The sequence below is a fragment of the Rhinichthys klamathensis genome, unplaced genomic scaffold (genome assembly GCF_029890125.1).
Source record: "Rhinichthys klamathensis goyatoka isolate OS25496 unplaced genomic scaffold, OSU_Roscu_1.1 h1tg000220l_1, whole genome shotgun sequence".
In the NCBI taxonomy this organism is placed as follows: Eukaryota; Metazoa; Chordata; class Actinopteri; order Cypriniformes; family Leuciscidae; genus Rhinichthys; species Rhinichthys klamathensis.
Window position 1 is genome coordinate 1,740,686 of NW_026606744.1, and position 144,179 is coordinate 1,884,864.

General features: G+C 39.1%; 7 protein-coding genes across 14 annotated transcripts in view; 1 reads left to right on the forward strand and 6 right to left on the reverse strand.

Annotated features, from left to right (window-relative positions):
* Nucleotides 1–23,118: 23,118 nt before the first annotated feature.
* Nucleotides 23,119–37,380, reverse strand: hmgcl (3-hydroxy-3-methylglutaryl-CoA lyase). Its single transcript, XM_056264361.1, has 8 exons — nucleotides 37,244–37,380; nucleotides 37,060–37,143; nucleotides 36,601–36,708; nucleotides 36,369–36,464; nucleotides 35,688–35,836; nucleotides 35,314–35,566; nucleotides 33,835–33,960; nucleotides 23,119–23,275 (listed from the first exon to the last, which is right to left on the reverse strand). Exons 1-8 carry the CDS (start codon nucleotides 37,340–37,342, stop codon nucleotides 23,174–23,176), a joined length of 1,017 nt encoding a protein of 338 aa, XP_056120336.1. The 5' UTR covers nucleotides 37,343–37,380; the 3' UTR covers nucleotides 23,119–23,173.
* A 122-nt stretch (nucleotides 37,381–37,502) lies between these two features.
* Nucleotides 37,503–41,741, reverse strand: zbtb8a (zinc finger and BTB domain containing 8A). 4 transcript variants are annotated; one of them, XM_056264355.1, is made up of 4 exons: nucleotides 41,513–41,735; nucleotides 39,665–40,488; nucleotides 38,725–38,894; nucleotides 37,503–38,503 (listed from the first exon to the last, which is right to left on the reverse strand). In XM_056264355.1, exons 2-4 carry the CDS (start codon nucleotides 40,458–40,460, stop codon nucleotides 38,183–38,185), a joined length of 1,287 nt encoding a protein of 428 aa, XP_056120330.1. In that variant the 5' UTR covers nucleotides 40,461–40,488; nucleotides 41,513–41,735; the 3' UTR covers nucleotides 37,503–38,182. The 4 variants fall into 4 exon arrangements, with proteins under 4 accessions (XP_056120330.1, XP_056120329.1, XP_056120333.1 ...); XM_056264354.1 differs by having other exon boundaries at nucleotides 41,436–41,734; XM_056264358.1 differs by lacking the exon at nucleotides 41,513–41,735 and adding an exon at nucleotides 41,327–41,412.
* Nucleotides 41,742–41,967: 226 nt separating this feature from the next.
* On the reverse strand, nucleotides 41,968–46,841 carry gale (UDP-galactose-4-epimerase). 2 transcript variants are annotated; one of them, XM_056264360.1, is made up of 11 exons: nucleotides 46,704–46,841; nucleotides 46,175–46,304; nucleotides 45,669–45,781; nucleotides 44,904–45,017; nucleotides 44,538–44,714; nucleotides 44,353–44,466; nucleotides 44,205–44,271; nucleotides 42,857–42,942; nucleotides 42,691–42,768; nucleotides 42,403–42,517; nucleotides 41,968–42,308 (listed from the first exon to the last, which is right to left on the reverse strand). In XM_056264360.1, the coding sequence occupies exons 1-11, from the start codon at nucleotides 46,704–46,706 to the stop codon at nucleotides 42,244–42,246; spliced, it is 1,062 nt and encodes a 353-aa protein (XP_056120335.1). In that variant the 5' UTR covers nucleotides 46,707–46,841; the 3' UTR covers nucleotides 41,968–42,243. The 2 variants fall into 2 exon arrangements, with proteins under 2 accessions (XP_056120335.1, XP_056120334.1); XM_056264359.1 differs by having other exon boundaries at nucleotides 45,669–45,784.
* A 1,697-nt stretch (nucleotides 46,842–48,538) lies between these two features.
* On the reverse strand, nucleotides 48,539–65,152 carry si:ch211-195o20.7 (cytospin-A). 2 transcript variants are annotated; one of them, XM_056264363.1, is made up of 12 exons: nucleotides 65,043–65,152; nucleotides 62,769–62,829; nucleotides 60,879–61,241; nucleotides 60,378–60,451; nucleotides 52,774–53,153; nucleotides 51,544–51,628; nucleotides 51,388–51,445; nucleotides 51,195–51,273; nucleotides 50,991–51,096; nucleotides 49,605–49,721; nucleotides 49,458–49,517; nucleotides 48,539–48,986 (listed from the first exon to the last, which is right to left on the reverse strand). In XM_056264363.1, exons 2-12 carry the CDS (start codon nucleotides 62,806–62,808, stop codon nucleotides 48,897–48,899), a joined length of 1,452 nt encoding a protein of 483 aa, XP_056120338.1. In that variant the 5' UTR covers nucleotides 62,809–62,829; nucleotides 65,043–65,152; the 3' UTR covers nucleotides 48,539–48,896. The 2 variants fall into 2 exon arrangements, with proteins under 2 accessions (XP_056120338.1, XP_056120337.1); XM_056264362.1 differs by having other exon boundaries at nucleotides 60,879–61,237; nucleotides 62,765–62,829.
* A 1,104-nt stretch (nucleotides 65,153–66,256) lies between these two features.
* zgc:193593 (uncharacterized protein LOC564090 homolog) lies at nucleotides 66,257–67,547 on the reverse strand. Its single transcript, XM_056264255.1, has 2 exons — nucleotides 67,321–67,547; nucleotides 66,257–66,816 (listed from the first exon to the last, which is right to left on the reverse strand). The coding sequence occupies exons 1-2, from the start codon at nucleotides 67,369–67,371 to the stop codon at nucleotides 66,496–66,498; spliced, it is 372 nt and encodes a 123-aa protein (XP_056120230.1). The 5' UTR covers nucleotides 67,372–67,547; the 3' UTR covers nucleotides 66,257–66,495.
* A 2,365-nt stretch (nucleotides 67,548–69,912) lies between these two features.
* Nucleotides 69,913–81,903, reverse strand: LOC130097495 (glutamate-rich protein 1). The gene is made up of 6 exons (XM_056264364.1): nucleotides 81,814–81,903; nucleotides 81,548–81,688; nucleotides 74,342–74,482; nucleotides 72,398–72,763; nucleotides 71,794–71,985; nucleotides 69,913–70,088 (listed from the first exon to the last, which is right to left on the reverse strand). Exons 1-6 carry the CDS (start codon nucleotides 81,830–81,832, stop codon nucleotides 70,009–70,011), a joined length of 939 nt encoding a protein of 312 aa, XP_056120339.1. The 5' UTR covers nucleotides 81,833–81,903; the 3' UTR covers nucleotides 69,913–70,008.
* Nucleotides 81,904–136,871: 54,968 nt separating this feature from the next.
* The window catches only part of dlgap2a (discs, large (Drosophila) homolog-associated protein 2a), a 185,337-nt gene continuing 178,029 nt past the window's right edge, over nucleotides 136,872–144,179 (forward strand). The window contains exon 1 of one of the 3 annotated variants that reach the window (XM_056264366.1): nucleotides 136,872–137,256. The gene's annotated coding sequence lies outside the window, so the exon portion shown is untranslated. The remainder of the gene's footprint in view (nucleotides 137,257–144,179) is intronic. The other 2 variants (XM_056264365.1, XM_056264368.1) reach the window with 2 other exon arrangements.

The following is a 144,179-nucleotide window of genomic DNA, read 5'->3' on the forward strand; positions in this document are numbered from 1 at the left end:
GAGGCGTTTAAAGACTCCATTTGTCCATTATTTATTTCTAAAGAAACACGACAATGTATAAAGTGCTCCATTACCTTCTATGTTACATTATGGCCCCGTAGAAACAGTTTTAGTAAAAATAGGCTAACGATTGCGTCATAACCACTCGACTCTCTGTCGCGCTGTACAGAAGTTACCGTACAGACAGGAGGAGAAGCTCGCAGGCAATCGGGGGGACGTCCCGTCAAGGGAGAAGCCCATAGATAATGAGTTCATAAAAGCAAGGGAATACTTACTCCTGCTCACTCACGCCAAAGAACTCTTTGCTCAAGTTCCCCGTCTCTGCAAGATTAACGTTGGCAATTTTCACGCACAGCTACTAGAAGAGTAACGTCTGTCAGACAGGTTGCTCACGTCATCAAGCTTAGTTTGAGTCGGTTTGAGTCTGCGCGTCAGGAACAGAAGTGCTCAGAAATCGCTAAAAATGGGCTTCAACTGTCTCAACTGAGTTCCAATGAGATGGCTCTGTCCATTTCTTATACTGTCTATGTTTCTTCCCACCGGAGCAATTTCAAAATGGCGGCTGCGTGACCATCCTTAAAGGGATACTCCACCGTTTTTTCATATTAAAAGTGAATGCAGGTTTTTTTACCTCAACCAAACAGCTTCGGAATCATTGGAATGGTTATATTACTCTTTTCGGGTTGAATGGTGGTCGTTTCGCACCCCCCTATCTCATGTGAGCGGAAAAAACACACTTGAAACTTTGAGCCGGTGGGCCGCCGGCCGCAGCATCAGGAAGTGCCGCGTGATATCAGGTCTCGCGATGTAACGAATTGCTTTACGGCAAAAAAGATCTGATAAAATTCTGATAAAATAAGCATCAAACAGAAATAACCCGGCGCCGTATACATGTGGTGTTCGAGGCGCACATACAATGCAGACTGCCGACAGTTAAACAGGGCGCGCAGCTCTTAAAGGGGCCACACCTTATTTCAACTCGTTACAGCTTCCATCCTACTGAACAGGTACCGGTGTACTGGGGGAAGGGGATCCGGCCGTGAGTGCAGAGCCATCTCTGCGTGAGTGCTATTTACGACATTACAAGTACTCCACAGCGACAGTCTAGGGGTCGCTGTTTGACAAAAACGGAATTCCTGCATAGTGCACCTTTAAACTATGTTATTCCCTTAACTAAGATGAGTTGATCTCGTCTCAGTGCGTGCACTCAATCGCTCTGGCGCGCGAGACACTTTGATAGGACTTAGCTTAGCCCAGTTCATTCATTAGGATCCAAGCAGAGAAGCGATCAAATACCTCCACGTTTTCCCTATTTAAAGGAACACTCCGACTTTTTGGGACTTTAGCCTATTCACCTTATCCCCCAGAGTTAGATAAGTCCATACATACCGTTTTCATCTCCGTGCGTGCTATAAGTCTGTTTGACGCACCCACCGCTAGCCTAGCTTAGCACAAAGACTGGATGTAAATGGTTGCAGCTAGCATACTAATCCAAATAAGTGACAAAATAACGCAAACATTTTCCTATTTACATGTTGTGATTTGTATAGTCATTAGTCACAGAGTGTACAAAAAACAAAGTCACATGAGACACAGGCATATTTTAACCGTATAAATACTGGGAACTATATTCTCTGAAGGCGAAGGACTGCTACTTGGGCGGAGTGATAACCGCAGCACATGAGACGCGCTCTCTGCTCCTCACCACGGCTCGTCTAAGGTGCTGCGGTTATCACTCATCTATTTATACGGTTAAAATATGTCTGTGTCTCATGTGTCGGGCTGTAGTCAACCAAAGAAATCCTTAGTCGACCAAAGTCTTGTCCTGCACAACGATTAGTCGACTAAATTTTTTTTTTTTTAAATAAAAAAAGATGCGATGTTTTGATTGAACATTTTTTAACAATTGTCATAGAGCATTTATTAAACAACAACGAAAAAACATCAAAAATACATAAAACTATAATAATAATACAATTCTTTGAAAATTAACTGCTTTTAACTGCAAAAAGTGAGGAGCATGCTGTCCTAGGTCTATAGTAACAGTCACAATCGCGCAACTGACAACACCACACGCTACAAAAAATATAACTGCTATCTGCCACAATGAAAAATCCTAACAAAAGCTCTCGTTTATACAGGCTGTATATTCTTCTTTACTTTCAAAGCTATGGGTTAACTTTTGTCCAGCCGAGGCGTTTTAAAACAAACACACACAAAAACCCAAAGAGCCTAAAAAAACAATCCTAATAATAATAGGTTGTATTGTAGGACCGCATATAGGTTTATTTTCGTTTTGTTACATTATTTAGGCTATTTTCAAATGCGTCAAGTGTACAAATAAAAACAAAAACATATCAAGAAAACACAATCTATTGAGTCAGCATGATAAAGCCGTTAAAGGGACTGCTCACGTCTTTTGCGCGCTCAAGTTCGATTTCAAATGTAGGCGCGCGGTGTGCGCGCTCATGATGGAAGCAACGCGGTCGCGGTGAGACCTTTTTATACAGTCTATGGGTGCGACGCGCTCTTTTTTTCCAAGTGCGTCCACGCCGCATCGAGATAAAAACATATAGTGTATAAAAACATAAAAACCGAAACACGTAGCGTTCTAACTGAATGAAAGCTGAACTACCTACGTATATCCCTTACTGAGCACGAAGCAGCAGCGCAGCCAGCCGTGTGAACCGAGTGTTCTATGTGTGTATGGCGTTATTATCCTGGCAAATGTCGAGAGCGCATTATTGTAGCGCGAAAGTACATTAATATAATGCGCGAGCGTGAATCTCTCTGCTCGCGCCCGGAATATGATATGCCGAGCGCGAATCTCTCTGCTCGCGCGCGAAATATGATATGCCGAGCGCGAATCTCCCTGCTCGCGCGCGGGAACTGGGCGCGCGCTCTCAGATACACTTCTCTTGTAAGAATTCTCTCTCTGGGCTGAGTGGGCTCGCTGCCTCGCTCAGAGAATAGTATGCCTGCACTTAAAACGTGTTCAGTGCAATCGCGAATCGCTCCTCTTCCCCAGCTAACAATTTTAGGTTATAAGAACGTTTTCATAACGTTCCCATTAAGTTATAAAAACGTTATTTCTGAATGTTCTAGGGAATTTCAAAAAGTCCAGTTTTTTAGACGTTTTATTAACGTTATTTCTTGGTTATAAGAACGTTCAATTCTCCCGTTATGTAAACGTTGTATTAATGTTATTTCCTGGTTATAATAACGTTAGAACGTTCAGTTCTCCCTTTGTATAAACGTTGTATGTATTAACGTTCTTGCTTGGTTATAAGAACGTTATTCAAACGTTCAATTCTCCCATTATATAAACGTTCTCTTAATGTTTTTCTAAGATAATGAAAAACGTTTCATTCAATAAAAAAACATTAAGAAATGTTTTAATAATTATTAAAACCTGTCTTAATGTTTTTTATATAACAAGGTAGCCTATATAATGGGCCTAGCCTATGAAGAACCTAAAACAAGAACTTTCAGATTTTAAAATTAAGACAAAAATAAAAAAATAAAAAAAGACCCATGAATCATGTCTATAATATGTGTAATGTAGTCCACTGAAGTCGAGTTGAATTGAACCCAAGTAGGCCTATAGTTTATTCCAATAAACCGATTTGGGTTGAAGTGACCATATGAAATTAACATGAACATAAACTTGGAAATTGTTGTAAAAATGAGCTATATAAATTAAATTAACTTTAACTTGTGAATGTCATTGGTTGTTTTTGGTCATTATCCTTGTCCTTGTGTTCCCATTCTCTTGTCTAGCTTTGTTCCCTGTACCATTGTTGGTGATTCTATGTTTAGTCCAAGTTTATGTTCATGTTAATTTTATATTGTCACTTCAACCCAAATCGGTTTATTGGAATAAACTATACTTGGGTTCAATTCAACTCGACTTCAGTGGACTACATTACACATATTATAGACATGATTCATGGGTCTTTTTAAAAAATTTTGTCTTAATTTTAAAATCTGAAAGTTCTTGTTTTAGGTTCTTCATATAGGCTAGGCCTATTACCTTGTTATATTAAAAACATTAAGAAAGGTTTTAATAATTATTAAAACATTTCTTAATGTTTTTTATTGAATGAAACGTTTTTCATTATCTTAGAAAAACATTAAGAGAACGTTTATATAATGGGAGAATTGAACGTTTGAATAACGTTCTTATAACCAAGCAAGAACGTTAATACAACGTTTATACAAAGGGAGAATTGAACGTTCTAACGTTATTATAACCAGGAAATAACATTAATACAACGTTTACATAACGGGAGAATTGAACGTTCTTATAACCAAGAAATAACGTTAATACAACGTCTAAAAAACGGGACTTTTTGAAATTCCCTAGAACATTCAGAAATAACGTTTTTATAACTTAATGGGAACGTTATGAAAACGTTCTTATAACCTAAAATTGTTAGCTGGGGAAGAGGAAGCGATTCGCGATTGCACTGAACACGTTTTAAGTGCAGGCATATTCTCTGAGCGAGGCAGCGAGCCCACTCAGCCTAGAGAGAGAATTCTTACAAGAGAAGTGTATCTGAGAGCGCGCGCCCAGTTCTCGCGCGCGAGCAGAGAGATTCGCGCTCGGCATATCATATTCCGTGCGCGAGCAGAGAGATTCGCGCTCGGCATATCATATTCCGCGCGCGAGCAGAGAGATTCACGCTCGCGCATAATATTAATGTACTTTCGCGCTACAATAATGCGCTCTCGACATCTGACAGGATAATAACGCCATATGTGTGCGCTAAACTCTGGCGCTGTTACAAAATAGCCTAAATTAAAGCATTTAAAGTTGGGGATAAACCATAGGCTAATTATATTTAGAATACAGTAATATTTAACTGCTTATAAAGGAATAATTATCAAGGAGTAAATCATGGAAAATTTCTTTCTATTGGTAAAAAAAAAAAAAAAATGCAACTGGTCGACCAATAAGAATGTCAGTCGACCAAGACGGCATCGACCGATTAGTCGACTAAACGACTAAAGTTGACAGCCCTACTCATGTGACTTTGTTTTTTGTACACTCTGTGACTATACAAATCACAACATGTAAATAGGAAAATGTTTGCGTTATTTTGTCACTTATTTGGATTAGTATGCTAGCTGCAACCATTTACATCCAGTCTTTATGCTAAGCTAGGCTAGCGTTGGGTGCGTCAAACAGACTTAGCACGCACGGAGATGAAAAAGGTATGTGTGGACTTATCTAACTCTGGGGGATAAGGTGAATAGGCTAAAGTCCCAAAAAGTCGGAGTGTTCCTTTAAATACAGTTACACGAGTAGTGTTACTCGAACAAGAATGGTGATTGGTGACACAAAATAAAACGTTGCGCTTTTCTAAGGCAGCGTGTAAAGTGGATAACTATAATGTATGGCGGAATACCATATCAAGTGCTTATAGGAGCACTTCGACTCGTTTTATTTTGTGTCACCATTCTTGGTCGAGTTACACTACTCGAGTAGTTACACTACTCGTGTAACTGTATTTAAATAGGGAAAACGTGGAGGTGTTTGGTCGCTTCTCTGCTTGGATCCTATTGAATGAACTGGGCTAGTTAAGTGCTATCAAAGTGTCTCGCGCGCCAGAGCGATTGAGTGCACGCACTGAGACGAGAGAGAGGTAGGGTGAATTGCCCTAATGTGGGACACTGCCTAATGTGGGACACCTAAGGTCTACTCTAGTGTTTGTAGGTCCCCCATAAATACATGAATGACAGTGAAACTATGGGTTAGACAAAGCTGTGGTGTCATGTGATCAAAATCACATCAAATGTCCAATCATATTTGAGGGTGGAGCAATCATCAGGAGACACCTTTGTGTGAAGACCATCCGAAGGTTAATAGTTTTAACAAATTTGATGTTAAGGAGTTAAATAGATTTTAAACAAAGCAACCCTGCTACTTTTTAGTCTAATATGCTTTAGTATGGAATTACTTTTGTGCAAATAATAATGAACGTAACTTTTAAGAAACTGATGAAAATAATAATAATAAAAAAATATCTTTGAAACTGAAAAAGAATAAATCGCGGGCACATTTTTTTACTTCGTTCTTAATATACAGCATGTTTTGCTAACTATTTCTCATATTTCTTTCGCTGATCTGAACTTACAAATGCGCTTCCAGAGTTTTCAGTTAGGGCCGTTACATAGTCAACGCGAGCAACGCGAGCAAGCAACGCGCTCCTTTTCATAGTACACAAGCGTCACCGGCGATGCGTGAAATGCAATACACCGATCGCGCAGCAGGGGGTAGTAGAGTCTAGAGTCGAGTCACGTAATATTCAGATCAAAATGGCAACTGAAGAGGAGTGCATATTGCTGATTTTACATCGGCGGCAACAAAGGATGTATACCAGTGATTCTCAACCTCTCCTGCAGGGACCCCCTGACACACCATGTTTCTGTTTTAACCCTGAAATGGCACACCTGATTCAATTAATTGAAGGCTTAATGAGTAGTTGACTAATTGATTAATTAACTAATTCCTACTTCCTACTCTAATAATGACTCATTAAGCCTTTAATTAATTGAATCAGGTGTGCCATTTCAGGGTTAAAACAGAAACATGGTGTGTCAGGGGGTCCCTGCAGGAGAGGTTGAGAACCACTGATGTATACGAACAAGCTCGCATAACTTTTCCTCTTCGCCCGCCATTGTATTCAAATCTTCTTCTTCTGTAAACATAATAATATACCTTTTTATGTACATTACTTGCAATGTCGCCCCCACCGACAACGCATAGTATTGCGTGCATCGGCGCGTCGCGTATCAAAAACTAGGATGACACATTTGGCTACGCATCGACGCATAATGGCGGCCGAAGCGTAGCGATGTGTAGCCTTGCGCACGCGTATGCGTACCGATGCGTTGACTATGTAAGGGCCCTTACGCTCCCTGAGTTTTCGTTCGCAGTTCTGACACATATCTCTCGTGGGGGGCGGGGCTAGTAGCAGTGTGTTCTCATTGGCTACTGAGTTTTTGATTGACAGCTGCGTGACTTGGAAGTGAAGACGTCAGTGTTGCGTTTACACGTGTGGATGTGAGCGTCTTTAAGCGCAGGTTTCTATTTAATTTTACTGATATTAAAGCCACACCATGCAGAAATTGTGTTTTTGTCAAACAGCGACCCCTATAGTCGCTGTGGAATACTTGCACTGTCGTAAATAGCTAGCTAGACATAATGTGGAAATTACTGGACAGGTCTAATTATCAACAATGGATGAATTAACAGCATCGTAAAAAAATGACATACTACAAGCAAGCGCAACAACATAGAACGCAAACAAGTTTAGAAATAAGAGATTTATTTACTAGTCTATCAACAAGATAGCCAGGTCAGCATCGCTGTTGCATCCAGTGCTGCTTTTTAGCTCGCCCCAACTAGTGAAAGCCCGACCGAGTGGGACTGTCACAACTCTGAAGGAAATAGTCAAAGGATTCAGTTGCGAGTAAACAGTAATAGAGGGGTTTCACCAACGTCACGTTCTGGGCGGTAACCCGGATGCGCGGCCATTATGGAGGCACTCGGATGTAAACAACAGCATGAATTGCACTGTTCATGTACTACTGAACACATTGTTACACTAATAAACCACGGAAAAAACACGTGGTAGGTGCGAAATCATATAGAGAAGGACTTGGGAAGCAGGAGAGAGCGCAACATTTTGACAAACTAAAGTTAATATGTTTTATGTGGTCACATTATGTGGTAGCTGCTAAAGATCCGAACGAGTTAGCTTCTCTAGCACGTAACATTACTGCAATTCTTCCATCTATTTAGTATCCCGAAATAAGATACGTTCAGATTGTCAGTCCAAAAAAGCACATGAAATTCGTTTCAAGTTACATCCATATGTGGTTTGAAATCCTATTCAAATCACATATCAGGACATCAGCCTCAGTCTGAACGATCGGATTTCGCGTGGTATGTCTTAAAATGCAAACGTCATTTATAGGAAACATGCTGAAAGTCACTGCCGAAACAATGCTGTGTTGTTGCAAAGTGCCAGACGAGCAGAAAAGTACTATTTCTGAAACCGGCGCAGACGAGCGTGGGAAAAAAGCAGTAACGTTACACACCAGCCTCCTACAGTTCTGCCGTAGTAGTCCAGCGCGGCGGCTATACACATTTCCATGTTGTAACATTTAAAAAAGACAACATCTTACATTATATTGCAAATGCAACCCCTCCATCAACGCAAAGTCATTGCCATATTACCAAATAACATGCATGGACACACACGTCGGATCTGAACAGTTGCGATACACAGTGTGGACATCATTTTAGATCAGATTCCAATTTGATACAAAGATAATCGGATTTGGACTGACAGTGTGAATGTAGCCATAGTTAACTACGTCGACATTTTAGCCATAGTCAACGCTTCATTTACACCTGTCTGATGATGTACTACCTCTCTCAACCACAAACGCCTTCTTTCGTCAGTTTTTTGCACTCTTCTCTTTAACTTTTGACAGTCTATAGCACTCGACATGTTTTTTCCCGATGTGACCGATTGGTACAGACAAAAACTCGACCATTTTTCAGCAGCAATAATCAGCCAAATTTGCGAGTCCATTCAGTTCAGTGGCATTATTTACGTTCTGTGCCTCCAAAATGGCCGACTTCCGGATTGATGACGCGTCGTGAAACCCCTCTATTTATTGAGCACAATAGTAGATAGCCGTGTGGGTCAAAATGGAAGCAGGCAGAAGAAGACTCAGGCTCGGAAAAACAGGGACGCAGTGGGCAGACACATATGCAGGAACAGGTAGAAATTCCTCCGGGAAAATCTCAGGAAACCACTGCATGGGTACAGGAGTGGAATGCAGGAGAACACGGTGAGTAGAACCCTGGTAGCCTCAACTACCATCTGACATAGACAGGACGAGGTAAAAAAAACAATATATAGGACATCCTCATTCAAAACAGCTGGCGCTGATCAGCTCATCAGCCGCGCTGATCAGCCGCGCTCACTCACACAACACGCACACACATAGCGAGGGCGAATCAGGGACTCTTTTCCAGTTCCTCACGCGGTCAGATTCTCTTTTCCTTTTCCTAGTCTCTTCCGACCGTGTTTTCTTTGCCTTTTCCATCGTCGAGTATCACGTCTGAAATGCACGCAAGTGTCTTCGTGCAGAGCCATAGAGAGAGAGAGTTGCGACACTCCCATAGACCAATTTTCAGTTGGTAAACATGGTGACGTTTTTCTGTGGGCGGAGCTTAGGTGGAGGCAGAACGATCCCTCTGGCCGCTTCACTAACGTTAAGTCTGCAAGTTTTGTTAGCTTGTTTTTAACAATGACTGGAGAAAATCCTATTTTATCTTATGGCGCTTTTCCACTACACAGTACCAGCTCGCCTCGGCTCGGCTCGGCTCGACTCGACTCGCCTTTGTTTGGTTCTCTTACGAGAGGTTCTCTCGTATTGCGTAAGCTAGCTTGGTTCGCTCAGAGAGAACTGCTTAAGCCTATGGGAGAGCGGGGCTGAACCCGCTTCCAATGAGAGGCGCCCGCGCGCTCATTGCGTCATGGCCCGCCAGAATGGGCGTGGCTATGGTGTATGTAACAGTCTCTCCCAGGCTTATATGTTGATTCATTTAATCTTCAGCGAGCTACACGCTTCTGCTGTCCTGAGAAAAGCCGTCGCCGTCGAGAAGGCATCACTCTAGCGAGCTCCCGGACCCTGAAGAAGCCGGCCGTCTTCGCCACCTTCAGCCGCCCTGCAAGCTAGCGCCATCCGACGACTGTATCCTTCTTCTTTTCTCTATATCTAAAAGAGCCGAGCGTCTTTTTAAAGATGTCTCGTTTTTCCTGCGGCTCTTGCCGCGCTCCTCTCGAGGACGGAGACCGCCATGTCATCTGCGCTCTCTGCCTGGGACTCGAGCACGCAGAACTCGCCCTCGCGGATGGAGGATGCGACTTCTGTGAAAGCCTGCCGTTGTCGTCCCTGCGGGCACGACTTCTGGCAGCACAATCCGCTCCCGCGCCGCCTCCCTCTTCACCGCGTAAGAAGAAACGCCGCTCCCAGAGGCCGCCGGAGCCCCCTGCGGAACCATGCGGGCCGCCGCCGCCGCTTCCCGCTTCCCGCTCTCCCTCCCCGCCCCTCCCGGACATACAGTTGCCGCCGAGTGGCCGCTCTGTCGCTTCCGATGACGCCGCGGAGGAGAAGGATTCCTGTTCACTGCTCGCGTCAGACAGTGAGGAATGGTCATCTCTCGGATCCACGAGAGAGTCGGCGGGGATCCGCGCCGGGATAGAGGAGGAACTAATGCGCCTCCTCTCACAGGCCGTCGAACGCCTCGGTCTCGAGTGGTCTCCTCCACCCGAGCAGGCCCCGAACCGGATGGACGGCAGCTTTTTTCATCGGCGCTCGACCCCCGCGTGCAACCGGGCCGCCCCATTCCTGCCTGAACTTCACACAGAGCTGACGAAGTCCTGGAATGCCCCGCTCTCGGCTAGAAACCGCTCCGATATATCCGCCTCGCTGCGCTCGGTGGACGGAGCCGCCGAAAAAGGTTACTCAGCCATGCCGCCCGTTGAGGACTTGGTCGCCGCACACCTCTGCCCGCCCTCTGCTAGATGGCGCTCTTCCCCCACGCTTCCTTCGAAAGCTTGCAGAGCGACCTCGAGCTTTCATGCTCGCGCCTACGCCGCCGCCGGTCAGGCCGCCGCAGCGCTACATTCTATGTCTGTCCTCCAAGTGTTACAGAGCGATATTCTCCGTGAGTGGGCCGAAAGCGGTAGAAACCCCTCCCCCGCTGTCACGGATCTGAGAAGTGCTACGGACCTCGCCCTTCGCGCCACTAAAGCCGCCGCACAAGCTCTGGGGAGATGCATGGCCAGCCTTTGTGTAGCCGAGAGACACTTATGGCTCACACTCGCCGACATGGGAGATTCTGAGCGCACCGCGTTTCTTAACGCGCCCCTCTCCCCGACGGGCCTTTTTGGATCTGCTGTCACGGGAATCGTCGATCGCTTTTCCGAGGTCCAGAAAGCCACTCAGTCCATGAATTTGTTTCTGCCCCGCCGCGCTAGCTCTTCCGCGGGCCGCTCTCGCGAGCCTCCTGCCAGAGCTCCACCACAGCGCCCCCCTCCGCAGACTCAAACAGCCCAGCGCAGACAGGGCGGCCGCCCTCGCTCTCGCTCTGACAGCCGCCGCAGACCGCCGCCCCCACGGGGCCCGCGACCCAAGATCACGCTGAAGCCTGATCACCAGAAGTCTGCCTAGCAAAGTTAAGAAAACGACGGTGCTCTCCCGCTGCGGCCGGACCGCCGTCAAAGCTTCGCCCTCTGCCAGTCCCCGTTGTTTCGCCGACTGCTGTAGTGTTGACCGCCACAAACAAGCCGGTGTCCCAGCCCGCTTGCGAGCGACAAAAAGCCGTTTTCACGGCTACCCAGAGAAATCTCAAAAAGAGAAAATATGCCAGTTGTGTAGAAAATGTGCCCACAATCATGTGCTCACCCATACACACAAGCATAACATATCCCGTGTCTCTCTCAGAGCCCCATCACATGAAACGGGCACAGCCCGCTCTAATATCAGAGAACATAAACACGCCCACGAGCTCATGCGCGTGTCCCCTCTCTGCTCGCTCTGTTTCACGGCCCATAGACTCTTCTCTGAGTGCAAATCCCGTTGCCACACACATTCAAAGCGCGCCCACACACTGTGTCCAGCCCGCTATGTGCAGCAATCAGGGCGATATAGCCATTCGGCCACTAGCCGCATGCTCCAAAGCGTGGGAAGCCATTCCAGGCATTTCCCCGTGGGTGCTAAGCATTATAAAGAACGGCTATCTGCTACAGTTTCGCCGCCGCCCGCCTCGTGCGCGCGCTCGGCTCGAATCTACTGTCAGCCCGCTGGCCGCCGGCACGCTCCACTCAGAAATTGCGACGCTGTTGCAAAAGGGCGCTATAGAGAGAGTCCCACCATCTATGACCGAGTCGGGGTTTTACGGCCGTTATTTTCTGGTTCCCAAGAAAGACGGCGGCCTCAGACCGATTTTAGATCTCAGGTCTTTGAACAAAGTGCTCATGAAGAGACCGTTCAAGATGCTCACTACCAGGAAACTCCTCGCGCAGGTGCGCCAGGGGGACTGGTTCATCTCTCTAGACCTGAAAGACGCCTATTTTCAGATCCAGATAAATCCCCGTCACAGGCCATTCTTACGTTTCGCCTTCGAGGGTCATGTTTATCAATACGCCGTTCTCCCGTTCGGCTTATCCCTGGCGCCCCGTACATTCACGAAGTGCATGGATACGGCGCTCGCCCCCCTGCGGAGCCAGGGGCTGCGCATATTGAATTATCTGGACGACTGGCTGATTTTGGCCCAATCACAGACGGAGCTTCTGTCGCACCGCGCAGTTCTCCTCGACCATCTGAAAACGCTGGGCCTCTCTGTCAACTGGACAAAGAGCTCCCTTCAACCCAGTCAATCGATTTCCTTTCTAGGAATAGATTTGAACTCGGTCACGATGACGGCTCGCCTGTCTACACAGCGCGCGCGCAGTGTACAGCGACTGGCCGCCTCGTTTCAGATGGGCACCCGCACACCTCTGAAAACTTTTCAGAGGATGCTGGGTTACATGGCCTCAGCCTCCGCTGTGCTTCAGCTGGGCCTTCTGCACATGCGTCCGCTTCAGCTTTGGTTAAACAGCCGTGTACCCCACCGCGCGTGGAACACGGGCCGCCAGCTGATCAGAGTTACGCAGACATGTCTCACGGCGCTGCAGCCATGGACAGTAGCAGAATGGTTTCGACAGGGCGTCACGATGGGGACCTTTTCCTGCCGAAAAGTCATCTCGACAGATGCATCCAACACGGGTTGGGGTGCAGTCTGCGAGGGCTCACCGGCCTTCGGCCATTGGTCGACACAGGAAAGCCCCTTACACATAAACTGTCTGGAAATGCTTGCGGTCGAGAACGCGCTCTCGCGCTTCCTCCCGCTCATTCGGGGACACCACGTCCTGATCCGTTCGGACAACATGGCTGTGGTCTCCTATCTCAACCGTCAGGGCGGTGTCAGATCCAGGAATCTCTTCCTACTGACACACCGCATTTTAGTTTGGTCTCAGAGCCGCCTGCTCTCGCTCAGAGCGACGCATATGCCGGGCCATCTGAACGACGGTCCAGACATACTGTCCAGGAACCTCATCTCCTCAGGAGAATGGTCCCTGAACACACAAACGGTCCAGATACTGTGGCGGCTATTCGGCAGAGCAGAGGTGGACCTCTTCGCGTCAGAAGAGAACGCTCACTGCCCAATATTTTTCTCAAGGAGCGAGGACGCGCTAGCCCAGGAATGGCCTCGCCGCCCGCTCTATGCATTCCCTCCGATCGCTCTGCTACCACAGGTAATTCAGAGGATCAGGGACACACGCCACTCGGTGCTCCTCATAGCCCCGCGTTGGGAGAGTCAGAATTGGGTTCCGGAGCTCACTCAGCTGTCACAGACAGCCCCGTGGCCCATCCCAGTCAGAGCAGATCTCCTCTCTCAAGCTCGCGGCACGATCTGGCACCCCCATCCACGGCGCTGGGCGCTACATGCATGGGTGATCAACGACTATTCGTCGATTTGCCAGAAGGAGTAAGAAACACTATCATACAGGCTAGAGCACCTTCCACGAGAAGGCTCTATGCGTCTAAATGGTCTGTGTTCTCAAAATGGTGCACCGACAAACATCTGGACCCACGGTCATGCGAGGTGCCGTCTTTGCTTGTTTTCCTTCAAGAGATGCTGGACAAGGGCAGGTCCCCCTCCACTCTCAAGGTTTGCGTGGCAGCCGTCGCGGCGTTCTCTGAACCCCGACGCGCTCAGTCCCTGGGCAAAGACGAGTTAGTCATCCGCTTCCTCAGGGGAGCTAAGAGGATGAACCCTCCGCGCCCCCCTTCGGTTCCTATCTGGGATCTTTCTATAGTTCTCGAAGCTATGAAAGCACCCCCGTTCGAACCGCTCGAGTCTGTGGACCTAAAATACCTCTCGCTCAAAACCGTTTTTCTGACGGCTCTGTCCTCAGTAAAACGCGTGGGGGATCTTCACGCGCTCTCATCCAGCGCCGCGTGTCTTGAGTTTGGACCGAATGATTCTGTTGTCATTCTCAAACCTAGACATGGCTATGTCCCGAAGGCGATTGGTACCCCGTTCAGGGCTCAGATTATTTCCCTATCGGCTCTGCCTTCATCCGATAGTGAGCGCGACGCCAATCTCCTCTGCCCGGTGCGGGCTCTGAGATTGTACACTACGCGCGCTGCCGCGTTCAGACGCGCTGAGCAGCTTTTCGTGTCGTTTGGGGGGCGCACCAAAGGTCTGGCCGCCTCTAAACAGACACTGTCTAGATGGATAGTAGACGCTATCGCCTCTGCTTACGCATCTAAATGCCTGCCCTGCCCTCTGGGCATCAGGGCGCACTCCACTAGAGGCATGGCCTCATCGTGGGCATGGTCCTGTGGAATTTCCATTCATGACATTTGTGTGGCCGCGGGATGGGCCTCCCCGTCCACTTTTGTCAGATTTTACAACTTGGAAGTTCCCGCCTTGCAGGCAAAATTACTAGCTGTCTAACGACCAGCTCCCTAAGAAGCTGCATTACTGGGAGTCCCTCACACAACCGGTTCGCCCCTTGTGCTCTCCTAAATGCTTATACACTTCATGTGCCCGCTCTGCCGGCCTCATACATGCTTATGTATACACTTCATGTGCCCGCTCTGCCGGCCTCATACTACATTCACTCCACGTTAAAAATCCCCCGGTATCACCCTGGGATTCATGAGTGGATTCATAGCGCGCACGGCGTTGACCAGGTGTTCCCGCAGCGTAAGCTAGCTTACGCAATACGAGAGAACCTCTCGTAAGAGAACGAATCGGTTACCTAACGTAACCTCGGTTCTCTCTAGAAGAGGGAACGAGTATTGCGTTCCCGGCCGTGCTTGCGCTACTAGCGTTTCGCTTCACGCTGAAATAAATCAACATATAAGCCTGGGAGAGACTGTTATATACACCATAGCCACGCCCATTCTGGCGGGCCATGACGCAATGAGCGCGCGGGCGCCTCTCATTGGAAGCGGGTTCAGCCCCGCTCTCCCATAGGCTTAAGCAGTTCTCTCTGAGCGAACCAATGAGCTGCTAGCTAGCCTGCTCTAGGTCTGCCGCAGAGGAACTGCGTTGTCAATGGATACAAATTATGAAATAATTTTTTGGCTTCAAACTCTCAGCAAAGATGAATCTTTCCCGCAGCGTAAGCTAGCTTACGCAATACTCGTTCCCTCTTCTAGAGAGAACCGAGGTTACGTTAGGTAACCTATTCGTTTTCCACTGTGTAAAAGTTGTACCTGTACCTGCTTTCGGGTACTTTTTTTCGTACCACCTCCGGCGAGGTTCTAAGCGAGCTGAGGCGAGCTAAGCCGATACTAAAATGTGACGTGAAAACAATGCCGACTGCTGATTGGTCACAGAGAATCTGCGTCATCATTGCACGCGCCAGATGGAGTATCCAGAATAACCCCGCCATTTTTAAATAGTTTGGCCAGAGATAGTTACTAAACTTACTACTATTATTATGGCAACTCGGAAGAATACGCCGTGGTCAAACGAGGAGGTGCAGACATTCCTTTGTTTGGTTGCCGAAGAGAGGATCCAGCGAGAGCTTGATTGGGCAACGAGGAACGAAAGGCGTTGCTATGACGACCGGGTACTATTTGTGGCGGTACTTTCTGCAATGGAAAACGGAGCGAAAAGCGAGCCGAGTCGAGGCGAGCCAAGGCGAGTCGAGCTGGTACTGGTAATGGAAAAGCGCCATTAATGTGCAAGGCCACTCACTGTCCAGGACCGCGATTGTTATTTGCAGAAGTTAATTTTAACGGACGGAACCAGATTGGCCGACCCGTACTGTACACGCTGGACGATCTGACAGGATTAACGTTAACCCTACCTCCGGTTGAGTGGCCTGACTTCTACACCTACCTGAAAGAGAAACTGAGGGCATATAAATCTTTAGATGCCTATAACTGTGTGCTGGATGGTCATGTAAAGACTTGTGTGTACGATCCGCAGTTCTGCCGAGCCAGCGCCAAGAAGACGACGATGTAAAGAGTGACATTACGGTGCAATTTTAATGAGGTGAATATTTTCTAGAAATAAAAAATTGCGGATAAAGTATATACATTTTTCATTGATTCTTGCACCCAACAACACAAGATGACATTTAATAATAAGAAGAATAATTTAAGATCCTTATTTTGTAGCCAAATCTGTGCTGGTTTGCACGGGCGTCAGTTTGGTTTGAAATGTGGTGGGGACAGAGACGCATTCGGAAGTGCATTTTCAAAAGTGCTGGGTACAAATTCTGCAGCCTGTTTAACCCGTAAATAAATGCATCGATCCGCAAATTTTTGTTTGAGTTCTTAAATGGTCTGGTGGTAGATCTTTTGCCAAGCGTGTCAGAGGTGACGGGTTCTAATCCGCCCTCGGTATAGTTTTTTTTTTCTCTCAAAACTGAATAATGTTCATCAGTGGTTACAGTCTATATCAAGCAGCCAGGGACACGTTTGTGTGCATTTTATTTTGTAATTTCACCGGAATGAATATATACAGAGTCTCTCCGCAACGGCAATAGATTGAAGTGCGCGTCCGAGTGAAGACTGTGCGCGAGCCACAGAGAACACTGTATCCACGACACTGATAGCAGCGGACACGAGCGCTCAGCTTGAGTTAAAAAACAAAACATTTTAGCTAGATCTCTTATTTAAGAGCGAACTAAATGAATGCTCTGCTAGTTAACTGGAGATGTTTTATTTGTATTAGGTACATCCGACCGTGCCTCAATGTTTCCAAGAGTGGTGGGTACAAAATGACTCATGACGAAATCTGGTGGGGACGCCGTCCCCACCGAAATCGACGCCTATGCTGGTTTGTATTTGCCGCCTCCAGTTTTCATTTTGTTCTGCCACCAGCTAGCACCGTGACGCAACTGTGACGTCGGCTGGAAATTGGTCTATAGACCGCCATAGGAACTTTGGAATGCGGAAGTAACGCGTGTCGTGGAGCAGCCAATAGTTCCAAACACTGATAGTTTCTCCATTGAACCCCATTCATTTTCAGTGCTTCCGAAGTACGCTCGCTGGTAAATTAATGAAATTACTGTATAATTTTACTTTTACACTCATTAGCCGACCTCTCGTGAATCTAGTCTGTAGTTATATTTTATGTAGCCAGTTTTAGTAAATGTTTATTGGAAGATAATAGGTTAATTGCAGCTATAGCTTACGTGACCAACACTTCACTAACGTTAGCTAACTTACGGTAACTGATGTAGGCCTATATAATATATAATATTTTTAATAACATTTTATATGTATGTATATATATATATAGCCTATATATAACATTATATATATATACACACACACACAATTCATTTATTTAAATGGGTTAGGGTTATGCATATATGTGCTTATATGTATTTAGGAACATAGTTAATTCACTCATTAACTATCTCTCCGGTTTCATTTTATGAAGAATATTTTTTGGTTGAATATTTACCGAACATTGCTGTATATAGTCGTTGCTTTCTACGTTATGGGAGCAGTCTATTTCCCTCCTAAATTATTCATTTGTACATGCACAGCGTAATTATTTATATTTTATGTTGGTTGGAGTTCTGAACGGACTGCAGACCTCTTTGCGTGATCACGAAGCGGAATTTATAAGCAAGATCACGGGAATCAATAGCCTAATACAGCCCAGTTGTGCTAAAATAAATATCATGAGACGTCCATCATCAGATGAATGACATGGAAAAGTTCAGTTAGAGCCGCTAAAGCCAGTGGTACTACCCATGCGAACATGAACACCAGCGTTTCCCTCCAAAAATATAGCCTATAAACTTATCTAAGTTGTCACCCTGCCTCTCCAAATGCAAAACTGACATTAACTAATTGCAATAACAGCTGAAAAAGTACTTGGGTGTGTGTTTTATTTTATATTTACCGTTTAATAATGCAATCGCTGCTGTCTGTCCATAGAAGAACATGACAGCCCGCGTATGTTGTGGAACTATTGGGGCTTACATGAACCACGTGACAGCCGTCGCGGCGACATCAAAGCGTGTCGCAACTCTTTCTCTCTATGGCTCTGTCTTCGTGCTTCATATATTGTTGTTGATGTGTGTGACGTCGTTGCCGTAAAGCATGTCGTTATTCTCGCGAGATTTGTCGGGGGCGCTCCTCTCAAACTTGCATTGCTGGTTTTTACAGCGGTGTCCCCCCCAAGCTTTACTACCAGGATGATTCGCCCTACTGTGAGTTTGTTTACCACCGAAATGACTTTGAAGCTGTTATATTAAGGTACAATTCTTGCATAGTGTGCCTTTAAGTTATGTTTGTTTTTGAATTTTATCTGTATTTACCTGCTGCTACTACTTTGTCGACAGAAGCTTTTAGAAGCGTTGTACATTAAAATAGGCCTACTGTATAATACTGAAAGTATTGTATAGTGTCCAATGTTTTCGGAGAATTATTGTTTATTCCTGATGATTCTTTTGCATGTTAGGCTCTGATTATGTTGAGCTGTTACAATTTAAAAATAATACTAGCATAGTGATATATTCAGCCGTCAAGAAGAAAGTTTCACTTCAACTAGGTAATCAAGGTTGGCAACCATGTCCATCACATTACTCATTGTTAGCATATGCATTTACTCCATCAACATTAATAAGAGGAATTTAAACAATATGAAAATTACAATCGTGGCCTGTTGTCAAATGATACAGACCTCAAAGGGCATTTCATTACATATGTCACACAAAGAATGTTTTTTATCATGCTGATAATTTTATTTAGTTATTTAATTTAGTTAATATTATCTTGTAACATTTAAAATTTTAACAATCATCAACAGTTTCAATTGTGACTTATACAACCAGTTAAATGAAAGTAATTAAAAATATGAATTCAAATAAATGTACATTCTTTATTGTCAATACGGCATATACACAAGTATCAAAGTGAAAGTCTTGGATGCAATAATGTTGTGACAGGAAAGACCAGAATCCACAAAACATTACCTGCATACTATACATGTAATGCACAGTATTATCATGATATACATTACTATACAAAATGCACAATTACAAATACAGAATACATATTTAAAATTCATATACATTTTAAATGATGCTATGATCCTTTGAACAGTTCCTGTTATAGTAAAAGTAACAAAGCAGTGACTGGGTGGGTACAAGGATAGTCCACCCAAAAAATGAGAATTCTCTCATCATTTACTCACTTCATGCCATCTCAGATGAATATGACTTTCTTTCTTCACATAAACATAAACAAAGATTTTTAAGGAAATAATCCGTCTCTGTGAGTACATACACTCACCGGCCACTTTATTAGGTACACCTGTCCAACTGCTCGTTAACACTTAATTTCTAAGCAGCCAATCACATGGCGGCAACTACGTGCATTTAGGCATGTAGACATGGTCAAGACAATCTCCTGCAGTTCAAACCGATAATCAGTATGGGGAAGAAAGGTGATTTGAGTGACTTTGAACGTGGCATGATTGTTGGTGCCAGAAGGGCTGGTCTGAGTATTTCAGAAACTGCTAATCTACTGGGATTTTCACGCACAACCATCTCTAGGGTTTACAGAGAATGGTCCGAAAAAGAAAAAACATCCAGTGAGCGGCAGTTCTGTGGGCGGAAATGCCTTGTTGATGCTAGAGGTCAGAGGAGAATGGCCAGACTGGTTCGAGCTGATAGAAGGGCAACAGTGACTGAAATAACTACTCGTTACAACCGAGGTATGCAGCAAAGCATTTGTGAAGCCACAACACGCACAACCTTGAGGCGGATGGGCTACAACAGCAGAAGACTCCACCGGGTACCACTCATCTCCACTACAAATAGGAAAAAGAGGCTACAATTTGCAAGAGCTCACCAAAATTGAACAGTTGAAGACTGGAAAAATGTTGCCTGGTCTGATGAGTCTCGATTTCTGTTGAGACATTCAGATGTTAGAGTCAGAATTTGGCGTAAACAGAATGAGAACATGGAACCATCATGCCTTGTTACCACTGTGCAGGCTGGTGGTGGTGGTGTAATGGTGTGGGGGATGTTTTCCTGGCACACTTTAGGCCCCTTAGTGCCAATTGGGCATCGTTTAAATGCCACGGCCTACCTGAGCATTGTTTCTGACCATGTCCATCCCTTTATGGCCACCATGTACCCATCCTCTGATGGCTACTTCCACCATGTCACAAAGCTCTAATCATTTCAAATTGGTTTCTTGAACATGACAATGAGTTCACTGTACTAAAATGGCCTCCACAGTCACCAGATCTCAACCCAATAGAGCATCTTTGGGATGTGGTGGAACGGGAGATTCGCATCATGGATGTGCAGCCGACAAATCTGCGGCAACTGTGTGATGCCATCATGTCAATATGGACCAAACTCCCTGAGGAATGCTTCCAGCACCTTGTTGAATCTATGCCACCAAGAATTGAGGCAGTTCTTAAGGCAAAAGGGGGTCCAACCCGTTACTAGCATGGGGTACCTAATAAAGTGGCCGGTGAGTGTATAATACAAGTGGATTGTAATTCATGTACGTATGACAGTTGATCGGAAGTGATTTTTAATACGGTTTACATTATTAGTATTTTTCTTGTCTAGCCTATTGTTTCCCTCCAGAAGGCATTGATTCATCCACTGAGGTCGCATGGACATCACGGTCACTGTGTGTGATTTTTAAAGCATCTTTAGGACTCGCAGAGATGGATTACTTTCCTTAAAATCTTAATTCGTGTTTATCCGTAGAAAGAAAGTAAAATGCATGGGACAGCATGAGGGTGAGTAAAATAAGTGAGAATTGTATTTTTGGGTGAACTATCCCCTTAACATTCATATGCTGTTGGTATGCTAATCCATGATCAGCATAAACTAATATGAATAAAGTGCAACCTCTTGTGTACTTGTGAACTGTGTTTGTTTTGATCTAGAGGAAATTAAAATATTTGCTATTTTATAAAAACAGAATAAATCAGGTGTCTGAAGATCAAGATCCCAGTCATTCAAATGTGATGTGTCTGAACAAAGTAAGATTATTGTCTGATGTGGACAGTGGATCTCTGGTACTATCACTCCATCCTCTGTGTCAGCATCAGAATTTTGTTTATGGAAAAGCTGCTCAACTCCCTGGAAAATGAGAAAGGAAACATATTATAATCTAACAATACAAACTGATTTGAACTCCCACATACAGTAACAAGTTGAAGACTTAAAATATTTGTTTCAAACAAATTATATAAATGTTTTAAGGGATTTTACAGTACTAAATATTTACATCTGAGTCATGCACCATTTATCATCTGTAATACTGTTGTGTAACCAGTAGATGGCTGTTATAGCCCTATATAGAAACATATATCCATGGCTGTGTATAGGCTCTATCTATGCACAGCTGCACTACTACCTGAACTTCAGGCAGCTCCTTTGTTTCCTGTCTGCCATTATTGGACAAACTGATTAGTTCAGGTGTGCCTGAGTCAACGTTTTACTCATCAAAGAATCCTGAAAAATGGATCAGGGTTTCCTCTAAAATATGATTAAAATATCAACAACAGCATATCAGAATGATTTCTGAAGGATCATGTGACACTGAAGACTGGAGTAATGACGCTGATAATTCAGCTTTGCAATCACAGGAAATGACATTTTAAAATATTCAAATATAAAAGCGATTTTAAATTGTAATACAATTTCACAAAATTACTGGTTTCTGTATTTTTGTTTTGACTGCTTTAAAAAAAGTTTACTTGCTCTTAAAGTCAGAATTTTAATGGATCAAAATCTCTGGAACATATAATGCCTACCCAATGTATAGGTACCTTTATTATGAATGTTTGGACATATGAACACCATCAAAAAAAAAATAATAAGTGTTTCATATAGAGACATTAATATATAGAGAACGTTTTTTTATAAAGTCATTCTTCAGAATAATCACATGTATATGCAGCCCCCAGCCATACATTTACGCCACTTACTGATGAAAGTACGAGAACGATTTGATCAAGTTTTCACTGCTGATGAACTCTTCAAACCTTAGTAATACATGAACTCTAAAATATGTTTTTGAGGGTGCGTCTATGATGTCAAACAAAATGCGTAAATGTGCAAGAGTTGTTGATCCAGTACATCAGCCTTCAACAAATAAGTACATTCTTTCCTCTTGGCAAGAAGATTCCAGTTTGTTACAGTTGTAAAAAGAGTTCAGCTGCCTGTCAGCCTAACCAGCAAGATGATTCCAGTTTTTTGTTTGTCACAGTTGTAAACAGAGTTCAGCTGTCAGCCTAACCGTTTTTTTAGTCTAAAGATAAGTTTTCCACATTGCATAAGGACTCATGAATTCACTTTTTTCATTATCTTGTCTTTAATCAATAAAATTAATTACATCAATTAAACATCATAAATTGTGGCCAAAAAAGAAAATCACACAATGTCAGTTAACAACACAAAGAGAAACAATAATAAGCCGTTTCACCCACAAGACATGTCTAAAAACCTACAGGCATTCAGCAAACCTGCAGAGCTTCAGCTTGATTTCTGCCTGTAACAAATGCTGCTTATGTAAAAGGATTTTTTCTTCAATAATTTCCCTCAAACTATTCAAGTCTTTTCCTGGAGAGGAACAAAATTCATCAGTAAGCAGTTATCATATTGGTGCATCAATTCCACTCCCCGAGAGTCTTTTCATTGTAATGGGTTTATTGCGTTTAGGCAACATAAATTGATCTTACTTCAGCAGTACATAAAACGCTGAATTCATTTATTAGAAATAAAAACTCTGTATTTATTGATTGGCTGTCATCAGTTATCAAGGCACAAGAGAACATTTTTGGTCTGTCTGGTTGTGAATATTAGGTGATACAAAGTTCATGAGCGTCTTTTTAGACCACCAGACTAATTCCCACATTCACAGTAGAGAACGGATGTGCTCATCCCCAGACTAGCTTCACTGTGATTAGAGATACTTATATCAAATATGCTGTAAATTAAGAGGCTTCACTGCATAGGGACAGTGTGACCCTCTACAAGAGTGAACCCAGACTACGATCACTAAGAAGAGAAAAAAGACTTCAGAGTTTGCAGGAGGCCTGAGCAACTTTTGAATTTGTTCTTCTGTTAAGTGAATTACAGATGTATGAGCCAGCGTCCAACAGTTTGGGCAAGTCCACTCCCTGAAACACAGAAACAACAGCCTGAATGGGTGGTATAATCATTTAAAAATATTTTTTTACCCAGAGCTTCATGTACGCAAAGATATTTTTGTGACATATTTAATTTTTTAGGGCTGTCAGTTAAACGCGTTATTAACGCCGTTAACGCAAACCCATCTTAACGGCGTTAATTTTTTTATCGCGCGATTAACGGTCTTTTTGGCCTAGCAAACTTTGTAGGTTTTTTTCCACATGCTTTTGCAACAGGACGGCATGCGGGCCGCTGCGCTATGAAACCCATTCATTTCAATGGCTTGCGGCGCGCGAGGACGTTTTGAAAGCGCAAGCGGATCTAGCTAGACCGGAAACAAAACAACAGGCACGCCGCACACACTTGTTTGGGCTTGCGAGCCGGATGCGCGAGCGCGAATCTCTCTGCTCGCGCGCGGAATATAATGTGCCGAGCACGAATCTCTCTGCTCGAGTCGCGCGCGCTCTCAGATACACGCTGCTCTTGTAAGAATTTTCTCTGGGCTCACTCAGAGAATATGCCTGCACTTAAACGTTTCAGTGCAATCGCGAATCTCTCCTCTTCCCCAGCTAACAATTTTAGGTTATAAGAATGTTTTCATAACGTTCCCATTAAGTTATAAAAACGTTATTTCTGAATGTTATAGGAACGTTCAAAACGTCCAGTTTTGAGTGGATGACGAGCGTGAGACGCCGAAATGGATGCCAATAAGATTCTGAATGGAAAGTTTACTTTTAAAAAGTTGCCAAATGGTTCCATTGACAAGACCAAAGTGATCTGTGTGTTTTGTCGTTGTGAACTGAGCTATCATCATCGCAGCACGTCCAGTCTGAATACCACTTGATGATGACCAGCACACACACACACACACACACACACACACACACACACACACACACACACACACACACACACACACACACACACACACACACACACACACACACACACACACACACACACACACACACAGCTGATGCGAATTCTCCGCCCCCTCGTCAATATCAGGACCTCGTCAGTTCTAGTGTGAAATTGAACAGTATATGCCAATATTGTTTTCAATAAAAAACATTTGCACAAAGCAAGCCGATCCACTTTTCCATGTTGATAAGAGCATTAAAATGAGAAAAAAAATAATGGGACAAAAAGAAATCAAGAGACATTTAGAATAGATAAAAATGTGCGATTAAATGCGAGTTAACTATGACATTAATGCGATTAATCGCGATTAAATATTTTAATCGTTTGACAGCACTAATTTTTTCATAACATTTCATGACAATTCTCAGTCCCCATTTTAAGCCGGGTGCACACAGTACGATTTACAATAGTCCTTTATGACTGTTGCTTGTCAGACTGTATGAACATGATCCCCGCTGTAAGCCATGTCACACTGTGGGATCTCGGTTAATCAATGTTAGACTGTACGGCAGTTAAGACGTGTTGAAAAGGGGTGTATCCCTGCCTCTGCTTAATTATTTTTATCCCCGGTGGGGATAAATTTATCCCCCCCTCAAAGTGATCAGTGCTACTACACTAGTGGAGAGACGGATCACAAAACTTTTCACGGGTCCGTGCTCCGTTGTTTGATCAAAGTCAATTTTATTTTAAAATGCGCTCCTTCGGTTGGCTCTGGTATAGCGGCCGCAGCGCGATATTTTTTTTCACAGGATGGTAGGGAAAACTCATGAATATTCATTAGGGAACTCATCCCTGATTGGTCTTAACCCCAGTGACTGGTAGGTTTAGGGGCGGGGTTAGGGGTAGGTCATCAGACCCCCAGTGACGGGTAGGTTTAGGGGCGGAGTTAGGGGGTAGGTCATCAGACCAATCAGGGATGAGTTCCCTAATGAATATTCATGAGTCTTCCCCTACCATCCTGTGGAAAAAAAATATAGCGGCCGCAGCCTCTCTGTAATCACCTCTCTGCAGACTTGCTCAATGTCCCGCACACGGCGCTATCTGATTGGTTACTCCTCACGAGTAATAGCCTATCAACACTTGGCAGTGGAGCTGTGTGTCGGAGGCGTTTAGCGCGGCGCGGAGTGTTGCCAGATTGGGCGGTTTTGAATTTGATTGTGCGGGTAAAAAAGGGTTTGGGCGGGTGGTCAAAATTTGGGCTGGTTTGGGGTCATTTCGGCGGTTTTCAAACATCTGCATTTTAAAGTCTAATTGGTTAAAAAAATCGAAACTAAAGTGCATGTAGTCCATAAAATCAGTCATCATGACATTACTGTACACACACGCTCATGCAGAGTCAGCTGGCGTTAGTGTTGACATCACCGACGAGCACGCACTTTTAGCCAATCAGCGATCCGCAGGCAGACGCGATTGAACGCGAGAAGTTGTAGCTGTATTCAATTGATCGCTAGCCCCGTTCACACCGCCAGCGATTTTGTCGCTACAAGCCCCGTTCACACTACACGCGACCAAGCGACGCGATACCATTCATTTAAATGGTGAGCGGGCGACTTCCGGCGACACGCGCGACAGCAACCGTTGGCGACTAGATGGGGCGTGTCTGGCGACGCGATAAAGTTGAGAAATGTTTAACTTTATGCAAATGAAGAGCGATTTTCGCGAGCGACAACCAATAGGAGTGGAGCGCACGTGATCCTTCTCCTCAGCCCCTGGGCCTGCAGTGATAGCGGCAAGAAAGCTGATTCGCTGTCTTTTGGATGTCATACTAGTCAACCAGTAGTGGGAACGCCCACTAGCGACCTCATCGCCAGCGGCTGGCGACTTGCAGCGACAAAGTCGCGTGTAGTGTGAACGGGGCTACATGTCGCTTGTCTCTGTACTGTGAAGTCGCTTGTGGGCGTTCGTAGTGCTGTCGCTCTAATGTTATTGGTAGACTGCACGTCTAGCCATATATCTATACAAAATACCATCAGAAGTGACATATACAACTATATTATTTAATTTGACTAGGAATTAGGCTCAAAAGAAACAGTATGCTGTTGGGAGAGTGTTTTTATATTACCACCACAGCAGTGTTCAGTGGATTAGATCATTTACTAGATTAAAGATCGATCAATCAACAAATTAAACTCACTCATTCTGTCATAAATTACTAAAACTTCATTCGAATTTGACAAATAATCAATTTTCTTGTCCCTAATAGTCAACATAATGCAGGGAAACTGTAAAATGATCTGCAGCATTGCTAAACTTGCATCATAAAATTACAACACTCATACTATAAATGTATATGAATTAAACTCACTGAGACTGTCAACAGTTTCTTTTCCATTCGTCATTTTATTATATCCATGTATGTGGTTACAGTCAAATCATATAAAACAGTGAAATCTCCCACAAACTCTTCTGTCTTGCCTGCACTCCACGTGAGCTCCACTGAAAGTCTTCTTTCCTATTGGTTGTCGCTCGCGAAAATCGCTTCTCATTTGCATAAAGTTGAAATTTCTCAAATTTGTCTCTTGTCGCTTGACGGTAGAGATCCACTTTTGCGACACGACTGTAGCGTGGTGTCGCGACGCCTCCCCACATTTGTACATTGATGGGCGTTCCTCAAGTTTACCGCTATGGGCGTGGTTTTGAGCCAGCGGCCAGTCTAGAACAGAGGACCTGCGAGAGACTTCCCCCCGTCTACATATGCTCTGCTTCTATTGGATAGTCGCGTCGCGTTCAACGGAATTCATTTGCATAAAGATGGGCATCGGCCATAGACAGTATAAGAAATGGACAGAGCCATCTCATTGGAACTCAGTTGAGACAGTTGAAGCCCATTTTTAGCGATTTCTGAGCACTTCCGTTCCTGACGCGCAGACTCAAACCGACTCAAACTAAGCTTGATGACGTGAGCGACCTGTCTGACAGACGTTACTCTTCTAGTAGCTGTGCGTGAAAATTGCCAACGTTAATCTTGCAGAGACGGGGAACTTGAGCAAAGAGTTCTTTGGCGTGAGTGAGCAGGAGTAAGTATTCCGTTGCCTTTATGAACTCATTATCTATGGGCTTCTCCCTTGACGGGACGTCCCCCCGATCACCTGCGAGCTTCTCCTCCTGTCTGTACGGTAATTTCTGTACAGCGCGACAGAGAGTCAAGTGGTTATGACGCAATCGTTAGCCTATTTTTACTAAAACTGTTTCTACGGGGCCATAATGTAACATAGAAGGTAATGGAGCACTTTATACATTGTCGTGTTTCTTTAGAAATAAATAATGGACAAATGGAGTCTTTAAACGCCTCAGATGTAAAGTTATTCGCTGTCAAAGTGACGCCAAAATGAATGGGAGTCAATGGAAATGCTAACGCAAGTGAAGTTCTGCTACAACATGGCGGCACCCGGCCGGCTTCAACTTCCGGTCGATGGATTACCCCCTTGGCATCGGCCAGCTTTTTGACGCGCAGCATTTTTCCAAATGAAGCGCCGCCTTCCCGGGATGCTTTGCGGGCGCGTTAAAGTCACGTGACGTCACCCATAGGAATAAAGTGGAGCGCGGCGCAACAGAAGTGTCGCACGGACAAGTGGATCTGCACCGTGACACGCCCACATTCTGTCGCCAACGGTCACTGTCGCTCGTGTTGCCGGATGTCGCCAGCGCTCCATTGAAATGAATGGGATCATGTCGCTTTGTCGCTGGAGGTGTGAACGGGGCTTTAAGGCAAAGTGACATAGCCTACTATACAAAAGAGTGTAGCTACAGTAGTGAGCAACTCTTAAAAACGCACACGTGGAAGGAGATCATTCTATGGTGAATATAACTCTGAGAGGAGAGCACAGTTGAATGACTTGAATTGAAATCAAATATGGGACGATTCCTGTCCATGTCATATGTGCACACTAGCCTAACCAAACATCTGCAACTTTATACCATCCAGACCAGACTGCACTCTACTTGTCCCTGACAGCTGCTGAAAAAGGTTTGAATCAACGATGAATCCGTTTTGACTGCTAAATTCTGCGTTATGTTCTGCAATGTGTACTTCCGAGGGTTAAAGTCATCGGTTCATTTCTTGATTGCCGTTTTGACAGTGTCCACCTGGACATTTTAATTATTGCCCTGTTTTGATCTGTTTTGCTGGAAAATTTATTTATTTATTTTATTTTATTTTATCATCTTTATTTTGTTTTAAGGATATACAAATTGTGCTTATCAACCTTAAATGACATGGTAATGAAATTATATCACATTATTTTGGCAGTAAAATTTTGGGCGTTTTTTTCTTGTAGTGGCCGGGTTTTGGTGAGCTTTTGGGCTGGAAATCACCGTCCCAATCTGGCAACACTCGCGCGGTAGACGCGAATTGGCTTTATGCCACAGCTTCACTACTTCCTGAACTTCAGCCAGCCCTTTGTTTCCTGTCTGTCATTATTGGACAAACTGATTATTCCAGGTGTGCCTGGCCTCAGTAACAATAATCAGGCACACCTGGATTAATCAGTTTGTCCAATAATGACAGACAGGAAACAAAGGGCTGGCTGAAGTTCAGGAAGTAGTGAAGCTGTGCATAAAGCCTATTGACACAGATAATGCATCTGTCTTTTCTATCATTTCACTGTAGCTCAGCATCGCGATGTAACGTTAACGTTGTTACTTTAACAGCAGTACAACTGTTTCTACTGTGATGGTTTAACTTTGCAATCAATCCATGGTTCAGCAGACTGATAGAAGGAGCCTAGCCTAAACTAAGTAAAGCGTTGTAATGTGAACTGTCAGTGCGAATGTGCGATTAACAATAAAATCCGAAATGGACCATGCACCCACTGGAAAGCTGCCGATTTTCCCACAGGAAAGCAGAAAGAGACTGTTTTCCTAGTATGATGAAAAGGCCTACACTATAGCCTATTTATGTTTAAGTTGACACTACATTGTGCCATTTAATTTTGCCCTTCATAAATAAGTGTTTTTACATGTCAAGCCGAGTGGCACTATCCATGGTACTGGGAGGGGGATTTAATTCTTGCGTGTTTTTTCGTTGTGCGTGATCACAGTTCATATAAGCTATTAGAGTAAAAATATTGCATAGGCTACTTCATGAGTTAATAAGAAAAAAGATTTTACAATTCCTGCAATTGCAGTGATGAAGTTCATGTTCTCATGATTTATTTTTATGAATAAAACTTTTTCAAAACATCCCCCCCTCTGTTTTTTTCACAAATCGCACCCATGCACACAAGACACGTAGGTGGTTTTATATGAAGGTAAATCAGTAGCTAAACTCGAGAGCACGTAGATGTGAATTTGAGAACTTGTTCAATAAATATTCGCACGTGTACGCGAACATTTACACTCACAGCTCCAATGTGAAAACCTGTAAAATAAAAATCTGAACTTGAACGCTGAGATTTGCACTCGGAGACTATAACAAACCTGTATTCTGAATTTGAAGCTGCAGACAAGCAGTCACAATTGTGTAAAATGCCATTCACAAAGATACAACGACAGACACAAACTTGTAATACAAATTTGCACTTCTTCTAACATTCAAATTCGCAGTACAACCTCAAATTGGCACTTGCAACTTCGGTGAGAGCGGAAGGGGGGCGGGAGCGGGGGTGTTTGAAGGAGACGTTTTATTGGTTGGCGCCTAGCCAATGAAATGGGACTTTAATTGTACGCGATGATGTCACGAAACCCACCTCCTCGTGAATGTTCTGAAACGCTAACATGGCTTAATGCATTAGACTAATTTAAAAGACATAAATGATATTATCAAACTTAGTAAACACAATAATGCATTCTACAAAAAAGCAGATGAGCACAGAATATGAACGCAACACGTTAACTTAAGACAGTGGTATTAAAAGACCAAACTCAGGAAACACCATAAATAAAGCATACAGAAAAGCAATTGAGCAGAAAATGAACGCAACTCGTTTAATTGTACGTTAAGCATTTTCCTCTCATAGGAAACCAAGAAAACGCTTAATGAGGCTTAATGGACCAACAGTTATAAAAAAAAAAAAATCTAAAAAAAATCGTTATACATTATTAATAAAACACAGGCAGCTGGTTTATTTGCACTGAACACAAATTTGCTTTCTTTCGTCATATTCTGTGCTCATCTGCTTTTCTGTAGTATGCATTATTAGTATGGTGTTAATATCACTAAGTTTGATAATATCATTTATGTCTTTTAAATTAGTCTAATGCATTAAGCCATGTTAGCGTTTCAGAACATCCACGAGGAGGCGGGTTTCGTGACATCATCGCGTACAATAGAAGTCCCATTTCATTGGCTAGGCGCCAACCAATAAAACGGCTCCTTCGAACACCCCCGCTCCCGCCCCCCTTCCGCTCTCACCGCCACTGAGTTACAAGTGCACAAATCAGTTTTGCACCTCATATATCACGAAAAGAGTAGCAAAAGTCAAGGCGCGAAATTTGAATTTGCAGTGACAGATTTGAGAAGTTGCAAGTGCCAATTTGAGGTTGTACTGCGAATTTGAATGTTAGAAGAAGTGCAAATATATTTTACATGTTTGTGACTGTCATTGTATTTCTGTGAATGGCATTTTACACATTTGTGACTGCTTATCTGCAGCTTCAGATTCAGAATACAGGTTTGTGACTATTGTCTGCGAGTGCAAAACTCAACTTCAGATTTTTATTTAACAGGTTTTCACATTGGAGCTGTGAGTGTAAATGTTCACATACAAGTACGAATATTTATTGTACAAGTTCTCAAATTCACATCTACGTGCTCTCGAGTTTAGCTACTGATTTACCTTCATAGTTTTACATCTATCCGTGACGTGAGCTGAATTACATGCGGGATTGAAATGTTGGCTGGCAAACAAAAACAATCTCTAGCTTTAATTTTGATCATGGTTCTCTTGAAAAGGTAAAAAACGAAGACGATGTGTGTGGAGCAAGTGGTGATTTGTTGTATCAGTAATTGCATCATTAGGTTCTGTGCTCCTATTGGTTTTGATTTGATGGTTGTCATAGAAGTCACATTACAGGACTGCGCTTCAAATCTTCTGACACTGCAATCAAATTTTTACCTCAGATGAAATTCTGGCAATGCGTCCCCTTGGAATTATAAGGTTCTATCTGACATTTTTGTCAAAATTGAGTTATTCACATATTCATATTCTGTGACAACTTATTTACATTATGTGATGTGTTTTTTTAAGTTGTGTACATTGTGTGACTTTTTATTGAAAAAACAAAAAGGTTCTATCTACGAAGTTGAACTAACTTGGCTCTATAAGGTTCTATCTGCGTGAGCCAATCAGCACTTCGAATGCACAGAAGAGGACCAATCAGGATCAACTTTATATGTCATGTCGCCGGCTTTTTCCTTGAAGACAAGAAGAAACCCCATAAAGGCATAATGCTATACATTTACAGTAAATTAAATATTCACTAAATTGTGTAGTGTTATGAAGTGGCTTAACGCTATATTTGGCCATTTTCTTTATAGTGTATTGGTTATTATTATTAATTATTAATGAGGTTATTATTAATAACTATTATTATTATAGTTATTATTATCTGAATTATACAAATATGCAGTGAGTAAATTGAATATTAAAAAAAAAACATTTAACATGCAAGTGTGTGTGTGTGTGTGTGTGTGTGTGTGTGTGTGCGAGTGTGTGAAAATGTGTGTGTGTGTGTGTGTGTGAGTGTGTGTATTTTTGAGAAAGTGTGCGAGTGAGTGTGTGTGTGTGCGAGTGTGTGTGTGTGTGTGTGTGTGTGTGTGAAAGTGTGTGACAGCGTGTGGGTTTCTTATTCTTAATAAAAAAATTATATCGTTATAAGGATAAAACTGCTTAAATCAACCCTCAATGTATTCACAAAATAAATGGGCAGCTGTTTCTTCAACAATACCACAAAATAAGCAACTTTCATCAATATCAAGATATTTACAGATAGATTAATTAAACGTGTCGTTCATCTTTTAAGTTGTTGCGCTTGTGATAACGCGTCGTAGGTCACATGATAACGTCAACATGGCGATGATGTCCGGATCGCATTCATACTCAACGAGATTTGGCTATAAAGTACCTACTCTTTTAGCGCTCGTTAAGTAAGCTACTTATTGAAATTAAGTACCTACTCATTGAGTATGCGGTTTCGGACGCAGCCAGAGTGTGTGTGTGTGTGATTAAAAAATTTGTCTGACATTTTTTGTGATCATATAGTCAGTGAATAATTTTTCAATGATTATTAAACTTTATGAATTAATTTGCTGAAGCATGTCGATTTTCTTGTAGTTTTTAAAATCTTGAAATGTCTTAATTTTTACAATATTAAGCCTTAAAGGTCAAATAGGTAACAATTTAATTGATGGGGTCTTAATTCCAACAATAAACTTTAGCATGTTATTTCAGCCATACTGATGTCTAGAGAGAAAGCCATTTTACATGGCCCACTTTAGCTGGAGTAAAGTCCTGCTCAGATGTATTACAGTAGCTGCTTTCTGTCTAAACAAAAGAAAGATTAAAGTAACAATTTCTGCAATAATGTGTTTAATTACCCAACATATTGGTAACGAAAATTAAGATTCTGCACTGGACAAAATATTTAGACCTACCTTGCTTAATTTGAAATGTCCTAAACACATGGAAGTGCAAAAAAATATGAAATAAATGCCATAGAAAGGATAAAATTTTACTTTCTAACACATGTTGAGACATTGTTACAACATTAATTTTATATTTAATGTTCAAATAATGTTTTGGCAGATAGAACCTTATAATTCTAAGCGAAAAGTGTTTTTTTAGAATTAGAAGGTTCTATCTGCATTTGACCCATTCTAAAAAAAAAACATTTACAAATTTGAGAGGATTTTGATATTGTATATTTAGAACACATGTAGGGTCCCTGTTATTTTCATGTTTGAAAGAAACTTGTTCCCCATATAAACTTTCCTATATGTAATGCAAAAACTTTGAAGCTCAATATCTCAAAACTGCTCAGAACGCAGATAGAACCTTATAATTCCAAGGGGACGAATGGTCATTAATCGGCTGTCGGTAAACATATCAAAATAATTGTCAAAGACATCTTTTAGGATTTATAAAATTTGTCTCAGACAGCCAAATCGTGGTCAAAATCACGCAGTGTGACTGTGAACCAAAGTTCAGATTGTTATGAAGAATGTCACATGACTAATGCCAGTATGCATTGATTGGCTGCTGATTTTACAAGTCCCTAATTTGAAGGTTCTCTAAATGATTACTAAAATCAAAAGCAGAGGGAGAACAATTTGTTTAATTTATGTTTAGTTAGTAAACTTTTTTTTCTTTCTGAAGCTGATCATTACCTTATACTCCCTTACGGTATAACTACTGATCAAATAATGCAGACTTCTTTCCGAAAACATAAAATCTTACTGACCCCAAACTTTTGAAGGGTGGTGTACTTTACAGAAAGCCCCAATTAAGAAGATACACAATCATCCAGCAAAATCAGTAATTTGGTGTAACATCACCTATCAAAACCAAGTTGTTTTGGGTAGGGCTAGTAAAATGATGCATTTACAGACCAGAACTTTCAAAAAGAAAAACCCAGATGACAGAAACATTTACAGAAAAAATAAGTACAGACACAGTCGTGTTGGACTTACAGTATGGATTCCCAGTCCGTGCAACATATAGACCACATCTTCAGTTGCAACATTCCCAGAAGCCCCCTGGGCATAAGGGCAGCCGCCTAACCCTGCAACAGATGAGTCCACGACACTTACCCCATTCTAGAATAGATCGCAGGAAACAAAAGTGTTTTGTATTTAAAAAGTAGTTGCTCATTTTAAGAATGTGAAAAATAACAGAATGCACGGTATGTATGCAAAGAGCAGGTCTCAATAGAAAATTATAGCTGCAAGCATCGAGGATGGGCCCAAGCCATGACACCACCGTCACCCCGATGATACACACACACACAGGTTATTATAGTTTTGATATACAGGTTAATATATTATATTAATTATTGAGGTACACAAGCTTATAAATCATACAGAATGAGTTTTTTTGAAAATGTAAAAATGCAGAAAGTTCTATGACAATAGTATATTTTTTACCAAAAAGCACGCACGCACGCATAATGCATTAATTATCTAAAAAAAAAAAAAAGTATTCTTTAGAAGATACGAGACTCTTCCAGTTTCCCATTTGTCATTATTTTAATCCCTGTCATTATTTTAATCCCTCGCCATTTCAACACCGTTCAAGATACCCAACACACGTTCGCAATTTAGCATCTTCACTATATAGGCATCATGTTGAGAAAGTTTGGTGTAAATTGTATGAAGCCATTTGGTGCAGTAGTTAAAAATTAAGAGCTTGATTAAAAAAAAAAATTCACATCCAAACAAAAATATACTTCCTAAACTAAAAACTAAACTTCCTAAACTAAAAAGTTGTCCGGCTTGGTGAGAACAATATATGTACCGAATTTAGGGATTGTAGGTAAAACGGACACACAGCTGAAGTTTCATTAAAATCAATGTACGCAGATGTTATTAAAAATTTCCTGTTTCCCTTTTTCGCCAAACCGTCCAAAATAGAAAAAAATATGCTAGCAATTCTGCATCAATGTCTTGGCTTCACGCTTACCAAGTTTGGTGGCCATCGTATGAATCCCCTAGGAGGAATATATCAAATTCCAGTGCATGCGTTTTTGAAACAACCCATAATAGCCGACTTCCTGTTTGTCTGGTGAATGAATATGAGAGTGAAAGTTGCTTGGCACGATCTATAAGTGTATGAAGTTTGGTTACTGTAGGTGAAAAATAGTGTGCTACAGAGCCCCCCTAATACAGCCATATAAAAGGGTGCGCCATAGAGCCCCCCTCATGTCAACTTGTGCCCGGCCCTGAAGGCGGACAATTCCAACGTGTGCAAAGTTTCAAGAGTTTTTGAGCATGATAAGGTCCACAAAAGTGCCGAAAAGGTCGGAATTTTTTTTTCACCTTAGGAAAACAATAGGGCCCAAGCCCTAAGGGGCAAATACAATAAAACAATACAAATATAGTACAAAATATCAATCATGACAGACAGGCAAAGAGACATTAGGCATGATTCCACACACCCTCTGACTCACTCACCTGTAATGCCACAAGTATGTTAGCAAGTGCTTGTCCATAAGTGTCATGACAATGAACTGCTAAAGCCTCCACAGGAACCTCTTTTTTCACAGCATTCAACATCTCCGACATGCCACCCGGAGTGCCTACTCCGATGGTATCGCCAAGTGAAATCTCATAGCACCCCATGGAATACAGTCGCTTAGCAACCTCTGCCACTTTGTTTGGCGATACCTTCCCTTCATATGGACAACCGAGCACACACGACACATAGCTTGGAAAAACAGAGCAAAAGAGGATTTTTCAACAATAAGAGCACAGTAATTTTAACTTTTTGCACACTAGGTTATGAAAAATAAATAAGTGAGACAAACTGCAATCCGTGTTTGTCTCACCCTCTCACAGGAACTCCCTCTTGTTTGGCCGCTTTCATCACCTCCTCAAAGCGCACGAGACTCTCATCCACTGAACAGTTTATGTTCTTCTTGCTGAAAAGCTCTGATGCAGCACCAAATATTGCCACCTCTTTTGCACCAGCCTTCACCTGAGATAAAAATAATATATATCAAAAATACAGCAGAAACTGTACACTGCAACAGTACTACCATTTAAAATCACTGTTTTCTATTTTAATACGTTTTAAAATGTAATTTATTCTTGTGATAGCAAGGTTGAATTTTGAGCATCATGTCTTAAGTGTCTCATGATGCTTCAGAAATCCTCCTAATATGCGGATTTGGTGCTCAAGAAAAATGTCTTATTTTTATCAATGTTGTTAACAGTTTACTGATTAATATTTTTTGTAGAAACCATGATACAAATTCCCCCAGGATTCTTAGAAAAACAGAAAGTTCAAAAGAACACCATTTATTTGAAATAGATTTTTTTGTAACAATGTAAAAATCTTTGCTGTCATTTTGATCAATTTAACGCATCCTTATGCTGAACAACAGTATTAATTCTGTTAAATCTAGTTTACTTCTATTAAATCTTACTGACCAAAATCTTTTGAATGATAGTATAAAAACATATTTTGTACAGCACTAGCACATGACAGTCTGCTGTTATTCACTCACAGCAGCCAGGAATCCCTTCAGATTAGGGGTTAGAACGGGGTAATTCACGCCAGGTTTCTTGTGGAGACCACGCATCACTTCCTCTTGATCAGCCATCTGCCAATCAAATGCAGCCAAACTTCAATGGTTACATCAAAGATCCTCTCATAATTCCCTATTTTATTGCATTTTATTTTGTGAAGGTCTATTAATGTAATGTTTGCATGCTTCATTGGTGTGTGCTGTAGCTCACCTGAGGGACCCATTTAGGTGAAACAAAACTTGTGGCCTCAATGACAGGAAGTCCCGCCTCAGAGAGCATATCAATCAGACGGATCTTCACTTCAGTGGAAACTATAGCCTGATGGACACAGAAATTATATTGCTCCTCTAATTCACATCACATGGTTCCCAGAACTTCTCACACTAATACATTTCCATGAACTATCATTTTCGATTACTTGAAATGTTTTTTAACAAATAATAAATATATATATATATATATATATATATATATATATATTAAAAGGTAATTCAAATTTCTATACCTAACTATACCTTTGAAATTCCATGATATTTGCAAGACTGACTTGATTTACTCGAGACACCCGTGTTTGACAGTTGGTAAACTCAAAACAGAAGTTATAACCACATTGCACATTGTCATGTTGGATTGTGATGCAGGCTGATTAATAAACTGAAGGATCTTCACCTTCTCATTCTGGAGTCCATCTCGGGGTCCAACCTCCACAATCTTAACCCTCTCTGGGAATGACTGAGTGGCAGACACACTGACCTGTCAAATCACACACAAAAAAATAGACAAACACGCACACAAAAGGGCAAATACAAACCACATAACATCGTCCCATTCAGAGCAGCAAATAAAAACTTACGGATCTGAGCACGACGGCAGCAAAGGAGTGCAGAGCAGGTCGGTGAACCCGAACAGAAGCGAACGGACCAGGACCAACTCTCATCATAAGCGCCGCCATCTTCACACGCCCCCATTAGCCCTGACGTCATAACACCATATATGCATTTAGATCTCGCGATAATACGGGATCAGATTTCGAGAGCTAAAGGTTTTCTTGTTTGCACAAAAAGTGAAAAATTCCAAGAGTTTTTGTTAAATGATAGTATAAATAGAATGAGCAAATTTATTTGCGTTTTATTCTGGTTAAATGTAAATGATGATTCGTACACACAATGCATGTATAAAATACATTTCTTTAGTCTAAATAATCAAAGAAAATAATTGTCATGTCAAAATAAGACAAATTACAAAGATGGTATTTCCAGAGTCAAACAGAAACACATACATTCATACATACAATATTTTATTTAGACAATGTTTAAGTTGAGCCTGTGACTGATAACAAATAACTTGTTGCAATCAATAAATTAGTCTGTTACACATTACACAAAGTAGGTCACGTGGACTCCATGCAGCATAGTATATAAAATGATAAATGTAAACCTTGGCATCAACTAAAGTTTGAAAGCTTGATATCACAGAATTTTTAAATTTTAATTAAAGAACAATCCCAGTGTGTCAGCCTTGGATATAAATTGAATTACCACCACATTGTCCTTTTGGCCATAAATGCCTTTTTTGAAATAAACTAAATATACTTTAAATTACAGAAATATACTTGTACTTTTATAAAAACTTCAGATACTTAAATACTTTAGATTTGTAATGAGAAAAGTATTTTTATTTGTACAAAAACGCACAATCAATTCCCTTATGAAATTAAGAGAAACATTAACAGATGTTAAACTGCCAAGACGACAGCTCTTACCCATTCACCGTCACAAACACAAACATAGCATCACTTTCCACTGGCTTCCTCGTCACTGTCCTCCACTTCCTGGATTATGAGATCTGCTCCTGAATCTTCCGCGAGGTCATCGTCGTCCATGACCCATGTAATTTGCCTGTTGTCACTCATGTTCTCTTCCACACCCAACAACAGGCCTTCCTTCTCCTCATTTTCATCAGTTCCATCTGTGATTAACTCACTGTAGCCGCTCTCCTGAATGCAAACGTCGCACAGCCTGTATTTGCGGGTTCCCTCGCTTACCACTCGCCCATTGACTTCGGTTACATGCCGTTTGCACTTCCTGCACACCAGCTTACGGGCCTGATGAATCTGTGTAACAAGTGTTAAAAAGGAGAGTGGATGTTTTAGATCTATCTCACATCAATATCATTTTTCTTTTGTTTAACAGGCTGAAAAACATATACAATTATATATAATCGCATCTAAATACATTTGACTGAATTTAACCCTGACTTAATGGGATCACAAAGGAAGTACAATATTTTTGAGTTAATGAACCGGACATGTGTGAAGCTTAGTGTGTTTCTCACCGTCTCAAAATGGCTGCGCAGGTGTTCCAGGCGAGTGAAACGTTTGCTGCAGGCCTGACAGGGATACGGACGCTCACCTGTGTGACAGCGGAGATGACGCTTCAAGTCTGCCTTCCTCTTTACTGTGTGTGTGCAGAACGGACATTTGTAACGCATAGAGGGAGTGGAATCTGAGACAGAGAGAGAGAGAGACATTGACTGTCAGATCCCTTTCACGCATCACCACATCAAATAACTATCTGAAAGCCTATTTAAAAAAACAAAAATCTCTTGTTTACCCAGAAAGTCCAGAAACATTGCATAATAGAGATATAAAGAAAGAATCAGGGGCAAAATGTGTGATAAAGGCCTAAAGGAGAAATGTTTTGCCTTTTTATCTACTGTCCAAGTTTTGTCTGTTGATTAAAACCTTGAATAGCTCCTAATTACAAAACAGATTTGTGCAATATGACTTGACTCTTTCACGGTGGGAGGCAGAGAAAGTCTTGCTGGAGGACAAGAAAAACACTTTATATTTATGTTAAATAGAAAAGAATAAAAAATCATTTCTAATTATTTTTTGGGTTCCCTAAAATTCTTTAAAAAAATGTTTTTAAAGTCTTTATGCTCACCAAGACCGCATTTATTTAATAATAAAAAACAGTAAAAACAGCAATATTGTGAATTATTACAACAATTTAAAAGTTTCACAGTTTCTATTTGAATATATTTAAAATTATAAACTGTTTAAAATATAAGATATAGTGTTTAACATTTAAAATATTTAAAAATATCAAATGTGCTGCTTCGTATTTGATGAATAGAACGTTCAAACGAACATCGTTTATTTGAAATAGATTATTTTGTAACAAAGTAAAAGTATTTACTGTCATATTTGGTTCATTTAATGCATGCATCCTTGCTGAATAAAACTTTTAGACGGCAGTGTAACAGTGCTTACCTTTATTGAACACCCCAACTACCCCAACAATTGACGGAAGGTTGGCGTACAGCTCGTCTGCTTTCTGCGAGCAGTGTGACACCACCCCCTGTAGGTCAATGAGAGAAGTGTCTTCTGTTACCAAGCGACTGGTGGCGGTTCTTTTCCTGCTTCCTCTTCTCCTGCGTTCCGGGAGCCCAGAGCCGTACTGCTCCTCCTCCAGGCTGGACTGCGGAGGAGAGTTCTGCTGAAGCCCTGACGGCTGCGGACTGGTTCCTCTGAAGTCTTCCTGCGGCTGTTCATCCTCTTGTTGATCCCAGAGTCTGGTCTGAGGGCTCATGCTGACGTCACACATGTTGGACGGCTCGATGACGTTCTCACGTCTGTCCTGAAGAGGACTACTGTCCGACAGACACAAATACCGATTCTCATCGTCCTCTTTTGCACTGATCTCAAGGAAAGATTTAATAAAGGCCTTGCAGTAGGAAATTACGTCATTCATCTGCAGGTAGCTGGCGGCTGACATCACTTCTATTACATTAGAGCTGTTGAGCTCCAGCTGACCAGAGTAAATGAAGTCCAGGATTATGGCAAAGATATCAGGGCTGAAGACATCAAAAGAAGCACTTACAGACTCCAGAGTGTCTTTAGATCCCTGAGACAGCAACATCCTGAAATATCCACTGCTGCCGTACAGGACATTACGGTGTGCACGGAAAATCTGTCCCTCAACCAGGACGTTGCAGTCACAGAACAACTCCTGCTGCCTCTGCTGGTCCAGCTGTTTTAGCAAACAGCTCTGGTGAATGGCTGACATATCTGCACTGGTCCATTTGTGAACAGGTCTGAAAAAATAAGTGAGAACTTTAAGATTTGCCTAATTAACTTAGTTATCATTATTCCTTTTTACATTATTTCTGCAGCGTGTATGTGTGCTTTTGTGTGACGTAATGGCAGCGATTTGATTTCACAAGGAGGCAGTAAGACTCCGCCTACTGTTCTCTGATTGGACTACACATCTGTCAATCATGCACATTCGCTGTGGAAGGGGCAACACCCGACTTTGCGCATCGGGTAACAAGGGAGAGAATCAGGGAGAAAAAAAGGAGGAAATACAGAAAGCGGGAGAGAAGACGAGAAACGCGGGGTTTACACTGACGCTTAAGACATTGAAATAATTACAATAAGAACAATTAGGGGACGTTCTTGCTGTTCTGAAAAAAATATCTCCATCATTTGTCTCCCCTCGCAGCACGCACACACTACCAAAACTGGGTTACACCGCAAGTCAAGACATAAATAAATAAATAAATAACCAAATGAATATAAAGCCATAGAATTCGTAGCGACCGAGAAAACGCTGGACAAGTCAGTTAGCTATGAGATGAAGTGCTCTGCCCCCTTTATGTGTAAAACGCCCGCTGGAAAATAAAATACCTGAGAGAACGCACACACACGCCTGTACTTTACTAAAAGGGCATTTAAACATTAACCAGACATAGGGTTTCTTACATTACGAATTAAAGCTGTCAGATAAGGGAATAGAGGCAGTGGGGTGGTTTCTGACGGGAGCCCTGTCGTCCGTGGAGAGCCGCCCACAGAACCGACCTCAGGCTGGATCTTAAAACGCAAAACACCCGGCTTTGCAACACCGTCGCCTTTTTTTTTAATTTTTCGGATTACCTGAGCTCGGACGCCCCGCGGGTTGACGCTGAGCCTCGTGCTGGTCCCCTTCGCCCACCCTCTTCACCCGGGCACCGTTTCCCCCAGTCTCTTTAAACATAATACTCACAGATGCCCCGCGTCACCCGCACTCCGGTATGGTCGACATGTCCCACTTTCACAAACCATCTCCATTTCTCTGCCTACTTTGGATGTATTTGTCCAGCTTTTGTTATCAGGGCGAACTGCTTTCACTTCCTGCTTTGCCCGAAAGACCGAAACCCGTTTGTGCTGGAAAAACGTTTTGCTGACGTGGGTGTCCGGAGCACCCGGGACCGGAGAACCGCTTAAAGCACACGCGCCCCCGCACAGCAAAACCAATACATTTACGCCTTCTGGCCTTAAAATTAATAAATGTCCCATTTAATTTTTTTTAGCACTTATGTTGGCCCTCTCGCCTCATAACCAGGAAACAGCGCCAATGATTTGACAGGGAACTAGTTTAATTTCATACACTCGAGTCTAAGGTGTTTTATTGAAGCATGTGTTTTGTTACAATAACCTGCCAGGTAAACCAATAACCAATTAGTTAAATGCTGAAAAAATTACTGTAAAAATGTAACCCCCTTCCAGATAAAATAAAAGAAAAAGAGACCACCACATATGAAATCATTTTTATTATGTCAACACTGACAAGGAAGTATAAATAATTCTATATTAGATCAATGTACTTTAATACAAGTGAGATGACATTAAAAAGAGAGAGACAGATGCTGAATTAGATTGAATCATTTGTTTAGATTCAGGCTTCTTGTAATATAATGATTTTACATATAATTATTACAAATGAAAGACACCATAATCCCAGTTTGGCTTTGTTTTTTGCTATGAGTGCAATTCCCTTATTTTTGTAAGAAACAGTCTGCATTCATCCAGCTTCAATGCAGTGCTCCATTACTGAATCCCGTGGGATTCTGGGATTGCCAACGCCATAGATCCTCACCTGTGTGATCAGATAAAACAGTCAGATTAATCGTGAGCTGTCAGTATTTCTCACCCATCTAAATCTATGAAAATTATTTTAAGTTTACACTTACACATCCTCTCCAGGCCATATTCAGCCTTCCAGCCCAGTTCTTTCTCCGCAAGAGTTGGATCTCCATAGCAGGAGGCCACATCCCCACTCCGCCGAGGGGCAATCTGATAGGCAATCTGGGACCAGAGGAAAGATACTACCATTGAAGAAAATATTGGTATTTTGCGAGTTTAAACATCACATTGAGATTTCATAAAGGTGACCTCAGGCTAAACAAATTGTATATATGCATGCATGCATATATAAATTGTAAATATGTGCTTTGGACCACAGCAGGTTTACCACTCACCTTTCGACCTGAAGCTTTTTCCATGGCATTCACCATCTGTAGCACCGAGTAACCTGTACCTGTGCCAAGGTTATAAACCTTCACAGAGACCAGGACAGAAAAGTAAAACTGAGAAAAAGGGATGTGGAAAACTGAGTACATCAAAGAGGAAGAAAAAATGTCGTACTTTACACCCACAGCTGTCCGTCAGTTTCCTGATGGCAGCAATGTGCCCCTTTGCTAAGTCAACAACATGGATGTAGTCTCTCACACCTAGCCAGGAAGAGTAAATCAGTGAAATGGAAACAAAATGAACTGAAATAAAAACAAACATGACTAGGGAAAAAAACTGTAACTAAACAATTTTCATGAGTACAAAGAAAGCAAACTAAAAGAACATAACATATATAACATGATTTTATAAAACTTGAAACCTTTACAACCCTTCTGCATTAAACATTAAAATGCCTCTGACTGAATAGAAAAACATTAGACACTGCAGAGAATTTTAATTGCATTCATTAAAATGATAAATGATACCAGTTAGCACAAACTTAGACTGCACTAAAATTAAAATAAAGATTAAATAAACACAAACTCTGAAAAAAAAACTCAGTGTTATTTTAGTATTATTTATATACTGTTACAATATTTATTAATATTTTGAAATAGCTTTCATTTTTATATTTTCAGTTTCATTTTAAATTGAGTTTAAGTTTTAGTAATTTTATTATGTGCTTTGTCATTTTTATTCGTTTTTAAAAAATAAATACATTTTCTATTTCTATCTCCTAAGCTTAGTTTTAGTCATTTTAGTACTTTACCTTAAAGGTGCATTGCGCACCTCTCTGAGTTTTTGCAGAACTATGCCCCCCTCTGGCGACAAGCGAAACTGCCTTCCTGTCTTTGTCTTGCGGAGTTTGCATTGGGGTTAATGAACTACAAGCCGGTCTCTTTGAATCCATCTTCTACTTTTGTCGAAAGTTGACTGAAGTTTTGTCGCTCGAGTTGTCTTCGCTAATACAGAGAATGGCGGCGAATAGACATAGCCAGGGGAGCGTGAACGCGCATGACGTCACGCCCAGTCTCACGTTCCGGCCCGAATCCCTCTTATTTATTTTACTGTACAGGATTATAGAGGCAATTGCAGTGATCAGAGAAGGGCTCATTCAGCCCATCAGGCTATTGTTTAAGCATGTATGGGTTAGAAAAACGGGTATTTTTAACATGAAATGTTGCGCAATGCACCTTTAAACTGATTATTTCAGTTAAATGCCAAAGGGAACTTTTCTAAATTTCATTTTCATTTTTAGTTTAAGTTTATCTATCTAATATTTTAATTTTATTTTAGCTTTATTTCAATTAAAAATTCAATAAAAAAAAACAATGTTTAATAGTTTGTTCAAATTACCAACACATAAATATATGAATAAAAAAACTAATTGATTATTCAAAAGTAATACAACTCCAGAAATTAATAAATAAGAGACAGATATTAAGACAAAAATAAAATGCTGAAAACCATCTCTTATTACCAGTCCCATCAGGTGTGCTGTAGTCATTTCCAAACACATTCAGATGTTTTCGTCTTCCAACAGCAACCTGCCATACAAAGTGAGAAAGAACAACATCCTTTACAATGCACACAGACTCCTCTGAACCTCAAGTGCTCAGACAGGTTACCTGGGCAACATAAGGCAGAAGGTTGTTTGGGATTCCCTGAGGATCTTCACCAATCTGTCCTGAGATGTGAGCACCAATGGGATTGAAGTACCTGAGTAGCACAGCATTCCAGTCCTGCGAGACATTTGATCAGTTACACACCTGCCACACAGACACAAAAGCGTCATAACAGAGCGGTCAACTACCTTATCTGCTGTGCACTGGTCTCTGATCATTTCCTCAATGAAATACTTGGTCTTGCCATAGGGGTTTGTGCAGCCACCCACTGGATGCTGCTCATCAATGGGGAGTTTCTGTGGGTCTCCGTAGACGGTGGCAGAACTGCTGAATACCAGATTACGCACCCCATGAGACTGCATCACCTGATTCAGACACACACACACAGAGCCACAGCCAGTAAGGCATTCCTTAAGAGCCGAAAGCACTAACATATGCACAAACAGACCCCTAACTGTACTAAATCTGGATTTCAAGAATCAGATTCATATGGACTCTCCATGCATAAAAATGATCCATGCAAAGACATTTACATTTTCAGACACATTTCTTACCTCCAGCAGATTGATGGTTCCTGTGAGATTGACTCTGTAGTATCTTAAAGGCTGTTCTACTGATTCACCCACAGCTTTCAGTCCTGCAAAGTGCATCACTGCATAGAAGGAGTGCTGAGACACAGGGCAGAGAGAAAACAATAAAAATCATTTAACCATTAGGGGACGCTGTAATACATTTAACCAGCTCGGTTCAGAAATTAGTAGATTGATTTGAATTAAGAAAATGCTAGAAAAAAAAAATGAAAGCACACACACATATATATATGTAAGTGGTGTGCACGGTGGTATTTTAAAATGGTGTTTTAAAAGTCCTCACATATTTTTTATACTGTATATCAAATGTAAATTTATGTTCCTGTTAAACTTAATTTTCCTGGTTAAATAAATCTGAGTTTCCAACTGAGAAATCTGATTTGAGAGGGAGTTCATGTCCAATTCAATGAGTAAAGGCAATATTATAATAATTTTCTACTAGGAAATTCATATTTTCCCACTAGGAAAATCTATTTAGTATTTTATGTATTACACAATGTAATGTTCTATTTATTAAAATACATTTACCAATATTTGGGTTGTTTTATTTTTGTAATATCGATTATTTTCTCATACGCATATATATATATATATATATATATATATATATATATATATATATATATATATATATATATAAACAGCAGACATGTGGCTGAATGTATAACAGCAAAATGATTCATTATACAGGATACATTGATACAAACACGAGTAGGCGTTCATTTTTACCTTTTTAAATATTTTCTCCAGTCCAGGTTTATCCAGAAGGTCCAGCTCATGGAACTCAATCTGAGTGTTCAGAAACGTCTCTATCCTCCGCAAGCTCTCTGGAACATCACCCTCTCCTCAACACAACACACATCCACAAAGAACGACGGACATTTAAAAAATACATTAGAAAATACTGTCAGCTAACAAGAAACTGAAGTTTTGTCTTAAACCAAAATGCAGAGCAAGCAATATTATTACAATATTTCTTATTTAAACTTCAAAATGTAATATATAAATATTGCATCCTATAAATAGGAAATACTATGTAAAATATTTAATATTGTAATAAAATATTTAAATTCATACTTTAAAAAAAAGAGTCTAATTAGTTACTTGATATATTCCACACAAGGGCTCACAGTGTGTGCAGGATATTTCTGAGACTCTTTGTAAAGCAATGTGTTCAGGATTCTACCGAGGACCTTCAGCAGTGTAGTGTGATTTATAGAAGTCTGTCTGTTTACCTCTGACAGCATTACTGAAATTATCGATGACCACAGGGTGATAACCAGCCTCAATGAGCTCCACAACACAGTGGCTGCCAATGTATCCACCTCCTCCTGTCACCAAGATCTTCTGACCCATGTTGAGAGCCTTCAGCACAGACAGAAAGATAGACATACAAAGGTGAATGTAATTACTGGATCATTGTTAACAGGTATGAAGGTGTGTCCTATCCTTCCTTAACCTGTACGTGCACTACGTGGCTCTGCCTTCATCAGTAACATCTCGTTTCAGTGTATTTGAATGGAGCTCTTTCATTCATCAATGGCGGTCAAATCACAACTGCATTTAAACCTCACTAATGATTCCCAAAACGTTCAAGAGATCAATTTAGTTAAAATCAGCCTGACTACACTGACTGCACTGATATAAAACACAGTAAGACTTTAAATGTCACCTGACTGAAGGAAGAAAGTAAGATACCTGATATCTCAGAACAAAACAAACAATACAAAACAACAGTTCACATTTATATCTATTTACACTCACCATGCTGATGAATGCGGTTCAGTGAGGGTTATTGGAGAGCACGCAGGTGACAGGCGGGGAGAGTTTACAGAGTCTGTTTGGTTTATTCATTCTTGCTTCCTGGTTTCAGGGATACGTGGAAGTCTGTGAAGCAGTTAATGCATGTGCTGCGTAATTCATTTTCAAAGTAAAAGTCTTTCATATTTTGATTAATTTGTCATTTTCAACTACCTTTCTGTCTTTCTCAATCACTCATTCATCCATGCAGAATTTTTAGTGTTCTTTAGCAGATCAGTGTCCAGTAAACCAAAACTGTAAATGCCCTCCTAAGAATGCATTATGCTCATTAAAATGCGTTCTTTGGAGAAAAAAGTAAATCAATATAAATATATTACAAAAATATATCAAGTATCATGGGAAGCATTGAACCATAGTGTGAAAAAATTTAATGTATTAATGTTGTGAAACATTTTTATTGTTATACACTTTTTTCCAGCTTTATTATTTTTTGTTGCATTTTTTTCAGAATATTTTTTCAAACAAAAACCAAGGGAGAAATGAAAAAAAAATCAAAAAGATTGAAAAAGTAAAATACAATACAATACAAAACCCCCCAAAACAGAAATAGACGAAGGAAGGCAAAAGGATTCAGTAATATATATACACACACACATTAATTTACAGTACCAACATAAAGTAGCTAAAGCTTTGATTAATTATGCGTTTTTACAATGACTTTTATTGTGAAAAAAGTTGTTTCCTCACAGGAGAACTATTTTCCCTTACGCACACAACTTTCATTCTGACGTGTCTATCCAATGATCATGTGTCAGTCAACTGGTTTATTCATTCAATTCAAAACAGGAAGAGTCACTTCTATCCATCAAAGACCACTTAACTAAAAATTGCATATAGGAATATAAATATAAATAGGAATGCTTTTCCAAGAGTGCTAGAGAGACTTGAAAAAAATAATAATACTGAAATCAATAATGTGTGTATATTTCTGTACTACTAACATTTGAGACTATTGAATCTGTAAAGTGCAGTTAACCATTTATGATGATGCCTATCTCTTTCATCCACACTTTAAATAAGGAATATTCATTCATGTTCCTACACACATTTTCAATCACTTACTTAAACAAGCATCACTCTCAAGTTTTGCCAAGCCTCACTCCTCATTGGTCAATGAAACAAACAGTATAAATAAAAATATTTATTTATTAATAATTGTCTTTGGAATCTTACTTGCCATTAATATCTACAAAACGCTAATGGCTGTCAGATTATCAGTGGGTTTTGGGGCTCAAAGTCAACAGAACAGGATATTACAGGCGCTGAATGAATCAGCTCTGTTCCTTATTCAGACTTTTAATATCACAGAGAATAAATCATGGCACACATACAGAAGTAATGATTTCTGTTATTTGTGATTTACAACGTAGTTCATGTCGTGTTGTATCTGAATAAAAAAAAGAGCAAAACGTTCCACATGAAAACCAGCAGAGGGCAGAAAGCAGCAATAATAAAAACAGGACACTCCTCACCAAACTCACAAACCTTACACAAACACGCCGCTCTTCTTTAGGAGTTTTGCTCAGGAGGTCTATAATACTAGAACATCAAATAGCATTCCAGTTAATCTCAGTTGGATGAATGCAGAAACCCCACAAGTATGCAACCTGCTTGTTTCCATTTGGGCTCTCAGTTCTAGGCACATAACTTATGAGCTAATTAACTGAGCAGTAAATGCTGATTGATTAATGGCACAACAAGAAAGCACACAGTCAACATGAAATCAAAATGGACAATTCTTGTATTTTTATGGAATATTGCAGTATATTTATTTTTTAATTCATGTGCACTCATAATCTAATAATTGCTCAATAACTTATAATAACTGCAATAGAAAAGACTATTGCAACCTTTGTTTCATGCCAACTTTAAGTTCATTTGACACTTTTAAGAGCCCTTCAGTATAATATAATGAAACAAGCAATTCACTTGTTGCTTGCAATAAGTCAGAATACATGGCAGGGTTAGTGGGCCATGCTAACCAGCCAAACTCAAATACAAATTCAGCAGCAAAAGATGAACTTTCAGGTCTACTTCAAGGTTGTTCAAAGTTGTGCGCTCCCCTCTGAGGCCAAAATGAAATTTTGAAAGCATTTGTGATGACTGTGCAAATGATCAGGACATGTTTCCAGAGTCTCACATCTCAAAATGTCGGTAGATGCGCTCTACGTATTCCAGAACTCTGTGCCAGTCCGGTGCATCATCTTTTAGCATCTCCTCCACCGTCTGAGGAACCACAATGAAACATTATTCACAAATGAACAACCACATGAAATCCTGTTTGCATTCATGTTTGCATCATTCCAATGAATCATGTCTGAGTCGTTTTTTGAATCAGGCCAATCATGATTGTTAATACATTCAGCCAGGCATTTACATATCCAGTCCATCATTTCTGAGTAATTATCATGTTCAGCCATTCATTTCTGAGTCAATTACATATCTAATCAATCATATCTTTCTCATATCTATTCAATCATGAGTCATTTTCACATCTGGCCTGACATGTTTTTCATTCTCATGTCTTGCATATTCTGAAGTCAGTACCAATATCTGACAAAATGTTTTTGATTCAAGCTGGAACTAATTAATTGTGCATTGGTTGATTAGTTTGGTGGCTGAATCAGGGTGGATTAATTATAGGATTGAGTTATGAAATTAAATATGACAGCTTAGAAAAAAACTCAATCATCTCACCAGTGATGCAGAGATTCCAAAGCCTTCTCCAGTCTGGAATGCTAGAGTCAGGTTCTCCTTCTATGGATAAAATCATTATCAAAATCATCATAACAACCCTTTTTCTAATATGTTTGCATGCAAGCATCTGTAAGATGTGTGTATTACCTTGTTCTCTGGACTGAGTTTGTCATATGGTATGTGAGAGGGGAGGTAACTGTGGTAAATCGCACAAAAGGCCAAACCGTCCACCCAGCAACTGCTGAAATTAGTGATCTCTATATTCTGCAGGAAAGACAGGAGGCAGCAGAATGATAGAGAGACAGGCAGATATTTTACATCAGTCAGGACAATTTTAGACAATTTTATTGCATCTTTGTTCTGGCCAAGAACCACCCACTTAGACAGGAAGAGACTTGGGTGGTTGATATATAAAGTGACCAACCACAGTTAGTTTAGTCTTTGTTACATACTGTTTGGTTTTATAGTGTGCATCACAATAATAGACCTGTGTAGAAAAAGTTTATTTAAACAATGGTGTGGCAGTCTTCATGAATTGGTTGTACAGAAAAAAAGATCAATAGAAGCAAATATCTTCACACTCTGTGATGACAATTCCTGTCTATAATAAAAATAATTAATCCCTATTGTTTCACAGATACAATAAAAATAAAGGCAGCGGAAAATACATATACACTACTTTTCAAAAATGTTTTTGCAATAAGTCTCATGCTCACCGAGGATGTATTTGATCAACAATACAGTGAAAACAGTAATACATATTTATATTATATTTATATTATAAAATAGAAAACAATTTAAAATAACTGTTTTCTATTTTAATATATTTTAAAATGTAATTTATTCCTGCAATGGCAAAGCTGAATTTTGAGCATCATTACTCCAGTCTTCAGTGTCACATGATCATTCAGAAATCATTATAATATGCTGATTTGGTGCTCAAGAATCATTTCTTCTTATTATTCTTAATATTGAAAACAGTTGTGCTGATTAATATTTTTTATGAAAACCGTGATTCTTAAAGAAGAGAATTCTTCAAGATTCTTAAAGAACAGCATTTATTTGAAACAGAAAGACTTTAAGTATTATTATAAATATCTTTACTGTAACCTTTGATTTATTCAATGCATCCTTGCTGAATATATTAATTTAAACATAAATATATTCATTTAGCTGAATAAATGTATTAATCTTGCTACTAACAGCCTCAAACAAAACCAAAATTTCACTTTAGGAAATCCAGTGACAATTTCTTTATTCATAGTGTTTGTTCTTTCAACCCAGTAACTTGTAAACATGACTTCCGAGGCTTTATTTTTTTTGCAGGCAGACTGATAAAAAAACCCTGTGAGACAGACAAGAGCTTTCCAGATTGAGAAAGTGCTTTTGAGTTGTGTGTACAATGTGCATCAGATGGCCAGTGAAAGGACTGTGGGTGGTCCGTGCTGTCTAAGGCTGAGACAAGGGGGGTGTGTGGCTGACTGCCAAGTTTGATCTGTCAGCTATTTCGTTTAGTTTGGTTCAATTCAGTACCTTGTATCCCTGAGTTCTGCCTTGACTCCAGCGAAGCAGGGAGTTCCGCCTAGAACTTCCATGAAGCCTCAGCGACCTGAGTCCTGATGGGAAATCCTCCTGTGTCCTGATGGGAAAGGAGATGGATGTCAATTCTCTATTATTTGACTATCATTTCTCATGAATGAATGGTAATGGAAAAAGAGATAATGGTGTTTGATTCACCTTGTCCTGTTGATCTTATTTGTCACATCTAAACCCGAAGAGTTGCATGTTTGTAGTTGTGAATTCTCCACTTTCTTGTCTGTTAGACATGCACAGACACGCACACAGAATAAATAATTTGTGTCCGTATGAGTCAAATATTCAATGAAACCCAATCAACAGGATATTGTGCAAATGAAACCCGTTTTGATACCTTTAATGGAGCTGGTCATGTTGCTCTGATGCTCTAAACTTGCTGCTTGAGTTTTGCTCTGAGGAGTGAGCAAATATTTCAGATGTATTCATAAAAAAAAAAATCCAACAACTGAAAATAGCAGAAAAGAGATTATGTTTGACTTTTTCTACTCACAGATTCTGTTGTCATAGCCATGGAGGGTTGGGAAGTACCATTTACAACAACATCGGGGTAATTGGAGGGCAGTCTGCAGAGACTCCTGCAAAATGATGGAATGATCCATGAATGTAACATAGGTCTCTTTGACAGACTGTGGGCTGTAAACAATGAATCATTTAGAAACACTAAACAATGCTCTCAAATCTGCAGCATGCATTACAGAACTGTGCACTGATTCAAAATGGAATGACTCACTCGATGAACAGACAAGCTTGAATAAGAAGACTGAATCAAAACTGATTCTTTGATTCAGTTGGGAAGTGAGAGAGAGCACTGTAGATTCCAAAGGTGGGAATCGATTCCACTCAGGCGAATCGACTCCATTCTAACATGTTCAGACGAAACAGATCCATTACCTCGATTTACAAACTACTACATGTTCAAAGAAAGCCTGAAGAGCTAAAGAGAAGAGGATTTTGATTCATTTTAAATTTACTTGAATCTTTTGATTCAGATCACCTACAAAGCTCGGTCAGATTCTGATTTATTCTGTGACTGTTGACTGTCATTACATCAGTAGGTGGTGATGAGTGAGCATCTGTTTGAGTACCGAGTAATTCTTTCAGTCATTCACTCAACAGATTCCTTCAAAAACACTTGGGCTGCATCCGAATTACTTCACGAATGCTTAAAAAGTACATTCTATATAGTATGAATGTTTGTAGAATACATGTAATCTCGCCATGTTGCCCATATCACGTGACCTACCACAGAGTCAGTTGCATCGCGTCCTTGAAAGGGATTTTAGTCGCGTCACTGCCATTCACAAATTCTCTCCCTCGTGGGATAGTAAAGTGTCCATCATATGCACACTTCTGAATCTCACTGGAAGAAGTAGGTCTTCCGGGTACTTTTTGCCTACTCTTTTATGACTACTGTGAATTAGGAGATACTTCTTTTGTCACATACTGTTTTTCGCCTACTATAGTATTTAGGATGCAGACAGTGTCATTCACAACCGAAACACCATACCAGCACTAATTTAAAATATAGAGGAAAAACAGCTAAAAGGTATATTTACATTAACTAAAGATAACTAATGGGACCTTATTGTAAAGTGTAACCAGTTTACTTTATATTAAACTTTTAAAATTCACATTTATTTGATCTCAAAACTTTAGCCTTTGTGTGTTTAGGATCCATTTTTCTAAATTTTTGACATTTTGAATCCTGGATACTACTAACCTTGACCTCTCTGCAGTACCAGAGATGCAAATTTCTCTTTTTCCCTTAATCTCATCTGTCCACAGTTGCTCTTGGGGTCCAGTGCTCTTCTCGTAACCCTCCACTCGTCTCTCTAGGCCCCTCAGTACCGGCGCCCCCTGGTGGCTGCCTGTGACCTGCTTCAATTTCTGCTTGCTCTGCTCCAGTTCAACTCTGAGGATCTCTAATTGACTTTTGAACTCCTGGCGACCCTGTAAGGCATCGGCTAGCTGTGTGCCCATGTCCTGCATTGTTGCTCTTAAAGAACTTAGCTCTTCCTCAGATTCTGCCCTCAGTCTGTCTGAAACCACTAGCGCCACCTTCAGGTCAGACTGGAATTGCTGCCACTCCTCACGTTCTGCCTACAGAAGGAGAAAACAGTGGTAGAGTCGTATTAATAGGCGCGTTACATATTTATATAATATATTTAAATTTATATTGTTTTTATTTAATATACATTATGTATTTTTATTGTAAAATATTTTAATTACACACACATGTAGGTACAAACACACACACACACACACATATATATATATATATATATATATATATATATATATATATATATATATATATATACACTCACCTAAAGGATTATTAGGAACACCACACTAATACTGTGTTTGACCCCCTTTCGCCTTCAGAACTGCCTTAATTCTATGTGGCATTGATTCAACAAGGTGCTGAAAGCATTCTTTAGAAATGTTGGCCCATATTGATAGGATAGCATCTTGCAGTTGATGGAGATTTGTGGGATGCATATCCAGGGCACGAAGCTCCCGTTCCACCACATCCTAAAGATGCTCTATTGGGTTGAGATCTGGTGACTGTGGGGGCCATTTTAGTACAGTGAACTCATTGTCATGTTCAAGAAACCAATTTGAAATGATTCGAGCTTTGTGACATGGTGCATTATCCTGCTGGAAGTAGCCATCAGGGGATGGGTACATGGTGGCCATAAAGGGATGGACATGGTCAGAAACAATGCTCAGGTAGGCCGTGGCATTTAAACGATGCCCAATTGGCACTAAGGGGCCTAAAGTGTGCCAAGAAACATCCCCCACACCATTACACCACCACCACCAGCCCGCACAGTGGTAACAAGGCATGTGATTATTACGTTTATAGCATGTTATATGTTTGGCAATAGTTCTTCTAATCCCAACTGATGGAGTGTATAACTTTTAATTTCCTAAACAACCATGTAGGACACATCATGGCCATATTCCAGGATGACAATGTCAAGATTCATCAAGCTCAAATTGTGAAAGAATGGTTTGGAGGGAGCATGAAAAATCATTTTCACACATGAAATGGCACCTCTGAGTCCAGATCCAGATCATCAAAGTCTTTGGGATGTGCTGGAGTAGACTTTAAAGAGTGCTTGACTCTTGTATTGTCAATTTGATCTAGCTGTCAATCATAATATGTGATCATAACTCCTGCTCTTCCGAATGACGACGTTCTGAGTTCCGCACGGGTTCCACACATAAATAACTAAGAGAAACGTCTCTACATATGAAACATGAAGCCAAATAAATATATAATTAACATGATATACTGTATGTACACTCACCGGCCACTTTATTAGGTACCCCATGCTAGTAACGGGTTGGACCCCCTTTTGCCTTCAGAACTGCCTCAATTCTTCGTGGCATAGATTCAACAAGGTGCTGGAAGCATTCCTCAGGGAGTTTGGTCCATATTGACATGATGGCATCACACAGTTGCCGCAGATTTGTCGGCTGCACATCCATGATGCGAATCTCCCGTTCCACCACATCCCAAAGATGCTCTATTGGGTTGAGATCTAGTGACTGTGGAGGCCATTTTAGTACAGTGAACTCATTGTCATGTTCAAGAAACCAATTTGAAATGATTAGAGCTTTGTGACATGGTGGAAGTAGCCATCAGAGGATGGGTACATGGTGGCCATAAAGGGATGGACATGGTCAGAAACAATGCTCAGGTAGGCCGTGGCATTTAAACGATGCCCAATTGGCACTAAGGGGCCTAAAGTGTGCCAAGAAAACATCCCCCACACCATTACACCACCACCACCAGCCTGCACAGTGGTAACAAGGCATGATGGATCCATGTTCTCATTCTGTTTACGCCAAATTCTGACTCTAACATCTGAATGTCTCAACAGAAATCGAGACTCATCAGACCAGGCAACATTTTTCCAGTCTTCAACTGTTCAATTTTGGTGAGCTCTTGCAAATTGTAGCCTCTTTTTCCTATTTGTAGTGGAGATGAGTGGTACCCGGTGGAGTCTTCTGCTGTTGTAGCCCATCCGCCTCAAGGTTGTGCGTGTTGTGGCTTCACAAATGCTTTGCTGCATACCTCGGTTGTAACGAGTGGTTATTTCAGTCACTGTTGCCCTTCTATCAGCTCGAACCAGTCTGGCCATTCTCCTCTGACCTCTGGCATCAACAAGGCATTTCCGCCCACAGAACTGCCGCTCACTGGATGTTTTTTCTTTTTCGGACCATTCTCTGTAAACCCTAGAGATGGTTGTGCGTGAAAATCCCAGTAGATTAGCAGTTTCTGAAATACTCAGACCAGCCCTTCTGGCACCAACAATCATGCCACGTTCAAAGTCACTCAAATCACCTTTCTTCCCCATACTGATGCTCGGTTTGAACTGCAGGAGATTGTCTTGACCATGTCTACATGCCTAAATGCACTGAGTTGCCGCCATGTGATTGGCTGCTTAGAAATTAAGTGTTAACGAGCAGTTGGACAGGTGTACCTAATAAAGTGGCCGGTGAGTGTATATACATATATATATATATATATATATATATATATATACACATATACATATATATTTCAAGGTTCCTTGATTACTCGATTACAAAATACTAGGATGTAGGGGCTTCGAGAGCAGAGCAGTAGACTGAGGATATTAATGTTTTCCTCTTGGATTTCTTCTAGAGTTGTAATTCAGCTGTGAGTGTATGAGGTCAGAAGGTTTGTTGTGAATCTCACTGCTATGGTGATCATACTGTGCTGCTGTCCACCTCTCACTGTTTGATAAACACACACTCACACGCAACATGCTTACATTAAACTTAGCTCTGCTCTGCCGAGGAATTTGAGAAGGTCAGATCAGCAACAAATTTTACTTCAAAGGTATAAAACATATCCTGTATTATTTACATGCAGTGGTCCAGAGCCGTGTCATATTTACACACACACACACACACACACACACACACACACACACACACACACACACACACACACACACACACACACACACACACACACACACACACACGCACATGCACACAGTCGCACGCACACACACACACACACACACACACACACACACACACACACACACACACACACACACACACACACACACACACACACACACACACACACACACACACACACACACACACACACACACACACACACACACACACAAGGCACACACACACACACACACACACAGAAATCTTACTCCGCTTGCAGCCCTGAGCATGTTCTGGCAATAAAATGATTGCTCAATAGTCAAATGTCAAGAAATACAAGAGTGATTCCCAGGCATGATAACACATTTCTAAAACACATACAATCTAAATCTATTCTTTCTCTCTTTCATCATCTCTTTCATTTCTTGTCTCTCTCTCAATAGAACTGACTGAAACTCTGTCTTGATTCTGCCAGAGAGGAAAAGTGACTTAAATGAACACAAACTACTGACTACTTAAGTTATCAAAGTGAGTTAATCATCATTGTAAAATTCTGTACAATAAAATAAAGCAGAAAGAAAAAGGTAAAAACAATTAGCAGGCAAAGTCATTTAGGACAAGAGAGTCCAAAAGTAGGGAAAAATTCATGAGAAATTATAAAAAATGACAATAGTTATTAAGATGAAAGGGTGGAGAACAACTATGTAGAAACGTTAAAAAAGAGTCATAAGGCCAATCAGAAGCCTGCCAATTATCAAGCTAATTTTTGTGGAGAAAAAAGAAAAGAAAATGCATTAAACAAATATATCAGTATGTTAACTTTAACCAAAGTTATTCAATTACATGACTCTGACTTCTATAATGATTATTTGAACGGCATTGCAATGTTAGCATCATAACAAAATACATTATGATACTATATGTATGTTGGTATAGGTCAGACGTTGGTTCCTTAGCCTGAAAAAGGTTGAAGACCCCATCTGCGATTAAACAAATGAAGGAGGATGGACTAAGAGTAGGAGGAGAGAGAGAGCAGGAAAAGTCTCAGGACCCTCTTCATCACTCTGAGGCCTCCAGACCCCAGCTGGAGCTGATTATAGCAAGACTTCCTCCGACACACACATGAGAGTCTATCTGATATCCAAACGCATGCATTGGAGGGTATTTAGGTATTTCTATGCTGTCTGGAATGTGAAAATCATTTTAAACTTTAAACTGAGAAAGTACAATTGGCAATTGTTGACAGCACACTTTGTGAAACCTTGAGAAAATACTCAATTGTATTTTATGCACAACAACTATTGTATTTTAATCTATAATATTAACTATTAATGTTACATTTGAATTTTCAAACCAATATTTACTAAATGTCCTGCTTTTAAAATCCACTAAAGGCTGGAACACACTATCTAAACAGATTTTAAAACTCTACAGGCATCATACACTTAAAGACTGAGGATCACACACTTCATCAGACTTTTAAGTGGTTCAGAACACAACAAACTCACACAGAAACATGCGCCTCATTGCTAGGAGACACGTGACAATTGAAAACAATATGTGTTCTAAAATTAGCTGAAAATATCCTCCGGTTGGACGGAATCAGAATCTGAAGCTAAAAATAGTCTGTGCCCATCATACACTACGCAATTTTCTATGAAATCTGTCAACTCCAACTGGCCAAAATCTGCAGACTGCCTCTGACTTTCAGCAACTATTCCAGACTGTAAATCATGGCAAATATCTGGGCAAAAGTTGTGTTTCAAAATCCCAGCCTTAAACAAAACACAAGTGATTACTAGTTAAGAATGGATTTTTCTGTCACAGGAGAGATTTTCATGAACTTGTCCTTTTCCTATTAGCCTGTTTAAATTCTGAAGCATTTGTTCTAAAAGGATACTTAATTTTATCGATGGATAAGGACTGAATGAAACCGCATTAACACATGTTGGCAATCACCCAACCTTGTTAAAGTAAATTCGGTCTTTCTCTCTCTGCTCACGCTTTCCAGGCATCCCGGCACAACAGAAAATGACCCCACCTCTCTCTCTATGGACAGTGGTGATGTTTTAGACATCAGCTCATTGACTCAGTGGGATTTCTAAGGAAGTATCACACCCATCTCAGATAAAAAGAAGTTGTTGCTCTTTTTGGGGGCTTTGCACAGTGTGTGTGGGGGTGGGTAGAGTGTGACTCTATCACCCTACTTGACAACCCCTTGCACACTATATAATAACTACACTCAGTAATACACGCACAGAAAAGTGCCCACAGACAAGTGCGCCTAACACAATGGCCTAATACACTGTGTAAAGCTTTTTCCAGCCAAACCCAAATCCAGTGTGTGACTCCTGCATTCAGAGCAGTCCATCTGGAACTGATCCGCCAGCTTCTTATGTTCATAACGTGTGTGTGTGTGATGAGTGGTGGTGGGTTGCTCCATCCATAGTTATTGTTTCACTCTTACACACACACACACAGATTTTGTGCTCCCTGAGTACAGTCATTGTTAGAACACCAAATTTAACATTTTTGCAATGTCCAGTAGGGCAAGAGAGAGCTTGTTCGGGTCAAAATGAAACTGGGAATATTACAAAGAGTGACTTATAGATCTTATGAGTGAATATGAAAGTTGTGTGGTAATGTGTGAGAGAGTCATTGAGTAAATGTACATGTGCAGTTATGTCGGACAGCTTTTTTTACGTAGTTGAGATACAGTTTTCATGTTTCAAGTATACATGACGAACATTACATTACGCATTACAATGTGTAACCAAATATTTGAAAGATTTAATACACATTGCATGATGGAAAGACTACTCGAAATCGAATACTTCCCTACTATATAGTATGCGGAAAACAGTACGCCAGCAGAGTAGTATGTCAGAATACATAGTATTCGAAAAACAATAGGCGAAAAGTCCCTGGATGACCTACGAGAGTCTGAAGTGTGCATTCAATGAACACTTTACAATCCCATGAGGCCACGGGAGAGGATTTATGAATGGAGATGAAGGAACTGAAGGAACGCAACTGACGCTGGTAGGTCACATGATAATGACAACATGGCGGATGTAGTCCGGATTACATTCATTCTACACACATTCATACTATATAGAACGTACCTTTTTTAACGGTAGGGAAGTAAGTTCAAATTCAAATGTAGTACCCGCTCAGACCATACGCGATTTCAGATGCAGCGAAAGCCAAACTATAGTTGCATTATCAAGGTCCACTGACTTTCCACTGACTTTCCTTATTGTGACGTATATCGGAGGCTTCTAGAACAAGATTTTATTTTTATTTTTTTTTAAATGGAATTTTTTGGATCGTTGGTTGGATAATTGCTGTGATTTTATGTGAGTGACAGGTTTCTGGAAGGGATGGATTATTGTCCCGCCCTCATGCCGGTGAATGTCATCAGAGAAGAGATGTCTTTCCAAGGGAGAGGGAAAGTTAATTAAAGATTATGATCATGGCACATTAATTAAAAATATTATGTTGAACACTGATAAATAATGTGTATTAAACACTGCATTATTCCATTAAAAAAAATATTGTAGTTAAAGATCAGTTACTCACAACTGAAGTGCATGTAAGTGCATTTAGTAGTTGAGTTGCATTTTAAAGATATGTGCACTCACAGACGGCTGGGGAGGAACACACTCACTCTGTTGTTTGGTCAGTGAGTCGTTACATGCTGACTTCTACTGTCACAGGGGCCAAACAAAAAAGTTTTGTTCTTGCAGGAGCTGAACAGAATTCCCCACATCCCCCTCATTATGTCCTGTTCACTCCCTGTTTCCATCTGTGTCTCAAACACTCCTACTTCTTCAGGCCTGACACCCTGTATAGCTGCTTGTGACCAGAGCACCATTCTGTTTTTCAAATGTTGCTATAACTAACTAATAAACATTCTCTTTGTTTCATATTAATGCTAAATCAATCTATTCAGAAATCAATGCAAGTCTAAGAGAAATGCACAATTTCACCCTCTCCTTCTTCATTTTTTCTTCTCTGCCCCTTCCTGCCTTCCTCTCCTCCTTCCTGTCAAAAATAGATTTGATTTTATCTGATTCCTTGAGACTACCAGATTAGGACCATGTTAGCAGAACCGTAACACAAACCACTCACAAAAACAATGTCCATTCCTCAACTAAGACAGGAAGGGAGTCGTTTGTAGGATTGCATGTCCCATAAGCCTTTGCTGATGCTGACAGGCTGTTATCAAACCCTCCCTGGCCTGCCCCTCTGGGAACAATGTTACTTCCTGTTGCATTTTCCTGTCTTCAAAAGAGGGAATTTTAGAAACCAAAGTGTCAAGCAAAAACTGAGAGTACATGGATGGTACAAAAAGAAGCAAGTGTGATTCACCTGAATCTTTTCCTTACAACTTCTCAATTCCTCCTTCATCTTCTCCCTCTCCACCAGAAAACATTGTAACAGATCTGAAAAACATACAAAAATGTGATTCTAAATATTTATCAAATTATAAATAATACAGGTATTTGCTAAGAACATAATAAAGCAGAAACGCACTTAAGAAAGAGTGTAGGTTTACAGCAGTGGTAAAATCACTGCAATGCATGACCTCATATCTATCCTTGTATTGTTTACCTGGTCGAGGTTGATATGGGATTTAGAAAGAAATTAGTAATAAGTAATGCAATACTTTTTAGAAAGAGTAATTAGTACAGTAATCTAATCACACTGTTGAAGATGTAATTAGTAGATAGTAATACAATTGCTTTTTTAGAGTAACTTTCCTAATACTGTGTGCGGACCACTTCCTAAAAATGTTTGCAGTTCATTTAATTATGTGCATGCTCTAATTTATGAATGGATCAGTGGACATAACATGACTGTCTGACTCACCATTCAGAATATGTGTAGATTCTTCAGTGTTGTTGAGCTGCAGTGTGTTCAAACACTCCTGGAGGAGTTTTGCGTTCACTTCTGTGTCTCCATGCACACACACACACGACGAATGAGATACCAGACTAGGGACTTCTGTCATCTCACATTCTTTAGCTTCTTTCGCAGGCCCTGTCCTGCAGTCCAAAAGTGAATCATTCTGATTGGTGGAGATGAGTGGCGGACTGAGAGCATCTTGAGCCGCTTCTGGGGTGGCTGTGCTTGTGCAGTTGGAAATGGACACCAGCTGAGACGTAGGTGACCAAGTAGAAACAAGACTGTATGGCGAGGCGGGAGGTGTTTCATACATGTCCACAGCAGTGCCTGCAGAGAGACAGAGGAGGAGCTCTCAGAATACATTAATAAAACATTACCTTACATAATAACTTGTGTGCATACATTAGTCTGTCACAGAAATTAAACTTTATTTCCGTTATTCATGGGATGTTCAGAATGTGGTTAATATTCATGATTTCAGGGGACAAGAATTATGTGACTACCATATACAGTACAGATTTGACTACCAAGTACAGATTTTTTTGTCTCTCCATTTGGATATATGACACTACTATCACTGTATTTTTCACATTATTTTTCTTGTTTTCTAGCTAAATATATCTTAAGATCATTAAAAGAAAGATTCAAGATTTTATTTTTAAATAAATGTATTTTAAATAATAAATAAAATAAAAATAAATACATAATAATAATAATCCTTTGTAAATCTTTTATATAAGAAAAATATCCATTATCGTTCTGCCCCTTTTAAGTGCATCTTTTAAGCATGTTTTTTTTCTTTTCCTTCTCAGTCAACAATAATTCTGTATACAGGACATAATATTTTTTTGTTTGTTTTCACATTATATTGTAAGTCTGTGGAATGACTTTACATTTTGTATTTGTACTACAATATGATTGTCCTTATTATTTTTTATTGCTATTCCCTTAAGCTCTGCAAAACCCATCAACAAACAAGGTTGTTTATAATTCTTGTTGTTGCAATAAAAAAGAAATAAATTTATTTTCAAACTTAATTTGAAAATGTTGGCAAATATCAACTTAAATTGTTGACAGTTCTTCACAAAAAGCTTCAGAATACTTGGGACGTAGTGCACAAGTCATATTGACTAGGTTTATAACACTTTAATGGTGCTTTTACATTCTCTTTGGTACATTATTACCGTATTAGAGGAACCAGCGCACTATTCAAAATGCTCCATGTACAAAAGTGAATCATTTTGAAATGTCTTGAGTATGAGTAAATGATTTTCATTTTTATGTGAACTAATCATTTAGGAAAATGTTTAGTTTTCTAAAATAGGCAGGTTTCACTATTTGCTTTTTCTGAATACAAACCAACAGGAGCAGATTAGATTGAATGTGTGTGAGTAGGTGTTCTTCATTAAAAAGCCTCTGTCGTTTCCCTGGGCGGGAAAGGTTTGCTGATTCAGTAAGTCTGAGGGCTCTGGACACCACCAATAACAGGGAAGAATGTACAATACAGTATACCAATAATGACTCTCTCTCTCTCTCTCTCTCTCTCTCTCTCTCTCTCTCTCTCTCTCTCTCTCTCTCTCTCTCTCTAATACATTTAATAACTGTCCTGCATTTCTTTCTTTCACAATATTTGACAGTCACATGCCTAGAAACTACACTTTACACAGCACTCTTTCCTGTATTCCTTTATTTTTGGTTTCTATATCTCTCTGTCTCTGCATGCTGTTATTTTATCTCTTGTGAAAAATGCCTCTGTTGGTCCCTGCCCCTTGAGGGTTATTGCCTCAGATCTCAATAAAACACCAGGAAATTCAAATATGTGTGTGTGTATGTTTGTTGTCAAAATCTAGTTACCTGAAGATCCGTGTCGTTCTTTTCCAGAGTTATTCCCCATGTTACCAACAGCCTTTTCAGTCTATTGAATGAGTCAAAAAATTAATTATAAACATAATTCTTTTCTTGGTTACACTTTATTTCAATGGTCCACTTTAGACATTCTACTTACGTAACTTTGCAACTACATGTCAACTAACTAACTAAGTATTAGTTGACTGTAGTAGACTGTTAGGTTAGGGTTAGATATTCGGGTTAGTATGTTAAGGGTTGCCCAGGTCTGCGTAACAAAAATAGTCCAATGGCCAATCAAAAGTAGCCTTAAATTAGCCAACTGACCCTATTCCAAATATCAAAACTCAAAATATGCCCACACCTAAAACTATATGTAAACATAAACAATGTCTGTTTTCATAAAGAAGACCAAATCAGCACAGTTGTTAGAATGTAAAATGGCTAAAATATCTCATTCTCAATACAAGCATTTCAGTCAAATAAACCTTTAACCCACGGGGGAAAAATAAACTTGTTTAAAAGTAGTCCAATTCCGCGGGAAAACACCTTGGTAACCCTGATGTAGTTACAAAACAAAGTTACTTATATAGTCATAGAATGTCTGTTGGGGGAGCATCAAAATAAAGTGTTAAATATTATTAAGCAGACAGTCTACTAATTGACTGGCAGTTGTCATGTAATGTTAGTTGGAAAGTTTCTTAAATAGTTAATAGAATGTCTAAAGTAGACCATCGAAATAAAGTGTTACCCAGGGTTCCCACACCTTGGTTAACTTCAAATTCAAGGACCTTTCAAGGTCTTTCCAGGTCCAATACCCTCAAATTCAAGGACTTAATGTGGGGACACTTTTAAGTGAGAGCAATGTTACATCGTGTTAACTTGTAGGATACATTGTTAGTTTTGCGCGCGTGAACGTCATGGCAACGTGCAAAACAAAGTAGACTACTACCTCACGCTGGAAACACTTCACGTAATGCATAAATTCGCGAAACTAACGTAAATCAAGCAAGCTAGAATGCATAGGCTATATGAAGTGTTGGCAAAATAACACATTAGCGGACCGGAGGGAATAATATGGAATTATTTCCAGAAAATTTCTTGCACAAAATAAATTCAAGCACTTTCAAGGACCTGTAGCTAGGCATGTTTATTTTCAAAAACTTTACAGGGCCTTGAAAAAAAAAATTCAGATTCACAAACTTTCAAGCATTTCAAGGACCCGTGAACCCTTTTCTTTATCACCCATTCTCACACACGTGTTCTATGTCCCATGCACTCTTTATTCAATATCCAAATAACAGTGGTGCCGGGGCCGGCACATTCATAACAATAACTCAAAAGATATTACAAGATTGTATATTAGTATCTCCACTCATACTCCTCTTCCAGGTCTCTGAGATATTCAGAAAGCTCTCCAACAACTGGTAGAGCAATTTGAATGAGGTTTGTGGTAAAGTTTGCATGAAAATGCAAAAGCCTATTGACAGCACTTGCTAAATTACACCGAGGTAGAGCAAATAATTAGGGAACACCATGGATTGTTGTAAGACATTTGGTTTCTATGTAATTTAAAAAAAAAAAGCATATATTAAGCGAGTAAATTCGGTCGTCATAATATCAGGATATAGGCTACTAATAAATGGCACATTTTGGTTGGTCTCTAAAGAACAGCATCTAACAATCTTCAACAGGTATACTAAATTGTATTGTTTGCATAATGACTTTTTATAGCCATTCAATCCAAGGTGAACAATGTAGGATTCTGAACTTAGCATGACAACCAAAACATGGAAATATATTTGCGACCATTTGTTCACAAAAGAACTTTGGCTATAGCCTACATAAATTATACGACGATATATAGCCTAGTAACAAAAATTAACGTACATTGTTTTTAATATCTAGTATTTTGTAGTAATTAATATTGTTGTATTTTATAACAAAAAAAAAAAAAACATTAATAAATCATCGGTTTACCTTTTTGATAAATATCTGTGGGTTAAACGGTGCTTAGTGTATAGGCAGGCTACAACAATCTCCGGCCTCTCCTACTTCAAGTTTAACGAACAAGCAACTTTAAACCAAGAGAATAAAGTCTATCAATAACATCTTTAAACTAAGATAATAAAACAAGAAAATAACATAAGATTACACGGACAGCGAGCATCACCATCTGGAGAAAAGGACCGCAAATCATAGGCTACTTATATGAATTAATAAAATATAAAAACACCTAAACGATAGAGAAAACCATAATAATGAATCGTTTATGTTACACACCTTATTGAAGGTCTTGTGTTTACCGGGACTGACGGAGAAGTTTTACATGCTGTCGCTAGTGGAGTCGCACCTCTTCACGGACACGGACGGGAGCGGATCATGAGCAGAGACAGCAGGATGTGGGTATGAACTTTGAAGCACGGATAAAAACGGTCCTTTTGCCCCCTCATGAGGAATGAGCAGTACTACTACTGAAAACAGCGTGAACTAGATCTAAAGCATTATGATCTTACTGTCCTCAGCTTTTGAAGGAGGAGCGACAACTCACAAATAAACAACTCCTGTGTAAACACCCTTCAAGTGACGGAGTTATTACTTTCCACCATGAGTCACGTGCGAGTAGGCCTACATTCCCTCATTAACATTCTCGTTATTATGGGTTTATGCTTAAAGTTAGCCTACTCTGAGGTGTGATTTATATAGATTAACGAATACTACAGGCAGTCTGTCAGTTCACCATAACCTCTCTGACCTGATCCTAATTTAAAGACTTGAGCACTGAGCAACAGAAGGTTAAGATTGTTGTTTAACTTATCTGATCTAATGTAGGCTAGTAATACTGTAATGACTGCAAGGCAATAAGCTGAAGTGATTTATTAATGTTTTTTTTTTATCACAATATAAAAAAAACTATAGACCATAAAAGTCAATGACTTTTAAATAAAAAGGCTTTTTAAAAATTAAGTTAGTTCTTTATTTGCATAAAATGTAAATGCGTACACAGCTAAATTTACACAAGTTTGCATTTCTTGTTTATAAGATAGACAGTTATCAGGACTGCAGCCATATAAAAACTAAAATAAGCATTTAAAGACATTATAAATACAAAACATATCAGAACAATCCTCCCAGTTGTCTGCATGTAGTTTAATTCTGTGTGCAATACAGGACTGTTTTTAATGCCATATTCTCTCTGTAAGACGTATAACAGGTTAATCAGCTTCTCGCTCATTCACAATCTACCACATCTCATTAACAAGCCCTAGTAAATAAACTCAGTGGATTAATCTTCAGGAAACGATTTAGCTTAGGAAACATCCCAAAGTGGGTGATATTGTTACTGTAAATACATTTCTAAGACCAGTCATCAGGATGTCACTGACAGACATGTGTAAATTATGCCTAGTATCTGGGCTTGGTTCAGACTATGATTAAAATTGAGTTGAATTCACAATGTCGCTCTACCAGTGACAGCGTATTTGTGTATTTTTACAGATTTAAAAAAAAATTCAAGTAATTTTCACAAACATGTCAATTCAATATATGACCAACACTTGGTCATTAATACAGATCTGCTGAATCATTTGTGCAACTGTGGCCGACCTCATAAATAAACACAAACTAATCAGGGCAAACCGGCTTTCTTGTACAAAGGCACATTCCCCTACTGACTAAATTATTGACTAATGCTCCATCTTACACAGTAAGACCTTGTATGGCTAACGTTTTTTCTTTATACGGCAGTTGATGTCTTCACAGGCTGCTCGATGCCACCTGTGTTTTTGATTGGTTGATCCTCTTCATCTTTTTTGATGGATGCCATGGCAGCATTGGCTTGAGCCTTACGGGCTCGGGCTGATGGGGATCCTGGACTCTCAACATTAATGGCGGGTTTGGACAGCCAATGAAGGATGCTAGTGGAGGGTCGGTGGTGAATAGTGAGTTGGCGAGAGCTGTATCCGGACATTGCAAACCCCAAAGCACCCAGAACAACAGCCAACCTCGGCACTACAAGATTGTGTGCCCTGTAGATCACAGTCTGCACTGCTGACGTCTGAAAGAGAGTGTAAACACGTTTATATTGTGTGATGAACTGACAAACATTACATTTCAGGTCACATTTAATTAGAAACACCTCAACCTGCATGACTGAATGATGACTCTTTTCTTTTGGCTGTGAAACATTAAATGTTTGAATCATAATACAAATCATAATCATTATTAACACGTAAAATATTATAATTAGATCAAACAGTTCTCTAATGTAATAATTGCAGATTTAAGGCTTAATTTGAGATTATAGTGATTGAAATCACACCATGTGGAATGTTATAAAAATTCTTGAATTATAGAAAACAATTATTCACCCATTACATCAACGTCCAATCAGCTTTATGTTTAGCACTGGAGTTCTGCCCCAGGTCAGGTGGAAATACAAATATATATATATTATATATATATACAAAACTATAAACATCTACAGATGATTAATTTAGACTGTTTAGCTATTCAGTTTTTTATCCATAACATGCACATCTGGACAGATTCTTTTACTTACCTGCAAGTAGCGAATGTATCCTGAAGTAGTACGTGGGAGACCAAAAAACATGTCAAGTTTGTCACTAGGCCTCGGAGCTGTTTGTGAGCAGGACTACCTCTTCCTCTGGTTCCTTGTTTCTTTCCTTTCTGACAGAGAGTCTTCACAGAGGATAGAGCTCACTCAGGTAGGAGTGCACGTCTATCACGTCTTCCTGTGATCATAGCTTATATAGAGTCCCCATCTGTCTGTCTATCTCTCAATGAGATTAACAAAAGAGGCTAGCACACACTTGACATGCTAGCGATGACGACAGCTGCGACAGTATAGGATATGAGGTTAAGTTGTTGTGAAGGACGACATCCTTGTATAGCTTGGCACGTGTAAAGCCGGAAAGGGCTATAAAGTCTACTGACACAGGTCAGAGGCGACCCAGTTATCAGAACAAAAACAAAATGAAAAAAAAAAAAAGTGAAGAAAAAAGAATCCCACAAAATAATATAAAAACATGACATAAAACAAACAAAATTTTAAACAAAAAACAACAGATATATCATCAATATCAGATGATATTACCATGGTACTGTATGATACCATACAGTGTATATACACCAAGAATACCAATGTATTACAACAGTACAGACAATAGTCCTATAGGTACAAACTACTTTTGTAGTCACCGTTGTAGTCAGTCAGATTTGGTTTTTGAAAAAAATCTTTAAAAAAAAAGTCACAAAAGTATTTTTTTTTAATTTATTTGATCAAAAATCCAGTAAGAACATTAATTATGTGAAATATTATTCAATGTAAAATAACGGTTTTCTTTTTGAATATATTTTAAAATGTATTTCATTCTTGTGATGGCAAAGCTGAATTTTCTGCATCATTACAGTCTTCAGGGTCGCATGATCTTTCAGAAATCATTCTAATATGTTGATTTGCCGTTAAAGAAACATTTTTATTGTTATTATATTAAAAATAATATTTTGTTGTTAATATTTCTATGGAAACTTATTTTTTTTGGATTATTTGATGAATAGAAAGTAAAAAAAAACATTTAACAGCATTTATTTAAAATATAAATCTTTTGTAACAATGTAAAAGTTTTACAGTTACTTTTGATACATTTAATGCATGGTTAATAAAAGTTAAGAATTCTTAAAAAAAAACTCTTACTGACCCCAAACTTTTGAATGGTGGTGTAGATTCTACAAACAGAAACAGTATTGTGTAGCAGTTTCTGCCACCATTTTGTCTTGCTTATTCACCTAGTTAAGTATCTGTTTGTTGCTACACCGCAAAATGAACCTGTCTGAGTTTTGCCTCAGGGTAGAGAACATAATAAACAGGGGACAGCAGAATATTGTCTTTCCTAACACAGTCCTAGACCCTTTAGCCACACAATGTTATATCAGTCTGTGAGTTGAGGGCCTCACTGGGGACCGACAAATCTGGTTCTTTATGAGGACCTCTTAAACAAACAGACCTCAGTCAGAGGCAGATCATTTAGTATGTTTAAATTAAATAGCTTTTCTGAGCATTTATGACTGGCAGATATTTGCTCCACCTCTTTGCAGGATTGCCTCATCTTTTGAGTGGATATGATCTATAAACCATAAATCAATAAACTGCGATATTAAAGCTGCAGTGAGCATTTAGTGTGATGATATGCTGCGCTTAGTGCTAAAACAAGATGATATTTTGTTCTTTTCAGCTGCTATAATTCCACCATCACACCTGCTGTGTCGTCCGCACCATATTCCAGCTGGCGTAAGAAAACATTTCTCAGAGAAACAGAAGGGTTATTATTTCTAAACATTGTAACCTAATGGGAAGCAATAAAAAAACGTATTCTCTGTCTGAGCCAACCCAGATCCATGTGATCCTATAATGGCATCAAAGCCCATGCTGTGGGTTGCCTTGAGTATCTCAGATTAGCACAAACACACACATGGCTGTCTAGAGATGCTTGTTTAGCTAAAGTCATTCTTCCTTGACGTCATGGATAAGCCATTGTATCCGTTTAAATGGATCTTTGTATGTCGTGCACTGCTCTTAATGCAGGTAGGTATATCAAACAATCAATGGAAACAAGGACACATTTGTTTATCTCGTGAATTGAAATAAAACTTTAATATCTTTATAGCTGCACTAAGACATTTTTCTAGTCGCACTGATAGTCACAGTGGCTTCTCACATCGATGCCCCAAAGTAGCTCATTAAATATCAAAAGAAAAAAACAAAAACGTAAATGAGGCTTTGTTTTGGTGAAATGAGCAGTCTAGCGAGTAAAAGCTTAAATGTCATGATCTAAACAGTCTCTGAGATCAGTGAGGGGCTGCTGACGTTCTGATGTTAAGGTAATTAGCTGCTAAGACGCTAAACCACGCATAATGAGCTGTGGAAGACCGGTGATCCAGCATCACGGTCAATAATAATACTCTAGTGTTTGGATAGCAGAAACATACTTTCTGGAACAGCTGTGAGAGTGTATTGGTGACCTACGATAAAAAAATTAGCAGCAGAAAATGTGTAAAAAATCTTTTTCACAAGTAATTATTATTGTGAAGGCAAGATAAACTAGAATATATCATGCTGGGTCTTTAAAAATTCCTTGACTATAAAACAGCATGACTGACGAGATATTACAATCAGAGACCTGCTGGTTATTCACAGTCGCTATCCTCTTGGGCTCTGAATCTGGGGACGTCATGTCTTCTGCTGTCTCTGTATGGGCAGAATCTCTGTCAGCCAATACTCAATAAGAGCACATACCACTGAAACCTCATCTGTAAAACGAGAAAGATCATCTAAATAAAACATTTGCCCATAATTATGTGCTCTTATGTTGTTTGCTTAGGTATCATGAATTTATGTTTACTACTGTCTAGATTTGGCTGATATTTTGGCCAGAGATTAAAATCACAACAGGACCAACCTGGTCAAATAAGGGCTAAATAAAAATAAAAAGTACCGCTTTATTTAAATGCACTATTGGACCTAGATTCCCATACAATTTTTTGTTATTAGGACATCTGAGGGAAAACACATATCTGCAGAGTAACATTAATGGCCTACTGCAATTAATGGTGAAAATAATGGTGTATGGGGGAAAAAGTGGATAAATGTTGTCTCCTGTGGTGGTTGTGGAGATGGAGGCTATGTTTAGGAGTCACCATGGACACCTGCGCGGAATGTCGTGAATCCGCTGGGTGCTTGTAGCTCCTTAGTAAAACACTGATCATCTTATTAAGGTCTAATCTGACTTCAGAAACACACATACGTGAAAAGTAATGCTAAAAGCCCCACTACGGGCACATTCAATGTAAACACACAAAATTGTTATTGTTTTTTTATGCATATAAAGCCAAACATTTCCTAGAAAGCACTTTGTATGCTGCAGCTTTTTCTTGATCGATACTTTGGGTATGTTGAGAATCGAACTTACTGACTGTTGCTGTCATGTACTTGTCTCTTGTTTTGTGTGCAAGCACATGGCCGGTTGTTTTGGGCTATGTGTTTGCATTGTCTTGTGTCTTTATACCTCGTTTCCTTGTCAGTTAATGTTTTATAAGTGCAGACATCCCAAGTCTCCCGGAAGTTCCGGGAGTCTCCCGCATATTGATAGCGTCTCCCCGCGAATTGACTTTATGCACAGCTGCAATACTTCCTGAACTTAAGCCAGCTCCTTTATTTCCTGTCTTACATTATTGGACACACTGATTAATCCAGGTGTGTCTGATTATTGTTGCTATGACTACTGAGGTCAGGCCAACGCATTCTCATCCTTTGGCGTCATATAGGTGATGCCATATGACATTTCGTCGAAATCTTACGCACATGGCATCCTTTAGCGTCAATATAACACGCACTGTTATGGGTAGGTTTAGGTCTGGGGTGGGGTTACGGTTATGACGCCTTGGGATCTGCGTCTCATATTGACGCTAAACGATGCCATGTGCGTCGGATTTAGACGAGCGTCACCTGTATGACGCCTTGGGTTCTGCGTCTCATATTGATGCTAAAGGATGCCATGTGCGTAAGATTTCGACGAAATGTCCAAAGCGTCACATGTATGACGCCTTGGGATGAGAACGGGCTGGTCAGGCACACCTGAATTAATCAATGTGTCCAATAATGTAAGACAGGAAATAAAGGAGCTGGCTTAAGTTCAGGAAGTAGTGCAGCTGTGCATAAAGTCAATTAGTTCAAATCTCCCGGAATCTAGAGCGCGCGTGCGAGACAGAACATACTGCGCGCATAACATACATAGCGCGCACTGCAGAGAGAGAGAGAGTGAGAGACATTGCGAGTGTGCCTCACGAAAGCTTGTAAACCCCCTCCCCCCTTTTGTATGATAGTAGCTTGTATATTTGTGGGCATTTTTAGTCTTTTGGCAGTGAAATCAATATTCTATTGTTTGCAATATTACTATAAAACAAAAACACACATGCATGATGTTCAGACATGGGAGGTCCAAGCGCCCTCATTCACCTGCAGGCAATGTGCTTGTGTCCCTGAATTCTTGTAGCTGTGATTTTAACTGGTCTTCATTATTCACCAATAGAGCCCTGAGTCCACACAGCCTGGAGATCTCAGCAGGAGGCAGCGTCCTACCAGACAGACGAGAGAACAGAGTCTCAGCTGCAGTGAGGGAGAGAGCATGTCCACTTTCTACACAGGAGCCTGAAAAGAAGAGTACCAATACATTATGTATCTCAATACTTTTATACACACACATATACACTGTATCAAAAGTTTTGGATCAGTAAGATTTTTTATGCTTTTAAAAGAAGTGTCTTCTGCTCACCAAGGCTTCATTTATTTGAGCCAAAATACAGCAAAAACAGTAATATTGTGAAATATTTTTACTTTATTTTTAATATAAAATCATGTTTTCTACTTGAATATATTTTAAAATGGAATTTATTTCTGTGATGGCAAAGCTGAATTTTCAGCAATTTTCAGTCTTCAGTGTCACATAATCCTTCATTCTAAATCATTCTAATATGCTGATTTGCTGCTCAAGAAACATTTATTCATATTATCAATGTTGAAAACAGTCACAAAAAAGTGATGCTATAGTAAAATGCTATACCAGAGGACTTGCGATCAGACAGGTAGATCTCCTGTGTGGTACGAAGGAAGTTGAGCACCTCCTCTGAATTTCCATGTCCACTCTGTGCGTATGTGAACTCAACAGCTCTCACATGAGGCACCAGTCCAAGAGCGATGAGTTTCTCTTTGTGCCGTTTTTTCTTCATCTTCCTCTTTCTGTTTTTGCTGAGCCGCTCTATGCTCAATGAGCTTCCAGTGTCCCCTTCATCGCTGGGATGTACAGCATCTGTCTGGCCCTGTACAGCGCCCTCTGCTGGAGGGGTGGATACCTTGGCTGAAATAATGGGAGACACTTTTTTCTTTCTCCTCCTTTTCCTCTTCTTATGTAAATCATGGTCATCTGCGTCTGAAAGATCCAAAAATGGCTCATTGTGAGGAGGATTATGGACTTTCTCACAGTATTAGAATTATTACAAAGGGGTTTTAAATCCGACAAGCATCAGGCTCCATTATCTGGAAAAAGAGGTTTAATGTGACTGATTTGTCATGAATGGATTTAAATAAATACACTATCACAACTGAATGACATCAGTTATAGCCTCATTACATTTATGCTCTTGGTAGACTCTTTCAAATAAAAAGCATCCTACAAGAAATGTACACATGCTGTATAAAAGGCAATTACCAGAGTGGATAGTGCACCACAGCCACACACACACACACACACACACACGCACGCGCACACACCCCTTTGCCCTTTCAGGGGTTTTCTGCAAGGCTTTTCGAGCTACTTAGGACTATACAAACACACTGAGTTGTGCTGAGCTATTGATTTTTTTCATCTGTATTCAGAGCAGAGAAACTGACCGCACATCTGAGTGACACACCGCAGGAAGCAAAGATTCAGCTCATCAGCATACAGCTCATACAATGAGACCGGTTTGCAATAAAGGAGGGATGAGGAAAGGCCTCAATAACATGGACAGTATGAGTAAATATATGTGTGTGTGTGTGTGAGTGAGAGAGAGCTTGCGAATTAAGTTATTGCTGCTCTGCAGGTCTATTGAGGTCTATTCAGATCAATAGCAACAAAAAGACAGTAGGAGGAAGAAATCTACAGAGCTTTTTAGTGAAAGAGGAAAGAAGTATAACATGCATACTAAGCCAAACTACAGATACGACACATGAACTAAAAGACTCATGATGGTGGGATGAGTAATGTGTAATAAAAGATGCAACAATGTAACCTCGTATAGAGGAGGTGCTTGGTTTTGTCATTAAATATTTGTATTTATTAAAATGTAATGTCATATAGTACAAGTACCCAAAAAGGAAGTTACAACAGACCCAAATTTTGTTAAACCCTTGATTTTGCTTGTCCTACCTGTATAAATACATCAGGAAGCAGGAAAAAGCATGCATCAATTGGGCCACAATGAAATATCACAAATGATCAGGGCAAATTAAATATCTCAAACGGTCCGATTCCTTTTGGTTCCGTAATATTTGTGCGAATTAAGCATAGAATTGACTAATTTTGTGTTTGTGTAGATGATAAATCCGAACTGTTTTGCTGATGAATAAGGATGTTATTTCTGAGTTGGTTTTTTTATCATGGGTGCTGTGGCTAATATGCTTCACTGAATCAAACGATTTGATCATTTGGATCCACAACAGGAGTTGCAAATTAAAATAAACAGAAAAATCACCCAATATTAAAAAAACCCAATTGATTAGTCTAAATAATTTAAAAGTAAAATATCTATCAGGATATCAAGATACAGCTGCAGACTGGCTAATATAATCTGCAGTGACTGATAATTATTTACAGGGATTACTAGGATCACTTCACAGCAACTAGTGGTATCCATTTCATACTGGAATGTGTGACTGAAAGAGAAATCAAATAAAAGGGAAAAGCGATGGTGGTCTTAACCTAAGAGGTGTATCATTAATAGATTGAACACGGTTGTCACCAACTCACCGACTGGGCTGTTCTCAGAGTCAATGGAATCTGGATTGGACAGTGTGACAGGATCATCCCCGCTAGTGATCAGGTAGCCTTGAGGAGGAGAAAGTACAGTGTAGAGCTTTTTGCCTGGTACAGCTGTACTTTTCTCATCACCTAAGAAAGGGAGAGAAAGAAAGGGCGAACAAGCAGTCAAGTCCCCTGTTAGTGCTCCTATTATGCTTTTTCGGATATTACCTTCCATGTAGTGTTTTATATAATATATAGCTATTTGTAAATGTAAAATGTCTGCAAATTTTCAAAGACTAAAGTGCACAAGAAATGGAGTTATTGTCTCCCAAAAGAAAGAACCGATTCTGAACTGCCTGAAACAAGTCGTCAGTAATTCCAGTCTTATTTCCTGCACAAACCAATGTAGGTTTGTAACAAATTTGCATAAACTGCCTATGGACTTAATTTGCTGTCCGTCAACAATGTCTACTTAAAGGAACACTCCGACTTTTTGGGACTTTAGCCTATTCACCTTATCCCCCAGAGTTAGATAAGTCCATACATACCTTTTTCATCTCCGTGCGTGCTATAAGTCTGTTTGACGCACCCACCGCTAGCCTAGCTTAGCACAAAGACTGGATGTAAATGGTTGCAGCTAGCATACTAATCCAAATAAGTGACAAAATAACGCAAACATTTTCCTATTTACATGTTGTGATTTGTATAGTCACAGAGTGTACAAAAAACAAAGTCACATGAGACACAGACATATTTTAACCGTATAAATACTGGGAACTATATTCTCTGAAGGCGAAGCACTGCTACTTGGGCGGAGTGATAACCGCAGCACCTGAGACGCGCCGTGGTGAGGAGCAGAGAGCGCGTCTCATGTGCTGCGGTTATCACTCCGCCCAAGTAGCAGTGCTTCGCCTTCAGAGAATATAGTTCCCAGTATTTATACGGTTAAAATATGTCTGTGTCATGTGACTTTGTTTTTTGTACACTCTGTGACTATACAAATCACAACATGTAAATAGGAAAATGTTTGCGTTATTTTGTCACTTATTTGGATTAGTATGCTAGCTGCAACCATTTAGATCCAGTCTTTGTGCTAAGCTAGGCTAGCGGTGGGTGCGTCAAACAGACTTATAGCACGCACGGAGATGAAAAAGGTATGTATGGACTTATCTAACTCTGGGGGATAAGGTGAATAGGCTAAAGTCCCAAAAAGTCGGAGTGTTCCTTTAAACCCTTCAAACACAACACTGCAGTTGTAGCTGAGGCCTGGAAGAGTTTGGTTCATGTTGTCGACATGTCGCGAAGACACTGCTTTCTACGCTGCGAATTGCGAAAGCAAATCCACTTTGCATGTAGTTCCAAGGATGAGGACTCAAGATAGATATGGTACACCATTGCCATTGTTACTGTATACAAGTGCTAATGAAGCCTCCGGAGTTTAAATTCAGATATAGTAGTAGGCGTTTTGTTTCCGCCATGTGCTTTAAGTGGTAGACCAATCACAACAGACTGGGCCACCTGACCAATCAGAGCAGAGTTGGCTTTCGGAAAGGAGTGGCTTAGAAAGACAGATTCATTTATCGTACCATTTCAGGCACTGTGATAAAAGAGGTGATACTGCAATGTATGTTATGAGAATTTAAAGTTTTTTTTTTTGTCCTTAGATGCATGACTCGCTTTTTGAGATCCCTGGATTTACATTAGTATGAGCTGACAGAGACAAAGTTTCGGGTAAAAGTAAAGGGGGCGGCGTCTGTGTGTATATAAATGAGAAATGGTGCCGAGCGTATTCAGTAAAAATATAAGATATGTGATCCAAATGTGTAAATTCTCGGCATGACTTTAAGACCTTTTTATCTGCCTAGAGAATTTGGTTGTATTTTGCTGTTCATGGTATATGTTCCGCCCAGCTGTAAACCATTTCAGGCAGCCAGCCTGATAGCGGACTATATTCACGAACTACAGCTCAGCTACTCAAATGCACCCGTGATCGTGCTGGGCAATTTAAACCAGTGCAAATTGGAGACTTTGTTGCCGGGATTTGAACAGCACGTAAAGACTCAAACAAGAAACAATAACATTCTTGATAAGTGCTTTGTGAATGTCAAAGATGCTTATGTGTCGAAGACGAAGAGTATGCCACCAATTCTAAACTCTGATCATAATGTAGTGGATATCACTCCTGTGTACAGCACCAAACTTAAAAAAGCAAACCAGAAAAGAAAATTATTAGATTGTGGTCGAATGAAAGTGTACAACAACTGAAAGCCTGTTTCGACTAAAAATATTGGGAAATCTTTTGAGGAAGCCTCACTTGATGAAAGAACTAGTGTTAAATGATTATATTAACTTCTGTGTGGAGCTGGTCATACCTACAAAAGAGATTAAAGTTTATCCAAGTAACAAACCATATGTGACTAAAGCTATTAAAGAAATTATACATTTGAGGAAAGTAGCATTTAAGGATAAGGATATTAGGGCACTTAAACAGAAAGAGAGTTGAAAATTAAATTAAAAGAAACAAAAGAAGATCATAAGAGGCATTTGGAGAAAGCCTTTAAAACTAATAATACTAAAAAGGTTTGGGACATCATGAAAACAATGACTGGATTGTCGTCTTCAAAAAAATCTATTGTAATTAGGGCCCAAGCCTTGAAAAGGCGAAGGCCCTATTGTTTTCCTAAGGATTATTTATTATTATTATTATTATTCTTTTTCTATCAATCTTTCGGGCACTTTTGGGGCCCTTAACGTGCTCGAAAACTCTTGAAACTTTGCACCGGGCTGAAGATGGTACCCGGGCGTGGCAGGGGGGCTCGACAGCGCCCCCTGGAACGCGGTCCGAAAACTGGGTCTATAAATCAAACACGCTTTCATGTAATAATTTGAAACTTGGTACACATATAGATCTCATCGGTTCATATATCCTTCATGCTCTTACTTTTTACGCCAGCCCAACAGGAAGTCGGCTATTTAGGGTTGTTTGGAAACGCATGCTCAGGAATTTGAAACACTTCTCCTAGGGAATTCCGCCGTTCGTCTCCAAACTCGGTGTGCATGAAGTCAAGACATTGAGGATCCCAAATTGCGAACGGATTTTTGATATCTCGAACGGTGTGGCCGTGGCGAGGAAACAAATTTATGGCGAATAATGGAAACAGGAAGTGTGTTATAACTTCAGCATACATTGACTGATCTTGATGAAACTTCAGCAGTGTGTTCGCTGTAAGAGGTCGATCACATGGATGTGACTATTGTGAGTCAAAGTTATAGCGCCACCAACTGGCAGCAGGAAGTGTGTCACTTTCAAAATGCTTTGAAATCACCCTCTTATTTTTACCCAATTTGCTTCAAACTTCACTACTATAATGTAAACACACGCCAGATGTAGACCTGTGAATGGATTCTTGATATCTTAGATACTGTTGCCATGGCAACGCATCAAACTTTAATATTCTTTTTTTATGCTTTTGAGACTCTTAGCATGCCTGAAATTGCTTGAAATTGCATGAAACTCGACAGACAGATAGACGTGCAAAGTTTCAGAAACGGGCATGGTGCAGGGACTCAGTAGCGCCACCTTTTGACAAAAGTGGGGGTGTTAGTTTTATAGTTTTACCTACAATCATAAAACTCGGTACGCATATTGTTCAGATCAAGCCGGACAACTTTCTAATTAACTGTCATTAGCTCAGACCAAGAGGAAGTCAGATATTTTAGTTTGAATGTGGATGTTTCTGAGAATTTTCTCTCCCTCTCCCTCTGACAGAGAGAATGCACCCTGCATTGTGTGTGCACACAAAATGCACACAAAATGTGTGTGTGTGTCTGTGTCTGTGTGGGGAGGGGCTCTTCGTGTGATAGTTTAGTTTAAACACAAAATTATACATAGGGCCATACTGCCCTCTTGTGTCCAAAATTATATTTATATATACATTATACATATATTTGGTATGTGACTGAGGGCCGAGAGCTTTTAAATACGGGACATTGATAATGGCCACGTGCAGAGCGCTCGAGGGAATTCCTATGGAAGTAGGAATTAACTAAAGTTCTGCTCGCTCATCGCCGTGGACGCGCACCGTTATGAATGCCCGTGCAGCCTTTAGTTTCATTTTAAAATTAGCGCCTTTTCTGGGGCCGATTGCTTGAATTGTGAGTTCAATAGCCTATTATTCTTCATGGAAACCACAACAACAAAAGAGTATAAAAGTTTGGTGTGAACGCAGCATAATGAACAAGCTGCGATCTCAAAATTGCAATGCTGGAGTGTGTGTGTGTGTGTGTGTGTGCGCGCGAGAGAGAGAGGCGCGGGCGAACTGTGTGTGTGTGTGTGTGTGTGTCTGTGTCTGTGTGGGGAGGGGCTCTTCGAGTGATAGTTAGTTTAAACACAAAATTATACATAGGGTTCTGCTCCTAAATTATACATAGGGTTCTTTAGCCATACTGCCCTCTTGTGTCCAAAATGATATTTATACATATATTTGGCAAGCATGTATATATAGCTTATGTTTCAAATATGAGTTAATTAACAATCGTTGGAAAGAATGATACTTTTAAACATATCACTAAACCGTCATTAGGTGTCGCCAGGCGACCGTCTTAATGAGCGAGTCATTGATTCATTCGTTCAAACGATTCGTTCGAACGGCTGAGTCATTCATGAATGAGACAGATTATGGATTGGTCGTTGAATCTTTGAGTCAACCGATTCGTTCAAAATGCTGAATCATTCAGTAATGAGAACGCGTTGCTGTGAGATGCTCGATGGTTCTGCTGTGATCTTTGTTGAACTATTTTCGCTGCTGAAACAGAAAAAAAGTCAATATTGCATCTAAAATGTAAGTGATTTGACGTGTGTGTGTGTGTGTGTGTGTGTGTGATTGTGTCTGTTACAGTGATTGTTTAACCCTTGTTAAAGTTTAGGCTTTGTATTTTTGGATATATATCTTTTTATATATAAAAAAATTGCATACAACCCATATATTTTAAACGTATTGTTTGCTTTAAATTACATTGAGATTTGTATGTTTGGTAATTGAACCTGAATGAATTTTAAATGAATGTGCGATATTTCAGATCATATTTTTGTTTTCCTTAAAATTTGAACTAACACTAACTTTATTCTCATCTGAATGATAGATTATTTATTTATGTATAAAATAAAAACACATTTGATTTTTCTTTTTTAATCAATGTAGAATGTGTAACTGAAAAAATAAACAGATTAGGGCTCTGTTCAAAGGACAAGAAATGAAAACCAATGCAATATGATGAATGTCCAAAAGATTTTTTTGCTTTTAAACTATGTGTGTGTGTGTGTGTGTGTGTGTGTGTGTGTGTGTGTGTGTGTGTAAGAGATTTTGGTTGGGTGACAGTTGTAGTTTACAGTTTGACAAAAGCACAATGTTGTGTTTTATTGCGATTGTACACAAATATAAGTAAACACTTTGCAGTTTGAATAATGTCCTGTATGAACAAAAGGACGGAGTATGTTTTTATGTCTACATTGTTCAATCACGCCTCACACACACACACACACACACACACACACACACACACACACACACACACACACACACACACACACACACACACACACACACACACACACACACACACACACACACACACACACACACACACACACAAACTATTTTTCTAATCAGATCAGGCAAATATTCTGTCTTGACACACTTCATATAACTTTCAAACTTGTGTACTTATTTCATGTGTCCATTAAGTCCATGAGACCGTAGGGTGTCTCATTTTTCATTTTAGGTTTCAGAAGGTTGCTCACGCATACTTTGTGGTTGATATGTGCCCTCAATGCACACTTTTGCAGAGCCCACACTGATGCAAGCTCTACAGCACACATCTTCTCAAAGGTCAAAGCGGGGTTACGTTATTGCCCGTCATGCACAGTAACCCTAAAGGCACCGGGGTGTCGGTGCCACCGGCTTGTTGATATGGAAGACCGCATACATAAAACCATTACCTAAAATTTCATGTCCAAGAGAATATAAAGACTTTAGACCGATAGCCCTTACCTCTGTGATTGGAAAATGTCTAGAGAGATTGTTACTTCAGCATTTAGTTCAGATAGGTAAAGATAAACTAGGTCCTTGGCAGTTTGCCTATAAGAAAGGTTGTAGTACTGAAGATGCAGTTGCTGCTTTAGTGCATATCATCTCTAAACATTTGGATAAATCCAAAACAACTGTAAGATCCTTGTTTCTGGATTTCTCTTCTGCATTCAATACAATACAGGTTGACAAATTGGTGTCAAAACTTGTACAGTTGGATGTAAATCCCTATCTGATCCATTGGTATATCTCATTTCTCACTGATAGAGTTCAGAGAGTCAAAGTGAATAAAACTGTGTCGTCTGCAATCACAACAAATGCCGGAGTACCACAAAGTTGCGTCAGTTCTGCCATACTTTTCACCTTATATACAGACGACTGTTGAACTGACATGTTAAATCAGTATATTTTAAAGTATTCTGATGACACTGTTTTAATATCTGTGTTGAATGACTTGGACAGTCCTGGGCTTCATCAACAAGGTGTGACTAAATTGATAGATTGGTGTGTGAATAATGCTCGTCATTAATATGAGTAAAACCGAGGAGATTATATTTGGTTCTACATCTGATACTCATATAATTCCTGTTTTTATTCATAATGAAAAAATCAGACTGGTTAAAACATACAAATATTTAGGAGTGATGATAGATGATTATGTTATTCTGGAAAGATCATATTGATACTCTCTGTAAAAGAACAAAGCAGATAATTTACTTTCTTCGTTGTCTTAGGTCATTTGGAGCAAGAAAACAGATTCTTCTGTTGTTCTTTAGGTCTGTGATAATGAGTATACTGCAATATTGCAGTATACTCATTTTGGTATAAGAGTTTGCTGTTATGCTAAAAACAAAGTTTGTGAAGGTGTTGTAGTTGTATAAGTGTAGTATTGAATGTATAATGTGGGAGGTTTAAGTGTATGTCGATGTTTAATATTTGTTGGTTGTTGTAAACATAGACCTAGTTATGCAAGAAAAATGTCAGACTTGTCTGACAATAAAGTATAAAGTTATTAAGTATGTAAACCTATTGTAGGAGACCTCCAAAACAAAATCAGGTACCTTTAAAATAGCATAAAAGGGTCACCTTAAAAGTTTAAGGACTTCAGCATAAAGCAAACTCCAACCTGGCTTTTTGGGTGGGATGTATTGAGGGATTTCCACAGGTGGCACAGGTACAAGTATGCTCTGCTCCTGGGCAACAGGTTGCAGTACACTCTGCTCTTGGGATGCAGGATACAATCTATGCAGGACCTTGGACTGGAATACTAACACACACACACACACACACACACACACACGTTGTGTTCTTGTGTGTCAACGATATGTCAACAATAAAAAGTTCTGTAGCACGTGGGCACTGTCATACACATATTCAATGCTCTCTTCTTACCTTCTTTTCTGACAGACATATCAGCGGCTGAAAATCACGAAGACCTTTCTTTCCTCAATCGTAAACAAAATTATATTTTGTTACACTTTTACACCATTACACTTTTCTGATCGGCGTGTAAACAGTGGCTGTAGATCAAGCGCAAATCAGGTCAACCGTCTTTAAGCCATTTAATTTTTGACTATTTTACACATTTAATATGAATAAAGGATTTAACATGAAGGGAATATAAAAAATGAGCTGTAAAATCGCACACATATGTCATAATAATGTAAAGAAAGTATCGTCAGGTTCTTTCCCTGTGTTGTCGTGTTTCCGACCTCATCATGATGGCGCCTGAACGTGCAGCGTCCTGAACTGCGCCCTCCAGCGGCGTGGATAAGCGCTACATCACCTCCAGGGGACCGCCGCATCTGCACCTGATCTGCACCCGCGGGGCGGCGACTGCTAAGCATGCACTCTCAAAACTTCGCTGCATCCTCACCATGTAGCCGCAAGCTCAACGAATACCTAGAATGTCAACGTGGAAGAAGGTACGTTCAGCAATTTCTGCATGCTTGTTTTTTTGAAAGGTGGAGAAGAAAACAAAAAAGTCCACTCTACTCTAACGAGCTTGTGTGCGGCGGCGCGCGGGATGCAGAGCTCAGCATTACATCACTTACCTGACGAGAGAAGGCGTGACATTTTCACCTGTCGGATTCAACAAATATTTTGCTTATTTAGGTTTGTTGTCAATTTTATTTAGCCTTTTATTTTATTTTATTTTATTCCGAAAATTACTCAAGTTTGCTCAGATTGTTCATTCTTGAACATTGATATTGATTTGTAAACAACTTCTTCCCGTTTCTGTATAGCCTAACTGGGTGTGGGTCAACTGGAGTGCAATTTTCAAAACCGCTAATTATCCATCTTATAATGACCGTAGGCTTAAATATGTCTACCTCAAAGAACATTTTTCTAGTTCAGACTGATATGAAAACATTCACTGATATGCACTTTACAGTCACCCAATATTAGGTTACATCCACTTATAAATGTAAACTTTTAAAGAATCGGTAATTAAAACAATTACATTGATCTACCACTAATCTGAATATTCGGGGTGACAGTGGGACATCCCCTTTCTTAATGTTGGGAAGATATTAAATTGTAAATCAGTAAAGATACACTATCACATTGGTTAATGAGTGATATTAGAGATTTTCTTTGTAATTTAGAATAACATTATGTTGGATATTTAATTGTACATGCAGATTTACATTATTTTTACTTTTAGATTATCTTTACCATCATCTAACACTCACTTAAAAGTTACACAATCCCCCAGTTTCACAGACAAGTAACGTTAGTCCCTCTTTGTCGCCACCTCTGTTCGAAATCTGCAATTGCAGTAATTCGCGGAATTATCAACTTTACGTGAGTTGTAGTTCGACACGGCACAGCGCGGATGAACACAATTGAGGAGAGTGTGAGGCTGTCAGTCACCACGCCGGTGTGGATACTTCAGAATCACAGATTATTCTTTTTGGAAGTATGACCAACATAATAATTTTCACCGGAAAATGTAATCTGAACAAGTAAGTAACATCCAATTTTGTTCTGGTTCTGACATTGCAGTAAATCGCGCTGATTAAATCCAAAAATCGCTTATCACGCAAAACCGTGCAAATTAGACTTTGTTCTCAACTTGTTAATGTTAACAACGTCAGCATTGCGTGACTACATGTAATGTCCTTCCGATATGTATCCTTGTTTTCGCATGGGTCCGGTTACAGTCTCTTTTTTTCTGTCGCCACTCCAAAGTCCGAACGTAGTCTTTAGCATTTTACAGCGGGTTAGTCTGTAGTCACTGGTGATTGTCGTTTGAACCTTTCTGGATCCACCATCAAATTGATAAGTTTAATTATATCAAGTACTGCGAGAAAAGGCTATAAATCTCCACGGCCAACATCCTCACACGCAATATAGCTTATACTAGCCGAGACTCCTTCTTTATGTCTACAGATGTGACGTAATGACGCAAAGACATGCTCGAATCTCCCGCGGAAATCCACCAGTACTACTGGAATTAAAAACATTATTACAAGCTTACCGCTTTGAATCGAGCTAAGGCAAGCAGATAGTTTTGAACACTGGGTGGTTATGTATTTTCTCAAATATGCATTTTGGATACTTTTTAACTAAAAACAAAAGCTACGGACTGCAGCTAGTCCCAGACTAAAAAGCATGTTTGAGCTGTTTTAACTGAAGCCACATGTACTGGCATATCTTAAAATATGCCCGTGCCTTTGTTTTGTCTCAAGATGCACACCAGTAATGTTTTTTTCTAAGACACGTTTATAAAAGACACGTTTATGTCCTGGCGTCTCTGAAACCAGGCCTAAGAATCTTTTGCATATCTCAAAATGAATATCCCTTTTCAAATCTGTACATGTGTTGTGATACCTAAATTCACTTGTAGCGTTTAAAACAGTTGATTTTAGTTTATAATATTTTATTTTTTAATTTATTTATAAAAAATAGCGTAGAATTTGATTACTGGGCATTTATTGGTTATCTGGCATAATATAGGCTAATTATTCAATATCAGGTCATCATCCCTAATACAATGTTGCAAATAAGAAAAACTCCCATTAGTGGTCACCCAAAATGGCATTCACACCTCAGTCCAGTTAATTGATGCTGTTGGGATAACAGTGGAAGGCTGTGTCTGTGTAGCTTTTGCTTGAAAATCTTCATGTGTGTGTGTGTGTGTGTGTGTGACTGCGATAGAGCAAATTTGACAAAATATGCATCCATTATCTAAGCTGTTCTCTAAAATGACTCTAAGATGCCCATTTTAAACATATTACATAAGCCAGCAGCAGATGCAGTACAAAGCTTCCCAGATGCAGCTGTCTGTCAATGTAAGTGCGGGGTGCTGCATTCATTTGCAGTTTCAAACACCAGCTCTACAGAAATAACTCAGACGGGCAGAATCAGCCTTCTCTGTATCTTGCACTTATACTGATGGACAGCACATTTAACTGAGGATCTGAAGGGTTCGGTGGCCCATGCTGAGAGTTTATTAAAGCTTCTTATATAGCTGATTTACCTGTAAATATCTTTAAAGGGGTCATATAATGGTACATGCACTTTTACAAGTTGATTGTACTGAAATGTGTGTTGGCAGTGCCTGTACACAACCATCATATAATGATAAAAATCCATCCAGTGTTTTTGTTTTAATCTCCTTGTATGTTTTCCCCTGCCTCAAATTGAGCCGTTCGTTTTTGTGACGTCAATAAAACGGACGCCCCTCCCGCGATTGTTGAATGACAGCAGTGATTCAACACAGACCCGCCCTCGCTCGTCCTGTCAATCATAGTCTGCGCGGACCGGCGCGGTCATTGTTGATATGCTGGAGCACTGTCTATGAGCAGAATGGCGTCTAAGCGATTGTGGTGTTCTGTTCTTGGGTGCAATAACGAACACAGTCATTTTAATGTTCCTAAATCCGAACCGCTGAAGACGCAGTGGCTGAGTCGAAGGGAATATTCCCCACGAGCAACGTCAATGCTCTCATGTTTGCCGAATCATTTCTCAGTGGACTGCTTTATAAACGAGGATCAGTGTAAAGCTGGTTTTGCTGAGAAGCTGCACCTGAATAAAGGATCGGAACCTATTCGTCTTCCTGCTGAACCTTCAGAAGAACTAAAGTGAGTAACGTTTTATTAATCTTTATATTAATATTTATATAATCTTTGCAAATCGCCAGCTGCACGCTTCACGATGAATGCGTCGGTTTACACTCAGGGTACATTACAGCATGTTTTCTATGTACAACGTTCTCAATATAATTCATAATCCCACGTTTATAATGAACAACGCGTGGTTATTGTGTTATTGTGTTACAAACGGTGTATGCGCAGAACAGAGAGGCGGGGTGAGCAAAGCTCATTATCATTTAAAGTCATATGCACTGAAACGGCGTGCTGAAAACAGAGCTGTTTTTGACCAGGTAAAATAAGTGTTTTCTTACAATACTAATGAGAATTTTTAATTAAAGTATATTACAAACTTTTAATTTAGACCCTAAAGAATCAAATTAGCTTGTACAAAAATGGCATTATATGACCCCTTTAAAAAAATCATTTATTCAGTTCAGTGACTCAGAATAGGTTGAAGACAGGTGTGGAATTTTGTTCTACCTGCTATGCCAATATTAGCATTTGTTTATCATATCGCTATAGTTTAATATTAGTATTTGTATTATTGTTCAGCATAATTAAAGGGTTCAGTCCGATATTGGAAGCAAATAATCTTATGTCAATTTTTTTCCAATTTACACAGTATCTTGTTTTTCTCTGTAGGCTTTCAAAAGTACAGGTGTCAGTCCAACATTTATATAGAGCTGCACGATTAATCGTTAAAAGATTGTGATCTCATTCCTACAGTAAATTACAACGATTCGGCTATGGCGTAAACCTTTGACCAGTGTGATCACAGCGATTCAGATCTGCGTTGGTGCTTCCGCTGTCCCAGAGAGAGCAGTTGTCATGTATAGGTATGAAAGAAACAAAATCATTCACAAACAGATTTACAAATAAAATCACAATATCATTATTTTTGTTACAATAATTCAAATGATCACAGAAGTACAGGGATAAAATCGTATATATATTCAGATATAAACACTGAATTCTACGATAGGAAACAAAATAGAGTAAATCGCCTTTTGAATGTAACTTGACGCTTCAAATAAAGATTGCATAAATTATATCATTTCACCAGTAGGTGGTGACAAGTGACTGTTTAAATTTTTTTATGTTTATTGAATCATTCTTTCAAGAAATTCATTCAAAAATGCTGATTCATACAGTAAAACAACTGAAGTCCTTATGAGTGAGTCATTGAATCATTCATTCAAACCAATAAAAAAGTAAATCAAATTATTTAAATATTTTTTAGTTATTTTTAGTTAATATTTTTTATAAAGTGCAGCAATTAACATTTTGTCAGAACTGCTAGTAAATTACATGTTATTTTCTGTAGTTTTTTGTACATAATCATTGGAGAATCATGATCTTTATTTTAACCTAAAAATCGTGATTCTCAATTTATCCAGAATCGTGCAGCTCTACTATATACACTACCGTTCAAAAGTTTGGGGTCAGTGAGAATTTTATTTTTATTTTTTGGAGGAAAGAAATCAATACTTTTATTTATCAAGGACAGTAAAGACATTTATAATGTTACAAAATATTCTATTTCAAACAAATGCTGTTCTTTTGAACTTCCTATTCATCAAAGAATCCTAAAAAAAAAAAAAAAAAACTGTACAACTGACAGACCAACAACTGTTTCAACATTGATAATAATAATAAATGTTTCTTGAGCATCAAATCCTCATATTATACTGATTTGTGAAGGATCATTTGACACTGAAGACACTGACACTGGTGATGCTGAAAATTCAGCTTTGATCACAGGAATAAATTACACTTTACTATATATTCACACAGAAAACAGCTGATTTACACTGGGATAATATTTAATACTAAAACTGATTTTTGTTGTATTTTTAATCAAATAAGCGCAGCCATGGTTAGCAGAAGAGAATTCTTTTAAAAGTATTTAAAATCGTACCGACCCCAAACTTTTGAACGGTAGTGTATGTATAATCTTTTATGGCTCATTTCACTAAAATTCTAGATCAGAGTTTAATGTGTTTGATTAAAAGAAAAAAAAAATGACAAAACAGTACAGATTTATAATAAGGGATATATAATATAAAACATTTTTTTTTTATTAAAGGGATACTCCACTTTTTTTGGAAATAGGCTCATTTTACAACTCCCCCAGAGGTAAACTGTTGAGTTTTACCGTTTTTGAATCCATTCAGCCGATCTCCGGTTCTGGCGGTCCCACTTTTAGCATAGCTTAGCATACATCATTGAAGTGGACAAGACCATTAGCATTTCTCAATAAAAAATGACCAAAGAGTTTCGATATTTTTCCTATTTAATACTTGACTCTTCTGTAGTTACATCGTGCACTAAGACCGACGGAAAATGTAAAGTTGCGATTTTCTAGGCTGATATGGCTAGGAACTATACTCTCATTCCTGCGTAATAATCAAGAAACTTTACTGCCGTACCATGAGTGCAGCAGGCGCAATGATATGACGCAGCGCCTGAAAATAGTCCCCAGCTCGGTAACTTCCAACGTGACCGGGACTAAGTGCCTGCGCCTGCTGCACTCATGGTACGGCAGTAAAGTTTCTTGATTATAACGCAGGAATGAGAGTATAGTTCCTTGGGGCTGGGCGATATGGCCCAAAAAAATTATCACGATATTTTTTTTTATATCAGTCGATATCGATAATTATCACGATAAATGTCAAATCTTTATTTCTTTCAAGTTTAAAGGCAGATTTTTGCTCCTAAGTGAAAGTTGTAGAAACCAGAGCGTTAATTGTGGTTTTAAACTACTCTTTATTGTCAGAACATATCATGACAAACACTTGCCAAACAGGTGAACATTTCACAAATCTGAGGTAGAACATTCAAACATTTGTCATTTTTCCTTAACAAAATTAATATCTGAATAGAAAAATATTTCTTCAGCACAGTTTGCAGTGCAGGCTGCAATATTCAAATTACATGTTTTGTCTCGAAATGCATATTTGACAGTGAGTTGACAGTAAATCTGCATCCTAACTCAAGCTAATACTACTATGTTAAATTTATGTTCATTAACAAAAACAGTAACATCTGTTTAAAAAAAAAAAATGTAACGACCACATTTTTATTTGGTAAAATGAAATATTCTGACTGTCTGAGTTTTATTAAAATTAACCATTGGTCATCCAGTATCATGCATTTAGATCATGATAACCACAGATAAAACCTAAACATAGCCTAACTTATAGCACCTCACCATCATGGCAAAATGTAACTTTATGGTTTCTAAGGTATTTGTATGAAAAACAGTAGCCCAACAGTTAAATAAATACTGTAATTGTATTCCATTAGTCATTTAATACATTGTCTACATTAATAGTATTATACAATTCAATATGTATCCCACATTTCATGGTGCAGTTAATATTACTAGGCTAACCTTACAGTCAATCCATGGTAGGCTAAATGGATTCAGTATCAATTCAGATTCTGACTGTATCGTTGCGCTCATTGTTTCTCCTGTTTGTCAGTGGTGTTTAATCTGTCTTTAAACATTTGTGTTCTTCGCTGAACTCAAGCGCTTCTCACTGGATCTCGTGAGCGAGACGATCACAGTAAACGCGTCTGCACTAGTGAGCTCGCGCTGCCGTTTGGACTTTGAGCCGAGCGGATAAACGGTCCGTGAGGCGCGCGAGGTTCAAATGAGTTTCGTTCCGCTTTTGGCGCATAAACATTATGGAACATTTATCGACCTCTTGATATCGTTTTATCGCGAAAAATTATATCGCGATAATTATCGTTATCGTTTTATCGCCCAGCCCTAGTTCCTAGCCATATCAGCCTAGAAAATCGCAACTTTACATTTTCCGTCGGTCTTAGTGCACGATGTAACTACAGAAGAGTCAAGTATTAAATAGGAAAAATATCGAAACTTTGGTCATTTTTTTTTGAGAAATGCTAATGGTCTTGTCCACTTCAATGATGTATGCTAAGCTATGCTAAAAGTGGGACCGTCAGAACCGGAGATCGGCTGAATGGATTCAAAAACGGTAAAACTCAACAGTTTACCTCTGGGGGAGTTGTAAAATGAGCCTATTTCCAAAAAAAGTGGAGTATCCCTTTAAGCAACTCTTTGGAATGCTTAATACTTTTTGGTCGATCACAACTTTCTGCGAACAGATATATTTGTGTAATGATGATGAGCACTAAACTAGATATTTAACCATACTACAATGGTGCATCCCTACTAGTTACAGTGTATGATGTGGATCATGATGCAGGTTCCTCTGTTGTTCTTTTCCCATAAATATTTCGGAAGTGGAGCCTTTTGAATAAAACACTCCATGGGATTGCCTTTATTTTTAGCTCATATCTGGTAAAGCGTGATATGACAGGAGAACTCATGGACATCAAGCCACAAGAAGCTTTTCGTGTCACGCATGTGTGCTTGTGTCATCAGCTTAACGGCAGCTACAGTATTATTTCTTTGTCTTCTCCCATTCATAATGCAGGCATGTGTTAGTGCTTCTGTGGAAGCTCTGCTGCATGGCAAGATAAGTACAGGAAACGACGAGAGGATGGCACAAAAATTAATGACTGAAAAAAATGAATGAATTAATGAGGCAGGGTCAGAAATATGTTTCCGTGCTGTGTAGGGACCCCAAGGTCATTAGCTTGAAAAATATATACAGTGAAGAATCAGATTGACATTACCAGAATGTATGAATGCTCAATATATTCGTACCGTATGAGGTAATTGTTGATGTTAAAGAATTATTTTATTTATTTTTTACATAAAGATTATTTAGTTCCTCATCCAACAGTCACTAAAATGCTACTAATTTAATAGCATGCAAATTGTAATCGTTGAATGTAATCTTTAACAAATCTCAAAATAAATTTTAACACTGCACATTATATTGTTATGATGCCTAAGTTTACTTGTAGCATTTAAAACATTTATTTAATTTATTTGCACAGAATAATGTAGAATGTTTTTCTGCCCATTTATTGTTTACATTCTTAACATGAAAATGATATGGTTATCGATTTCACCCAAAATTTTTATATTAATGTATCCCTACTAGAATAGATACCAGTCCTATTTCTGACAAAGTGCATGTTTTGTGGAAAAACAGAGGATTCAAGCTTCAATAATATCTGCATGCCAGTGTTTTTATATTGTTTATTAAAAATAATAAAAATAGTTTTTGTTAATTGAAATAAAGTAGAACTAAAATATAAGATGAAAACTTGAACTTAAAAATTAGAAATGTTGCCATGGCCACTAAATAAAATAAAAATATGTTTAAATTAAAGTATAAAGATTAAAACTTAAAAAATGTAAAGCTGCAGTCCGGCGTTTTTCCTCGTTTTGTCGCCCTCTCTGTTCGAAATCTGCAATTGCAGTTATTCGCGGAATTATCAACTTTACGTGAGTTGTACTTCAACACCTTCGACACGGCACAGCGCGGATGAACACAATGTTTGAGGAGAGTGTGTGGCTGTCAGTCACCGCGTCGGTGTGGATACTGTCATTCAGAATCACAGATTATTCTTTTTGGAAATATGACCAACATAAGAATTTTCACCGGAAAATGTCATCTGAACAAGTAAGAAACATCCACCTTTGTTCTGGTTCTGACATTGCAGTAAATCGCGCTGATTAAATTTAACAATCGCTTATAAGTTATCATATCACGCAAAACCGTGCAAATTATACTTTGTTCTCAAATTGTTAATGTTAACAACGTCAGCATTGCGTGACTACATGTAATGTCCTTCCGATATATATCCTTGTTTTCGCATTGGTCCGGTTACAGTCTCTTTTTTTCTGTCGCCACTCTGAAGTCCGAACGAAGTCTTTAGCATTTTACAGCGGGTAAGTCTGTTGTCACTGGTGATTGGTGTTTGAACCTTTCTGGATCCGCCATCAAATTGATACGTTTAATTATATCAAGTGCTGCGAGAAAAGGCTATAAATCTCCACCTCCAACATCCTCACGCAATATAGCCTACTAGCCGAGACTCCTTCTTTATGTGTACAGATGTGACGTAATGACGCAAAGACATGCTCGAATCTCCCGCGGAAATCCACCAGTACCACTGGAATTAAAAACATTATTATAAGCTTACCGCTTTGAATCGAGCTAAGGAAAGCAGATAGTTTTGAACACTGGCTGGTTATGTATTTTCTCAAATATGTATTTTGGATAATTTTTTACCCCAAAAAAGCTACGGACTGCAGCTTTAAGTGAAATTGAAGATAAATAGATTTACAAAAATTTTTAAATAAAAGATAACTATTTACAACTTAATCTAAAAAATAAAATGTAAATTAAAAATGAAAAAAAGCTAATTAAAAAAAAAGTATACAATAGTATAGATACTTACTAAAAGAATATGAAGGCACAACAGGCTAATTTAAAAATGACTATTATTATTTTTACATTTACATGATTGGAGTACCAAAAAAAACTAAAAACCGTAACAGAACACAAGAGTTCTTCACAACTTCTCACCCTTTCTGTGGTTGTTGACCTTATCTCTGACTGTAGGTTAAAACTGTTAGTCTCTCCGGATTTTTTGGGTGCCACAGCATGAAACATTTCTCCAGAAAACACTGTAATTAGTGCTGCTGTCTCAGAGCTCCGCCTTCCTCCGATTACTCTGGGAATTAAGAGGTGCCTGAAAAAAAAAGTGAGTTCTGAGACGCACACACACATGCACACGGAGAGTATATCTGCTTGTGTGGCAGAGTGTTTTTTTCCCCTGATTGTGACAGTTGGAGCTATTTAGTAATTTAGAGAGTTGCGATTAGACACACTGATTATATACACACTGATTAAGCACACCGTAAGTGTACACACACTGATTACACAGAGATTTCACACATGCTCTACCATGAGCCAGCTGGTGTCCTGTGGTAAGAGGGTCAGCTAGGGCAATGATTATTGTAGAGATGGAATCTCTATCGCTCTATATATTTCATATATTGTATGTTTGATATATCAGATAGTAGCCAGATGCATGTATGTTTGATTTATGAATGAGAAATAAAGTTTAGATTTTTTCTTTAGATGACATGCACAAAAACCACAGTGATCGTGACACTAGACACATAACATAAAACTGTACGATTTGTATGCATAAAGTGGTAAAAACTGATTCAGTGCGATTCTTATGGGGCCTTGGCAAAGCATTTTATCTGTCACTTTTCTTGAAGAATTTGTTAAATTATGCTGTAAAAGTGGTTAAAGGCTTTGGAGACTGTGAGGCAAATGCTCCACACATATTCATTCAGACATCACAAATATGCATGCAGACCTAGCCTATGTAAATTTTGTATTGCATACCTCATACACATAAGTGCTTTAGTATAAGATAGTTGCTTTTGCAGTTGGAGTAAGCAGCATTGAAGAATAATGACATTCCCCATATATAGGCCACTGCTGTTTAACCACTTTTTTCCCGCTGTGCTAAAAATGGATAATTGACATTAGAAAAGAAGATACATTCTTTTATTTTCTTATTATTGAATACTTAAACTCACTCTTAGAGTCCAGAATAGATTACATCAATGACATCTGCTGACTGTCTCAAATGGTTAAATGAGTTTTAATTGGCTTTTTTTTATTTTTGCTGGGTGAACTCCTATGCGTTATCTTATCATAGATGTGAGGAAAACCCTTGGGTTTATGAGTCAGTTTCTCTCTTTTTTGTACTCTTTTCACTTTATCCTCGTCACAGGCGACTAAGCAGAACATTGAACGTGACAGTGCACTTTAGTTTGGGCAGAAAAATGAGTTCTGGGATGCCAGCTCCTCGGTGTCAGTTCCCGTGCACTGGGAGCTCAGGGAAGAGCGGAGGTTCATTAATTCTAAAGAAAACAGTCAATTTCATTTTGTGCAGTATGATGCCGGCGGAGGTACCCACACGTCACCAACCTCATTTCTTCATTACTTAGCTGTTTCTGTGAGAGCTTGAGTTGCTGTGTTGATAAAGTTAACAACATCTTTGGCCTATAGCTGAGATTTTCTTAATCTCAAATGAATGTTTTCAGATGTGAAATGAATGCATCACAGTTTTTATCTGAGGTGTTGAAATCAGGTTTATTAATGGAAGTGATGCATCAGACTGGTGAGAATTTTCAATGTATTTTCATTGTTTTGTTCTCCACTTGAATCTTTCACCTCACAAGTTGATTTTTATATTCATTTCCACCTATTTCTCTTTCAAACCTCTCTCAAAACCAAAAATGATATCTTTAACATTCGGTTTGCCATTGATCGCAGTTGATCAGTGATCAGTACGGACCAGTCCCCACGGTTTGGCACGCATGTGATTTGCGTATTAATTGCTATTGCTAAGTTTAACTATCATAGAGTGAAAGTTAATCATTTGCACGTCTTGACAATTTACTCAAGCGATTTAAGTGAAAGAGAACTCGAACACCGATTTGATTCCTCTTTAATGTCTCAGCACTTGAACTGATATTTTAACATACTTTTGTGCGTGTCCGTCTCGGCAAGTATTCTTATAAACACAGCCAGTATGTCTTAAGGGAACATAAACAGATGAGAAAGAAATCGGATGTGTATCATTATATTGGATCCGTTCATTAGGTGACGTCATTAATGTTAATCATAAAAAACACATCTTTAAGAAAAATGTATCTATATTTAATTTATACAGTGAACACTTTATTATTAATTATTTTGCATTATTTTGCATAATCGCGAGGGAGAGATGCGGCAGTGCAGATCATCACGTGACATTATATATGTTCAAGTAAATAAATGGGAATGGGAATTCCCCACATTATGAGCATGGCACTTGTGGGAGAGTTATTAACATTGTACGCACTACGCAGTACCCACAACCTCGCGCCAAATGTCAAATTTAATGTAGTAAAATCCTAAATTTATTTGAAAATTTTTCTTCAAATTAGAGGAAGAATTAAATATTGACATCTCTATTGAATTGATGCCTGAAGGATGTCCTTTTACAGCAGGCATGATTAACAGCAGCTGGTGTGGTTTTGACTAGGGATGCAACGATTACAGATTTTCTAAGTACGATTATTGTCTGAGAAATAATCACGGTTTAACGATTATCGCGATTATTATGCATCAATTAATTTCACAACACTACTAATGTCTAATATCACATGAACACTCAACACTAGATTTTAATGTGTTATTTATTGCTGCCACAACACAGTACAAAATTATAAAATGGCAAACAATAATCAATCTCTTCCTTTGGAATTAAAGAGAAGTGCTTTGTAAACATCCAGCATTTTTCTTTTAAAAATAACAAATTAAGTCAAAGGCTGCAGGACTCTTTGATTGAAATAGATCACAAAATTATTAAGTTTTTAGTTTGTTCTAAATTTATTTTCAACCTGAGGTAGAAAACTTGATAACATGAAACTAATATCTTGTTGTTATTTGACTTAAAAACATAATTAAAGGGATAATAAATCCCAATGAAAATAAGAATAAACAAAGTATTTGGCTGGCTCTATTGAATTAAATGCAAGCTAAATATTAGGCCTATGTATTTCTTTTAAAATAAAACAAATATAGTCCAAATGTTATCCACCAATATTATTGTACTTATTTTAATACTCTTTTTTTAATTATTAATCCAAATTTTACATGTGCCTTTAGAAAATCATCTATTATAATCTCATTATTTTGGTTTGTTTGTTTTTTAGTTTAAGTAAAAATTATAGAAAGTAACTGAGAACATCTTTCATGCAGTGTTATTAATAACTGAAATGCAGTTAATTGGTAGTCCTAGAAGTCTACATGATCTTACACTCACCGGCCACTTTATTAGGTACACCTGTCCAACTGCTCGTTAACACTTAATTTCTAAGCAGCCAATCACATGGCGGCAACTCAGTGCATTTAGGCATGTAGACATGGTCAAGACAATCTCCTGCAGTTCAAACCGAGCATCAGTATGGGGAAGAAAGTTGATTTGAGTGACTTTGAACGTGGCATGATTGTTGGTGCCAGAAGGGCTGGTCTGAGTATTTCAGAAACTGCTAATCTACTGGGATTTTCACGCACAACCATCTCTAGGGTTTACAGAGAATGGTCCGAAAAAGAAAAAACATCCAGTGAGCGGCAGTTCTGTGGGCGGAAATGCCTTGTTGATGCCAGAGGTCAGAGGAGAATGGCCAGACTGGTTCGAGCTGATAGAAGGGCAACAGTGACTGAAATAACCACTCGTTACAACCGAGGTATGCAGCAAAGCATTTGTGAAGCCACAACACGCACAACCTTGAGGCGGATGGGCTACAACAGCAGAAGACTCCACCGGGTACCACTCATCTCCACTACAAATAGGAAAAAGAGGCTACAATTTGCAAGAGCTCACCAAAATTGAACAGTTGAAGACTGGAAAAATGTTGCCTGGTCTGATGAGTCTCGATTTCTGTTGAGACATTCAGATGTTAGAGTCAGAATTTGGCGTAAACAGAATGAGAACATGGAACCATCATGCCTTGTTACCACTGTGCAGGCTGGTGGTGGTGGTGTAATGGTGTGGGGGATGTTTTCCTGGCACACTTTAGGCCCCTTAGTGCCAATTGGGCATCGTTTAAATGCCACGGCCTACCTGAGCATTGTTTCTGACCATGTCCATCCCTTTATGGCCACCATGTACCCATCCTCTGATGGCTACTTCCACCATGTCACAAAGCTCTAATCATTTCAAATTGGTTTCTTGAACATGACAATGAGTTCACTGTACTAAAATGGCCTCCACAGTCACCAGATCTCAACCCAATAGAGCATCTTTGGGATGTGGTGGAATGGGAGATTCGCATCATGGATGTGCAGCCGACAAATCTGCGGCAACTGTGTGATGCCATCATGTCAATATGGACCAAACTCCCTGAGGAATGCTTCCAGCACCTTGTTGAATCTATGCCACGAAGAATTGAGGCAGTTCTGAAGGCAAAAGGGGGTCCAACCCGTTACTAGCATGGGGTACCTAATAAAGTGGCCGGTGAGTGTATGTTAGTGTTTTACACCGGGCATATTAAAACTACAAAGCCTAACATTTACTCAACACAGACAGGAGAAAGCAATAGGATATTAAGTTAAATGTTCACTGACTGAAACTCTTGAGAGCACGTCACATTCGGGTTTCCACAGACTTGCGTAACCAAAACATTCCGCTGTTTTTTTGTTGTTGTTTTTTTTACGTTGCACTGACAGCTTAAAATTGCACGCCGCGTTCTCCTTTTTCCAAAGCGCTAGGGCGGTTGCGCTCCGGAGGCGTCTGTCGTTGCTCTGTTAGTTCTTGTCACTTGACCCACGGTGCGCTTGCGGCATTCTGAAAAGTAGAGATGTTTTTATCTAGATGCGGCGCGGACGCGCTTGGAAAAAACGAGCGCGTCGCTTCCATTATGAGCGCGCATACCGCGCGCCTACATTTGAAATAACGAACTTGAGCGCGCAAAAGACGCGATATGTGAACAGGCCCTTAAGGTGTTTTTTCGGTGGAAATAGAGCGTCGCTGCTTAGTCCCTCTGCCATAGTGGTTGACGAGCACGGCACTTTAAGCTGGTGCACCGCTGGTGTAACTGTTTTCGTTTTGTGTTAGGTGCAAAAGCTCCGTTCCGTGCAGAACACTCGGTGTAGCATAGTCTTTACGATTATTTAACCGTGACGTTTTAAAGCGCGGTTAATTGTGAAATCCGGTAATCGCTGCATCCCTAGTTTTGACTTGAGAAAATATTGGAGTAAGTGCAAGGCCATATTGGTCAATATGTCAGCAGGGCTCCTGTGTGTCCTTTTGCAAGGACTGGTCGGCAGTTCTCTCTGATTTGCTTTGAGTTTGATATGACTATTGTGCTTTAGTTCAGGATGCGGTTTGTGATGTCTGTTCTGTGCAGGGGAACCTTGGAATTTCTCTTGCGTGAAATTTCTCTCCCTTTCAATTTCAGTTCTCTCTCTCTGATGGCTCATCTGAATTGTAAGCGCAGGTTCCACAGCTTGATTAGCATTCTGAGGATGTAGTCTAGAGAATGCAGACTTTGGATTGAGAGGCGAGCTAGAACCTTGAAGTTAAGCTGAGTCCTCTTTGAGTTCACCTGAGATTCTGTTTAACTGCATTTCAGAGTGGTTTATTGCAGGCTGCGTTTAACTCCAATTCTAGACATACACTCGCAAACTTCCCACTTCCCCTTGGGTGAATCCCCACCACCATTTTGAAGTGCATTCAACTTCGTTGTGGATGAAGGAAGTTTATTTGGACAGACCCTCGACGAGCCGGGAAAGGTCCGCGAGCCGGGACTTGATGGGCCCTATCTTGCACCCGACGCAAATGACTTTGTAAACTGACGCATGTATCATTCCTATTTTGCACCCGCGCAAAGCGGACTTTTCCCTCCACAGACGCACGTCGGTTAACTAAGAAATACACTTAAGCTCCCCGGGGCGGTTCAGCGCAAAGAGGAGGCGTGTTCCGGCGCAAACTTTCCCTCATGCTATTTTGCTGTTCTATAAAACAATTGCGCCACTGACCAGAAAAAAACTAGTCTAAAGTCAGTGGCGCGTTGCGCATTGTTCTTTATGCTATTTTAAGGGCGCATGCTTGACCATAATCAATGTAGCGTGTGCACAACGCGCATACACTTTGATTCTCTCATCTAAGCAGCAGTTTTCATTTTTGCAAATCATACATTATTACGATAGATAGATAGATAGATAGATAGATAGATAGACAATTTATTATAAAAGCATACATGTAGCTTACACATTTACCCAAATTATACGCCTGTTTAACAGAAGTTAATTTGGGTGGGTTTCTCCATCCCCAATGTCACTTCTCCGTGTTTTGCGGCCCTGACGAGAACGTTGCTCTCCTCGGCTGTGAACCGCTCCTGGCGCGCGCCTGGCAAATCCGCCGTTATAATAGGAATCCGCTTTAGAACAAGCGCGCCTGCTCTTAAAGGGAATGTGATATGACGCTCTGATTGGTTTATTTCACGTTACGCCCAAACCACACCTATGAATAATGAAGCTACTTCAGACCAACCCCTTTTAGATTTGCGCCCGGCGCAAGAGGCATTTATCCCTCCAGGAAAATAGCAACAGCGCCGGGATCCGCCCACAAAGTGACTTGCGCTTTGCGCTTTGACACTTGCGTTTCAGATCGTTAAAATAGGGCCCGATATGTCGGTGCTGCCCACAAGGCTATTAGAACATTAGGCTACATGTTTTGCTATTAAATTTATATTTAGATATTATGAAATCCCTGTTATAAAATAGCAAATCATCAAGAAATGAATTTTTGTAAAAGATTAGCAGTCTTTGTACTTAAGTATGAAGAAATAAAAGGCAAGAAGTCTCATGAAAAACAAAAACTTCTTAAAATTGCAAAGAATTACAAAGAAAGCAAGTAAAGAGCGGACTTTTTATAATCAACGAGGCTGTTGGTCAGTTCAGTATACTATAGAAGAACAATGGTATATTTAATAAGAGTAGAATATTAAAAATTTTCCCTATAAAACTTAGGTTGTTGTTAAAAGTAAATTTTATCTGCATCTCAACTCAAGCTCAGTGCTTTACTGTCAAATGTGCATTTCCAAGAAATAAACACAAACATTGACAGCCAATCAGAATCCACCTGTTTAAAGAGCGCAATCATTTAAAGTGACAGGCAACAAAACTGCAGTTGTTCTTGGAGTGAATGGGCCAGAGAATCAGAGAGAACACTAGTTTCTTAAATACAATGTGAAGAAGGCATGAAGAAATTCAGAATAACTGAACTGAGAAAGTCCCAATTCTGGTTTATGTTTAAGATTCAGCTCATAGCAAATTCAGCCTCCCCTTACTCCTGACTTCAAAATCCATGATTACTGTGTGTTGCATATCCTGCAACTGATTGGTATATGAATTGACTCTGTTCTTCTAATCGGATTCCTCATTTAGCTTATTTCATAAACGTTAAGCCGTTTTCTGTAAGCTTCCTCTGATGAGCTAAATACAATTCATGTAAGATGGAAGACATTTATTTCGGGAATGAGGGATTGTGAAACAAATATTTTTCCCTTTTCTTCCATCCACACTGCACACACTTAATTTCATTCTCTTTCTCTCTCTCTATCACACACTATCTCTGTCACACATACAAACAACACAAAACCCAACAGTCCTGTCTACTTGATTTGATCTCTGCCAACACAAGTGATCATTTTCCAGCTGATTGGTTAAAGCTGCAGTCGGCAAGTCTGGCAGATTGAGTGGACTTGAGGGGACAAAATTTTTAATGTTTACAACTCTCATGGCCCTCCCCCACTATCAACGAATACCCTCCCACCGAGTTCGTGCTCGTCAGTGCGTGTGCACCAGATTTTCAGTGAACGCGCCCGTCTCATCAGCATCCATCAACACCATGGATTATTTGGAGGTATGCTGTCCTGGCTAATCCACCGATAGATTGCAATTGCTAACGTCATTTATACTCTAAATGAGCTTACTTGATTTTCCACCATCACTCTTCGTTACTGCGCGAACTTCAGGCGTGTGCATGTGATTGTAACGTGCGTGAGGGGTGGCGTGTGCCCGATCTGTGATTGACAGTCAGATCTCACACCCCCCTGCGCTGATTGGACCTGATGATCCGGGAGCGGTGGATTTTTGCAAAACAAATAACACACTCCAGGTGGAGTTAGAAGCTCGGGGTTTTTTTCTAAAACCACTTTATTTATGTTGTTCTGTCGGATTATAGTGTCGATTTCACTGAATATGATCAAAAAAATGTTGCCGACGGCAGCTTTAATAATTCACTCTTTTGTGTGTTGTTTACTGTAGAGCATCTGAAAACCTGAATCGTCAGATGCAGTGTGAATGAGCAGCATGACCAAAAACTATTCTATTCTATTCTATTCTATTTTTTATGATGTGAGAGAATATTGTTGTTGTGAATGCTGCTTAATTTAATGTCATCAAGTTAACATTTTCTAGCTAACATGATTTTTTTGAAATTGTGAAAATGGATTATGATACATTATAATGCTGAGACACTTAGTATCTTAACCAATTGAGCAATTAAACTCTGTAGAAATGAAACCGGATGATTGTTGTACTAGTGTCTCAATTGTACTACTGTGTGTGTGTCAGGATGTCTGATAAAAAGTCTAGTGCCAAAGCCACCCAGCCACTAGATGGCAGCATCATTCCAATCTGCTTTAAGAGGGTAAATTTGTTCTGCTTGACTGAAATGAAATGACTGCTATGAAATGCTGTTAAATTGAGATTGATTTATGGTTTTATGTGTTAAATTCAGCATAACCATAAAATATGAGCAGCATAAATGGCTCAGAGTGTGAACTTTTCAAAGTCGCATTCTGTGTTTCTGTTTAGAGAACAAAATCATAAAAACTATATGAAAAAAAAAAAAAAATCAAATTCCATGTTATTTGCTCATTAAACTTCCAAGCTTCATCTGAACATGGTTATTATTAAACAGAATACTGTTATTTGCAGTTTACTTGAGTACTATTTAATTGTGGCCTTGAAGAGATACAAATACCATGTGAGCTTCCAGAAACACCTGGAAGTGTGAAAGAAAGCTGGATTTACATGGGAATTACTGAACAAAAGTGTGGCCGACTTACATCTGAGTCAGCATGAATGTAAAGACCCAATTTACTGTATCCTAATACTCTACTGTAACACACTTTTCTCATCTTATGTACATGTCGAGGGTGTCGAATTGGAGGATTTTGTGTGTAGAGAGGCCTCTGTTTTCTCTCAGTGAACAAATTTGTGCTGTAATCTCCTGTTTTGGCTTCATTCTTCGCTAACATCCATGTAAAGAGATTCTTGTTATGAAATGTTTCACCCACACAGTCGTTCCTGCCACACACACACACACACACACACACACACACACACACACACACACACACACACACACACACACACACACACACACACAGCAGGGAAACCGCCACTTAATGCTTTCTAGACCTGACAGCTTCTGCCTGTAATTAATGGCTGTTTAGACTGCATGTCCCTTCATGCATGCTTGTTCTAATTTTCTTTTTTTATTTCTACGTTTCTCTCTCTCCTTCCCAGGTGCTGCTGAGCATAGTGCAACAACACTGCTGTATTCTCCCAGACAGGAACACAGGTAAAACCACACACCTGTCATTCAAATGCAATGCTGTGTTTAGGCCCAGAGCCAGAGGCCCTTCTGCTAACGGTGTTCAACCTAGATGCTGATCTACCAGTTTGTGTGTGTTAGACATGGCTGTATAGGTTTTAGATTTGACGTGATTGATTGGGCAGGTAGATTTACTGAGGTACTCGCTGTGCGCTGTGACTCTGACTCGGCTAGTGTTGCTCTTCTGATGTAGATCCAGCTTCACATAGGGGTCAAAATAGACCAAATAGTGTCTTTTGGGGTTTGAAAATCAACATTTGGAGCAAAACCTGGAACAAAAATTGATTTTGAGTAAAGGTTTAGTGGAGGGAAGGACCTAATTTGATGACTCAGTGTGTTTGGATTGTACCTGTGCTTCTTGCACTTATAGTTTCAACCATTTAATTGTAACCATTTACACTAATTTTAGATAATTAAGCCCAGCATTTGTGAATGTACTTGGGAGTATAAAGAACTAGGAGGAGTGGAGGACTTTAAAAGCTAAAACTAAACGCATTTGTTATATTGTACATCAATGTTTATCTTATAATAGGAAATTAAAAAAAAATGTTAAGTTATCATTATGTTTCCTTTATTGTCATGCTGTTGTACACTTTTGATCTTTAAGTGTGTACTATTCTTTTTTTCATTTTTCCAGTAAACATATAGAAACTAAAATGATAGTATATTTTCTTGAAGCAAAATGACATAAAATATTATAAAGTATTTTCATTTTTGTTTGCAATTTGCAGAAAAGAAACTTAATTCAAAATAAATGATCTTAAATAATTTGGATTCTCAGGTAAATTTGATTGTTTTATTTTTTGTTTCAATATACATAAAACAGCACTAAAATACTGATTAAGAAAATTATATGTAAATAACTTGAAGTGTGTACCTTTGTGTAATGAGGGAATCTAGTGGTCTTTAGGGTGTTTAAGAATGTGTGTAGTACAACGTTTTCTGTTGTAGTAGGGTGTGGGTTAGTCTGTAGTGTTTATAATTAGTTGTATTTAAAATAATAAGTCAATGATATGTCCCCATTTACATAGCTAAAGTGTACTGTGTGTGTGGTTATAAGTAGGGTTTATTGCAGTGGAATTTTGAGTGTGCCATGGAAGAGAATTAAGGAAATGAACAGGGGATCACAATATCCTCCCCTAACACAGCCATGAAAAACTAGAGACCTTACAGGAGATGTATTAATGCAGCCTCATCATAATCCACATGGTGGATGTTCACATAACCGTCCCTGTTCTCCGTAAAGATTAAGTGTCCTGAAAAATATTAAAGCTCTAGTCCGTAACTTTAAGTTAAAAATAATCCAAAATAATTATATTAAAAAAAACTTATTCTGCCAGTGGTCAAAACTATCTGCTTGCCATAGCTAGATTCAAAACGGTTAGCTTGTAATAATGATTTTAATTCCAGTGGTACTGGTGGGTTTCCGCTAGCCTGGCATGCCAGACCTACATCAAGATGTTAGGTCTGGGAACTCTCCATTGACATGCCTCAATCCGAGGGGCGGGATAAACGGTTACCTTTCAAAATCCCTCTGCACGCAATAGGATAACGCTACAACCAACCAGAGCAACGAACGGTTGTGGATGAGTGAGTCCCATGCGTTTTTCCACCAGCGGAGCTAATTGATATATTAAACTTTTGCCGTATCAGGACGGGTGCAAAAATCCGAACACATCTTCCTTTTTTAAGAATGACTTAAGTGACGTTCTCTTAACTCCAAGTCCTCCAGAGTCGCGGCCAAAGCCGATTCGAAAGACCGCTGCATCTTCATTGTTTTCAAGTAGCAGGGAAATCACCTATGGAAATCACGCGGAACGTCATGAACTGTGTCGTCATTGTGTTAAGCCCGCCCGCCGACTCTATACACGATGTGATTGGCCTGACCAGTTTTTGGTTTTTCCAGCTCAAAAGCCTATGGAGAGTTGCTAGACCACACTGGCTGCGAAATAATTTTCGCTGCCGCTAGGGTGCGTCTAGATTTCTAGGCTAGGTTTCCGCGGGAAATTCGAGCATATCTGCGTCATTACGTCACACCCGTACACATAAAGAAGGAGTTTCGGCTAGCCGGCTATACTGCGCGTGACGAGATGTTTAGATGTATAGGCTTTTCTCGCAGCACTTTACATAATTAAACTTATGGCATCCAGAAAGATCCAAACAACAATCATCAGTGTCAACTGGAGATTCAGCAGTTATAAAACCCAAAAGACTTCGTACTTCGGATTTAACGTGGCTAGAGAAAGAGAAAGAAATCGTCTCATGCGAACACAAGGATTTAAACATCGGCGGGGCTTTTGAAAAGTGCGTGAACTCCGTGTTTTGAAGGGGTTCAAAACGGAAGAAGAGACGGCTTTTTTCTGCTGAACAAGTAAGACATTTCAATAGTTCAATCGTGTAACAGTACGTTTTCTTAATTCACACAGTTATGGAGTTTCCTTTGTTGTGCCTTTCTCGTTTTGCTATTATGGAGAATATGAATTCTGAACTACACAGGTAACCATAAAACAATAAATTTAACATTAGGCACGCAATGCTGATGTTGTTAACATGAACAATTTGAGAACAAAGTAGGCTTTAATTTGCACGGTTGCTGTAAATCGCGTTGATTAAATCTAACGAAGCTTATCATGTCGAATGCTTTTCCCCCTTAGTTGGTCAGAACAAAAATGGATTTTACTTACTTGTTCAGAAGACATTTTCTTATGAAAATTCTTATGTTGGTCAAACTTTCAAAAAGTAAATCTGTGATTCTGAATGACAGTATCCACACAGCGCGGTGACTGACAGCAGCACTCGCCTCAAAACACTGTGTTCATCCGCGCTGTTTCATGCCGATTTACAACCCACGTAAAGATGATAATTCCGTGAATCACTGCAGTTACAGATTTTGAACAGAGAGATGGCGACAAAGAGGAAAAGCTACGGACTGCAGCTTTAAATATTCTTTTGCTCATTATGCATTCCTGTATTGTGTGTGCAGATGACTATGACAGCAAGGGCATTTGTCAAAACAAAGCTTGATAAACTAGCATTCATAATTTTTATATATATGCCAAGTGGATTTCTCTGCTGGGGCATTTGTGCCCCTCTTTCACCACCTGTAATAATACAACAGAATGAGTTTACAGACTGAACCAGAGGTGCGTGCTTTAATTAGATAATTGCAGAAGATACCAGGTGCTGTGTTGGTTATAAAAAATAACGTTTCATGACATGTAGACCTTCAGTTTTTGCATTATAAAAGTCTTAGAAATGCAGCAATTATTCACTGTTCTGCCTCCATTGGGCATTTTGTATTAAACCATTGTGCCAAGTTTGGAAGTTGGTGGTTTTTACTCCCAGTGGATGTAGAGTTTGAATGAATTGGTGGTATTGCACCAGTGCTGTGACCATGGTTTCATCCTGTTTCTATGGAGACAATGTAGACCATGTCAGTATAGGTTTACTATCATTTTTATATCCGTCCGAAAGCCATTTTACCTAATGCATCTGAAGCATTCACAGGCATCGTCCAATTTACATTTTAAATTTCAGGTTTGGCCTTTGCTTCGGAGCTGATCTCAACACAAGGCGTTGAAGGTGGCCACCACAGATTTTCCCCTCATTATGCAAATTGGTGTCACTGATTTTTCCTCTCTCTCAGCTTTGTATAGACCTGTTGTAAGGCAGAAAGCAGCATCTGTGAGTACAAAGACACTGGCTGTCTTTCTCTGCGACATGAAGCGAGAGGCAGATGTTTAGGCTATATGTAGCAGCTTTTGATGACGAGGAAGAAAACACACTTGCTTCTGGCAATGAGCTAACAATACAGAAATAACATGAATTCAAGAATCAGTGAGTAAGTTTCAGTTATAAATGTGCTGTAAAGCAGAAAATGTTTTTTTCCTGACAGCTAACAACAGCCACCCACACAGCTCTTCTGTTTCTTCTACAGCTGCGGGTGGCTGCGATAGTCAGCTACAGAATCATGTCATGAGGAGTGACACGTAAACACTTTACACTAGTGGCGTGTGGTGGACTTCTTAAATGAAGAGGCAAAGCCTCCTTTTCCCCAGTGTACAGTGCACAGTGTCTTGTGCTAAAAGCTTATGGGGCACCTTATACCTTACATTTTCAACAAGCACACAGTACCATAACATTTTATTTACAGTAAGTACATAGTACATACTATTATTCTTTAAATCAGTTCACATTGATGTCTCATCTAGTTTTTATTTATTTATAGATTTATTGATACAAATATAGATAGATATTTTTTACAAGCTTTTACCAAGCATACTGTAGCTTATGCTGCGTTCCAGGCAGGTTTTTGAGCACGTAAATCACGACTTCAAACCACGACTCACGACTTTGTAGCGTTCCAGCCCAGTCACGCCAAACTACCTGAGCGCAATATACATGTTGTTTCAGACACATAACATTGTAATACATAATCGTGTGTGTATTATCATTATTATTATATTATTATATTATTATTAATTTGACTGCAATGTTATATTGTCCTAAAGTGTATTCTCACCGTGTACCGCCTGCAGAAACACTGCACCCGTAGGGGCTGCCATTGTTGTTTTGTATGGTTTCGCGGGCTATGTGACGTCAGAGCTCGTCTGGGAGTACATCTATCTAGTACGAGTTCACGGGTGGGACGTCACGAGTTTGACTGCCGTTCCAGTGCACTTTCACAGGTATAAGGTTGGAAAAACACGGGTTACAGGTTGCCTGGAACGCGCCATTATATTCTGTCATCTTCCTTTTGGACAATTGCTCATAAAATCCTCAGCGTACTCACGGAGGCAAACATTTCATTTTAAAATGCTTGTGTAAGAAAGACACAATAGGACCTTACTGAGAATCTAGTGAGAACAAGTGAAGAAAAGGACCAAACAAGAGTACCGAGACCTCCTCTAAGTGGTGTCTCGGTACGCTTTCAAACGAACTCTGGAGCGGTTTGTTTGTGGTGAGAACGTGATCCGACCTCGAACAGACCCAACTGCCAAAGAACTGCGTGTTTTTGGACTAAACCAGCTGCCGTAGTCAAACAAAACTATTATTTAGATTGTCAATAGCGCTCCCTTTAAAGGAACACTCCGACTTTTTGGGACTTTAGCCTATTCACTTTATCCCCCAGAGTTAGGTAAGTCCATACATACCTTTTTCATCTCCGTGCGTGCTATAAGTCTGTTTGACGCACCCACCGCTAGCTAACTTGGGCGGAGTGATAACCGCAGCACCTGAGACGCGCTCTCTGCTCCTCACCACGGCTCGTCTCAGGTGCTGCGGTTATCACTCCGCCCAAGTAGCAGTGCTTCGCCTTCAGAGAATATAGTTCCCAGTATATATACGGTTAAAATATGTCTGTGTCTCATGTGACTTTGTTTTTTGTACACTCTGTGACTATACAAATCACAACATGTAAATAGGAAAATGTTTGCGTTATTTTGTCACTTATTTGGATTAGTATGCTAGCTGCAACCATTTACATCCAGTCTTTGTGCTAGCTAGGCTAGCGGTGGGTGCGTCAAACAGACTAATAGCACGCACGGAGATGAAAAAGGTATGTATGGACTTATCTAACTCTGGGAGATAAGGTGAATAGGCTAAAGTCCCAAAAAGTCGGAGTGTTCCTTTAAGCCATGACTGACTTCGCGTTCTGCACTCTCACTAAACACTGGGCTTGTTTGCTGCGGTCCGAGCCCGAGCGTGTTTGTTCCGGCGCCCCCCGCAGCGTTGGTCTGGTTTTACACTCAACTTGATTCTATCGAACCCTGGTGCGTTTGCGTGCATATTACGTCATCGAAAACGTGCATGGCGCATGATAGAAAACAGAACGCGGGTCAATATTGTGTTTTTTTATTAATTCGCTGCTATGATGCGCAGTTGAGTGAACAATACAGGTTTACTGTGCGTATGTCACATAAGGTGGCCTTCTGCTGCTTGCAAACGGACTCTTTTGAGGAGACAGAGGATTTCCAAATTTGTTGCCCTGATTCCACGCGCAATGCACGAATGGGGCTTGGGTGCCGTGTTGCATTCTGGGACGTGGCGGCCATGTTGATGGCCTCGCGAATGAAAACATTCCGCAAGTCGAACAAGGAGAAGAAGCAAAGTTGGGAGAAAGAAAAGAAAGAAAAAAGATGTTAAAATCCCTAAAAGGATGTGGAATTTACCGAGATAAGTTAAAGGGACACTATGCAGCTTTTTTAGCTTAACTGAACAGCTTCAGAGTTATTGAAATGGTTATATAACTTCTTTCGGGTTGAATGGTGGGCGTCTCGACCCCCCCTGGTGCCTGTGAGCGCAAAAATCCCACTTGCAACTTCGGTGTGGAAGGAAGTCCGCGTCAGGAAGTATCGCGTGATATCAGCTCTCGTGATGTAACATATTCCTTTACGGCAACTGCACACATACACACAGGAACAAGGTATAGATGGATGGAGTTTGTCACACTATCGTCATGGCTGAGCCGGCATATAAGATGCAGAGAGCTAGGAAAGCATTGTCGGCGGAACAGAGAAAGAGGAAACGGCAGACTGACCGAGCGAGGAGTCGGACACGAGCATAGGCATAATTTGCGGGTGTGTTATGTCCCCATTGAAACTTCTCGCGGCACGGATAACGTTACCATTACAAACAAATAAAACATCTCCAGGTAACTCAGCCCGTTCTCATCCCAAAGCGTAATATATTGACTCTTTTGACAAAGCGTCTATATCCAACGCACATGGCACCCTTTAGCGTCATATGAGACGCAGATATATGGCGCCTCCTAGTGGTCTAACCCTAACACTACCCCAGACCTAAACCTACCCAAAACCGAAGCGTGTTATATTGACGCTAAAGGGTGCCATGTGCGTTGGATATAGACGCTTTGTCAAAAGAGTCAATATATTACGCTTTGGGATGAGAATGCGTTGGGTAACTCTAGTAGAGCATTCATTTCGTTCGTTTGTTAAATAAGAGGCGATCTGAAATGTGTTATTTTTGAAATCAAGTGACCAAAGTGCTCGTTGCCTCTGCGATCAGTGGTGCAGATAAGTTACAGTGTTCTGTTGTGACGCGCGCCTGAATCCGTTGTGGGGACTGAGAGACTCTCTATATTTTGTTATGGTGAAATCACAAAACCTAATGCACAAAAAACATGTCCCTGCTTGAAATACAACCACTAATAAACAATCGGTTTTGATGAGGAAAATAAACTATACTACTAGTACCGATTAGAACCCAGAACCTCTGACACACTTGGCAAAAGTTCTGCCTCTGGACCATTAAAATTGTCGGATCTATGTATTTAATCACGTGAAAATTCTCACCACTAACAACATATATTATATCTCATTAAACGACAAATTAAACACAATGTACTATTGCAGGGGTTTTCAAATTGGGTGAATGTGAGCCTCCCCTTACAGTAGGTAAGGACAGCCGAGCCCCACCTTCCCCAAAATCCTGTCCGCCTGCCCTAACCCCCACACGCCTCTGCAGTAAATGCCATCTTTTGTGTGTTCCAGGCAATGAAGAGTTTCAATAAAAACAGATAAAATGTAAATATTTTTTATAGGGCTGTCAAATGATTAATCACGATTAATCACATCCAAAATAAAAGTTTTTTTAACATAATATATGTGGGTGCACTGTGTATAATTATTTTGTATATATATATAAATACACACACATGCATGTATATTTAAGAAAAAAATATAATTTATATATAAAATATTTATATTTATATATAATATAAATTATATATAAATCTATATACAGTATATACATGAAAATATTTCTTAAACATATACAAGCATGTGTGTGTATTTATATATATATATAATAATTATACACAATGCACCCACATATATTATGTAAAAAAAACTTTTATTTTGGATGTGATTAATCACGATTAATCATTTGACAGCCCTAATTTTTTAATATTGTATTTGAAGACATTTTATTTCCACAACTTTTTTTAAAGTGCATTCATAAACGATTCTTTGCAACAGCAAATCATTTCCAACTTCATGCAGGCCTTATTTAAAATCACTGAACGTCAGTAGGCCTAACCACAAGTCAACAAAACATGCTTAACGTGTAATCGGCGCCAAAGCCGATTGGAGAGAAACCGCACAGACGGACTTATCTTCAATGGATTTATTTTCAAGTATTATGGCTGTATGTTAATGGCATCTTTTTATGAATGAAGGTCCAGTATCACTGATATTAATATAGCTATGATGTCTCCATGAAAATTATTTTTGCTCCGTACATTAAAGGGTAAGTTCGGTATTTTATTATATGCGTTTTATGAATGATTCTTTCATATGCTATGAAAGCATTGTAGAGGTTGGGGGAGCTACCAAATAAACCTAAAATTCTCGGGACAGCAGCATGTGTCCAAACTTTAATCTTAACCGTTCGATTTCTTTAGAAACGATCTTAAAACAGGGCTTTAATTGTAAAATACCGAACTTACCCTTTAAGCTTCAAAAAATATAACAACTTTTAATTTAAGTTAACTTAAAACAATCCTCACTTAAACCCATAATAAATGTCATATTTGCCCGTACCTTTCCTGTCTAACAGGTATGAAATATACAGAAATTGAATAAGGTTATAAAACAGTCCGTACTGCATAAATTATAAATGAAATATAGATTAATCGTTATTAAAGCTACAAGCGTTCCTTACTCAAGAGTAGTGAGTAATTTTCTATGTTCTCTTTGTTCTTTCGTTAACTTTACTGACAGAGAGAATTAGTGGCTACTGTCACTTTAAGACCTGCTGACAGGATCTCACGCATCTCATTCTCTCACTACTCTTTACTTTCATTTAAGATTGTATTTAACTCATTTAAGACTATTCTTGTGAAGATACTCGACAAAACGGACATTTTGGCATAGCCTAAATGTCTGTGTTATTTTTCGTTCAAGCGCGAAAGATAACTCGATACTGGCGCGTGTCTTTCTGTGCGTCGTGTGTGTGTGTGTGAAGCACAAAATATACTCCAGTTTGGACGCGTACATGGACAGCCGCGGACAGCACGGGCGCGCACTACTTGTATATTTACTGTCTGCTGAGGTCCGCTCGGTGAACGCGTACCACGCATGCACAGTAAATCGGCTTGGACAACATATTATTGTCCATTTATCGAACTTGCTCGAACGAACCATGCCTCTTCTCTTATATAGTAATTATATATTACTATGGACCAATTTACTAATGCTTGGACACACTTGGTCTCTCTTACGCAGTGTCAACTCTATATAATTATAAAATTTCCATTTATTTGCCTCAAAACGGTCTCTCAGATATTTCTTTCTTTCCAAACGACACAAACGGGATTTTGAAAAGTGTAGGGGGACATGTCCCCCCTGTCCGCATAGGAAATTACGCCCGTGGGTAGGACATCATCCCCAGGCTTCATGAACTTGCGCTCCAATTTTTTTTTTTTTTTTTTTTTACTCGCGCTCCATGCTTTCACCGACGACGCTGACGTATCTCAATCATACTGTGTTGCCTGGACCTGCTCTGCTTCTGATAGGCTTGTAACGTGTTAGAGCTGCGTTCCTCTCATATGATTGGTAGGTGAAATTAATTGACTCGAAAATATTAAACCGCATGCAAGTTCCCCCCCAAAAATCTTTTTTTCCTCACAGCCGATATTAATAGAGCTCAAGAGCTGCATACAGTTAATTTTTCTTCGCGTGTCGCGCCTCCCCTGTCGCTCTTTGGCGCCCCCCTGGGGAGGCGCGCCTCACCTATTGAAAACCGCTGTACTATTGTATACTATGTAACAGGCCATGTCACGCTCTGAGTGAGTGGTATTTACGACAGTAACGTTAAATTCAAGTACTCCACAGTAACTTTAGGGGTCGCTGTTTGACAAAAACGGGATTTCTGCATAATGCCCCTTTAAATAGGGAAGCCAGGGACCGGTATGTGGACAAAATCGGCACTATTAACGGTTTGGATCCATATGAAATTTCCAACAAATGGCGCTTTTCCACTGCTGGTACGGCTCAGTACGGTTCGGCTCGCTTCGCTTTTCCACTGCGTGGTACGACTCGGCTCAGCACGGCTCGGTTCGCTTTAGCTCGGTTTGCTTTTCCACTGCAGTTATTACCGCTTCAAAGTTGGTGGGATTATATAGTCTTACCGTTATAGTTTATCCGCTCCTCGGCAACCAACGAGAGGAACGTCTGCACCTTGTCCACTGACCACGATTCAGCCATTTCTTTTTTGGAAGTTTTCTTTATTTCCTTTTTCTTCAAGTAGCAAGTAGTTTTAAAACAGGTGCTACAGCTGTGGCTGTTACTGGCTATTTAGTAGTAGGTGTGAAATAGTAACGCCAAATTAATCAAATTAAGACACACGACTGAGAGGGTGTACGTCTATAAACAGTGCGCAGTAGTCCGAATAGCAGTAAAGGAGGCAATCAACATGGCGGCCACGTCAAGTAATGACGTCACGACGCCAAAGCCCTATACTCTGCAGGCTCACTCTCGCTCGTATCCAAGGTAAATCATCAACACTATCATCCCTTACAAGTGTTTTATTTAACTGAATACATCACAATAAGCTAAAACGCATGCGCAGATTACTTTACTTCCTGAACAAGTGCGCACCCGAGTCCGTGCTGCTTTCACATTCACGCGAACCGCGGCACGGTTCGGGAGCAACCGAACTCAGACCAACTCCTCCAGGTAGTCTCGGATTCGGTACCCAGTGCGCACCCGGGTCCGCATGACAGTGTTCACATTAGCGATTTTTTTCATGTGAACCGTGCCCCGTTCCGAACTAAACTGCCAGAAAGCCCCCTAAAACTCTCATCATAAACACTGAAGTTTTCCGCACTGCACAGTGAATCTCTTATTTATATCGCGTCTAGACTTTGTTGTTTATGAGGGGATTTGCGAAAGGATAAAGTTCGTGCTGATTCTGAACATACATTGTGAGCGAATTCTCTGCATGTCAGCCGGATTTTGCTCCTCTTTGTTTACTTCCAGGAGTTCTGTTGGAATTTTCCCGCACGTTAATTCTGACCAATCGAAGTGCAGTTATGGAAATATGTTCAAGACACATCTGGCCAACGATTGATGTGGATATTGTCACATGACTTTTGGTTCGTTTCATCCACTCATCAACTGATTCAGACCAGAGCAATCAGTGTGGTGTGAAAACGACCAAAACCCCTGAAAAAAATTTTCACCCTTGGTCCGGACCAAATGAACCGAACTAAGATACTTTAAAAAGTGATCTATATAGGCTACTACTCAGTCTCATATTTTATTACATTCCTTTTGTTTTATTGTTTTATTATCATTTTCTTATCCACATTTTCCTTAGAGAAAAACCACCTGCTTTAAACACTTATTTGTTCCTGGCTGTTTGACTCCATCATTGTCTCATTTGTTCTTGAAACACATTGTACGCCTGCGGCTCCTTCATACTAGTAAATGATTTAAGGTGTGTGTTTGTGTGTGTGTGGCGGGGCATACTCTGCTCTTAATAACCATGTTAATATTTCAGCATTACTTTCCACTGCTTTCACTGTTGGTGGTTTGGAAGAAGTCAAGCAAAATTTCTTGTGTATATTGAAAGAGTTTCAGTGTTTCCCCTACCATTGTTTTGGGGGGGCGGCCCGCCCCCCCAAAACAACCCCTCGCCCCCCCCTAAAATGCTGACAAAATCCAGTCATAAAAAAGGAATTTAGTGTATAACGCGGAATTTCACGGAATTTGTAAATTGTAAATTTGAGGAAAAAATAGAAAGCAGTTCAGTACACTTGAAATCAAATCGCGATGTAGACTAGTGTGTGTGAATATTAAAACACTAAGACTATTTAAATACGAATCCTGCATGTTCTGTGTAAATGAATGGTGCCGCCGACGCGCAGTTTCATTTACCACACACACACACACACACACACTGAAGCACCTGTGACGCTTGCGCTGTTTTTTGGCCTATATGAAGACACAAATGCATAAACTTCCTCTCCAGGCTCTAGATCCACTCTGAAAGTCACTTCGTGATCATTTCACCGCTTCATTTGAGAAAAACTATCATCATGACATAAACACACAGAAACTCAAAAGGTCTTCACGGCAACCCGTCAAAATAAAAGTTCGGTTTAACTTGACAGAAATATTACTGTTGTACATTAGAATTTAGATATGTCCCAATGTAATAATACACTAACACTAATCCAAATAAATTATCATCAAAACTGAAATTTTTAAGGAATAATCCATGTTTTAATTTTAACAGTAAAGCTCATTGTGCAGCAAGTTATTTGACAAAAAGTTTATTTAATTTCATATGATTAAAATTGATGATAAATGATACAATTTGTGTTTTATGTCTTCATTTTATTACCAGAAAAAACACAACACTGAATTAGTGTGACATTTTTTTTCATATATTTAAAAAAAAAAGTATTGTTTAATGATTAATACATGATTTCAATTAATTAGACATGCTTTTTAATTGCAAAAAAAATTACACCACGTATCCGTAACACGCCCGCTCCGCAACACTAGCAGTCCCCCCCCCCCCCCTGAAAAAAATCCTAGGGGAAACACTGAGTTTCTATCGTTAAATAACAGAATTTCCCATTTGCTCTTGTGAATGACTTTCTTGTATATGCTAATGTTTTGATTAGTCTGCAGAGGTGCAAAGTTTATAAGCAAAGTTTTTTTTTTTTGGAATTGCTGATGTTCCACAAAACTTTTTGTGTGGCCCTGCTTTGCATTCTTAGAAGAGTGTTTGTATCGATTTTTCAGTCCCTGTAGGGGTTATGTGCTCTCCCTCTCTCTCTTTCTGTCTGATAAAAGATTGTAGTCGACAGAGAAAAACCCTCCCCTTGCTTCCTCTCCCCTCTATGTCATGGTCATTCAGATTTTAGGACATCACTATGTGTTAGTGTTTCATCAGCATGTAGTGGGAGTCCTGCTAATGAAAATTGCTATATAGAAACAAATTTGTCCTGTATATAATGGCCAAGGTCATTTTTCCCCCCAGTAAAGGCACTCTTGAAATGCATCGAAAGTAGGGCAGGATTATAAAAATGGATATTCACAGTATATTTACATAAAAAATGAAGCAACATCGTGAAAATTGTGATGATTTTAACATACTTTTTATTTAGACATTCAGTTGGGATTTAGAGCATTAGACAAATTTCAAATACTTGTGTTGGTAGATGTTGCTGTTTGGTACTATGGCTTAATTGAAATAAATCGTGTTATTATAATTTTCTAAAAATTATAAAAAAAAAAAAGAGCTTTTATAAAAGCAAATATATTTATTTCAGAGCCACTTATTTCATTGATAGTGTAAGGGTTAGTTGGTGCATATGACATTTATACATTCTACATTTGACATTCATGCGTGTGTACTATATAAATGTACTGTATGTTTGTGTCATTACTATCCGAATGTGAGCTGCATGATTGACCTATTTTAAGAGTTAAAACTGTACATTTTAAATGTGTATATTGTCACGAACTGCCCCGATACTTAAGGTTGAATATCCAAACGCAGCTTTATTGAAGGTAATCCATAATCATAATCCGTGTTATATTTCATCTGCAATAATAATGTGGACTTTTATAAAGATCCGTCTGGCCATTAACTTTTAAATGCATCATTATGCATTAATATGAGGAGAGTCTCCGCATTAAAGACCCGCGACTACAGATCAAAGTGCTTCTGCATTTCTCTCCGATACGGTAGGAAATGAAATGTGGAGGATTTTATCTTTGACAAGATGATTGACAGGTCAGTTTGCGTGACAGGATGCGTGTAACTAAGGCTGCATTTACACTTTGCATTAACATGCGATCACCGTGATCCGATCAAGCAGATCGGATCATTAGCCAATCAGGACATGGTGCATTTATATTTGTTCACATTAAGCAGCCTCTGTATCTGGATAACCGATCGGATTTCTGTTTCCCGCATAATATTTAAATCAGGTCTGTGCAGGGACGGACTGGGACTAAAAAACGGCCCTGGACTTTGACTAGGCCCGGCCCAAAGCAATCGGCGCGCGGAAACTCGACAACAACAACAATAACGCCTGCCATGAGTGTCACTTTAACTGTGGCTCATGATACTATACCATCCAAATTATAGCTAACAGCATATTATACAATCTATTCCATGCTGTCTTAAAATGAATTTATTACTTAATAATCTTAATTAGTTTATGCAGTAATTAATCTTAGCTACTGCACAAATAATAATACCACATCTAAATGAAAATACACCATTACAAATGTAACTTCTGTATTCAAAATCTTCAAAGTTTGTAAGCATTAACTGTAACATTACCAACATTTTTAAAAGTAAAAGCACAAAATATTTCTAAATATTAGCAACTGCATGTGGCATTTTACAGCTAAAATGTTGAAGTTTAGCTGTTTTAACTACTGTAATCATTAAAAATGTAGCAAGCTGAATATCACTTCCTAACATCATCCCTAGCAAGTAACTTGCAAAGTAATTTCTGATTAATTCGGTTCGGGAGTAGTAGAGATAAAAGCCCGCCCGCACTGACAATTGATTGGTTGGGTCCTTACATGCGCTTCGTGAGGGACACGCGCACACTAGCACACACGCGCACACTAGCACACACACGCAATCTCTCGCTCCCTCTCTCTCTGCCGTGCACGCGCTACGCATGCGCGCTCTTGCTCGCTCTAGATTCCGGGAGATTTTAACTAATTTGCGGACATCAGGGAGCCGCTATCAAATGCGGGAGACTTGGGATGTGTGTGGCGGCTGGTGGGCCGGCCCGCCGGCCGTCCTGGAGTACCGGCCGTTCTGTGATTCTCCAGATCACACAGATGGCCAGTCCGCCCCTGGGTCTGTGGCACGACACCAGATTAATAGTAAAGATGATACAAATTAAACATCCCAATTGCTTTCACTCACTCACTTTACTTTCATATGCAATCTCCATTAATTAGATCAAATTATATTTTTTGAAAGAAGGAATACTTCCAGAGTTGATCTTACAAAAATAACTGGGTTGATCATGTTAAACAAGTCACATATCATCGATCATCTGGGTTTAAGGATGTGTGCAATTACTATATTGACAGAAATGGGAGATTGATAAACATGCTGAAACAAAAACATTCAACATTTAAAACGTTAAAAAATTCCGATTCCGATTATTAGGGCTGGGTATCGTAACAAAATGTTCGATACCGATACCTTGACTTCGATACCGGTTCCTGAACGATACTTTTTTCGATACCAATTTTATGTAACCAGTTGTAACAATATAACATTACCTAATTTTTTTTCTTTTTCAGTTTGTTTACTTTTTTACACTCATATTTTGAGTTTGTAAAAAAGCACCAATGGTAAAGTTTTCTATGTTTCCTAATCATTTAACAACATGTAGGCTATTCTTTACTTCAATGAGCTCATTGTTTCTGCCTTAATGCATTGTTTAACAATGAAACTGAATGAAAATTAATTTAAATGCATTACACTGTCACCTCTGATAACAGATCACTCTAAATTGTAATTTAGACACATGCATTTTCTGTAAAGCTGCTTTGAAACGATATCTATTGTGAAAAATGCTATACAAATAAATGTGAATTAAATTAAATATAGGCTACTGGGGGCGGGATATATGCCTCGCGCTCAGCACGTGAAGCTTGCAAAGCACTGGCAAAAGTAGCCTAATAATTATGGATGTGGAAACAATAGCAAGGAGATATTTTAATTATTTATTAATGAACAAGTGTTTACTAATGGTTTGTTCACACCGAAAGCGAATTTAATTATTTGTGCGAGTTGATTACATACAAAGTCAATGCAAAGACGTGAATAGACGCATCATTCGCGGGCGTCGCGAATGATGCGTTTGCCGCGAACGTCTTCTGCGCAAGTTGAAAAATTTGAACTCGAGCGGAAGATTTAAGCGTCTGACTAGACGCGATATACGCGTATTTGATGCTCTATTCGCGTTCGGTGTGAACACACCATTACTCTCAACTTAGGTATTCTGTGCGCTTCTAACACACACACACTACAGCCTCACGTGCGACGATCCGCGTCTCTGGGCAGCCGCGTAAACTAGTGTTTTTCCGCCACAGCCAATCATACTGAATGCTTATTGTTTCACTGATGTTGACGAGATTAACCACTTAGGTACCGAAATTTGGTACCGAAAAACAAGACATGTTTCGATACTCGGTAGTATCGAGGCAATTCGGTCGGTACCTAAAAAGTACCGAACTCGGTACCCAGCCCTACCGATTATTCCTCTATTCCGCTCTTCATTAAGATCTCATGACTGACTGTGAGTGTACAGGCGATCGCCTTGTTCAGATAATGTTGCACAATTAAAATGAAAAATGACACACATAAATAAACTGTTTTAACCCTCTGGGCTTCTTCGTCCGAAAATGACCGAAAACGTTTACATTTTGAATTGTTTAATTTTTTTGCTTCATCGGATGGGGGTGAAACTTGGTGACTTTTGTTGTATTACCTATATGAACACACACAAAAATCAAGGAGATGATTCTGATATGTTAAAGGGTCGTAAAAAAATAGTCACACTTAGCTTCCTCCCGGTCAAAAACGGGCAACATAGGAAATTAATGGGAAATATGAAAAAATAGGAAAACTCAGAGAAACTTTTGGTGGTACAAGCTACAGATCAGCCACTGTGCAGAAAAAAAGTGTACAGCAATGAAGGGGTGACACTCTAAAACATCAAGAGTGCAAATAAGACCCCCCCCCCCCCCCGCACACACACACACACTCCCACGCACACAAACACACACACACACACACACACATACACAGATATACTGGCAAGACTGCAACAGCAAATTTGTAGAATATGCAAAATAAAATCAATAAATGAAAAAAAAAATCTCGCTCAAATGCACACACACACACACACACACACACACACACAGAGAGAGAGAGAGATTAACTGGTAAGACTGCAACAGCAAATTTTGAGAATATGCAAAAATAAAAAAATAAAAAATACCAATTTATTGCTAAATGTCTGTATAAAGTGTTTTGAATTATCACTAACCATCCCTTATTTTGTTTAATTATTTGAATGATCAAATACTGAGTAACAAAAATGTTTGCATTGTGTTCCCTTTCTAACCAAATGCTATAGTTTGATTTTAATCATAATGCAAAACCTGATACTTATCTAAAAAAAATTGTTAAAAAAATAAAGTAGTCTTTTAGAATATCTAAAATCTATATCTAAATTAAAAAAAAAACGAATAAGATAGAGAAATCATGTCTAAAACAACAAAAGGAATCAAAAAGCCTTTCTATGTATTTATATAGGAAGCTATAGGCAGCCTACAGGCTGGTACAGGACATTGCACACATTTAACTATTTTTTAAAGCCACTAGATGGCGCTCTTCTACTTGAACATTTTTTTTTTAGGCTGGCACTCTATTTTGATGTGAAATGTTGCATTTATTGAATTTTTTTTAAATAAATATAAAATAAAAATATATATATTAATTCTAATGGAAAAAATAGCTCATAAAAATTATATAATTAATGCAAAGTATCATAAAAAATTCTAAGTAATAAACAGAAAATATTATAGAACAAAACAATATTTGATTGGTTATCCTGGGAAAAAGTAAAGTTACATTTTAAGGCTTCGTCCGTTTTTGACCGGGAGGAAGCTAAGTGTAACCCATTTACGAAGAAGCCCAGAGGGTTAAAGATTGACGTTTATTGTTCAAATAAGTTTAATTTCGTGTCTAAACTGCGTCTGGCCATTACTTTCTGACAGTGACGCGGGGAGACTGGGCGGGGATTTAAATTACGTTCACCTGTGAATGCAGACACGTTGGCTGGATTGCGTTTACATTACACTGAGATCCGATCACAATGCGTCCTCGACTACCTCCGAACCGGGACACGCTGATCGGATAACATTCCGATCAGATGTGCGTTTACACTTGTCTTTTCAATGTGTATGTGGACAACATCCAGATACAGGTCGCATGTTAATGCCAAGTGTAAACGCAGCCTAAGCGACAGAGAGCAACCGTTAAAGACGCAATTGTATGATGTGATAGTATGTCCCAAAGCTTGTTTACTCTTCTGCTACTCACTCAAAAGTATGCACTTTTCTTCACAAAAAGAGTACATACTTTTAGGGTGTAGTATAAGTAGGCGAATTGAGAAGCAGCATTAGTTTACATAGCCAGAATTAACAAGAAAAATGAGACACAGGTGTATGTAATCAGGCAAAATGAATCTGGGCAATGGGTTGTGGGATGTGTAGTCCATGGTGAGATAACCGAGACGGAAGGAGTGCCGTCTGGTGGAAATCAAGTACACTCCAGCTGGTGGATGTAACATATATATGCTAAAAGTTTATTTTATCAATTAGTACAGTACCATATACGTCACATCAATAATTAATTCAGTGTATTTTTGATTAAATGTTTAGCCAACTTACAAAAGCCGGTCTGAGTAGTTTCTGAGAAAGAGTAAATAAAATGAAACGAGAGGGGAAAAAAGTGAAGGGTGAGAAGAGGTGCATTGTCTGAGGAGCAGTTGATTCCTCTGATTTGATGGGAGGATGAAAGCATTATATTGAGGTGAAGACAGAAATGGTGTGCATGAAGTGACACTCGCTATATGCAGTGAGTGGCCAGTGCTCAGCAAATGAAAGCAAACGAAAGTGTGTGTGCTTTAAAATGTGAAGTACGCTTTCTGTGTCATCTTCTCTTGTAGTCTTTTCACTGTACTGAAATTTGATAAGATAAAAAACTTGAAAAATATCTATAATCGACACCATTTTCGAATAATTTATTATCTCATAATTTTTTGATAGTTTGAGTAATTTGGTTGTAATAGCTTACACACAGCACAGTATGTATATTTGAATTGTAACACTACATTTAAAAAGACAAGTAAACAGACAAATAAACAAAATGCAAACGATAGCACAAATAAATACAATAGAATAAAGAGACAAAATAAATAAACATGGCTTTAAGTTTTGTCAGGTCTAACAGTAGTATTCCGGTAAGAAGCACTACAGAAATGAAAGTAATTAAATGTAAAAATGAAATACAGATTAAAGCTTAATTAAAGTTACAAAAGTTATTCAGTCAAGAGCAGCGAATGTCTTTTGTTCTTTGATTAACTTGACAGACAGCAGCAGGATTATTAGGATTATTGTCACTTTAAGAGCTACTGCACAGATCCAATATACTGTTACACAACATGCGATTTATTTTTTAACTATTTACATTCCAAAACCGACTGTACCTGAATACTCGGCAAGGCGGGCATTTTGACATCATTTTGTATGTATTTGACCGTTTAAGTCTTTTCTAATTATAAGCCAAGAAAAAGAGGTAAATTTGACACTCGCGAGCTGTTTGAGATGCAGCTTTACGAGAGCGCCACTTATATAGATCATTGGTGCGTGCGCTTTTGATGTGAGCATGAAACCTGCGGGAATGACAAAAAAATAATGCGAAATACAAGCACTACTTAATCGGAGCGAATGAGACGAGTGAGTGACAGGATGCAGGTGTTTGTCAATTCGCTGTCGGAAAGAAGAGAGTGTGAGAATGCGCAGTTTGGTATCGGTGTCTCAATAGTGCATAAATTGAGTATTGGAACCGTTTCAGATAATTCAGTATTGATACACATCGAAATTTTGATATTTTTTAACAAATCGATATTTTTTGTGATGAAAATTGTATTATCCGTCTATGCATAATACACATGCAAAGAGGGGATGTGGGTGGCACCACATACACCTACACAGGGGATAGGATGGTTCGCAAACATGAGGGAGAGGAGGAGATAGAATGGAAGCGGGGGAAAGGAAATCACTGTGCTGCACAGGAAATTAGATAGTGGAGAGCTTGATATGGTTCTGCTGTGTGTTTGACCTGTCTGAGTCAGCGCTCAGACCTGATCTGACCTTGAACGGCATGGCCAGAGAGCTCAGGACCCCATCACACAGCTCATCAGCACTGCTGACCCCCGAGAGCTGCTCGCCGAGGACAAGGAAACTACCGCGGTTGTGCGTATTTACTAATCCATTATAATAAAGGATCGCATGTTGTTGGTTTCTAGTTGGATATGTAAATCAGGGAAACATGGGACAGTCTGGAAGGTTTAGGGGTTACAGTAATAAGTTTGATAAATGGATCAGCATGATCTGTTCATAGAACTTGAAGGTCACATCAATAAAGAAGGATGACTGATGACTGATGACTAGGGCTAGTGTGAGAATGATTTGGGTCATTGAGGGAACTGTCACTTACCCAACCAAGTTATTGTGAGTTATTTTGATTTTAACATGTCACAACACTAAATACACTAAACCTTTCAGAGTTTGGGCCTGAATTGATTTGATCAAAAAACACAAAACAGTTTTTACAATACAGTAAAAACACAAATAGGTGAAAATTAAAAAAAAAAGTAATTTATTCATGTGATGGGAAAGCTAGATTTTCAGCATCATTACTCCAGTCTTCAGTGTCACATGATCTTTCAGAGACATTCTAACATGCTGGTTTGCTGCTCTAGAAACATTTATTATTATCAAGGATGAAAACTTTTGTGCTGTTTGAAATTTTTGTGGAAACCATGATGCATGCTATTATTTGATTAATGGAATATTCAAAAACACAGTATTAATGGAAAATTAAAAAACACAGTATTTATTTGAAATAGAAATATTTTGTAACATTGTCAAAAAAACAACAACCATACTGACAAACTTTTGAATGGGTGTGTATATGCTGAACTTGGAAATGATTCTTGAAGGTTGTCTAAGGATTTGTAGCCATCATGGATTTAATTGCTGTCACTTCTAATAGCTATAATTGCTTAAATATTTAACTTAAAATCTTTGTAATTTATTACAACTTTAATTTAATAATAATAATATAAGGAAAATATACAAAAAATTAAATACATTTTTTAAATGGTGGAGCCAGTAAGAATAATTGCAAGGAAAGTAAAAATGTAAACTGCTAAACTAAACGTGCCTGCAGAAAAATATCCTTATTGTTAAGTGTTGCACAGTAAATAGTTAAATAATTTATAATGATCCTTTGCCCTTTCTCTACACTGACCAATATAAAGAAGAAAAAACAAAACAAATATTGCTTTGTATTATTCTTGAAAGTGTATCCACCCAAACTCTTCTTCTCTTCCCCTGAGCTTGTTGAGCAGACAGTCATGAAGACAGATGGCTGTTATTAGAAGGTGTAGGGCTCGGAGAGCGCATATTCCACTTCAGTCACTGCTGGCCATAGACCACAAGCTCATTAAAAAAATGGAATGTGTGATTTTGTTCACACCTGCTTCAGCTGCGGCCAAAACTTCAAGCAGATGCACACACACGGCACACAGATGCACACACAGCACACGCAGAGCATTTCACAAAGAGACGCATGCACCCACGCACAAAAACAAACACAGATGTGCACACATATACAGTAGTTCCTTTCACCCGTACTATACAAAGGACATCTACAATTTAACTGTGATATGGCTTCTTCAATGTGTGAAAATACATGAGCATTTAATATGGTAAACTAAAGCTTATATAGTTTAATGGATGAACATTTAAATTTACACAATCATTTAAAATGAAATTAGGAGTTTAAAGTCTTGAATTCACATTTCCAACCCATTTAAATCTGTAATATGACATACACTAAAAAGTTTGCAGTCGGTAAGATTTTTTTTGTTTGAAAGAAGATTATACATTTATTCAGCAAGGTTGTTATACATTGGTCAAATGTGACAGAAATGACATTTATAATGTTACAAAAGTCTCTATTTCAAATAATTGCGGTTCTCTTGAATTTTCTGTTCATCAAAGAATCCTGAAAAAAATGTACCATGGTTTCCAAAAAAAAACAAAAAACAGCACAAGGGTTTTCAACATTGAAATAATAAGAAATACTTGAACCCAAAATCACCATAATGATTTTTGAAGGATCATGTGACATGGAGACGAGTAATGATGCTGAAAATTCAGCTTTGCACCACAGGAACATATTTTCAAAAATGTATTAGAATAGAAAACAGTTATTTTAAATTATTATTATTTTTATATTATTTTTTTAAAGTGTAATTTTACGCTTCTATGTCTACGGACTTTGTGAGCTTAAGAGACTCCTTTCAAAAACTTTTAAAAATCTTACTCACCCCAAACATTTGAACTAGGTTAAATAGGCTAAATACGGTAAATTAGAGCTGCACAGTTAATTAAAAAATAGATACAAGATTATAATTGTATTATGATTGGCCATGTTGTGACTTTCGTCCAATAAACACTTCAAGCAAAAACTACAGTGCTAACATTATAATTAACAAAGCATAGACAGTGTGTAAATAACAGTTTTGTCTTTCATGGTGCTAAAGGAACAATTTCAAGTTGACTGTTAGGTCACTGTCTTGAATTACTGATAAATGATCAATTCAGAAACAGGTTTCAGCTGAAATATTTTATTAATTAGAATTGCAGTATTAAAGGATTTCATGGAAAATAATCAACAATGTATCATTTTTGACATAACCGTCAATTTTGGTTTAATGACTACTTTAAGTGTATGTTTCTTTCCTGATGTTTCATCAGTGAAGTTAATGCATATTTTAGTTTCCTATTCTGTTAAATCAAATATGTATTAAAACAGTTTCAAACTAATAAATAATAAAGGTTTAGATATTGTTTGTATGTGTGTTTAGGCTATTTCTAATATTAGGACATGGGGGTATCATGAATTCAACAAGCACAAATTAGCCCCTCAGAGGAATGCCCTGATGTCTTGCTTATAGACTGCAAAATATTGGTAGCCGCTGTCTCCTGTGATGGCCATTAATACCATTAGATGGTGCTGTAGACTTGTTTTGCCAGTTTAAAGGGTTAGTTCACCCCAAAATGAAAATGCTGTCAGTATTTACTCACCCTCATGTTGTTCCAACCCCGTAAGACTTTCGTTCATCTTCGGAACACAAATTAAGATATTTTCGATGAAATCTGAGAGCTGGATCACTCCTCCATAGGCTTCTTAAGGGATCGAAACTGGCCGGCCCAAAAGTTATGAAAGACACCGTTAAAATAGTCCGAGTGACTACAGTGGCTCAATCTTAAGTTTATCAAGCGGGGAGAATACTTTTTGTGCGCAAAAAACAAACAAAAATAATGACTTTATTCAACTATTCATTTCCTTCTCTGTGGGCCGTAGTGATATTGCGCAAAACTTCTGTGTTGCACGTCACACGTAGGCTCACTATTGGCCGACGCTGGTCATGTGTGTGATGATGCGTTTGACGTACAACCTAGAAGCTTTGCGTAGTTTCACTACGTGAAATCTCGAGGCCAACAGAGAAGGAAATGAATAGTTGAATAAAGTTGTTGTTTTTTGCACAAAAAGTATTCTCGCCACTTGATAAACTTAAGATTGATCCACTGTAGTCACTAGGACTATTTTAACGGTGTCTTTCATAACTTTTGGGCCGGCCAGTTTCAATCCCTTAAGAAGCCTATGGAGGAGTGATCCACCTCTCAGATTTAATCAAAAATATCTTAATTTGTGTTCCGAAGATGAACGAAAGTCTTACGGGGTTGGAACAACATGAGGGTGAGTAATTACTGACAGCATTTTCATTTTGGGGTGAACTAACCCTTTAATGTCAAATTACACAAAGAGGATCTGTAATGATCCATCACAGCTCTTTAATTAAATCACTTTAAAGGTTTATATTTTTAATCAGGTTCTCATAGACCGAGGGCTTTCCCCCCTCAGGACATTAGTCTCCTCAGGGCAGCGAGGATTGTGGGAACTTGAACTGTTCTCAGGGAAAAGGGGTTCTTAAAGTAAGCATATTCATATACAGTACAAAATGTTTCCATTATATGTCCACCTTTTAAAATAATTTAAATTAATTGTTCTTAAATTAACAACTAAGTCTTTACATTTTAATCGTCCCCATTTGGGTGGCAATAAGACCTGTTCAGCACTCATCAAAACGGTGGATGTCTCATCCAGTTTCATTCTTTTTTCCTTTATTTGTTTATTTTTACAACAACTGCTTAACCTCATGTACTACAGGAAAGTCAAATCTGAATCTCTAGATAAGAACCAGCTTATAACATCACCAATCACCATGGCCATTTGTGTATCGGTTGTCATAGAAACCAAGCTTGATCTTTCAGATGCATAGCAATATGTTACACAGGTCACCAGGGTTTGAAACATTATGGATAGTGATGAAGATGACGAATAGGGAGAGGCCGAAAGGAATCTAAGCAGGATTCCAGACTAGAAAATGATTTGGGGAGCCATTGGCTCCTACAGTATAATGTAAACATTTGAGAGCCAAATAATTTTTAGGGCCCGAGCACCGATGGTGTGAGGACCCTCTTGGAATTGCTCTGTTTATTATTAGTTGACAGAATTGCTGAATAAAGATGGTTGTTCAGAAGCACATTAGTTCCCATTTAATGCTGTCATTGTAGTGATCTTGATTTTAGTGAATGCATATTTATGTTTGTAATATATCACTACTGTATTTATAAATGTCACTGTGTTTTGTAAGAATGTTTGTTTCTGTCTGAAAAAAGTCAAATATTGTGTTGATTATGAATCAAATTTACAGTTTTTTTCTCTTTGATTCAACGACTGGACCTAAGGTGACCAATAATATTTGTTGTGTAATATTTGAATGCCATTTGCTAGTGTTGTCACGATACTAGAATTTCTAACTTCGATACGATACCTTGAAAAATATCGATATTCGATACCATTTTCGATACCACAGAGAAAAAAATTGCCACAAAATTAAGGGGGTATTTTTTGTATTTAAAGCTAAATATAACAAGTCTAGAACATGACAATGAGGTATATTTTACATGAACAAAAATGTCCCGAGTTCTATTTGTTAATATTTTTTAATTGGACCAGAGCTTTCATGATCCGTTGTATTTTTATTACCTACTGTTATCAAAGATTAAAATATACTGTAACAAAAAAGCACTTAACAGTATCAAATTGGAGGATAGTGTCAGTAATGTATAATAATAAGATTAAACATTCAATTTTCAGTTAAAGGCATGCCATTATTGAATTCAGAGATGCCATTGTCTAGCTGTTTAGTTTAATTAGTATCTGTGTAATCAAATTGATGATAATCGCTAATGAAGGAAAATTGCAGAATTAAATAATAATTTTTGAATAAAGTTAAATAGGCACAAGTTAATTTACATTTGACCACAACAATATTTACTTGTCTAAGATTCCTCAGTCAGATTATGTTAACTTTAAGAAAACGGTGAAAATACTAGACAACACAGACTCATATCAACAACAATACTAGGCCATCTTGGTTAATGTTTCGGAAAAGTTAAAATGAGAAGAGTTACAGTGTTTCTTTTAGGATGTTTTTAGCAGTGGGGGCAGGTCTGTCCAAACAACACACACCCCTGATGCTGAGCATATATGCTGCTAAATGGTACCCCTGGAGCCTGTTCCTTAAGTCTGTTTTCACCTATAAAATAATTTTAAAAAATGAGTGATGTTAGGGATTATTGATAGTCAAACAATCTTTTGGGTGCCCGCAGCACGCTCACAGTGTGAAGCGCGTGTCCGCGTATTCTCCACATGCCTGCTCGCGGTGTGTTTTTTATGCGTGTGCGCGCTATTCTCCGACATGCCCGATCGCGGTGTGTTTTTTATGCGTGTGCGTAAGAAAGCGCTTGATGTGAAACCGCTGTGTGCGTGTTATGTACCAAACCTGCAGTTCATGAGGTAATCAGCGCCTGTCCCCACCCACTATACCATAAATTGCGCGTATTTAATATTGCGTAGCTGCTTAATCTGTAACGCTTAATGATTTCGTTTTCACTCAACTGAAAAAGTGTGATTCTTGTGGCAAAAATCTTTTCAGCTCGTCTCCTTAGCCTTTGTCTTCGTCTTGCTCGGATAACTGCTGCCATTTCACCAGGAGGCATATGCCAGGAAACCCGCTTCCTAAGTTACACCTGCTTTTAAGAGGCGGAGAATTTTCAGCGCAAAATAAAGGCGCGCTTTCACCGGGTTTTTCTGTACATAACACGGAATACATAATTAGGCGCAGTTTACGCTTCCCCTCCCATCTCTTTATGTGACACTCCCACTTTCCCCTTGACCATCCCATGAATGCATAGTATATGCATGACACGAAAAGCGCATTTTGCCATTTTCAGTTCCCGCGACTGGCAGTCTGCGCTTTCATCTCGGTGCGTCCCGTTCGTACATACCTCGCCATGGTTTTATGCGCACTTTGCGAAACAAATACGCCTGAAGTGGGCGCAAAAGCGTCAGTACATCTGGCCCACACTCTTAAATATGCAGAAAGAACTTTTCAGTGAACAGTTAATAATATAACCATTTTCCTCTTAGTGTGTAGAACGGTTTAATAATCTAAAGAACGTTTTCCATTATAAAGAACCCTTTGTGCAATGGAAAGGTTCCCTGGAAGTTAAAGGTTCTTCATGGAACCATTGATGCATATAAAGAACTTTTATTGTTGTGTAAAGATGTAATAAACTAACAGCACTTCACAAGATGATATTGGACGAAACAAACAAAGTTGTCCAGACTACAACTTTTAAATTATTGTTGCAATTTTTTTCATTTTATTCAGTCTGGAGCCCTTCTAAGTGTGAGGATTCCTCAAAGCAATCATCTACAATTACTTTAACATTATTACTTTTTCCATCCTTGTTGACCTCTAGATAGTGAGTCAGTATGGAAATGTCTATAGTCTTCCGAGGTGACAGAAAATCAGATGGTGGTGCCAAATAAATGTAGAAGATTCTCGACTACGTTGGTTGAATTTAAATGCAGATGATTTTTTTCTCTGTTTGAAACCATGCATGGCATGTGTAGTTCAGCGATAATCCCTGGAATCATTCAAGAGAAGCAGTAATAAGCTTGAACAAATGTAAGCAGGAAGGATCAAGACTGAGGATGTATCTTGCTTTGCATTCGTTCAACGTACCTCTTTCCCAGAGCAGACTTATGAAGGTCAATACTCTCTCTGAACTTTAGAGAGTTTGCCTCACTACAATCAAATGTCAGTCTTGTGTGGATCCTGTCCTAAAACAATATACTCTAGTACATTTTACAAGAATACACTGAAGTCACTTTAATTTTTATCTGAACAGACACAAAGTGCTCTTTTCTTTTAGGAACTAGGGGTTTAGAATATGAAGTGATTTCAAAGGGGAAGCCTTTCAGTTGTGTGCTGATGCAATAGCGGAAACCTTACATTTTCATTTCACACTTCAACACGTTTTGTTGATTTTTATGGATCCTCAGCAAACTTTATTTAAATTGATTAAAAAAGTTTTTAAATGAATGAATTATTATATCAAAAAACACTATCACTAATCAGAATTAAATAGCTAAAAATGAACACACAAAAATGAATTTATTTATTTTTATTTTCCCTCAATAACTATTGTTTTTATTGAACAACATACCGTTTTGGATTGCAGAACATAACTTCTGGAATCACAAAATAAATCATGTTTAATTTATTTACTGTTTTACATTAATTAACCACATTAATAGATTCAATATATCAATAAAAAAGTTTAAAAACAAGCAGCTTTGTCCTAATTACAGCCAGCAATACCGGAAATATAATAGCATATTTGCATATATTTGTGTATATACTTTGAATATTGTGTTGGATTATGGAGGGCTTTCGAGTCAAAAAGGCTGAGCACGACTGAGCTAGAGTGAAAAGTCCTGCAGTGAACTGGAATAATATTATTCCTTAGACCTGTCGATCTCATATGCAAACACAAAAAAAGATTCAGACCAGTGCCAAATAAACAAATAAACTCTCGTTTTAATGTCCCCTGTCAGGATAAACACACTAACCATAATCCATCAGGCTGTCATGGCGCCAGATGTGGGGGTAAATATCATAAAACGATGCCGTTTGCTGCATCACAGACTCCCTAATGAAGTCAGAGGAGCCATCCTGTTGGATGTTCATTAATCTTAAGCTCCCTTTGTGAGCTAAAGCCTCAAACCATCGTCTAAAGTCAGGATCACTGACTTTTACACAATAATTTTCATGCATTGATTTTTTGTTGTTGTTGATTGGGTTTTGAGATATAGCGAAGGCCTTTCAGATGTGAATGAGCTAGGTGGCCTCCTGATAGGAGTTTGTGAATATGTTGGTATTCAGTATCCATTTATTTCCCTATAATCAAACTGTGCTTGAAAGTAATTGTATTTGCTAATTTCTTGCATTGTTAACCATGAAGAAAATTTGAACGGATTTCAATTTATCCCTCTCCTTAAGGTGACTTTCAGCAGAGAGAGTGATATCTCCCTAATTGAATAAATAGATAGATAAATAAATAAATGTGTTTAAGTAAGACTTAAAGAGAGCTTCTTTGGTTCTAATCAGTATTCGTAGCAAAGTGCTAGTTTAAACCATACATATTGTGTGTGTGGGAAAACTGGTAAACTAGCCCTTGATGTCAGATATCGCAGTTATACATCACTGCATGTCTGAATAGGAAAAATAATTGAAGCTGAGAGCGTCGTTGCCATTTGAAAAAGGAGAATTGTTTACAAAGCTCCTGAAAAGGTTCGGCAGATACACAAATACTGTAATAATGCGCTAGTGAGGTGAGGTTAGCACATCGGCATGTCACGGCCTCAGGTTCATTCAGATTTTCACAGAGGCGCAGTCAGATGGTTATACACGGCTAGCATGTCTTTACAGATGCATACAACAAGTTATTAAGCTTTACATTTTAAACATTAGGGGAATATACCTTGAAATTAAAACATGCCGAACTGAATTGCTACTGTCTCTGTGCTTGCTTGTTCATGTGGAGAAGTCATTCTTTCCTCTTTGTCATTGTGCCTAAGGCCTCCATTTTCTATTGTTCGTATTCTGTCCTCTCTGCTGAAATATCCCCGTTACGCTGCCACGTCACAAGACATGCTAGCCAAGTAAGCCAACAGTAGGTATATAGTAAATGATCATTAGGTTTGTTTCTGGGGTCCACACTGTCACAGGAGACCGAGCCAAGAAAAAGGTTGAGTGTACAGTGTAGCGACTAGAAAGAGAGACAACAGTAATGATAGAAGCATAAGTGGTGAACAAACTCACCGCAGCTTTAATAGAACTTCTTGCTTTGGAGAAAGTTGGCTTTACTAGGTGAAGGAACCGTGTGGTCATTTGTGATTTCTCTTGCACGCCATTATTTTTTTTTGTGCCATTTCCATTTATGTTCTTTCTATATAGATTACAAAAGATGTGTAAAAGATTTTAATGAGTTTCTAGAATTATTACTAGACAAATTTACAAAGTTGTACTTTGTACTGAATATGAAATTGAGAAAAAACTGTGGCTGGTATGAGTAACAATATTCCTTTTATTTAGGAGAGAAAACAATGTGATCAAAAAGAGGGAGTTTAGCTAGCCTGACTGTGTCAGACTTCGTACTTCCGCTCTATTTCAGTTCGCTTCTGTACTCAGTCTGAGACATCGACATGTCTTTCAGTTTTCCTCCGGCCTGAAAACAGCCGGCCAATCAACGAACAGACGGCGGGCTGAGAGCCGTGACGTAGACGCTAAGCGCCGAGTTTAAGATTGTATTTTAGGTTAGGGAAATCGAAAACGACCGCGGATATGGAGACACGGGATGCAATTCGCTCTGTTGTGGAGAATATTCCCGGCATTTGCAAACTGAAGCCCGAACAAGAAGAGTGTTTGTTAAACATTTTGAATGGAGGTGATGTTGTGGCCCTACTCCCGACATGTTTTGGGAAAAGTTTAATTTATCAACTATTAAGTTACCGATCGTCAGCGAGAAACTGGGGAGGCGATAGTTGTGATTGTGTCGCCCTTGGTTGCACTCATGGAGGATCAGGTTAAGGAGGCAGCAAAACTTGGTCAGCCATGTTCACTCCGGTATTTCGCTCAATGGTTTCGTTTTCACATCATACATGTGTTTACAGTGGAAGTTCGATGCGGCTGAGCTGGCGAATAACACACGTCATAACCAAACGTTATGTGATTGGCTTACGGGTAACCAATGATTTTATACTTCAGACAAGCGCCCTCCCACGAGAAAGAAAACACTTTCAATTATGCCATTCCAGACTCTGTCTACGAAGCAAAGCGAAGTAGCAGAGTTTGCTATTACCAGGCTAGAGTTTAGCTAGTTAGCATTGGCCTGTCTGCTCCTCCTGGTAGGTGCTGTAACTACGCCATCTTGTTTTTTCTTGTTCTTTACAGACATTCAAGTTCTTCACAACATTCATACAATTGCCTGTATATTCTGATCAAATATTTTTTTGCATGCACATAAACCACAATTATTTTATTTTATTTTGATTATCAAAGAAAGCGTATGGGTTTCATTTTCCTAATTCATCCATTCTTCCCAATAAACTATACTGTTATGAGGGTGGAAGGTGAACCCAAGCGCAGACAGGATGCAGTGACATGAAGTTTATTATAAACAGAAAACAGAGAAAACAAAACCCACGAGGGGGCAAAACATGAACAGCAAACGTAATGACAAAACTAGACTAGGACTGATGAACAACTAGACTAGAACAAACGGTAAACAAAGAATATGACTTTCTCTCAGGACAAAACAGTAGGCAAATACTCAAAGGGTATAACTATACTCAACAGAGATACTCACAGAGAATCACACAACATCAAACAATGAACCGACACAGGACAGCATACACAAGGGGATTATAAAGGGAACACTAATGACAAGGACAGGTGAAACTGACTAGACAATAATGACGAGACGAGGATAACAAGGGGGCGGGGTAACGTAACGAGACAACACAAGCACATGGTCCAAACAATTGGCCATGTGCTTGTACACAAAACATGATTCTGTCATGATCCTGCCTCACGACTAGGAAAATCAAGGATACTAAGGCAGAATCATGACACTATACAGTACTCTGTTTTTTTCTAGTCGGGTAGCACCGATTTTAAAAAAAATTCCCATCTTTTTACTGTATAGGCAGCCATGTTTTATTGAAAGCCCATTTTGCCAGCGGTAAAGTACCCCTTTAAATGTTCGTAATAACCTTGCCTGTCTATAGGCCAATATTGGCCTTATATTCTATAAGGCCAATAATGCCTATAACTTTCAAACCAATACTTTCAAACAAGACTTTCTAGCCAGTATACGAAGTTTGTCGACAAACTTTTCTTTTTTCTTATTAAAAATTACACTTATTCTACTCCTTTAAGTTTAAGTTTGTGTTTCTATTCTGGTTCTGATTTGCTATGCCAATTCAAATACAATTCAGATTCAGGAATTGAATTAAAATGTAAAAAAATTCTTAATTCACTTCTGAATTGCGCACAGAACTGGTTGGTTCTCAGAGGCTGTGAAGAGAATTGGGAGGGCCATTAACTCAGCAGGGAATTGAGTTGGCGGGGCTGTTAATGCTCACCCGCTGACAGACACAGTTGCGTGCACCAACACCCTTTGATTAATAAACAATTATGTGAATGTTTTAAAAATCAGCTGAAAAATTGGTAAGACACTATCTTATCACTCGTCTACTAAGGATTTTCTAATGAGAATTTTTTTACTAACTGTCCTCTACTTCTCCTGTACTAACACTGGTCTACCAAACAGCTCTCCTATTCTACCTAAACTCTAATGAGCAACAAGTTACATTGAGTTCAACTTAATGCAATGATACAATTCAGTTACTTTTCAATGGTAGTGAAAACTGTAGAGGTCTTGTTATCTACCTCCTGATACAGAGTCCAACAACTCCTTACTATTAATGAGTGTTGATGCTCTAAATAAATATTTCAATGCGTATTGAATAAACAAAGAAGCTTTTTGATAGAGCAATGATAAAAATGTTATCATTGATGTATTTAGATATTTAATCAGTAAGTCTGCTAGTGGCAGGTGGCTGATCTGGTTCAGGTCATCTCTCTGAAATACACCACATTAGGGCTGGGCGATATGGCCCAAAAAATTTATCACGATATTTTGTTTTATATCAGTCGATATCGATAATTATCACGATAAATGTCAAATCTTTATTTCTTTCAAGTTTAAAGGCAGATTTTTGCTCCTAAGTGAAAGTTGTATAAACCAGAGCGTTGTGGTTTTAAAAATCTGAGGTAGAACATTCAAACATTTGTCATTTTTCCTTAACAAAATAACAAAATATTTCTTCAGCACAGTTTGCAGTGCAGGCTGCAAATATTCAAATTACATGTTTTGTCTCGAAATGCATATTTGACAGTGAGTTGACAGTAAATCTACATCCTAACTCAAGCTAATGCTGCTATGTTAAATTTATGTTCATTAACAAAAACAGTAACATCTGTTTTTATTTTATTTTAAGGACCACATTTTTATTTGGTAAAATGTAATATTCTGACTGTTTGAGTTTTATTAAAATTAACCATTGGTCATCCAGTATCATGCATTTAGATCATGATAACCACAGATAAAGCCAGGTACAGCCTATAGCACCTCACTATCATGGCAAAATGTAACTTTATGGTTTCTATGGTATTTGTATGAAAAACAGTAGCCTAACAGTTAAATACATTATTAAATACTGTAATTGTATTCCATTAGTCATTTAATACATTGTCTACATTAATAATATTATACAATTCAATATGTATATCCCACATATCATGGTGCAGTTAATATTACTAGGCTAACGTTACAGTAAATCCATGGTAGGCTAAATGGATTCAGTATCAATTCAGATTCTGAATTCGCTGCGCAGTGTTTCTCCTGTTTGTCAGCGGTGTTTCATCTGCCTTTAAACTGATTTAAACTGGACATTTGTGTTCTTCGCTGAACTTAAGCGCTTCTCACTGGATCTCGTGAGCGAGACGATCAGAGCAAACGCGTCTGCTCTAGTCATAGAGGGCTCTAGTGAGCTCGCGCTGCCATTTGGACTTTGAGCCGAGCGGATAAACGGTCCGTGTGGCGCGCGGTTCAAATGAGTTTTGTTCCGTTCCGTTTTTCGCGCATACACATTATCGAACATTTATCGACCTCTTGATATCGTTTTATCGAGAAAAATTATATCGCGATAATTATCGTTATCGTTTTATCGCCCAGCCCTACACCACATACTCAAATAATCTACTGCTTTTCCTCCTGTTATAATTTATAGTCCCAGGATGAGTTTGGATCAGTGAGTTAAGTTAAGCCTGCAGAGAGTGCAGATTCAGATTGTAAATATGGCCTGGGTTGCTACATTTGCATGTTAACAGCACACGCTGGTCTCTTGGCCCGAGCACATGCCTGGATTGGCAGGACGTCAGTCACTTTAACTGTCACTCAATTTTAATCATGAAAGGAAGCCTTGAGGAATGTGTGTGTGTGTGTGTGTGTGTATTCTTGGGTCAACATATTTTGTTGATCCTGTAACAACATTCCTGTCCGAATTTTTTTTTTCTTTCCTACCCCTGAACCTAACCCTACCCATAAGTTATCCCTAAAATCAGAGGGAAATGATAGGTGATTAACACCGCAGTTGACCCTGGTTGTAAGACTAAACTTGACATAAACTGTAAACTTCAATCCCTCAAATCTGATTGGTTGATTGGAATGTTGTTCCAGGATCAACAAATACGCTGATCCAGGAACATGTTGCACTTTTAGGTTCTGCTTGTGTGAGTGTGTTTGTGTGTTTTGAATCAATGGAGCTTGCACAGTGTTTAAAGCCATTTGCTGTACAGTGGGGTCTAAAAGTTAGAGACCACCAGTGAGAATGCTTCTATTTTTAATATTTTTAAATTAATATTCATTGTTTTGCATTAATATTTATATTATCATCATGATAATGATGAGTGACACTGAGAGTGAAAAGCTCCTAATCTGTATATATCTGGTATGTCACCTATTATCATTTAATCGAACTCCACAAAGTTAGTGATGCACGATAAATTGGGGCCATTGGCTATCGGGCGATTCTTAAAAAAATATATATATATTTGATAAATTTGACATGCTAATTTTCCATATTTTTACCGTACATTTTGTTTATTTGTCCATCATCTAACGCTCACTTAAAGTTAATCTTTAAAAGCCCTAATAGTTTAATAACACTGTTAAATGTAATCTCTAGCAAATCTATCTATTTTTCATACTGTATATTATAATATTGTGATATCTAAATTCACTTTATTTTTTTAAATATGAACACAAAAATTTTGAATTTCATTTTATGTGTTTTCTTTTAAATTTATTTAGACAGAATAATATAGAATTTAATATCAAGAATGTATCAGCATAACATGAAAATAATTATCAGCTTAATGATACAAGCTGGTATTGAAATAATAGTATAACTTGTGTAATTTTATAAAAATGTTCTTGTGCCTCAATAGAAGCAAGAACATCTGACTGTTTGTACAATGGATCAATGTCACAAATTAAATGTCACAATTTTTTTGCTAGTGGCCGAGAAGTTGAATGTTAAATATTTCTTGCCATGGTGTTTCCTTTTAAAGAAAATGTTCAAAACTTGAAAACTGTTTATTTCACAATTTAAATTACATTTTGAATCTTTCATTCATTTCGACAGCCTGCATCTTCATTCACTGAGCCATAGAAAACGTGAATACACACATTAATAAATGAAAAAATCAATTGTCTCTTCTAAAGTATCAATGCCAAGAAATACAATTGTGATTCATTGCTTAATAAGTTGTATTGACAGAGGCATAATTTATGAATTCATGTCATCTTCATGCCTCTGGCCGCACTACTGTAAACTGCCCCCTTGGACACCAAATCTGTTCTAAATGCCTGTCTCCGTTCAGCTGTTTTTCTTTCATGTTCAGTGGCACAGATACAGGCTCCAACTCTTTCTCTCTTCCCTCAAAACGCCCCCTTTCCGAATGTTATCATGACACTCGACTTTAGGAAGTTGCCCATGTTTGGACTAGGATGGAAGCGATGTCACTTGTGGTTTGCTCTCAGAGGGAACGGTCACATTTGAGAACAAAAAGAAAGAGTGAGACAGGTCTTGAGTGGGCATAAAATTATAGAGCTGTCTAAGGGAGAGAAAGATGGGAGGGGAGGAACCAAATCAAATTAAACGAGAACCAAAGATCCTGGCCACCATTCCTAGACTCCATCTCCAGGTTTTCATTGTGGCTGTGTTTCAGTAGATCAGTCAGAGCGTGTGTGGAGTGTGTGTGTGTGTGTGTGTGTGTGTGTGTCTCCTGCGTGGTGCTGCAGTAGAGAGCGCTTCGCTCAGCCAACTGCTACTTCTCTGTGGAGGGCATTGCATCCTCCCTGCCTTTTTTTTTTATTTTTCTTCACATTTTTTTAAAATCATGCTTGGAGTGCCTGAATGAAAGAGGACGGATCGAGGGGAAAGGACGACACTATGTGTGTGACAGAAGAGCAAAGCGTACTGCAGTGAGTCAAACAGAAAGAGTGAGAGCTCTCCACACCCATGACCGTGTGCCTGTCTGTGATCGAGTTGAACACAGCCAAACGGACTCATTCGTCACCTGACAGGTAGGCAGACGTGAGTCCCTTCATCTAATCTCACGTTCAGAAATCAGGAGCTCTGAAACACCTGCGCCTGCTCAGAAGAGATAATCATTTGGAACAGGTTCGGGACTTGTAGGGTTGGTGGGCAGCTTGTTTGGGACGCTAGATGTTCAGAAATGGGACTTGTGGTGTGAATGACATTTATTTCAGCAGAGCAGGAAGTGCTGCTTTTTTTGTTCCCACAGGTTCCTGTCATACCCCTTTTTGGAGTGTAGAATACTTGCACTTTCTGCCAGTCTTGAATGGGAAATTCTGATGCTTTTAGACTCGTGAGCCTATTCTGGGGAATTCTGGGAGTGGGTTTGGTGACTTTATATAAGCAGTTTTTGCTTGTGAAAGAGGTTTGTCCTCCACAGGGTCACGTAACAGACTCTGAGCCGTGGGTGAGGAGTTTATTCATAATATACTGGCTGCAAGACTTCATCCATGTGTGTGGGTGAATGGACTCTGTGAAGCACATCTTTGAGTTTGTGTGTGCAAGTTTGTATAAAATAAGAGAGATATTTCATAAGCCAGTCTTTTTCTCCCATTACTGACACATTAAGTGGATCTATGCTAATAACCAGAGATGAACCTCACTCAAACGGGACTTTTATTGTATGTGTGTCTGTGTGTGTGTGTGTGTGTGTGTGTGTGTGTGTATGTATGTGTGCTCCTGGCTATTGCCCTCAGAGAATTTACTGCACTTTCTGTCAATGTCCTAGCATATATATCAGCAGAGAGACAGAGAGGGAATGAAAGAGGAAGCACTGCAGGTCTAAACACTTGCTCCTGCAGTGCATTCCCCCTCCTCTCCTCTCTCTTTAGGTGTCACGCACACTCACGCACCCACACACACATATAAACACGCTCTGTATTCTCTGTAGTCCTGTCACTCAAACACAGATATGAGGACTAGAATTCAAACTTATCTCAGTGAGAGTTGTCATATATTTGATCAAGTGGCAAAGACAGATCAATGTTTTCATTCCTGGATTACTCTGAACTGCATTGTGTGTGTTTATAGTGATTATAGATTATTATAATACAGGGCTGTTGAATGCTTGAATCTGATTGGTTGACAAATGTTTTAAGGTGTGCAATTATTTTTAAGGAAACGCACAGCTAAAGTAGGCAGGTCTTGACCGCATAACAGTTCCATATCACTTTTGCCAAGTTATTTCAGTTATTTCAAAGGCCTTTAAAGACTGCAAAAGCAAAAGAACCTCCTAAAATAGTGTATGACAATTTCTTTGTATTGTTTTCCAGTAGAAAAGTTTTTAAATCAAGAAAAACTTACTTTAGTTTAAAAATGTATTCTTTACATTTTTTATTATCTTACATTTTAAAATTACGCTTTAAAATTATTTATTATTTAATTTTTATTTAATTTTTCTTTATTTTTTGTTTTCTGCATTTAGGGCTTAAACAAGTAAGAAAAATATACTTAAATATATTCATAAAATTATTATTCTAATAAACTTTTAAAAACAAGCATCATCCAAGTATCATTTTCTTCCACAATTTTTCTTATTTTTTAAACAATTGTATCTTATTTTAAAGATGTTTAGCTAGTTATTTTTAATGGAAAACAAGACTAAAATATACTGATTAGGAATTTTTTTTTTTTGCACTGGTATGTATTGAAATATTTTGGTCTCACGATTTAAATACACTTCTTCCACACACAGTTTTGATGTTACCAATGTATTTAGTATACATTACAATATATTAGGGCTGTCAAATTATTAATCACGATTAATCACATCCAAAATAAAAGTTTTTTTTTACATAATATATGTGGGTGCACTGTGTATAATTATTTTGTATATATATAAATACACACACATGCATGTATATTTAAGAAAAAAATATTATTTATATATAAAATATCTATATTTATTTATAATATAAATTATATATAAATCTATATACAGTATATACATGAAAATATTTCTTAAATATATACAAGCATGTGTGTGTATTTATATATATAAAATAATTATACACAGTGCACCCACATATATTATGTAAAAAAAAAACTTTTATTTTGGATGTGATTAATCACGATTAATCATTTGACAGCCCTACAATATATATGTTGTAGTATATCTAGTACCTAATGGCTATTAGCAGACTTTGTATACAAAAGTTTATTAGTACACACACACACACACACACACACACACACACACACACACACACACACACACACACACACACACACACACACACACACACACACACACACACACACACACAGTGTGTGTTCCCTGTCACATCCCAGTGTCCTCAAACAAATCATTATTAATGGATAAGTGTGTCTCACTCTCAGTGACATGTCACACATCCATTTTTCATACTGTACAGTATAATGTTGAGATGGGTAACTTGACTTGTAGCATTTACGGTTAAGTTTATTTTTATTTTTAAGTCATTTAGACAAAATAAAGTTTTACTATCGTTCATTTATCAGTTGTCAGGTTTTGACCAGAATTGTAATATTTGTGCATCCTAATTACGTTTAATTGTACAGAATTAAAATAAAGTTAAAATTTGTCTCTTTATGAAACTTTATGGTACTCTTTTACCATTTTGGAACTCAGCGGCTCAATTCCCCATTCACTTTCGCAGCAATGAGTAGCAAGTACATTTTTCAACATTTTTCCTTTTAAGCTCCACAGAAAAAAAGAAAGTCAAACAGGTTTGGAATGACATGAGGGTGAGTAAATGATGACAGAATTGTTATTTTTGGCTGAACTTATCCCTTTAAAATCAAGCGTCTAAGACAACAGAAGCGCAGCAGGACACTTTGATGGTGTAAAAGAAATACGCTCAGACTCCCGCAGACTTCTTCTGCAGAAATGGTGAGAGGAGGAAGATACTTTGACCAAAAGCAGGTGATGAGTCGAAGTTCTGACGCACACGAGAGGTGTGGGAACAGAATGTTATCTGAGAAAGCTCTTTTTGAGGCTCCGTTTAATATAAAAACACTCTTAGAATTGATGGAATCTGCCTCCTCAAGGACGTCACTCTATTGTAACTGTGCTGTGATAAAGTGAGTTAAAGAGCGAGAAAAAGAAAGAGAGGGCTTGAAAGCGCGCGCAAAAGAGAGGAAGAGGGGATAGGTTAGGACAGGTCTGTCCCCCGCAATGACTCAGAGATGAAAGTAGTCGGGTAATCAGTTCTGTTCCTCTCATAGAAATGGAAAAACACATCTCAGTTTTTTTTAAATCTTACTTTCTCTTACACTCTCTCTCTAGCGAACATTACATTCCTGTTATTTGACGGTGCTACACAGGGCTGTGCTGCTCTTGTTGCCATGGAGACGTAGCTAGGCAGCAGAGTCTGCGATTCTCGCATGGTTCTGCATACGTGCTGAGCCACGATGCTACTTCTTAGGACTTACCGCATACTGGTGTGTGTGTGTGTGCATGAACGGGCCAGAGGAGTGTGTTTCTCTAGATGCATGTGTGTGTGTATCAGCATGTGCTGTATGTGCATCTGAGAGATGCTGCAAGCCAAACTCTTTATCTTCCATGCAGAGAGAAGAGGAGGTGACAGAGAGACAGAGTGAAAGAGTGGGTGGGAAAGTCACACATCCTTGTGCACATTGGAGAAGAGAGGGAGAGAGATGTGTGTGGGTGGGTGGGTGTGTGTGTGTATGTGTGTGTGCAGAGACAGGAGCTTGTTTTTCTGTGTATAATCTCTCGGTCCTACTGGGTGACTAATGAAGCAGGAAAATCTCTCATTCACCCTCTAGCATTAGCATTAGCTTGAAAACACTGTGACATGACCTCGCGTATCTTTTAACCCGGAAATTAAAGATTAAATATAAAGTAGTATATACATTTTAAACAAGCAGGATGTTCCTGATTATGTAATACCACTATGAATGCAGGTTATATATAAAAAAAAAAAAAAATAGTAATAGATAATATGTGATGCGCTCCATCTATTCGAGTCATACGTCGCAGTGGGGCGTTTTTAGACAAATGTTTTTTTTTTTTTTTTTAGGGCTGTCAAATGATTAATCGTGATTAATCACATCCAAAATAAAAGTTTTTTTTACATAATATATGTGGGTGCACTGTGTATAATTATTTTATATATATAAATACACACACATGCTTGTATATATTTAAGAAATATTTTCATGTATATACTGTATATAGATTTATATATAATTTATATTATATATAAATATAAATATTTTATATATAAGTAATATTTTTTTCTTAAATATACATGCATGTGTGTGTATTTATATATATACAAAATAATTATACACAGTGCACCCACATATATTATGTAAAAAAAACTTTTTTTTTGGATGTGATTAATCGTGATTAATCATTTGACAGCCCTAGTTTTTTTAAAAAGCTTTCAAACTTCAGTGAAGAGCATATCGCTAAACTTGTAAATATAATGATACATACCGTGTATGCACTTCATCATAAGTTAAATATAATGCATTTAACTTAACTGATGTCTTAGTTATTTAATATTTACTATTATTCAAAAGTTTGGGGTCAGTAGTTTTTTTGTAGCAGCAAAGTTACATTGAATTGATCAACATGGATTTTTTTTGCATTGTTACAAAAGATTCTCAAAAGGTTTCCAAAAAAATATTAAGCTCTACTGTTTTCACCATTGATAACAATAAGAAATGTTTCTTGAGCAGGAAATCATCATATTAGAATGATTTCTGAAGGAACATGTGACACTGAAGACTGGAGTAATGATGCTGAAAATTCAGCTTTGCCATTATATATTTTTTTTTACAAATAAATGGATCCTTGTTAGGTATTAGAGACTTCTTTCAAAAACATTAACACATATTAAAGTCCCTGTAAAAGCAATTTCAAAAAAAAATTCTAAACACTTTATAAATGTTAGAAATGTATTGCTAAAACATATTACAAAGACTGTGAACTGTGAAGTACTGAATTGTGGAGTTAGACCGTTAAACAGTTTTTCACCATTGCTATTTTCCGGATTTTATGGGCGGGGCTAAAACAGGGTTTGATGACGCACTGGAGCCCCTGAGGCTGGCCGCTCCTAACAATATTATAGAGCAGATTCACATCAGTGTGCCGCTCAATCGCGAGTTACTGTCAGTACTATTATTAGTAACACAGCCTACAGATTGCTAGCTACTAGCTATGCCTTCGTCACGGAAATGCGTACTACCTGGATGCGATCACCGGATCACGTACAAAACAGATCGGTGTCCTTGTTTAAATTTCCGAAAAACGATTACATCAAGAAGAAGTGGATTAATTTTGTGAAGAGCCACCTTGATGGAGAGCTGAGGATCACCGCCAAAACCCGCCTCTGTAAGTGATCATTTTACACGGGATAGTTTTATAAACTTTCGTCGGAGATAACTGTCTGGGATTCACTGATAATCCGCTGTTACTGGTGAATGGGGCCGAACCGACTCCCGCCTCAGCCTTCATCCTCCCGTCGCGCCGACAACTGGTGCCATCATCGGCAGTGCGTCCCCACCGTGCGAGCATCCATTCCGGCTGTAGAGTTGAGTGTGGCAAATCGACGGCAGCTTTCCCGCGAGTGGGCGTGGTTTCAGCGCAGCCAGTGGACACGCCCCCAGCGCTTGAGAGCAGAGATTACTGCTCATTTTTTCAAGATTTTGATAGCTTATTTTATGTACTTGCTGACTTTTTTATCATTCAAATTTGGCTGGGTGACTAATAACAAATTTTTCTGTGGTGTGACAAACTCAAAACACATACTTAATTTTGACTTTACAGGGACTTTAACGACCCCAAACCTTTGAACGGTAGCGCGTGTTTGAATAAATGCAATCCTGTCGAAGAAAATATGTCAAACAAATGAAATGTTTGGAATCAAGTTTTTATGGCAGTACATGTAAATGATTGTATCTCGAAGAATCATAATAATTATGCCATTAGAAAACAGTTAATAAAACATGATAGATGGCTTTGGCCTCTACGGTTTTATTTTTCAGACTCTCATTGCTGCCCACCCTGAGGACCAGTGGGATATATTCTCTGGCACTTATACGCCCCCCCACACTCTCTTCACCCTCTCACTGGCACACTGTGAATCCACCAGACAGCACCCAGAGAGTAAAGGATGATGGGGCATTGACGAGGGCATGCAATGTAGTTTAGTGAGTGTTACTTTGTTGAATGTAGCAAAAATGTGGACTTCAGTATGTTGCAGAACTTCAGAATCAGGATTTGGGGGCTTATTTGCCCTACTTTTTGTTTGTTCATGACAGAAGCACGGCTGTCTGAAAATCACTGAACTTAACATGCTGTGATTAAATATTCTGATGTATTAGGAGTGCTTTTTTGACTCTCAAATGAATCTGTGTAAGAGCTATTATTATTTTGAGTTTTTCTCTTTCACACGACTCGATATTATATGCTGCTGTTGTAATTGTATAAATAGATAAAGCACATAGGTGACTGCTTTTACCCTCAGAAAGACCTTTCAGTCATTACAACAAGCAAGCATAATACATTGTGATGTATTTCAGCTGATGATAAAGAGCCTTTCAATACATTTTTAGTCTAGCTTTTTGGACATCTATGTACTAGTGTACTTCACATATTGGTATACACATTTAAAATGTACAGTATTTCTGTTCCAGGAAAGAAGACCAAATAATATAGGTCACACATCCAGCACACACAGCATCTGTTTATCATCCATCCATCCATCCATCCGTCCGTTTGTCCGTCCGCCCGCCCGCCCGCCAACATTCAAGGTTTGTCCTGATAAACTTTGCTTTTCTTATTAAAAAAATGACAGTTATCATTTTTTTTTAAAATCTTAATTAATTTCCATTCTGCTTCCTTACATTCAAATTCCTGTCCTTTTTGCTACCTCAGTTAAAATGGATAAAGGATGCACTG

Coding starts and splice junctions, on each gene's coding strand:
- hmgcl (XM_056264361.1), bottom strand. CDS start 37,342: ATGGCGGCGCTTATGATGAGAGTTGGTCCTGGTCCGTTCGCTTCTGTT. Junction 36,709..37,059: donor ATGGACTCCAGAATGAGAAG/GTGAAGATCCTT, acceptor TGTGTCCATCAG/GCTATAGTTTCCACTGAAGT. Junction 35,567..35,687: donor GAGGGAGTTCCTGTGAGAGG/GTGAGACAAACA, acceptor TGTTTTTCCAAG/CTATGTGTCGTGTGTGCTCG.
- zbtb8a (XM_056264354.1), bottom strand. CDS start 41,728: ATGGGACATTTATTAATTTTAAGGCCAGAAGGCGTAAATGTATTGGTT. Junction 40,489..41,435: donor GCGGGTGACGCGGGGCATCT/GTGAGTATTATG, acceptor TTATTTTTTCAG/ACCTGTTCACAAATGGACCA. Junction 38,895..39,664: donor AGTTGGGGTGTTCAATAAAG/GTAAGCACTGTT, acceptor TCTCTGTCTCAG/ATTCCACTCCCTCTATGCGT.
- gale (XM_056264359.1), bottom strand. Junction 45,785..46,174: donor TTTCAGTAATGCTGTCAGAG/GTAAACAGACAG, acceptor TGTTGTGTTGAG/GAGAGGGTGATGTTCCAGAG. Junction 42,309..42,402: donor ATATGGCCTGGAGAGGATGT/GTAAGTGTAAAC, acceptor CTGATCACACAG/GTGAGGATCTATGGCGTTGG.
- si:ch211-195o20.7 (XM_056264363.1), bottom strand. CDS start 62,808: ATGGGGAATAACTCTGGAAAAGAACGACACGGATCTTCAG. Junction 51,629..52,773: donor GGTACTGCAGAGAGGTCAAG/GTTAGTAGTATC, acceptor ATCATTTTGCAG/GAGTCTCTGCAGACTGCCCT. Junction 51,097..51,194: donor AATAAGATCAACAGGACAAG/GTGAATCAAACA, acceptor CTTTCCCATCAG/GACACAGGAGGATTTCCCAT.
- zgc:193593 (XM_056264255.1), bottom strand. CDS start 67,371: ATGTTTTTTGGTCTCCCACGTACTACTTCAGGATACATTCGCTACTTG. Junction 66,817..67,320: donor GATACATTCGCTACTTGCAG/GTAAGTAAAAGA, acceptor ACTCTCTTTCAG/ACGTCAGCAGTGCAGACTGT.
- LOC130097495 (XM_056264364.1), bottom strand. Junction 72,764..74,341: donor CTCTGAGAACAGCCCAGTCG/GTGAGTTGGTGA, acceptor TGGATCTTTCAG/ACGCAGATGACCATGATTTA. Junction 71,986..72,397: donor GTCTGATCGCAAGTCCTCTG/GTATAGCATTTT, acceptor TCTTCTTTTCAG/GCTCCTGTGTAGAAAGTGGA.